This window comes from Pseudophryne corroboree, chromosome 6 (genome assembly GCF_028390025.1).
Source record: "Pseudophryne corroboree isolate aPseCor3 chromosome 6, aPseCor3.hap2, whole genome shotgun sequence".
Taxonomy (NCBI): Eukaryota; Metazoa; Chordata; class Amphibia; order Anura; family Myobatrachidae; genus Pseudophryne; species Pseudophryne corroboree.
Window position 1 is genome coordinate 263,256,638 of NC_086449.1, and position 144,179 is coordinate 263,400,816.

Here is a 144,179-nt window from a genome sequence, read left to right on the forward strand (position 1 = left end):
TCCTGCCTCTTGTGTCACCCTGTCTGTTTACGTGGGTGACTGCCGTGATGTTGTCCGAATGGATCAACTCCGGGTGACCTTGAAGCAGAGGTCTTGCTGAGCTTAGAGCATTGTAAATGGCCCTTAGCTTCAGGATATTTATGTGAAGTGATGTCTCCAGGCTTGACCATAAGCTCTGGAAATTCCTTCCCTGTGTGACTGCTCCCCAGCCTCGCAGGCTGGCATCCGTGGTCACCAGGACCCAGTCCTGAATGTCGAATCTGCGGCCCTCTAGAAGATGAGCACTCTGCAACCACCACAGGAGAGACACCCTTGTGCTTGGTGACAGGGTTATCCGCTGATGCATCTGAAGATGCGACCCGGACCATTTGTCCAGCAGGTCCCACTAGAAAGTTCTTGCGTGGAATCTGCCGAATGGAAATTGCTTCGTAGGAAGCCACCATTTTTCCCAGAACCCTTTCATTGATGTACTGAGACTTGGCTCAGTTATAGGAGGTTCTCGACTAGCTCGGATAACTCCCTGACTTTCTCCTCCGGGAGAAACACCTTTTTCTGGACTGTGTCCAGGATCATCCCTAGGAACAGAAGACGAGTCGTCGGAATCAGCTGCGATTTTGGAATATTGAGAATCCAATCGTGCTGCCGCAACACTACCTGAGATAGTGCTACACCGACCTCCAACTGTTCCCTGGATCTTACCCTTATCAGGGAATCGTCCAAGTAAGGGATAACTAAAATTCCCTTCCTTCGAAAGAGTATCATCATTTCGTCCATTACCTTGGTAAAGACCCGGGGTGCCGTGGACCATCCATACGGCAGCGTCTGAAACTGATAGTGACAGTTCTGTACCACAAACCTGAGGTACCCTTGGTGAGAAGGGTAAATTGGGACATGAAGGTAAGCATCCTTGATGTCCCGAGACATCATGTAGTCCCGTTCTTCCAGGTTCGCAATCACTGCTCTGAGTGACTCAATCTTGAATTTGAACCTCCGTATGTAAGTGTTCAAGATTTTAGATTTAGAATCGGTCTCACCGAGCCGTCCGGCTTCGGTACCACAACAGTGTGGAATAATACCCCGTTCCCTGTTGCAGGAGGGGTACCTTGATTATCACCTGCTGGAAATACAGCTTGTGAATGGCTTCCAAAACTGCCTCCCTGTCAGAGGGAGACATCGGTAAAGCCGACTTTAGGAAACGGCGAGGGGGAGACGTCTCGAATTCCAATTTGTACCCCTGAGATATCACCTGAAGGATCCAGGGGTCTAATTGCGAGTGAGCCCACTGCGCGCTGAAATTCATTGAGACGGGCCCCCACCGTGCCTGATTCTGCTTGTAAAGCCCCAGCGTCATACTGAGGGCTTGGCAGAGGCGGGAGAGGGCTTCTGTTCCTGGGAACTGGCTGATTTCTGCAGCCTATTTCCTCTCCCTCTGTCACGGGGCAGAAATGAGGAACCTTTTGCCCGCTTGCCCACGAAAGGACTGCGCCTGATAATACGGCGTCTTCTTATGTTGAGAGGCGACCTGGGGTACAAACGTGGATTTCCCAGCTGTTGCCGTGGCCACCAGGTCTGAAAGACCGACCCCAAATAACTCCTCCCCTTAATAAGGCAATACTTCCAAATGCCGTTTGGAATCCGCATCACCTGACCACTGTCGTGTCCATAACCCTCTACTGGCAGAAATGGACAACGCACTTAGACTTGATGCCAGTCGGCAAATATTCCGCTGTGCATCACGCATATATAGAAATGCATCTTTTAAATGCTCTATAGTCAATAATATACTGTCCCTATTTAGGGTATCAATATTTTCAGTCAGGGAATCCGACCACGCCAACCCAGCACTGCACATCCAGGCTGAGGCGATTGCTGGTCGCAGTATAACACCAGTATGTGTGTAAATACATTTTAGGATACCCTCCTGCTTTCTATCAGCAGGATCCTTAAGGGCGGCCATCTCAGGAGAGGGTAGAGCCCTTGTTCTTACAAGCGTGTGAGCGCTTTATCCACCCTAGGGGGTGTTTCCCAACGCACCCTAACCTCTGGCGGGAAAGGATATAATGCCAATAACATTTTAGAAATTATCAGTTGTTATCGGGGGAAACCCACGCATCATCACACACCTCATTTAATTTCTCAGATTCAGGAAAACTACAGGTAGTTTTTCCTCACCGAACATAATACCCCTTTTTGGTGGTACTCGTATTATCAGAAATGTGTAAAACATTTTTCGTTGCCTCAATCATGTAACGTGTGGCCCTACTGGAAGTCACATTTGTCTCTTCACCGTCGACACTGGAGTCAGTATCCGTGTCGGCGTCTATATCTGCCATCTGAGGTAACGGGCGCTTTAGAGCCCCTGACGGCCTATGAGACGTCTGGACAGGCACAAGCTGAATAGCCGGCTGTCTCATGTCAACCACTGTCTTTTATACAGAGCTGACACTGTCACATAATTCCTTCCAACAGTTCATCCACTCAGGTGTCGACCCCCTAGGGGGTGACATCACTATTACAGGCAATCTGCTCCGTCTCCACATCATTTTTCTCCTCATACATGTCGACACAAACGTACCGACACACAGCACACACACAGGGAATGCTCTGATAGAGGACAGGACCACACTAGCCCTTTGGGGAGACAGAGGGAGAGTTTGCCAGCACACACCAGAGCGCTATATATATACAGGGATAACCTTATATAAGTGTTTTTCCCCTTATAGCTGCTGTATTGTTTATACTGCGCCTAATTAGTGCCCCCCTCTCTTTTTTTAACCCTTTCTGTAGTGTAGTGACTGCAGGGGAGAGCCAGGGAGCTTCCCTCCAACGGAGCTGTGAGGGAAAATGGCGCCAGTGTGCTGAGGAGATAGGCTCCGCCCCCTTCTCGGCGGCCTTATCTCCCGTTTTTCTGTGTATTCTGGCAGGGGTTAAATGCATCCATATAGCCCAGGAGCTATATGTGATGTATTTTTCGCCATCTAAGGTGTTTTTATTGCGTCTCAGGGCGCCCCCCCCCAGCGCCCTGCACCCTCAGTGACCGGAGTGTGAAGTGTGCTGAGAGCAATGGCGCACAGCTGCGGTGCTGTGCGCTACCTTATTGAAGACAGGACGTCTTCTGCCGCCGATTTCCCGGACCTCTTCTGTCTTCTGGCTCTGTAAGGGGGCCGGCGGCGCGGCTCTGGGACCCATCCATGGCTGGGCCTGTGATCGTCCCTCTGGAGCTAATGTCCAGTAGCCTAAGAAGTCCAATCCACTCTGCACGCAGGTGAGTTCGCTTCTTCTCCCCTTAGTCCCTCAGTGCAGTGAACCTGTTGCCAGCAGGACTCACTGAAAATAAAAAACCTATACTTAAACTTTTTCACTAAGCAGCTCAGGAGAGCCACCTAGTGTGCACCCTTCTCGTTCGGGCACAAAAATCTAACTGAGGCTTGGAGGAGGGTCATAGGGGGAGGAGCCAGTGCACACCAGGTAGTCCTAAAGCTTTTACTTTTGTGCCCAGTCTCCTGCGGAGCCGCTATTCCCCATGGTCCTTACGGAGTCCCCAGCATCCACTAGGACGTCAGAGAAAAATAGGTGGGTTTTCAGTGCCCGTTTGAAGCTTTGCAAGGTCGGGGAGAGTCTAATGGAGCGGGGGAGCGCGTTCCACTGAAGGGAACTGCAGCACGGGCAAAATCCTGAACTCGTGCATGTGAAGCAGTGACCAAGGCAGAGGACAGCCGACCGTAGAGGGCGGGAGGGAGTATGAAGGGAGAGGAGGTTGGAGATGTAGGGTGCAGTGGAATTAGAGATGGCCTTGTATGTGAGGGTGAGGAGTTTGAAGAGGATTCTGTAGGGGAATGGGAGCCAGTGTAGATTTTGTCGAAGGGGAGTGGCGGGAGAGGAAGATGAGCCTAGCTGCGGAGTTGAGGACAGATTGGAGGGGAGCGAAGTGGGAGCAAGTGAGGCCAGTGAGGAGAACATTGCAGTAGTCGAGTCGTGAGATGACCAGTGAGTGGATGATAAGTTTAGTTGCACTCTGGGAGAGAAATGGCCTGATGCGAGCAATGGTTGCGTAGCTGGAAACAACAAGATTGCGCCAGACCTTGGATATAGGGTGCAAAGGAGAGGAAGGAGTCAAGAGTGATGCCCAGGCAGCGGAGTTGGGGAACAGGGGAGATGATAGTGTTGTCAACAGTGATAGAGAAATTTGTAGGGGGTGTTGCTCTGGCAGGGGGAAAGATAATGAGTTCAGTTTTGTCCATGTTCAGCTTCAGAGAGCGCTCAGAGAGGCAGCTGGAGACCTGAGAGAGGACAGAGGGGGACAGATCAGGAGAGGAGAGGTAGAGTAGTGTGTCATCAGCATAGAGGTGGTATTGAAGGCCAAAGGAGTTAACAAGCGCACCCAAGGAAGAGGTGTACAGGGAGAACAGAAGGGGGCCTAGGACAGAACCCTGAGGGACACCAACAGGAAGGATGGAAGGGTGTGAGGTGGTTCCGGAGGCAGACACAGAGAAGGAGCGGTTAGTGAGGTATGAGGTAAACCAGTCAAGGACGGTGCTAGAGAGGCCAACGTTTTGGAGTGTGCGGAGGAGGAGAGGGTGATCCACAGTGTCAAAGGCAGCAGAGAGGTCCAGAAGGATGAGCAAAGAGAGGTGGCCCTTGGATTTGGCCGAAAGCAGGTCATTGGAGACTTTCACCAGGGCAGTCTCGGTGGAGTGGAGTGGGTGAAAGCCAGATTGTAGTGGATCAAGGATGGAGTGGTCAGAGAGGTAGCTTGTGAGACGGCTGTAGACCAGTCGTTCAAGTAGTTTGGAGGCGAAAGGGAGAAGAGAGATGGGGCGGTAGCTAGTGAGGGATGAAGGGTCGAGGTTGGTTTTTTTGAGAATAGGGGACACCAGAGCATGTTTGAATGGTGACGGAAAGATGCCAGTAGAGAGCGATAGGTTAAAGAGGTGAGCAAGGTGGGAGCAGGCAGTGGGGGGTGGGGGGGGAGGGAGCGGAGAAGAAGGGAGGGGGTCCAAGGGGCAGGTTTAGGGGGGGGGGTGGAGGATAAGATGAGGGAGTGGACTTCCTTGTCTGAAATGGGACGGATGCAGGACAGGGTGGGATAGATGGATGGGAGGAATGGTGGGAGCAGGAGAGGGGTGACAGGAGATGTAATTTTGAATATCCTCAATTTTGGAGAAGAAGGAGGCAAAGTCAGTGGCAGTGAGGGAGGAGGGGAGGGAAGGAGGAGGGGGCGAAGGAGAGTGTTGAAAGTTTCAAAGAGTTGGCGTGGACTGGAGGACTGAGAAGAGATGAGTGCTTGGAAAAAGGATTGCTTGGCGAGAGAAAGAGCAAAGCTATAGGAGGAGAGGATAAACTTGAAATGGAGGAAGTCCGCCAGAGAGTGGGATCTCCTCCAGGAGCGTTCTGCGCAGCATGAACATTTTTGTAGGAATCGTGTAAGTTTGGTGTGCCAGGGTTGGGGTTTGGAGCAGCGGAAGGGGACAGAGGAGAGGGGGGCCACAGAGTCGAAAGCAGCGGTAAGGTAAGGGTTATAGAAGGAGGCTGCCTGGTTGGGACAAGTTATAGTGGAAAGAGGAGAGGAAGGTTTCGAGGGAGGACAGGATAGCGGGGTTGAGAGACCTGATATTGCGTCTGGTGATCGTGGATCTGGGCGTGGAGCGGAGAGGGGAAGATGAGAGGGTGAAAGAAAGCAGATGGTGGTCAGAGAGAGGGAAGGAAGAGTTAGAGAAATCAGAGAGATCACATCGGTGGGTGAAGACAAGGTCGAGGGAGTGGCCAAGATTGTGAGTAAGGGTGGAGGACCATTTAGAAAGTCCAAAGGAGGTGGAAAGGGCAAGTCTCAGGCGCAGGGAGAAACACCTTTTTCTTTAAACATGACAGGGCACTGTCTAAAATGGGGGGTGACTCCCACCTTTTTCTGTCCTCTGCAGGGAAAAGGGTAAGCTGCCTGAATTCTTTTGGGAATCTGAAATTTCTTTTCGGGTTAAACCAGACTCCCTCAAAGAGACTGTTCAGCTCATGATGTGGAGGGAAAGTTACATTACTTCTTTACTAAAGTAAGCCTTCTCCTGTGGTAAAGGAGGGAGCTCCATAACTTCTAACACCTCCTTTATAGCAACAAACATGTTTTGAATGTTTTTCGCTAACTTTGGATCTATTCCCCTGGAATCACTAGTGTCGACACAGGAATCAGAGTCCGTGTCGGTATCAGTTTGCCTGTGCAAATGTTTATGTGACCCAGAGGGGTCCCCTGTGGATAAAAGGCAGAACTATTAAAAATCACATCTTCAACAGATTATTTTCAGTTTCTGCATGAGACGCAGACTTATCCAATCTCTTACTGATATGATTCACACTATCGCGTAAATCTTTCACCCAGTCAGGCTCTTGGTGTGACGGCAGCGCCACCACATTACAACTCTGTGTCCCTAAAATGGCTTCCCACAGGGGAAGAGCTCCCTGCTTCAGACATGTCACACACGTTCACAATCACAACACAGACACTCCGGGGCTTATAGGGGACAAACCCACAGTAAAATCTGTCAGAGGGACACAGAAAGGAATTGCCAGTCCACAACTCAGCGCCTAAAGAAAAAATCCCTTTGTCGTGTACTTTGTACACAGAGACTTTCCGCTTTATATATATTGCCAATAATAGGTTATAGTACCACAATACACACTTTCCCCCCATTTTTGCACCCTGATACTAAAATCAGAAGTTGAGAGGAGGATCAGCGTTTCTTCCCCTGCTTTTTGCTGGAAGAAAATGGCGCTGAGCAGTGTGCTGGCTGCCTGAGGAAGAAGCCCCACCCCCTGCAATGGCACGTTTTTCCTCAGCTATTGAAGTAGATATTTATACTGGCGGGGGTGTAGGACTGTGCCAGAGCATCATATGCCACCTTTTGCCAGTGAGAGTAGGTTTCATGCTGACCAGGGCGCCCCGCCCCCGCGCCCTGCTGTGCACTGTGTAATGGATAGCATGTTCGTGCAGCGTTCCCGCTCGCTGCGCGGTACCTTGAGCCGTCACGATGACCGGAGAGCCCTCTCTGCAGACCTCCGGTAATACTACTCACCAGTCTTCTGACTTCTGGCTCTGTTAGGGGAGTGACGGCATGCTGTGGAGTGAGCGCATAGCCGCAGCTAGTGTTCAGTACCCTTCAGGAGCTAATGGTGTCCTGTCAGCAGAAGCAGAGCCATGAAACTCCTTAGGAAGTTGGTTCCTGCTTCTTCCCCCTAAGTCCCACGAAGCAGGGAGACTATTGCCAGCAGCCTCCCTGAAAAAAAACCCCCCAACATAAAGTCTTTTAGTGAAACTCAGTAGAGCTCCACTAGAGTGCGACCAGTCTGCCTGAGCACATTTTCTAAACTGAGGTCTGGAGGAGGGGCATAGAGGGAGGAGCCAGTTCACACTCTGAAAAAGTCTTAAAGTGCTCATGGCTCCTGCGGAACCGTCTATACCCCCCATGGTACTGAAGTGAACCCCAGCATCCTCTGGGACGTATGAGAAAATATAGAATGGAGTGGGTGTAATATAGAAAGAACAATGAGAAGGGGTGTGTAGTAAAAGCAGAGACAGTGAAAACCGTTTTTTTGGTAAATAATGGAAGGAACGGAAAGGCTGAGAATGTTACACAGTGGTTGTAGAGAGTATAAATGAGGTGCAGAAAGCAATGTGTGAGAGCAGTATGGCTATTACTTAATCAGGCAGGGAGGTCAGTGTCCAGACTGCAGGCGTTGGTGGTACTGGATTAGGTTACTCTCTGTAGGCTGTTGATTGCAGGTGGGGAAGATAGTCTGCTGTCCCTCTGTTCCTCTCCTGTTTATCTCCGATTATCTCCAAAAGTCATATCTTCATACCTAACACTAACATACTTTACAGCTAAGATGCTGTGCAGCCAGAGGCTTTCAGCCAAATATGTACTGATTAAATATAACTGCACACATTGGGGGTTATTCCGAGTTGATCGTAGCTGTGCTAAATTTAGCACAGCTACGATCATTCACACTGACATGCGGGGGGACACCCAGCACAGGGCTAGTCCACCCTGCATGTCAGTGCTTGCCCCCCCCGCTGAAGTGCAAAGGCATCGCACAGTGGCGATGCCTTTGCACTTCAAGAGTAGCTCCCGGCCTGCGCAGCTTTAGCGTGCTGACCGGGAACTACTCATCGCTCCCCGGCCCGCAGCGGCTGCGTGTGACGTCACGCAACCGCTGCGGCCCGACCCCCATTCGGTCCGGCCACGCCTGCGTTGGTAGGACCGGTCCCACAAAACCGCCCCCTCCCGCCCAGCGATCGCCTCTGCTTGTCAATCAGGCAGAGGAGATCGTATCCCTGCTACGGCCTACGGACGTTTGGCATGCGCCGGCACACTGCGGCGCCGGCGCATGCGCAGTAGGGACCCGTTCGCTCTGCTGCGACAAAAAGCAGCGAGCGAACGGGTCAGAATGACCCCCATTGATACAGCCTTGATTGCTAACAGCACCCACCCTCTGAAACCCCACCCACAACAAAAGGTAAGCTATAGATGTGAATAACATACCAGTACATCCCCCACTAGCACACAATGAATTCCTACTATAGTAGGGCTAGGAATAACTATTACTAAAGTAGCAGGTTACCTATCACAATTCAAAAAAGCATGAAAGTTGCATAATCGGCACGGAGTGCAGCGTTATTATGGTTCGGCTTTAGATGACGATAAACGGGGAATTAGCTCAGTGGACTCCCTGGACGCCTATTGCAAACACGGTAATCTCTCTCCACCAGAAAAAATCTATTACCCGGAGCTTGGCAAGGAGCTCCTTTACCGCTGGCCGTCACCTGGTCCGCTATCCCGAGCACTACTTTCGTGCTGCCGATCCTCCAGCTCCAGCACTCTTCAATATAAGCGTCTCCATCTTCGTAAAAGTGACCAAATCCACCTACTGCCGTTGACGCGTTTCTACCCGGTATGGGTCTTTGTCAAGGCATTGGTGGGTTTGATCTGGTCACTAATACCCCTTTCACACTGCCAATGCCGGATCCCACCCGGGAATTGGAAACGGGTCCTTCCCCGGGTGGGATCCGGCATTGGCCGCTGCTACGGGCTTCCCCGACCCAGCAATATGCCGGGCGGGTTGCCATAGCAGCGGGGGGCGGAGCTGCCGGCGGGGTTGGAGGCGGCGCTGGGAGATGAGATCATCTCCGCGCCGCCTCTCCCTGCTGTAGTAAACGGGTCCCGGGACGCATTGAACCGGGAGCCCGTTTACGCAGCCACTGACCCGGTATTCAACCCGGGTGTAACATTGCTTTAGTCCCGGGTTAAAATTGCCGGCTCAGGTGACCCGCGATTTCGGCTATGCCCCTTTCACACCGCACTCTGACCCGTATCGACCCGGCAATATGCCAGGTTGATACCGCGTTATTTATGCGTTGTGAAAGGGGTATCATTTATACCACTTCCTGGGAGACCGATATGTTACTTCCCTACTTTTATTATACACATTCCTGGGTGTTTTAAAGATATATTCACAATCCCAAATTCCTGATAATCATTATTACCTCTTGCAGCTCTTCAACATTAAAAGTATCTATCCATAAGTCTATAATGAAGTCACTGTAAAGAGGTTCATAAATGCTCCGTGAGTAGTATTGTGAATTTTAAAACTATAGAGCTAATAATTCGCCTATTACCCACGTCTCCTCCTGCTGCTGCTGCTGCTGCTGCGAGACCTGTAAGAATGAGAGGGTGAAGTAGTGCAGCAATAGCAGACGTAACTCGGGCCTAGCACGGGGCCGGGCCGGGGACTTTCCCACGATGCACAGGCGGCTGTGAGGCGGTACCCTCCGTTGACTACGGCACTTGGCCCGGTGCTGGACCCATGCTCACCCGTTCCATTTGCCGCACGTTTTCCAACTGTGTGACCGCACTGTCCCGGGCTGCAACAGGCCCAGGCCCAACAGTGATGCCGCCACGGAAGAACAGCAAGGAGGTGAATGCTGCTGCAGTTCCCGCACTGCGCTATATAGAATAGATAATGAAACATTATACCAGACTCGTGTGAGATCCATAGGAGCGCGGGGGTGCAATATCTTTATTACATGATTTTATAGTAAATATCAAAAAAGAAAAAAAGACTGTATTTTGGGGTCATTCCTAGTAAGTTTGTCCAGAGCCTATTAATTATGTCCAAAAATTCTCTATTAATATTAAAATGTAACTTTTATTGTTAATTAGTTAAAAGAAAAATAACATGAAGGGTTACAATTACAGACATGGACACACACATATATTAATTAACCAAAAACCCGCTAATAAGCCGGGTATGATAATGACATTATAGTACAGAAATTTGTATTATCACCATATTACAGAGTCTCATTATTGATCAGCCAAAAAGTCAATAAGGTACTAATATTATATATATATATATATATATATATATATATATATATATATATACACACACTAGCAACAACTTTATTATCTCTGGATAAATATACATTTTGAGCATTATTGAAACATTTTAGGTTTTAACCATATAATATATAATTTTCTCTTACGTCCTAGAGGATGCTGGGGACTCCAAAAGGACCATGGGGGTATAGACGGGATCCCCAGGAGCTTGGGCACACTGAAAAGACTTAATCTGGGTGTGAACTGGCTCCTCCCTCTATGCCCCTCCTCCAGACCTCAGTTAGACTTTGTGCCCAGGACTGACTGGACACTCACAGGGGAGCTCTCCTGAGTTTCTCTGGAAAATACTTTTTGTTTTTATTTTCAGGGAGACCTGCTGGCTACAGGCTCCCTGCAGCGTGGGAGTGAGGGGAGAGAAGTCAGACCTACTTCTTAGTTAAGGGCTCTGCTTCTCGGCTACTGGACACCATTAGCTCCAGAGGGTTCGATCACTTGGTGCGCCTAGCTGCTTGTTCCCGGAGCCACGCCGTCACCCCCTCACAGAAGCCCGAAGAAAGAAGTCGGGTGAGTATGAGAAGATCAGAAGACTTCAGGACGGCAGAAGACTTCAGTAACGGAAGGTACAGCACAGCGGTAACGCTGTGCTCCATGCTCCCACACACATCACCAACGGTAGTTACAGGGTGCAGGGCGCTGGGAGGGGGCGCCCTGGGCAGCATGTTACTGAGGTCGGGGACCGGCAGAAGGCTTTCGATGCCTCGGCACCGTTTCATAAACCCCCGCCGGCATCTTTTTCATTTTTAAATTTGGCGGGCCGAAGCGCGCCGGGAAGGGGGCGGAGCTTCGTTCCGCGGCTCACAGGCGCCATCTTCTCCTTCAACACGCGGCTGAAGGAGACGCTGCCGGGATCTCCACATTCCTCTCACAAGTAACGGGGAGATATTCAGAAGGGGGGGGGCCGCAGTGTGGTGCTTCTTATCATTATAAATTAAGCAGCGCTGGGTACATATATCTTTTGTCGGGATATATGGGCGCTGGGGTGTGAGCTGGCATACTCCCTCTGTGTCCTCTATCTGGGCTTCATTGTGGGTCTGTCACCTAGCTGGGACGTTCTGTGTGTATCTGTGTGTCGGTACTACGTGTCGGCATGTCTGAGGCTGAATGTTATTCACCACAGGAGGTTATTGGGGGAGCGGATGCGGGGCTAGATTTGGGACTGTCGACGCAGCCAACACCTGATTTACTCGCATTGCTCAGTACGATAAATTCGAATGTAGCTTCTTTATCAAAGAGGTTGGATAAGTCTGAGTCACAGACACAGGTGTGGAAAAAGTCCATGGAAGAGGCTTTGCCTCAGGTACAGACCCCATCTGGGTCGCAAAAGCGGCCATTTACTCAAGTGGTAGATACGGATACCGACATGGACTCTGATTCCGAGGTCGATTTCACTGAGGCTGCTTTACATCCACGATTAGTTAAGAGTATTCAGTACATGATTGTGGCTATAAAACATGTTTTACACATTTCTGATGAACCTGCGGTACAGGAAAAAACCTGAGGTGGAGTTTCCCCCCTCTCATGAAATGAATACTCTTTGTGAAAAGGCTTGGGAGTCGCCGGATAAGAGGTGGCAGATTCCCAAGAGGATTTACATGGCATATCCGTTCCCCTCTGATGACAGGGAAAAATGGGAGGCATCTCCAAATGTTGACAAAGCTCTATCTCGCTTGTCTAAGAAAGTGGCGCTTCCGTCTCCTGACACGGCAGCTCTCAAAGATTCGACGGATCGCAAGCTGGAGACGTCTCTGAAGTTCATTTTCGCTAATTCGGGTGCATTGCTCAGACCTGCTGTGGCGTCGGTATGGGTGAGTAGTGCTATTGCTAAATGGGCTGAGAATTTAGCTAATGATATGGATACCCTTGATAAAGATAATGTTCTTTTGACTCTTGGTTATATCAAGGACGCTGCAGATTACCTGAAGGATGCGGCGAGGGATGTCGATATCAGTCAGGAAGGCGTTGTGGATCCATCAATGGAATGCTGATGCCGACTCCAAGAGGGCTGTGGAAGCGTTACCCTTCAAAGGTACTGTCTTGTTTGGGGACGGCTTGGCTGACCTGGTCTTAACCGCGACTGCGGGTAAGTCCTCTTTTCTTCCTTATGTTCCCACACAACAGAAAAAGGCACCACATCAGCAGATGCAGTCCTTTCGTCACAATAAATACGGGCGTGGAAAAGGTTCGTCCTTCCTCGCTTCAAAAGGTAGAGGAAGGGGAAGGGAACCACCTGCAGTGTCAGGCGCCCAGGACCAAAAGTCCTCCCCTGCTTCTACCAAGTCCACCGCATGACGCTGGGGCTTCCCTGGGGGAGTCCGGACCGGTGGGGGTCCCTCTACAAATATTCAGTCAGGTCTGGATTCAATCAGAATCTGGGTCCTAGAGATTGTGTCTCAGGGATACAAGCTGGAGTTTCAGGAGATACCCCCTCACCGGTTCTTCATTTCGGCGTTACCAGTAGCTCTTCCGGACAGGGAGGTGGTGCTGGCAGCGATACAAAAACTGTGTCTACAGAGGGTCATTGTTCCCGTTCCCTCGTCCCAACGGGGGGAGGGGTTCTACTCAAGCCTCTTTGTTGTGCTGAAACCGGACGGTTCGGTCAGACCAATTCTAAATCTAAAATCCCTCAATCCATACTTGAAAGTTTTCAAGTTCAAGGTGGAATCTCTTCAAGCGGTAATTGCCAGCCTGGAAGGGGGGGATTTTATGGCGTCAGTCGATATAAAGGATGCCTACTTACATGTCCCGATATGTCCTTCACATCAGGCCTTCCTCAGGTTTGCGATACAGGATTCTCATTACCAATTTCAGACGTTGCCGTTTGGGCTTTCCACGGCTCCGGGGTTTTTACCAAAGTCATGGCGGAAATGATGGTTCTCCTTCGCAAACAAGGGGTTACAATTATCCCGTACTTGGACGATCTCCTGATAAAGGCGAGGTCCAAGGAACGGTTGCTGAGAAGTGTAAATTTGTCACTGTCGGTTCTGCGACAGCACGGTTGGGTACTCAATTTGCCAAAATCTCAGTTGATTCCGACCACTCGGCTCCCTTTTCTGGGCATGATTCTGGACACGGATTTACAGAAAGTATTTCTTCCAGAAGAAAAAGCTCTGGAACTGCAGACGATGGTTAGGGAACTTCTGAGGCCGACGAGTGTGTCGATCCATCACTGTACTCGGGTTCTGGGGAAAATGGTTGCGGCGTACGAAGCCATTCCATTTGGCAGGTTTCATGCCCGGGTGTTTCAGTGGGACTTGCTGAGCAAATGGTCCGGGTCTCACCTGCACATGCACCGGAAGATAAGTCTATCTCCCAGAGCCAGAATTTCTCTCCTGTGGTGTCTACAAAGTCCTCACCTCCTAGGAGGACGCCGGTTCGGTATCCAGGATTGGGTACTTCTGACAACAGATGCAAGTCTCCTGGGCTGGGGCGCAGGCACCCAAGGAAGGAACTTCCAGGGGAAATGGTCGCTCCAGGAAGCTTGTCTCCACATAAATGTTCTCGAGTTAAGAGCCATTTACAACGGCCTGCTGCAAGCAAGAAGCCTTCTTCAGGGTCGACCTGTCCTGGTACAGTCAGACAACATCACAGCGGTGGCACATATAAACCGTCAAGGCGGAACAAGGAGCAGAGCGGCAATGGCGGAGGCCACAAGAATCCTTCGCTGGGCGGAACAACACGTGAGCGCCCTGTCAGCAGTCTTCCTATTGGGAGTGGACAACTGGGAAGCAGATTTCCTCAGCAGACACGATCTCCATCCGGGAGAGGCAGAGAGGTTCCTGCATTAAGAGAAGGTGCAGGCCCTGACATGCCACATGGAGCATTATGGGGTTGCTCCAAGGTAGGTAGCTCTTAGCTTAGACATATTGTAGTAAGGAGCCATTATCATGTGGCTCCTTGCTGGTTAATCTTAGACCCAGATTGGGGTAATGGAGGTGTGAGGTGTGGTGCCTCTGGACTGGCTGAGCTGGATGGCCTTAGTGTGGCATACCTTTACATTCTATTAACACTTTTCACTTATTAATTTTTTAACACTATTTCTCTGACGTCCTAGTGGATGCTGGGACTTCCGTAAGGACCATGGGGAATAGCGGCTCCGCAGGAGACTGGGCACAAAAAGTAAAAGCTTTAGACTAGCTGGTGTGCACTGGCTCCTCCCCCTATGACCCTCCTCCAAGCCTCAGTTAGATTTTTGTGCCCGAACGAGAAGGGTGCATGCTAGGTGGCTCTCCTGAGCTGCTTAGAAGTAAAAGTTTAAATAGGTTTTTTACATCAATAGTATTTATTGTGCAGGAAAAGAAATATCACATTTATGGGGTACAAAACAAAAACAGAGGGGAATATAACACAATACATTGCACTGATGGGGTATGAGAGGAGCTTATTGGGTAGGGGGGGGGGGAAGGGGAAGAGAGGGTGGAAAGGGGGGAGAGGGGGGGGGGAGCGTCCAGACTTAGGAAAGAGGGTAGTTCAACAGCAATGAGCATGTGGGGGACAACATGTACATAATCGACATATTCAGCAACACAAAATAACATTGAAGTCCTTGGAATCCTTTAGCATTTAGAAAAGAGGAAAATGCCCCGAAACCTTCGAGAGAGCGGGAATGGGGTTAGCGTAGTTGTCTCTAGGAGGGGTTAGGATGTTCCGTTGAGCTACAGGGGGAGAGGGTATCTGTAGATGACTTATGAAAGTAGTGAGAGCCTTCTTTCGAGGACACGAAGAGGAGCCATGGGGACCAACTGGATTTGTGGGGGGGTGGATTAGTGGTTGGGGGGTTAAATTCTGTTTCCATGAGGAAGTGATGGTTTATCTTCTGGATCGCCTTAAGCAGGGTGGGGGGTGATGACTGTTTCCACAGCTGAGCCAGATTGGCCCGAGCGGCTATTAAGATGTGACCTAGAACGTATCTGGCAGGAGGAGGAACTGAGGGAGGGAATATATGGAACAATGCAATAATCGGGTCAGGTGTAATATTGATGGAAAGGACCTTATTTATCAAGTCGAATATTTCTGACCAGTAGCTGGCGATTACAGGGCATTTCCAGAAGATATGGAAGATGTGGCCTATCGAGCCGCACTGTCTCCAACATTTATTACTTTGGGAAGGCCAGAATTTATGAAGACGGTCAGGGGTCAGGTACATTCTATTAATTAGTTTTATTTGCATTTCCGTGTGGTTTAAACATTTGGACATGGAATACGAGGATAGGAAAGTAAGTCGCCAGTCGTTTGGGGTCAGGGTCTTACCTAGGTCTTGTTCCCATTTCATGTGCGCATTGGTTTTGGAGAGAGAAGGGGTTATGAGAAGTTTGTACCAGTATGTGATGTCCCCTTTAGTTGTAGTTAGGGCGAGGCGAGAGAAGAGTGTGGATGAGGTCGCGTGTAGGGTTAAGTAGGAAGGGGGAATTGATCTCCACCAATGGGCGATTTGCATATAGTGAAAGTACTCTGAGGCTGGTAAAGTAAAACGTGACCTAAGATCTGAGAAGGAAGACAAAACTAATCCATCTAGTAGGTCAGCTAGTAGAAGGATGCCTGCCTGTTTCCATTTGGATAAGTTAAGGTGAGGAATCATCAGTGCTAATGTGGAAATGGAGATCTGCGGAATATTGGAGATAAGGGAGGGGAAGGAGATGGACAGTTTGTCCCAAGAACGAAGTGTAGCTTGAGTGGATGGAAGGAGATTTGTCGAGATAGGACGGAGCGGTTTAGGGATACGGAAAAGGTCGGCTAAGGGGATTGATTTTGCTCGCGCTTGTTCTAGCTCCACCCAATTCAATTGAGGGTGGATCTTGAAGTAATGCTTAGTGGAGGCCAAGAGAGAGGCTTCGTGGTACAGGGAAATGTTGGGAAGATTGAATCCACCAAATTCTCTCGGCAAAACCATTCTAGATAGGGCCAGTAGGGGGGGTTTTGAGGCCCAGATGTACCGGGACATGACATTGGTGCAGGCTTGGAGTGTCTTTTTTGGGAAAGGGTATGGGATTGTGCGGAATAGATACATTAACTTGGGGAGCAGGGACATTTTAAATGCTGCCATACGTCCTAGCCAGGAGACCTCATAGGCTGCCCAGGATTTTGTAAGGATGTCCAGCGTCTCAACTAGGGGAGAGAGGTTGGCAGTAAAAAGATCAGTAGAGGAGACAGGGATGTGGATACCGAGATATTTTAAAGTGGATTTCCTCCAGTTATAAGGGTAAGAGGTTTGAAGTGTTGGAAGGGACTGGGTTAGATTGAAGGGGAGGGCGTCCGTCTTGGTCGTGTTAAGTTTATAATAAGATGCTAGGCTATAGACGTCTAGGGTAGAGTGGATGAGGGGTAGGGTTGTAGAGGGGTTGGAGATGAAGAGGAGAACGTCGTCAGCAAATAGGCTCAGTTTGTGGAAGGATGCTCCCATCTGTAGAGCCGGGATGTGTGGGTTATCGCGTATTGAAATTGCAAGGGGTTCGATTGAAAGGACAAATATTAGAGGGGAAAGGGGGCAACCCTGTCTAGTGCCGTTGGTGATACCGAAAGGTTCAGATAGGAAGCCACCATTGAACACCCGGGCTGAAGGAGAGCTGTAGAGCGCCAAAATAGAGGTTAGGATACGGTCTCTGAAACCAAAACTGCGAAGAGCTTCCTGCATGTATTTCCAATTCAATCTGTCAAAGGCCTTCTCCGCATCCAAGGACAGCAAGAGAAGGCCCTGATCTCCAGCTAAGGAGTCTATTAAGTTAAAAACTCTCCGCGTGTTGTCAGATGCCTGTCTTCCTGGTACGAAGCCAGTTTGGTCCGGGTGTATCAATAGTGGGAGATAGTTGTTAATTCGTGTCGCTATAATTTTGGCGTATAGTTTAATGTCGCAATTTAGTAATGCAATGGGTCGGTAGTTATGGACAAAGGCGGGGTCCTTTCCGGGTTTTGGGATAGTGACAATACGGGCTTCTAGGAGTTCAGCGGGAAGTGAGCCAAGGTCTGAAAATGTATTAAAGAGGGCCGTCATGAGGGAAGAGAGGACGTCATGGAAGGAAGAGTAAAAGTCAGAGACAAAACCGTCTGGGCCGGGGGCTTTGTTTCTAGGAGAGGATTTAATAGCTGCTGAGACTTCCTCCTCTGACCAAGGGGCATTAAGCGTAGATAATTGTTCGTGGGTGAGTGCAGGGAAAGATAGATTATCTAGGAAAGAGGAAATAGAGAGGGGAGTAGGTTGAGGAGTAGAGGGGTCGGACTCTAGATTATAAAGTTTAGCATAGTATTGAGCAAATTGGTTAGTTATGTCTTTAGGGTTCAGTATTTTTTGTTTGGAAGGGGAATGTATACATTTAATCCTGTTCCTAGCTTGCTGTGCTCGTAATTTGCGGGCCAGCATTTTTCCAGCTTTATTGCCAAGGAGGTAAAATTTGTGGCGTAATTTATTCAGGGCCACTTGGGTGCGGGCGAGTAGAAGTTTTTGGAGTTGACCTCGAATGGTAGAAATTTCATTTTTAAGAGTTTTAGAGGGTTGGGCTAAATTTCGAGATTCGAGGGCTAGTAATTCCGATTCTAGTTTCGCTTGCTTTAGTCGGGCCTGTTTTTTAAGTGTAGCACCGGCTTGGATGGCAGCTCCTCGGATAACCGCCTTGAGGGCACACCAGTGGTTGATGGGGGAGGTGTCTTGAGGGGAGTTAGTGGCAAGATAAGAATCAACAGAGTCAGAGATAATTTTTCTTGATACTGGGTTATTCAGCAGATATGGGTATAATCTCCACTGGTGGGGAGGGTTGTGAAGATCATGCAGTTTCCATTTCCAGAGGACTGGGGCGTGATCCGACCAGGTAATTGGCAAAATATCTACTTCCCCAGTCCTCTGGAGGGACCATTTGTCACAGAGGATCAGGTCTATTCTGGAGTAAGTATTATGGACCAGGGAGTGAAATGTGTAGCCTCTTCCCGAGGGGTTGGAGACTCTCCAGATATCGTAGAGGTCGAATTCTGCGAGCAGATTACGGAATGCCAAGGAAGGGCCTGAGAGAGCGGAAGGAGTAGATTGGGAGAGATGGCGGGATTTATCCAGTTTAGGGTCTAGGACTAGGTTAAAGTCCCCAAGAATCACTAGGGAGCCCTTTGTCGAGTTGCGTATGGTGAGGAATAGTTTACGTAGGAATGTGATTTGGTTGGAGTTAGGCGCATATAGGGATACTAGTGTGACGGGTTTATTGTCCAGGAGGCCGGTAAGGATGAGGTATCTACCGCTTTTATCTGAGATTTGGGTGTGCAGGGTAAAGGAGACATTTTTATTAAATAGGATAGCCACTCCATTTCTTTTAAACGGACCGTTAGCATAGTATCCCAAGGGGAAGTTATTATTCTTAAAGAGGGGAGGGTTATTAGAGGAGAAGTGGGTTTCTTGTAATGCCACCACGTCCGCTCTCTGTTGGTGAAAAAATGATAGGGCCAGTCTGCGTTTGTTAGGCGAGTTCAGACCCTTGACGTTAAGAGATATAAGGTTCAACATTGGGACCGAAAACAAGGAATGATAGGCTCGGGACTATAGGGAATCTGTTTGGAGGGCATATGTCTGGTACCAAGATATAGCAATGATGTGGGGTATGTGTAAAGTTTGGAGCTCAGGGAGCAGGGGGGAGTGAGGGAACGACAAGGGGAGGGACACCAACTGGGGAATAGGAGGTGAAAAACAAGAAAGAAAAAAGGTCCGGTATATTGGACCTGCATGACTACTGCAGGGAGTGGGTAGAAAGGGTCGGGGGTTAGCAGTAGTGCAGAAAGTGGTGGAGGCGGGCCGGAAAGGCTTGCACCGCCACTCTAAAACAACTATAAAACGAGGGTATAAACACACGTACAAACGTAATAATCCTCACTAATCAGCGGATGTAAACGACAGGGGTCAAAACAGGTAATCAACATGAACGTAGAAGAAATCAGAACTTAGACCCATATCGTAACCATCATCGAGATATTTGGTGAGAGAGTTAACCTGTATCTAGCAGGGTAGAGAAGAAAACATGTAGACAGGCAAATAATGGCATTAGATTGTAGATAACCTAGGTAGATAAGATGCCTTTCCCTCCCATGAATGGAGGGAGGGGGGTCTACATTCTCCCCGAGCCGGAGAAGCCGGCTAGGGGAGGATGGGGAGACCTGTTGTATCGGTCCAGTGAGTTAATCGGTCGCCCAGTCTTGGCGGACAGCAGAGGCACGGGACGAAGTAGACGGCTTCTGGATAGAAATGTCCCAGTCCAGTAGTAATTTCACCCCCGCATCCAGGGAGGAGATGATATAGGTCGAATCCTCGTGGGTGATTATCAGTTTGACTGGGAAACCCCAGCGGTAGTGGATGTCGTGTGACCTTAGGGCAAGGGTGATAGGAGTGAAGGCCCGTCTCTTTGCTATGGTGACTGCGGAAAAGTCTTGAAAAATTTGGAGGCCTCCTAAGATGTCGGAGTTCTTGGATTCTCTGGCTGCCCTCATGATACGTTCCTTAATTGGGAAGAAGTGGATCCGGAGGAGAGTATCCTTAGGGAGGTCGGATGAGACGGTGCGTGGTCTGGGCAGTCTGTGGATACGGTCGATCAAAAGTTCTGAAGCTGCCGCATTTGGAAGGAGTTTTTTGAATAAAGCTGTAGCGTAAGACTCCAGTTCAGAGTTGGATACTGAGTCTGGGATGCCTCTGATCTTGACGTTGTTCCGTCGTGATCTGTCCTCCATATCTGCCATCTTGGACTTGACTTGATCCAGATCTTGCTGTTGGCGATCATGGGATGCGAGCAGATCGTTGTGGGAGGCGACCAATTCCTCCATCTTGCGTTCTATGTGGTCTGTGCGATCCCCCAGTGCCACCAGTTCGGTCTTGACCTCCCGGACCGCTGAAGTAAGGTCCTTAGAGAGTTCCGACTTAAAGGCGGATAGGATCTGACAGAGGGCTCTCACCGTCAGAGGGGCGTCTGATTCACAATCTACTCCTGACCCTGAAAGGGCGGAGGACAGGGCACCAGAGCCCATATGGTCTGATACGGGGGGGGGAGAGGAGGTGATTTGTAGGGGGGAGATTTGGGGGGGTTTCTGAGTGGGAAAGGATATCTTGGGCGGGATTATATCCTTGGCTTTTTTAGGGGCCATTCTTTAGCCCGGGGCAAGTGAGGGGGGTACGGGAGGGAGGAGATCTGGACCGGGACCGAACAACAGGTGTTAAAGAAACAGGAGAACTCAGTCACAATAAAGTCACATATGTGTTATTCAGGCAAACATGAGTGGCGGTGGGCTACTTCAAGAGCTCCTACATTCCGAAGGGATTGGAGGTGTCGGGCATTTAGGTCCTAAAGCCGTCAGTTGTGAATATAGAGTAGAGACGGAGTGAGGAGATTTGCTCCTAAATCGGTGAGTCAGGTTGTACCGCTGCAACGGGGAGTTCTTGGACGGTGGATTGTAGGTAATATATCCTCACAGGTTTATGTGATCCAGGAGGGGACACAGGGGTATATGTATCGCCTGGGTTAACTTCGTGGGTACCGTCAGTTGGCGGATTGCTGGCTCAGGTGAGGCGGTTCTGGTAGGCTTAGGATATGACCCGTCTGGTAGCGGGCAGGCGTTCACTTAGGCCCAATGGACCGCAGGTGCCAGGAGAAGCGGGTAGGAATGGGGAGCGGCAGCTGTGCGGCGGGCCGGTGTTCGCTTCAGAGGCCTATGCCGAGATGTCACAGAGGGAGAGGATCAGAGCACCAGGAGGGCGGGGGGCCGGAGGCCAAGGGCCGCGTAGACGGCCGGGCAGGGGGGCCGTGACGTTTGGCTCCCGTTGTGTGGGTCCCGGATATCGGGGCACCCAGGTGTCTGTGCAGGAAAGTAGTGAGTAGGGTGGGGAGGCGAGCAGAGTGGATTGCCCTAGGCCGCAGCCCGTCTGGGCTCTCACCTGACGTTAAGATGGCCGCCGGCGCCGGGAGGGTCTGGATGGTCTGCCTGGGTGGACTGTCTTCCCGGGTGCAGCAGCGGCTTTTCCTCGATCGTGTGGTGGTCAGCGGGGGAGCCGCAGGCAGGGAGGATCGCGGGTAAGCACAGGGGGGAAGGAGGAGGCTCTCCAGGTCTTATGTGCGGCGCGTCCCGCTTCCGGAGCTCGGGGGCCAGCCGGCCCGAAACTCGAGGCCCCGGCTTGTGGTGAAGGAGAAGGCCGCGGGCGGCGGCTAGCGGGAACGGTCTCCGGGCGCCGGTTCTTTATGCAGGGTTCTGACCTCAGGAATATGTAGGTCCTCTGGGGAGAATTATAGTCTGAAATCTCCACTAAATAGCGTTGTAGGGCTAAATTAGCAGGAGCTCATGGTGAGGCACGTCTGCTCCATGTCTTAAATAGGTTTTTTATTTTCAGTGAGTCCTGCTGGCAACAGGCTCACTGCATCGTGGGACTAAGGGGAGAAGAAGCGAACTCACCTGCGTGCAGAGTGGATTGGGCTTCTTGGCTACTGGACATTAGCTCCAGAGGGACGATCACAGGTTCAGCCTGGATGGGTCCCGGAGCCGCGCCGCCGGCCCCCTTACAGAGCCAGAAGAGCGAAGAGGTCCGGAGAAATCGGCGGCAGAAGACGTTCCTGTCTTCAGATAAGGTAGCGCACAGCACTGCAGCTGTGCGCCATTGCTCTCAGCACACTTCACACTCCGGTCACTGAGGGTGCAGGGCGCTGGGGGGGAGCGCCCTGAGACGCAATAAAACATGTTTAAACCTTATATGGCTAAAGAAATACATCACATATAGCTCCTGGGCTATATGGATGCATTTCACCCCTGCCAGTTTTCCTAAAAAAAAGCGGGAGAAAAGGCCGCCGTGAAGGGGGCGGAGCCTATCTCCTCAGCACACAAGCGCCATTTTCCCCTCACAGTTCCGCTGGAAGGAAGGCTCCCAGACTCTCCCCTGCAGTCCTGCTACAGAATCAGGGTAAAACAAGAGAGGGGGGGCACTATTGGCAGCTAATATAAAACAGCAGCTATAAAGGGAGTAACACTTACATAAGGTTATCCCTGTATATATATAGCGCTCTGGTGTGTGCTGGCAAACTCTCCCTCTGTCTCCCCAAAGGGCTCGTGGGGTCCTGTCCTCTTTCAGAGCATTCCCTGTGTGTGTGCTGGGTGTCGGTACGATTGTGTCGACATGTATGAGGAGGAAAATGATGTGGAAGCAGAGCAATTGCCTGTATTAGTGATGTCACCCCCTAGGGAGTCGACACCTGACTGGATGGTTGTATTTAAAGAATTACGTGACAGTGTCAGCACTTTGCAAAAAACTGTTGACGACATGAGACAGCCGGCAAATCAATTAGTGCCTGTTCAGGCGTCTCAGACACCGTCGGGGGCGCTAAAACGCCCGTTACCTCAGATGGTCGACACAGACCCAGACACGGATACTGAATCCAGTGTCGACGGTGAGGAGACAAACGTAATGTCCAGTAGGGCCACACGTTACATGATCACGGCAATGAAGGAGGCATTGAATATTTCTGACACTACAAGTACCACAAAAAAGGGTATTATGTGGGGTGTGAAAAAACTACCAGTAGTTTTTCCTGAATCAGATGAATTAAATGAGGTGTGTGATAAAGCGTGGTTTTCCCCCGATAAAAAACTGCTGATTTCTAATAAATTATTGGCACTATACCCTTTCCCGACAGAGGTTAGGGCGCGTTGGGAAACACCCCCTAGGGTAGATAAGGCGCTCACACGCTTATCAAAACAAGTGGCGTTACCGTCTCCTGATACGGCCGCCCTTAAGGAACCAGCTGATAGAAGGCTGGAAAATATCCTAAAAGGTATATACACACATACTGGTGTTATACTGCGACCAGCAATCGCCTCAGCCTGGATGTGCAGTGCTGGAGTGGCTTGGTCGGATTCCCTGACTGAAAATATTGATACCCTGGATAGGGACAGTATATTATTAACTATAGAGCATTTAAAGGATGCATTACTATATATGCGAGATGCACAGAGGGATATTTGCACCCTGGCATCTAGAGTGAGTGCGATGTCCATTTCTGCCAGAAGAGCGTTATGGACGCGACAGTGGTCAGGTGATGCGGATTCCAAACGACATATGGAAGTATTGCCGTATAAAGGGGAGGAGTTATTTGGGGTCGGTCTATCGGACCTGGTGGCCACAGCAACGGCTGGAAAATCCACCTTTTTACCCCAGGTCACCTCTCAGCAGAAAAAGACACCGTCTTTTCAAACTCAGTCCTTTCGTTCCCATAAGGGCAAGCAGGCAAAAGGCCACTCATTTCTGCCCCGGGGCAGAGGAAGGGGAAAAAGACTGCACCAGGCAGCCTCTTCCCAGGAGCAGAAGCCCTCCCCCGCTTCTGCCAAGTCTTCAGCATGACGCTGGGGCCTTACAAGCGGACTCAGGCACGGTGGGGGGCCGTCTCAAGAATTTCAGCGCGCAGTGGGCTCACTCGCAAGTGGACCCCTGGATCCTGCAGGTAGTATCACAGGGGTACAAATTGGAATTCGAGACGTCTCCCCCTCGCCGGTTCCTGAAGTCTGCTCTACCAACGTCTCCCTCCGACAGGGAGGCGGTAGTGGAAGCTATTCACAAGCTGTATTCCCAGCAGGTGATAATCAAGGTACCCCTCCTACAACAGGGAAAGGGGTATTATTCCACGCTGTTTGTGGTACCGAAGCCGGACGGCTCGGTGAGACCAATTTTAAATCTAAAATCCTTGAACACTTACATAAAAAGGTTCAAATTCAAGATGGAGTCACTCAGAGCAGTGATAGCGAACCTGGAAGGGGACTATATGGTGTCTCTGGACATCAAAGATGCTTATCTCCATGTCCCAATCTACCCTTCTCACCAAGGATACCTCAGGTTTGTGGTACAAAACTGTCATTATCAGTTTCAGACGCTGCCGTTTGGATTGTCCACAGCACCACGGGTCTTTACCAAGGTAATGGCCGAAATGATGATTCTTCTTCGAAGAAAAGGCGTCTTAATTATCCCTTACTTGGACAATCTCCTGATAAGGGCAAGGTCCAGGGAACAGTTAGAGGTCGGAGTAGCACTATCTCAGGTAGTGCTACGTCAGCACGGGTGGATCCTAAATATCCCAAAATCACAGCTGATTCCAACAACACGTCTACTGTTCCTGGGGATGATTCTGGACACAGTCCAGAAAAAGGTGTTTCTCCCGGAGGAGAAGGCCAGGGAGTTATCCGAGCTAGTCAGGAAACTCCTAAAACCAGGCCAAGTGTCAGTGCATCAATGCACGAGAGTCCTGGGAAAAATGGTGGCTTCTTAGGAAGCGATTCCATTCGGAAGATTCCATGCAAGAACTTTTCAGTGGGATCTGCTGGACAAATGGTCCGGATCGCATCTTCAGATGCATCAGCGGATAACCCTATCTCCAAGGACAAGGGTGTCTCTCCTGTGGTGGTTACAGAGTGCTCATCTTCTAGAGGGCCGCAGATTCGGCATTCAGGATTGGATGCTGGTGACCACCGATGCCAGCCTGGGAGGCTGGGGAGCAGTCACACAGGGAAGAAATTTCCAGGGCTTGTGGTCAAGCATGGAAACGTCTCTTCACATAAATATCCTGGAACTAAGGGCCATTTACAATGCCCTAAGTCAAGCAAGGCCTCTGCTTCAGGGTCAGTCGGTATTGATCCAATCGGACAACATCACGGCAGTCGCCCACGTCAACAGACAGGGCGGCACAAGAAGCAGGAGGGCAATGGCAGAAGCTGCAAGGATTCTTCGCTGGGCGGAAAATCATGTGGTGGCACTGTCAGCAGTGTTCATTCCGGGAGTGGACAACTGGGAAGCAGACTTCCTCAGCAGACACGACCTCCACCCGGGGGAGTGGGGACTTCACCCAGAAGTCTTTCAAGTGATTGTAAACCGTTGGGAAAAACCAAAGGTGGACATGATGGCGTCCCGTCTCAACAAAAAACTGGACAGATATTGCGCCAGGTCAAGGGACTCTCAGGCAATAGCGGTGGACGCTCTGGTAACACCGTGGGTGTACCAGTCGGTGTATGTGTTCCCTCCTCTGCCTCTCATTCCAAAAGTACTGAGAATCATAAGAAGGAGAGGAGTGAAGACTATACTCGTGGCTCCGGATTGGCCAAGAAGAACTTGGTACCCGGAACTGCAAGAGATGCTCACGGAGGACCCGTGGCCTCTACCTCTAAGAAAGGACCTGCTCCAGCAGGGACCTTGTCTGTTCCAAGACTTACCGCGGCTGCGTTTGACGGCATGGCGGTTGAACGCCGGATCCTGATGGAAAAAGGCATTCCGGATGAAGTCATCCCTACCCTGATCAAAGCCAGGAAGGATGTAACTGCGAAACATTATCACCGCATTTGGCGAAAATATGTTTCCTGGTGTGAGGCTAAGAAGGCCCCCACAGAGGAATTTCAACTGGGTCGTTTCCTGCATTTCCTGCAAGCAGGACTGTCTATGGGCCTAAAATTAGGATCCATTAAGGTTCAAATTTCGGCCCTGTCGATCTTCTTCCAGAAAGAACTGGCTTCATTGCCTGAAGTTCAGACGTTTGTCAAGGGGGTACTGCATATACAACCTCCTTTTGTGCCACCAGTGGCACCTTGGGATCTCAATGTAGTTTTAGGGTTCCTAAAATCACATTGGTTTGAACCACTCACCACTGTGGAATTAAAATATCTCACATGGAAGGTGGTCATGCTGTTAGCTCTGGCGTCAGCCAGGCGTGTCTCAGAAATGGCGGCTTTGTCATATAAAAGCCCTTACCTAATTTTTCATTCAGACAGGGCAGAATTGAGGACTCGTCCTCAATTTCTCCCTAAGGTGGTTTCAGCGTTTCACATGAACCAACCTATTGTGGTGCCTGCGGCTACTAGGGACTTGGAGGACTCCAAGTTGTTGGACGTAGTCAGGGCCCTGAAAATATATGTTTCCAGGACGGCTGGAGTCAGAAAATCTGACTCGCTGTTTATCCTGTATGCACCCAACAAGCTGGGTGCTCCTGCTTCTAAGCAGACGATTGCTCGTTGGATTTGTAGTACAATTCAGCTTGCACATTCTGTGGCAGGACTGCCACAGCCAAAATCTGTTAAAGCCCATTCCACAAGAAAAGTGGGCTCATCTTGGGCGGCTGCCCGAGGGGTCTCGGCTTTACAACTTTGCCGAGCAGCTACTTGGTCAGGGGCAAACACGTTTGCAAAATTTTACAAATTCGATACCCTGGCTGAGGAGGACCTGGAGTTCTCTCATTCGGTGCTGCAGAGTCATCCGCACTCTCCCGCCCGTTTGGGAGCTTTGGTATAATCCCCATGGTCCTTACGGAAGTCCCAGCATCCACTAGGACGTCAGAGAAAATAAGAATTTACTTACCGATAATTCTATTTCTCATAGTCCGTAGTGGATGCTGGGCGCCCATCCCAAGTGCGGATTGTCTGCAATACTTGTATATAGTTATTGTTACAAAAAAATCGGGTTGTTTATTGTTGTGAGCCATCTTTTCAGAGGCTCCTACGTTTATCATACTGTTAACTGGGTTCAGATCACAGGTTGTACAGTGTGATTGGTGTGGCTGGTATGAGTCTTACCCGGGATTCAAAATCCTTCCTTATTATGTACGCTCGTCCGGGCACAGTATCCTAACTGAGGCTTGGAGGAGGGTCATAGGGGGAGGAGCCAGTGCACACCAGCTAGTCTAAAGCTTTTACTTTTTGTGCCCAGTCTCCTGCGGAGCCGCTATTCCCCATGGTCCTTACGGAAGTCCCAGCATCCACTACGGACTATGAGAAATAGAATTATCGGTAAGTAAATTCTTATTTTCTCTATTTTAATTGCATTTCATTTTTGTATCACTTTCTCTATAGCTTCGGCTTCCTAAATACTAATTTATTAACACTATAGTTTTTTCACTGGTATGCTACGCTGGGCTTTCTGGCTTATGCTGGTGTTTTGGGGTGCCACACCCTGCACCTAGATATAGTGCTAGGGACCCAAAATATACAGAGACGCCTTGATGCGGCTTTGGGGCTTATTCACACATTTGCGCAAATATGTGTAAGGAAGATCTCTGAATTCTATTATTATGTGGAATTTATATCTGGTTACGGTTATCATTCAGGGTGCTGGGGGAAACAAATGCTTTTTTTGACTCTTGGTTATATCAAGGACGCTGCAGATTACCTGAAGGATGCGGCGAGGGATGTCGATATCAGTCAGGAGGGCATTGTGGATCCATCAATGGAATGCTGATGCCGACTCCAAGAGGGCTATGGAAGCGTTACCCTTCAAAGGTACTGTCTTGTTTGGGGATGGCTTGGCTGACCTGGTCTCGACCGCGACTGCGGGTAAGTCCTCTTTTCTTCCTTATGTTCCCACACAACAGAAAAAGGCACCACATCAGCAGATGCAGTCCTTTCGTCACAATAAATACAGGCGTGGAGAAGGTTCGTCCTTCCTCGCTTCAAAAGGTAGAGGAAGGGAACCACCTGCAGTGTCAGGCGCCCAGGACCAAAAGTCCTCCCCTGCTTCTGCCAAGTCCACCGCATGACGCTGGGGCTTCCCTGGAGGAGTCCGGACCGGTGGGGGGCCGTCTACAAATATTCAGTCAGGTCTGGAGTGGGCTCTTCACCAAGAGGTATTTGCAGAGTTGACAAAACGTTGGGGAATTCCGTTGATCGACATGATGGCGTCTCGTCTCAACAAGAAGATCCCGAGGTATTGTTCCAGGTCAAGGGACCCCCAAGCCAGTGCAGTGGACGCCCTTATGTCTCCGTGGGTGTTCCAGTCGGTGTATGTGTTCCCTCCACTTCCTCTCATTCCAAAGGTACTGGGGATCATTCGACGAGCAAGGCTTCAGGCGATTCTCGTCGTTCCAGATTGGCCAAGAAGGGCCTGGTACCCGGATCTTCAGGAATTACTGGTGGAAGATCCTTGGCCGCTTCCTCTAAGAGAGGACCTATTGTTGCAGGGTCCATGCATGTTTCCAGACTTACCGCGGCTGCGTTTGACGGCATGGAGGTTGAGCGCCAGATCTTAGCTCGTAAGGGTATCCCCAGGGAGGTCATTACAACTCTCATTAAGGCTAGGAAGGAGGTTACGGCGAAACATTATCACCGTATTTGGAGAAAGTATGTTTCCTGGTGTGAGTCTAAAATGGCTCCTGCGGAAGATTTTCACTTGGGGCGCTTTCTCCACTTTTTACAGGCGGGAGTAGACGCAGGCCTGAAATTAGATTCCATCAAAGTGCAGATTTCGGCTTTGTCTATTTTCTTTCAAAAAGAATTAGCTGTTCTCCCAGAGGTTCAGACTTTTGTGAAAGGAGTAATGCATATCAATCCTCCGTTTGTGCCTCCTGTAGCTCCATGGGAGCTTGATGTGGTCTTACGGTTTCTCATGTCTTCCTGGTTTGAACCTTTGCGTAAGGTTGAATTGAAATTTCTCACTTGGAAGGTAGTTATGCTGTTGGCGCTGGCGTCTGCCAGGCGGGTGTCAGAGTTGGCGGCCTTATCTCATAAGAGCCCGTAGTTGATTTTTCATTCGGATAGGGCGGAATTGAGGACTCGTTAACAATTTCTGCCAAAGGTGGTTTCTCTAACGTCCTAAGTGGATGCTGGGACTCCGTAAGGACCATGGGGAATAGCGGCTCCGCAGGAGACTGGGCACAAAAGTAAAAGCTTGAACTAGCTGGTGTGCACTGGCTCCTCCCCCTATGACCCTCCTCCAAGCCTCAGTTAGATTTTTGTGCCCGAACGAGAAGGGTGCATGCTAGGTGGCTCTCCTGAGCTGCTTAGTGTAAAAGTTTATTTTAGGTTTTTTATTTTCAGTGAGTCCTGCTGGCAACAGGCTCACTGCATCGTGGGACTAAGGGGAGAAGAAACGAACTCACCTGCGTGCAGAGTGGATTGGGTTTCTTAGGCTACTGGACATTAGCTCCAGAGGGACGATCACAGGTTCAGCCTGGATGGGTCCCGGAGCCGCGCCGCCGGCCCCCTTACAGAGCCAGAAGAACGAAGAGGTCCGGTGAAATCGGCGGCAGAAGACGTTCCTGTCTTCAACTAAGGTAGCGCACAGCACTGCAGCTGTGCGCCATTGCTCTCAGCACACTTCACACTCCGGTCACTGAGGGTGCAGGGCGCTGGGGGGGAGCGCCCTGAGACGCAATAAAAAACAGAAATACCTTAGGATGGCAAAAGAAATACATCACATATAGCTCCTGGGCTATATGGATGTATTTAACCCCTGCCAGTTTTCCAGAAAAAAGCGGGAGATAAGGCCGTCGTGAAGGGGCGGAGCCTATCTCCTCAGCACACAAGCGCCATTTTCCCTCACAGTTCCGCTGGAAGGACGGCTCCCTGACTCTCCCCTGCAGTCCCTACAGAATCAGGGTAAAAACGAGAGAGGGGGGGCACTATTGGCAGCTAAATTATAAAGCTATAAAAGGGAGTAACACTTATATAAGGTTATCCCTATATATATATAGCGCTCAGGTGTGTGCTGGCAAACTCTCCCTCTGTCTCCCCAAAGGGCTAGTGGGGTCCTGTCCTCTATCAGAGCATTCCCTGTGTGTGTGCTGGGTGTCGGTACGATTGTGTCGACATGTATGAGGAGGAAAATGATGTGGAAGCAGAGCAATTGCCTGTATTAGTGATGTCACCCCCTAGGGAGTCGACACCTGACTGGATGGAATTCGAGACGTCTCCCCCTCGCCAGTTCCTGAAGTCTGCTCTGCCAAAGTCTCCCTCCGACAGGGAGGCAGTTTTGGAAGCCATTCACAAGCTGTATTCCCAGCAGGTGATAATCAAGGTACCTCTCCTACAACAGGGAAAGGGGTATTATTCCACGCTGTTTGTGGTACCGAAGCCGGACGGCTCGGTGAGACCAATTTTAAATCTAAAATCCTTGAACACTTAAATAAAGAGGTTCAAATTCAAGATGGAGTCACTCAGAGCAGTGATAGCAAACCTGGAAGAAGGGGACTATATGGTGTCTCTGGACATCAAAGATGCTTATCTCCACGTCCCAATCTACCCTTCTCACCAAGGGTACCTCAGGTTTGTAGTACAAAACTGTCATTATCAGTTTCAGACGCTGCCGTTTGGGTTGTCCACGGCACCTCGGGTCTTTACCAAGGTAATGGCCGAAATGATGATTCTTCTTCGAAGAAAAGGCGTTTTAATTATCCCTTACTTGGACGATCTCCGGATAAGGGCAAGGTCCAGGGAACAGTTAGAAGTCGGAGTAGCACTATCTCAGTTAGTGTTACGTCAGCACGGGTGGATCCTAAATATTCCAAAATCGCAGCTGATTCCAACGACACGTCTCCTGTTCCTAGGAATGATTCTGGACACAGTCCAGAAAAAGGTGTTTCTCCCAGAGGAGAAGGCCAGGGAGTTATCCGAGCTAGTCAGGAATCTCCTAAAACCAGGCCAGGTGTCAGTGCATCAGTGCACGAGGGTCCTGGGAAAAATGGTGGCTTCTTACGAAGCGATTCCATTTGGAAGATTCCATGCAAGAACGTTTCAGTGGGATCTTCTGGACAAATGGTCCGGATCGCATCTTCAGATGCATCAGCGGATAACCCTGTCGCCAAGGACAAGGGTGTCTCTTCTGTGGTGGCTGCAGAGTGCTCATCTACTAGAGGGCCGCAGATTCGGCATTCAGGATTGGATCCTGGTGACCACAGATGCCAGCCTGAGAGGCTGGAGAGCAGTCACACAGGGACAAAATTTCCAGGGCTTGTGGTCAAGCATGGAAACATCTCTTCATATAAACATTCTGGAACTAAGGGCCATTTACAATGCCCTAAGTCAAGCAAAACCCCTGCTTCAGGGTCAGGCGGTATTGATCCAATCGGACAACATCACGTCAGTCGCCCACGTAAACAGACAGGGCGGCACGAGAAGCAGGAGGGCGATGGCAGAAGCTGCAAGGATTCTTCGCTGGGCGGAGAATCATGTGATAGCACTGTCAGCAGTGTTCATTCCGGGAGTGGACAACTGGGAAGCGGACTTCCTCAGCAGACACGACCTTCACCCGGGGGAGTGGGGACTTCATCCAGAAGTCTTCCAAGAGATGGTAAACCGTTGGGAAAAACCAAAGGTGGACATGATGGCGTCCCGTCTTAAACAAAAAACTGGACAGATATTGCGCCAGGTCAAGGGACCCTCAGGCAATAGCGGTGGACGCTCTGGTAACACCATGGGTGTACCAGTCAGTGTATGTGTTCCCTCCTCTGCCTCTCATACCAAAAGTACTGAGAATCATAAAAAGGAGAGGAGTAAGAACTATACTCGTGGTTCCGGATTGGCCAAGAAGGACTTGGTACCCGGAACTTCAAGAGATGCTCACGGAGGACCCGTGGCCTCTACCTCTAAGAAAGGACCTGCTCCAGCAGGGACCTTGTCTGTTCCAAGACTTACCGCGGCTGCGTTTGACGGCATGGCGGTTGAACGCCGGATCCTGAAGGAAAAAGGCATTCCAGAAGAAGTCATCCCTACCCTGATAAAGGCCAGGAAGGATGTAACCGCAAAACATTATCACCGCATTTGGCGAAAATATGTTGCGTGGTGTGAGGCCAATGAGGCCCCTACAGAGGAATTTCAACTGGGTCGCTTCCTACATTTCCTGCAAACAGGACTGTCTATGGGCCTAAAATTAGGGTCCATTAAAGTTCAAATTTCGGCCCTGTCGATTTTCTTCCAAAAAGAACTGGCTTCAGTGCCTGAAGTCCAGACGTTTGTCACAGGGGTACTGCATATACAGCCTCCTTTTGTGCCCCCGGTGGCACCTTGGGATCTCAATGTGGTTTTGGGGTTCCTAAAATCACATTGGTTTGAACCACTCACCACTGTGGAATTAAAATATCTCACATGGAAGGTGGTAATGCTGTTAGCCCTGGCTTCAGCCAGGCGTGTCTCAGAATTGGCGGCTTTATCTTATAAAAGCCCTTACCTGATTTTTCACACGGATAGGGCAGAATTGAGGACTCGTCCTCAATTTCTCCCAAAGGTGGTTTCAGCGTTTCACGTGAACCAGCCTATTGTGGTGCCTGCGGCTACTAGGGACTTGGAGGACTCCAAGTTACTGGACGTAGTCAGGGCCCTCAAAATATATATTTCCAGGACGGCTGGAGTCAGGAAATCTGACTCGCTGTTTATCCTGTATGCACCCAACAAGCTGGGTGCTCCTGCTTCTAAGCAGACGATTACTCGTTGGATTTGTAGTACAATTCAGCTTGCGCATTCTGTGGCAGGCCTGCCACAGCCAAAATCTGTAAAAGCCCATTCCACAAGGAAGGTGGGCTCATCTTGGGCGGCTGCCCGAGGGGTCTCGGCTTTACAACTTTGCCGAGCAGCTACTTGGTCAGGGGCAAACACGTTTGCTAAATTCTACAAATTTGATACCCTGGCTGAGGAGGACCTGGAGTTCTCTCATTCGGTGCTGCAGAGTCATCCGCGTTCTCCCGCCCGTTTGGGAGCTTTGGTATAATCCCCATGGTCCTTACGGAGTCCCAGCATCCACTTAGGACGTTAGAGAAAATAAGAATTTACTTACCGATAATTCTATTTCTCATAGTCCGTAGTGGATGCTGGGCGCCCATCCCAAGTGCGGATTGTCTGCAATACTTGTATATAGTTATTGTTACAAAATTCGGGTTATTATTGTTGTGAGCCATCTTTTCAGAGGCTCCTTCGTTTATCATACTGTTAACTGGGTTCAGATCACAGGTTGTACGGTGTGATTGGTGTGGCTGGTATGAGTCTTACCCGGGATTCAATATCCTTCCTTATTATGTACGCTCGTCCGGGCACAGTATCCTAACTGAGGCTTGGAGGAGGGTCATAGGGGGAGGTGCCAGTGCACACCAGCTAGTTCAAGCTTTTACTTTTGTGCCCAGTCTCCTGCGGAGCCGCTATTCCCCATGGTCCTTACGGAGTCCCAGCATCCACTACGGACTATGAGAAATAGAATTATCGGTAAGTAAATTCTTATTTTCTTCATTTCACATTAACCAACCTATTGTGGTCCCGGTGGCTACGGAGGCTGTGGCGATTCCAAAATCTCTGGATGTTGTAAGAGAGTTGAAGATCTACGTCACTAGGACAGCTGTTGCCAGAAAAACTGAGGTGCTTTTTGTCTTGTATGCTTCCAACAAAATTGGTCATCCTGCTTCAAAACAGACTATTGCACGCTGGATTTGTAGTACGATTCAGCAGGCTCATTCTTCGGCCGGACTACCGGTGCCGAAGTCAGTAAAAGCCCATTCTACCAGAAAAGTGGGCTCATCTTGGGCGGCTGCCCGAGGCGTCTCGGCGTTACAGCTTTGCCGAGCAGCTACTTGGTCCGGTTCAAACACGTTTGCTAAGTTCTATAAGTTTGATACCCTGGCTGATGAGGACCTTGCGTTTGCTCAGTCGGTGCTGCAGAGTCGTCCGCACTCTCCCGCCCGTTCTGGATCTTTGGTATAAACCCCATGGTCCTTTTGGAGTCCCCAGCATCCTCTAGGACGTAAGAGAAAATAGGATTTTGGTACTTACCGATAAATCCTTTTCTCCTAGCCCGTAGAGGATGCTGGGCGCCCATCCCAGTGCGGACTGTTACTTGCAGTGTTTTCTTGCTAGTTAAATTAGTTTATACACGGGTTGTGTATTTCTTGTTTCAGCTTGTTGCTGTTGTTAATTCATACTGTTATCTGGTTTAATGTTACTCTGGTTGTACGGTATGGTTGTGGTGTGGGCTAGTATGTTGGTAGCCCTTAGTTTAAACAAAAATCTTTCCCCGAAATGTCCGTCTCTCCTGGGCACAGTTCCTATAACTGAGGTCTGGAGGAGGGGCATAGAGGGAGGAGCCAGTTCACACCCAGATTAAGTCTTTTCAGTGTGCCCAAGCTCCTGCGGATCCTGTCTATACCCCATGGTCCTTTTGGAGTCTCCAGCATCCTCTACGGACTAGGAGAAAAGGATTTATCGGTAAGTACCAATATCCTATTTTGTTTGGTCAGTGGTGTACCAATTTATTCAGGTAAGACTTTGTAATGTGATAATACAAAGTTCTTTACTATAATGTGATTATCATACCTGGCTTATTAGCTGGTTTTTGTTTAATATATGTGTGTCCATGTCTGTTTAATTGTAACCCTTCATGTTATTTTTCTTTTAACTAATTAACAATAAAAGTTACATTTTAATATTAATAGAGAATTCTTGGACACAATAGGCTCTGGACAAACTTAATAAGAGTGACCCCAAAATACAGTGTCCTTTTTTTTTCTTTTTTGTTATTTGGTAATTTCTCTGACTCTGGAGAGCAACACCAACCCTCACTAACTAGAGTAGTATTACTATTCTCCTAGAATAATTAATTGAGGTATTTGGTGAATTACTAATCCTAAAACTCCGTTGACACTTGAAAAATGATACCCTTTGGGTAATTTCTTTGATCAAGGAAGGGTCTTGTTGCGGACTATCTCACACATTTGTTCTCCCAATGGTTTTATAGTATACGCGGCCTGTACGGTATATTTTAATTAAGTATTTTTATGTGGAACCTAGGCCTTTATTTGGTGTTTTCTGAACAATAAGCTTTTAGCATAAAGTTTAAGGGGCCTATAATCAGCAGCGGGTTTACCGCTAGGCGATACAGGCGGGTGCTTAGGGCCCCGCAGGTCCCAGGAGCCCACCGGCACCTGTCATGGAAAGCACAGCGGACCAGTCCACAGTGCTGCCTCCTCAAGGGGTCTATTCATGAAGCAGTGAAAAGAGTGCAGAAGTGAGCCAGAGGAGGAGTTACCCATGGCAACCAATCAGCTGCTCCGTACAATTGTATAGTATGCAAATTATAAACGTTACCTCAATGCTGATTGGTTGCCATGGGCAACTTCTCCACACTTTTCATTGCTTCATGAATAGACCCCCCAACTGCAGGACAGATCAGCGGAGCACTTGTCATACTGCAGGGGGTGCTGGCAAGTATGGATGCGGTGCAGCAGAACCTGAGCCGACTGGGAGGGGCCAGGCCAGACCAACTGGTTGCGGGGAGCACTGTGACAGGATTCTCTGGATCCATCCATGGTCAGCAGTAAGGAGGCATAGAGCGATGGGGAAGGAGGGCCATGCATTGAGTGCTGGGGGTGTGAAGGCCACGGGATAGGGGTGACAGGGGCCACACTTAGTGCAGGGGTGGTGTGAGGGCCATGGGTTGGGACTGAGAGTGACGGGCCACACTGAGTGCCAGGGTGTGTTTTGGCCATTTTTGGGTGATAGGGGCCACACTGGGTGAAGGGAAGTATAGGGGCCACAGGCTGGGGGTGATGGGACCACACTGAATGAAGGGGGCAGTGAGGGCCACAGGCTGGGGTTGATGGGTGCCACACTGGGTGGAGGGGGGTGTTGGGCCACAGGCTGGAGTTGATGGGGGAAACAATGTGTAAAGTGGTGTGTGAGGGCCACAGGCTGGGGGTGATGGGACCACACTGAATGAAGGGGGCTGTGAGGGCCACAGGCTGGGGTTGATGGGTGCCACACTGGGTGGAGGGGGGTGTTGGGCCACAGGCTGGAGTTGATGGGGGAAACAATGTGTAAAGTGGTGTGTGAGGGCCACAGGCTGGGGGTGATGGGGGCCACACTGGGTGAAGGAGGATGTGTGGGGGCCACAGTGGTTGAAGGGGGGGTGAGGGCCACCATCTGGGGTCTGATGGCTTGTAGGGGGCACTGGGGGACGCACTGAGGATCTATTTGGGGGTGCTGGAGGGGTGTTATGGCCATAAACTCGCTGCTATGGCAGTCTGGGTCTGTGTGTGAGGGCCACTAATGGGAGAGTGGGCTGATCGGACATGATGCTGGGGAACCTTGGGTGTGTGCCACATAGCTTATTATTATTTTCCTATAAATTATTATTATTATTATTATTATTATTATTAAAAATGTTTTTAATTATTATGTAACCAAAGCACTGGTCATTCATATGTTGTGTTCTCTCCCTCTCCTCTATCTCTGCTTCACTCTCTCATCTCTGCCCCCTCTCTGTGCCTCTCTCTACCCCCTATATCTCCTCTCTCTGCCGCTCCTCCCTCTCTCCTCTCCTATCTGTGCTTCTCTCATCTCTATCTCTCACTCTCTGCCCCCCTCTCTCCTCTCTGCCTCTCTCATATTTCTGCTTCTCTATCTCCTCTCTCTGCTTCTCTCTGCACCCTCTCTCTCTCCTCTGTATCTCTCTCTGCCCCCTCTCTCTTCTCATCTTTCTGCCTCTCTACCTCCTCTCTCTCTCTCCTCTCTGTGCATCTCTCATCTCTCTCTCTGCCCCCTCTCCTCTCCCTGCCTCTCTCATCTTACTGCATCTTTCTCCTTTCTCTCTGCCCCCCCTTTATGCGTTTCTCTCTCTCTCTCTCTCTCTCTCTCGCTCTCTCTCTTTCTCTTCTTAAATGCAAGCTCCCATCTCACTTCTTGCACCTGTCCACGGTCTCTCTCTCCCCTTTGTTGTTGTCCTCCTTTGGCTTCCATCTCTCTGAAACTGCGACATAAACCTCTCACAGTTGGGGGATGTCCAGTGCCAGCTCCCCCTAAAAGAATAGATCCATCCCTGCCCGAGCTTCTGTTCAGAGACGATTCTGCTCATCTCCAGCCTCCGCTGCCAGCAGCAGTGCGGCTACTTGGAGAGCTGCTTCTGGTGGTGGAAGCTGGAGACTAGCAGAATCAGTCCCCATGCTGCCCAAGATGAGGCTTCGTAATCTGCTCCCACTACAGGAGTGCAGGTAGGACCTGCACTGCTGCTGCCTCATGGACGTTCAAGGGAAATAGGCACACATACAGCAGGCACAGCCAGGGGGCGGTAATGATAGGGTATAGTGCTATAGATTGTTTGAGGAAGGGGGGCCCCAAATCGTAGTTTTGCTTAGGGCCCCATGAGGTCTAAATCCACCTCTACCTATAATCAAGTCTTTTTTCTCTTACGTCCTAGAGGATGCTGGGGTCCATATTAGTACCATGGGTATAGACGGGTCCACCAGGAGCCATTGGCACTTTAATAGTTTAATAGTGTGGGCTGGCTCCTCCCTCTATGCCCCTCCTACCAGACTCAGTTTAGAAAATGTGCCCGGAGGTGCCGGTCACAGCTAGGGGAGCTCTACAGAGCTTTCCTTGTAAAAGTTTTTCTTAGAGTTTATTTTTTTACAGGAGGCTGCTGGCAACAGCCTGCCTGCATCGAGGGACTGAGGGGGGGAGCAGTGTCCGCCCTGCGGGGTCTTGAGCCACTGACTCCGCTGACTGGACATTGAGCTCCAGAGGGGACAGATCGCGCCCCGCCACAGGGGAACGTTCACCCCGGCAGCCAGCCGCCACCCCCTTACAGAGCTGAAAGTGGTGAGTGAGTCACTGTCCCCCCTTACAAGCGGGGGGTCAGTGTGAAGAGGGCGGCTTTAAGGGTAGGAGCGTGGTATTAACCGCGCTCCCGGACGGCTCAGCGGTACTGCGGTGCGGCGCTGTGAGGGGCGCCCTGAGCCAGCAAATAACCCTACACTGACCATTTCCAGCCTGTCGGGGTCCGCGGATCTCAGCCAGCAAACAAATCCTCAGGCCAGTATAATCTTACAAGAGCGGGAAGACAGCGCCATTGAAGGGGCGGAGCTTCTCCTCAGAGCGGACCCAGCAGCGTTCAGCGCCATTTTCCTGCCTGCAGCTCACTGCCAGTGGATGAACAGGTCCCTCCAGAGCAACTCCAGCTATCTGTACGGAACCAGGGGAGTTGTAGTAGGGAGGGGAGGCTGTGTAAAGGCTGTGTCACCTATTAAGGGACACAGTCAGAGCTGGTTGGGGTCTCTCTATACCTATAATAGCGCTGTGTGTGGGTTGGCTCCAATCTCTGTGTCTCTCTGCCATTCTTGGGGGGGGAACTCTGTCAACCCAGTACCCTGTGTGTTTGTGGGGTGTTTGGTGTGTATGTGACATCATGTCTAGGGACACTGTTTCATATGCTGCTCAGGTTTTAGCTTCCCAGGAAGACTCCATACCATGTAATCAGGATTGCACTGTTGTAGCGCAGATCCCAGCTAGAGAGCCAGAATGGTAAGTCTCTCTGAGGGGGTCTATTTCTCAGATTTCTGATAGGGTTGCTAGGACTGAGCATGCCACTCAAGTTCTACAATCCTCTATGGTTGTATGGTCTGATACTGCTTCCTCGGGGTCCCCTGCGGTGCATTCTCACAAACGTGCACTTGCCAAACTTATGCAGGATAACACGGACACCGATTCTGACACTGCAGACAGTGACAGGGATGTGTCGAGGGGGACGGCATCACTTGCTATAGGGGTGCAGTTGATGATTGAAGCCGTAAGGGATGTGTTACACATTACTGACACAGCTCCTGAGCAGGTAGAGGAGGCCTTTTTCACAGACAGTAAAAAGCCCCCCTCACCTTCCCGGCATCCAAAGAATTGAATGCTATCTTTGAAAAAGCCTGGGAAATCCGGACCCTAAGTGGGTCTTGGTTGCTTTTGCCTTCCCAGAAGAAGATAGAAAAAAGTGGGAGTCTCCGCCGATAGTTGACGCCTCTGTCTCCAGGCTGTCCAAACAGGTGGTATTACCAGTCCCTGGATCTACCGCATTGAAAGACCGGCAGATCGCAAGGTGGATGCTACGCTAAAATCCATTTACACGGCTTCAGGGGCCATACTGCTGCCTACTATAGCCTGTGCTTGGATTGCAAAAGCTATTGCCAGGTGGTCAATCACTCTGCAGGAGGAATCGACTACGATGGATAAAGGTGACGTTGATTTATTTTTATGCCATATTCAGGATTCTGCAGGATTCCTGGTAGATTCCATGAAGGACCTGGGTTCCATGGCTGCGGGGATCTCCTCCATGTCCGTCTCGGCTCGGAGAGGTCTCTGGCTGCGCCAATGGTCTGCGGACGCGGAAACCAGGTAAGGTGTGGAGGGTCTACCTTATACAGGTCAGGCTCTCTTTTGGGAGGCGCTAGATGCGTGGATTGCCACGGCTACAGTGGTAAGTCTCTTTTTCTCCCCTCAGCTGCACCGGCTACGAAGAAGCCTTTTACACCAGCCACGTCACAGTCCTTTCGGCCCGTGAGGCCTAGAAAGAACAAGCCTTCGAACACCTTCTTCAGAGGTGGTCGTGCTAAAGGAATGAAGCCTGCTCCCGCTGGCTCCCAGAACCAGAAGCCCGCTTCTGATACCCCAAAGTCCTCCGCATGACGGTGGACAACTAGGCCTGGAGGAAGGTCAGGTGGGGGCAAGACTCCGGCATTTCAGCCACGTCTGGATGTCGTCGGGCCTGGACCCCTGGGTACTGGATATTGTGTCCAGAGGGTACAGGCTGGAGTTTCAAGATCTCCCGCCTCACCGTTTCTTCAAGTCAGGCTTACCAGCTCTGCTGGCAGACAGAACAATTCTTCTGGACGTTATCCAAAAATTGGTGGTGTCAAGGGTCATTGTTCCAGTTCCACCTCATCAGTGGAACAAAGGTTACTATGCAAACCTTTTCGTGGTACTGAAGCCAGATGATTCGGTACGGCCAATTCTGAACTTAAAATCTTTGAACCCCTACCTCAGGGAGTTCAAATTCAAAATGGAGTCTCTGAGAGCTGTCATCTCAGGTCTGACGGAGGGGGAATTCCTAGTGTCCCTGGACATCAAGGATGCGTACCTCCACATTCCTACCTGGTCTCCGCATCAGGCATATCTCCGGTTTGCACTGTTGGACGATCACTATCAGTTTCAGGTGCTGCCGTTTGGCCTCTCCACAGCACCGAGGGTCTTCACCAAGGTGATGGCGGAGATGATGGTTCTCCTGCACAAGCAAGGGGTGAACATAATTCCGTATCTGGACGATCTCCTGATCAAGGCGTCATCCAGGGAGAAGTTGTTGCGATCCATTGCTCTCACAACACATCTGCTCAAGGAGCATGGTTGGATCCTGAACCTTCCGAAGTCTCATCTGGAGCCGACAAGGAGGCTGTCTTTCCTGGGAATGATCCTAGACACGGAAGTGCAGAGGGTGTTTCTGCCGGTGGAGAAAGCATTGGTGATTCAATCAATGGTCCGGGATGTCTTAAAGCCTACCCGGGTCTCGGTTCATCAGTGCATCCGCCTTCTGGGGAAGATGGTTGCCTCCTACGAGGCTCTACAGTACAGAAGGTTTCATGCTCGATCCTTTCAGCTGGATCTCTTGGACCAGTGGTCGGAATCTCACCTACACATGCACCAGAGGATCCGTCTATCTCAGGATTTCGCACCTCTGGTGGATACAACTGCCTCACCTTATGGAAGGTCGAAGGTTCGGCATTCAGGACTGGATCCTTCTAACCACAGATGCAAGTCTAAGATGTTGGGGAGCAGTCGCTCAGGGGGAAACCTTCCTAGGACGGTGGTCGGATCAAGAATCCCTTCTCCTGATAAACATTATGGAGCTAAGAGCCGTGTACAACGGCCTTCTGCAAGCAGCACACCTTCTACAGGATCGGGCTGTTCAGGTGCAGATGGACAACGTGACCACAGTGGCCTACATAAACCGACAAGGCGGACGAAGAGCAGGGCTGCCATGTCAGAGGTGTCAAAAATCCTCCTCTGGGCAGAAAGGCATGCAGTGGCAATGTCAGCAATCTTCATTCCAGGTGTAGACAACTGGGAAGCAGACTTCCTCAGCAGACACGATCTCCATCCAGGAGAGTGGGGACTCCATCCGGAGGTGTTCGAGGAGGTAACCGGTTGGTGGGGGGTTCCTCACATAGACATGATGGCCTCCCGCCTCAACAAGAACCTGCGGAGGTACTGTTCCAGGTCGAGAGACCCACAGGCAGTGGCGGTGGATGCACTGGTAACACCGTTGGTGTTCACGTCAGTGTATGTGTTCCCTCCACTTCCTCTGATACCAAAGGTTCTTCAACTGGTAAGAAGAACAAAGGTTCTGGCAATCCTCATTGCTCCGGACAGGCCAAGGAGGGCTTGGTACGCGGATCTACTGTATCTTCTGCTGGAAGAACCAAGGCCGTTACCTCTTCAGGAGGATCTGCTACTGCAGGGGCCGTTCGCTTATCAAGTCTTACCACGGCTACGTTTGACGGCATGGCGGTTGAACGCCAGATCTAAGCTCGGAAGGTTATCCCGAGTGAGGTCATTCCTACCCTGATACAGGCTAGGAAGGGGGTAACGTCTAAACATTACCATCGCATTTTGAAAAAATATGTTTCTTGGTGTGAGTCCAAGAAGTTTCCTGCGGTGGAGTTTCAGCTTGGACGTTTTCTCCTTTTCCTGCAAGCAGGGGTGGATATGAGACTGAGATTGGGCTCAATCAAGGTCCAGATCTCTGCTTTGTCCATCTTCTTTCAAAAACATTTGGCTGTCCTCCCTGAGGTTCAGACCTTTTTTAAAGGGGTTCTGCACATCCAGCCTCCCTTTGTGGCACCAACGGCACCCTGGGATCTTGATGTGGTGTTGCAGTTCCTGCAATCTGCTTGGTTTGAGCCTCTGCAGGAGGCTGATCTCAAGTTTCTCACGTGGAAGGCGGTCACTATGTTGGCCTTGGCTTCTGCACAACGCGTTTTGGAATTGGGGGCTTTATCTTATAAAAGCCCCTATCTGATCTTCCATGAAGACAAGGCGGAACTGAGGACTCGTCCACAGTTCCTGCCTAAGGTTGTATCGGCTTTCCATATCAACCAACCTATTGTGGTGCCAGTGGCTACTGACTCCTCAATTGGTGCAAAGGCCTTGGATGTAGTGAGGACTTTGAAGATTTATGTGCAGAGGACGGCTCGTCATTGGAAAAGTGACTCTAGGTTTGTCCTCTATGATCCCAAGAAAATTGGGTGTCCTGCTTCTAAGCAGTCGATTTCACGCTGGATCAGGTTCACTATCCAGCATGCTTATTCCACGGCAGTATTGCCGTGTCCAAAATCTGTAAAGGCCCACTCTACTCGTAAAGTGGGCTCTTCCTGGGCAGCTGCCCAGGGTGTCTCGGCTACTTGGTCTGGGTCGAACACAAGTTTTACAGGTTCGACACTTTGGCTTCTGATGACCTCAAGTTTGGTCAAGCAGTGTTGCAGGAGTCTCCGCGCTCTCCCTCCCGTACTGGGAGCTTTGGTACATCCCCATGGTACTAATATGGACCCCAGCATCCTCTAGGACGTAAGAGAAAATAGGATTTTGGTTACCTACCGGTAAATCCTTTTCTCGTAGTCCGTAGAGGATGCTGGGCGCCCGCCCAGCGCTGCGTTTTCCTACATTGCTTTTATAGTTCAGTACTGCCTGGTTCCTAGGTAAGTTCTGCGTTATTTACTGTTTCAGCTGTTGCTGAGTTGTTCCGGCATGTTAGCCGGATTTGCCTGTTGTGTGAGCTGGCATGAATCTCGCCACTATCTGTGTAAATCCCTTCTCTCGAAGTATGTTGTCTCCTCGGGCACAGTTTCTAGACTGAGTCTGGTAGGATGGGCATAGAGGGAGGAGCCAGCTCACACTATTAAACTCTTAAAGTGCCAATGGCTCCTGGTGGACCCGTCTATACTGATGGTACTAATATGGACCCCAGCATCCTCTACGGACTACGAGAAAAGTATTTACCGGTAGGTAACCAAAATCCTATTTTTCATAAAATTATGTAGAAAATGATGTACCCTAATGTAAAATATCATGCAAAAGGCTATGGGGACCATTTATTAATAAACACATTTGCAGTGCAATCTGGGCGCAATATAAGCACCCAGAATTGCATTGCAATATGGGATTATAGCAGGTGAATGTATTACCGAACAACCGCAGGAACAGAGGCTCTGAAATAAGCCTGTCCCTACAATGTGCTCAGTGTCCCGCCAAGGCTTCTGCGCATGTACATGATGGTCGACATTGCCGGGGGAGAGTTCCGGGGAACCTTCTGCCAGCTAAGAATGCAATGTGTAGCCTATAGGTTACAGCAGGCTACCGCCATCTTCGTGAGACATCTGCTGCAGTCACTCTATGATACATTCAGGCAGGGCTGTTTCTAGCCAGTTTGGCTCCCAGTGCGAGATTTAAAAATGCGCCCCCCCCTCCCATTCACATAATAAAAAAATGCGCCCCCCCATAGATATAAAGAGGAAAAGCATGCGCGCGCTGAAGACAAGGGGGCGTGGCCTCGTTAAAATGGGCATGGCTTTGTTAAGATGGGCGTGGCCTCATCTGATCTCATCATCACGGCCACCACGGGATAAAAAAAAAATAAAGTCCTCATTTTACCCAGCACGGTAGGCAAGTGCCCCCATTTTACACATTGCGGCAGGCACGTACCCCCATTTTACACATTGCGGCAGGAAAGTGTCCCCATTTTACACAGTACAACAGGCAAGTGTCCCCATTTTACACATTGCGGCAGGCACGTGCCCCCATTTTACACAGTACGGCAGGCAAGTGTCCCCATTTTACACATTGCGGCAGGCAAGTGTCCCCATTTTACACATTCCGGCAGGCAAGTGTCCCCATTTTACACATTACGGCAGACAGGTGCCCCCATTTTACACATTGCGGCAGGAAAGTGTCCCCATTTTACACAGTACAACAGGCAAGTGTCCCCATTTTACACATTCCGGCAGGCAAGTGTCCCCATTTTACACATTCCGGCAGACAGGTGTCCCCATTTTACACATTGCGGCAGGCACGTGCCCCCATTTTACACAGTATGGCAGGCAAGTGTCCCCATTTTACACATTGCGGCAGGCACGTGCCCCCATTTTACACATTGCGGCAGGCACGTGCCCCCATTTTACACATTGCGGCAGGCACGTTCCCCCATTTTACACATTGCAGCAGGCAAGTGTCCCCATTTTACACATTACAGCAGACAGGTGTCCCCATTTTACACGTTACGGCAGACAGGTGTCCCCGTTTTACACAATACGCAAGGCAAGAGTCCCCATTTTACACATTCCGGCAGACAGGTGTCACCCATTTTACACAATAAGCAAGGCAAGAGTCCCCATTTTACACATTACGGCAGACTGCGTCCCCATTTTACACATTCCGACAGGCAAGAGTCCCCATTTTACATATTACGGCAGGCAAGTGTCGCCATTTTACACATTCCGGCAGACAGGTGTCCCCAGTTTACACAGTACGGCAGGTGGGGGGGTGGGGGGGAGAGAGAGGGAGAGGGGCTGACTTATATTTGAAGCGGTTCTTCCCGCTCTTCAGCCGCCTCTCCCTTGTCTGCGGCGCCGGACGGCTTGGCTCCCCCTTCCCCCTCCTCCCGAGTGCCCAGCTCGGGGGGCGGGGTTTCACGGAATGACGTGAAACACCGCCCCCCGAGCTGGGCACTCGGGAGGAAAGGGGAGGGGGGATTCAAAGTGCTCAAGAAGTGCTGCGGCGGGCGCCCCGTGCTGTTGCACAGCTCGCCCGCCGCAAGAAACGGCACTGCATTCAGGGAATGCTAAATTTCTCTAACGTCCTAAGTGGATGCTGGGGACTCCGTAAGGACCATGGGAATAGCGGCTCCGCAGGAGACTGGGCACAAAAGTAAAAGCTTTAGGACTACCTGGTGTGCACTGGCTCCTCCCCCTATGACCCTCCTCCAAGCCTCAGTTAGATATTTGTGCCCGAACGAGAAGGGTGCACACTAGGTGGCTCTCCTGAGCTGCTTAGTGAAAAGTTTAGTTTTAGGTTTTTTATTTTCAGTGAGACCTGCTGGCAACAGGCTCACTGCACCGAGGGACTAAGGGGAGAAGAAGCGAACTCACCTGCGTGCAGAGTGGATTGGGCTTCTTAGGCTACTGGACATTAGCTCCAGAGGGACGATCACAGGCCCAGCCATGGATGGGTCCCAGAGCCGCGCCGCCGGCCCCCTTACAGAGCCAGAAGACTGAAGAGGTCCGGGAAATCGGCGGCAGAAGACGTCCTGTCTTCAATAAGGTAGCGCACAGCACCGCAGCTGTGCGCCATTGCTCTCAGCACACTTCACACTCCGGTCACTGAGGGTGCAGGGCGCTGGGGGGGGGGCGCCCTGAGACGCAATAAAAACACCTTAGATGGCTAAAAATACATCACATATAGCTCCTGGGCTATATGGATGCATTTAACCCCTGCCAGTTTTTCCTTAAAAAAGCGGGAGAAAGGCCGCCGAGAAGGGGGCGGAGCCTATCTCCTCAGCACACAAGCGCCATTTTCCCTCACAGCTCCGTTGGAGGGAAGCTCCCTGACTCTCCCCTGCAGTCCTGCACTACAGAAACAGGGTAAAACAAGAGAGGGGGGGCACTAAATTTGGCAGATTAATAATACAGCAGCTATATAAGGGAAAAACACTTATATAAGGTTATCCCTGTATATATATAGCGCTCTGGTGTGTGCTGGCAAACTCTCCCTCTGTCTCCCCAAAGGGCTAGTGGGGTCTTGTCCTCTATCAGAGCATTCCCTGTGTGTGTGCTGTGTGTCGGTACGTTGTGTCGACATGTATGAGGAGGAAAATGGTATGGAGGCGGAGCAATTGCCTGTAATAGTGATGTCACCCCCTAGGGAGTCGACACCTGACTGGATGGTCGTATGGAAGAAATTACGTGATAGCGTCAGCACTTTACAAAAAAACTGTTGACGACATGAGACAGCCGGAAAAACAGTTAATACCTGTCCAGGCGTCTCAAACACCGTCAGGGGCTCTAAAGCGCCCGTTACCTCAGATGGTCGACACAGACCCAGACACGGACACTGACTCCAGTGTCGACGGTGAGGAAACAAACGTATTTTCCAGTAGGGCCACACGTTACATGATCACGGCAATGAAGGAGGTTTTGAACATTTCTGATACTACAAGTACCACAAAAAAGGGTATTATGTGGGGTGTGAAAAAACTACCCGTAGTTTTTCCTGAATCAGATGAATTAAATGAGGTGTGTGATGAAGCGTGGGTTTCCCCCGATAAAAAACTGCTAATTTCTAAAAAATTATTGGCATTATACCCTTTCCCGCCAGAGGTTAGGGCGCGTTGGGAAACACCCCCTAGGGTAGATAAGGCGCTCACACGCTTATCAAAACAAGTGGCGTTACCGTCTCCGGATACGGCCGCCCTCAAGGAGCCAGCTGATAGAAAGCTGGAAAATATCCTAAAAAGTATATACACACATACTGGTGTTATACTGAGACCAGCAATCGCCTCAGCCTGGATGTGCAGTGCTGGGGTGGCTTGGTCGGATTCCCTGACTGAAAATATTGATACCCTGGACAGGGACAGTATATTATTGACTATAGAGCATTTAAAGGATGCATTTCTATATATGCGAGATGCACAGAGGGATATTTGCACTCTGGCATCAAGAGTAAGTGCGCTGTCCATTTCTGCCAGAAGAGGGTTATGGACGCGACAGTGGTCAGGTGATGCGGATTCCAAACGGCATATGGAAGTATTGCCGTATAAAGGGGAGGAGTTATTTGGGGTCGGTCTATCGGACCTGGTGGCCACGGCAACGGCTGGGAAATCCACCTTTGTACCCCAGGTCACCTCTCAGCAGAAAAAGACACCGTCTTTTCAGGCTCAGTCCTTTCGTCCCCATAAGGGCAAGCGGGCAAAAGGCCACTCATATCTGCCCCGGGGCAGAGGAAGGGGAAAAAGACTGCAGCAGGCAGCCTCTTCCCAGGAACAGAAGCCCTCCCCCGCTTCTGCCAAGTCCTCAGCATGACGCTGGGGCCTTACAAGCGGACTCAGGTACGGTGGGGGGTCGTCTCAAGAATTTCAGCGCGCAGTGGGCTCACTCGTAAGTGGACCCCTGGATCCTGCAGGTAGTATCTCAGGGGTACAAATTGGAATTCGAGACGTCTCCCCCTCGCCGGTTCCTGAAGTCTGCTTTACCAACGTCTCCCTCCGACAGGGAGGCGGTATTGGAAGCCATTCACAAGCTGTATTCCCAGCAGGTGATAATCAAGGTACCCCTCCTACAACAGGGAAAGGGGTATTATTCCACGCTGTTTGTGGTACCGAAGCCGGACGGCTCGATGAGACCTATTTTAAATCTGAAATCCTTGAACACTTACATGCAAAGGTTCAAATTCAAGATGGAGTCACTCAGAGCAGTGATAGCGAACCTGGAAGAAGGGGACTATATGGTGTCTCTGGACATCAAGGATGCTTACCTCCATGTCCCAATTTGCCCTTCTCACCAAGGGTACCTCAGGTTTGTGGTACAGAACTGTCACTATCAGTTTCAGACGCTGCCGTTTGGATTGTCCACGGCACCCCGGGTCTTTACCAAGGTAATGGCCGAAATGATGATTCTTCTTCGAAGAAAAGGCGTCTTAATTATCCCTTACTTGGACGATCTCCTGATAAGGGCAAGGTCCAGGGAACAGTTAGAGGTCGGAGTAGCACTATCTCAAGTAGTGCTACGACAGCACGGGTGGATTCTAAATATTCCAAAATCGCAGCTGATTCCGACGACACGTCTGCTGTTCCTAGGGATGATTCTGGACACAGTCCAGAAAAAGGTGTTTCTCCCGGAGGAGAAAGCCAGGGAGTTATCCGAGCTAGTCAGGAACCTCCTAAAACCAGGCCAAGTGTCAGTGCATCAATGCACAAGGGTCCTGGGAAAAATGGTGGCTTCTTACGAAGCGATTCCATTGGGCAGATTCCACGCAAGAACTTTTCAGTGGGATCTGCTGGACAAATGGTCCGGATCGCATCTTCAGATGCATCAGCGGATAACCCTGTCTCCAAGGACAAGGGTGTCTCTCCTGTGGTGGTTGCAGAGTGCTCATCTTCTAGAGGGCCGCAGATTCGGCATTCAGGACTGGGTCCTGGTGACCACGGATGCCAGCCTGAGAGGCTGGGGAGCAGTCACACAGGGAAGAAATTTCCAGGGCTTGTGGTCAAGCCTGGAGACATCACTTCACATAAATATCCTGGAGCTAAGAGCCATCTACAATGCTCTGAGCCTAGCAAGACCTCTGCTTCAAGGTCAGCCGGTGCTGATCCAGTCGGACAACATCACGGCAGTCGCCCACGTAAACAGACAGGGCGGCACAAGAAGCAGGAGGGCAATGACAGAAGTTGCAAGGATTCTTCGCTGGGCAGAAAATCATGTGATAGCACTGTCAGCAGTGTTCATTCCGGGTGTGGACAACTGGGAAGCAGACTTCCTCAGCAGACACGACCTCCACCCGGGGGAGTGGGGACTTCACCCAGAAGTCTTCCACATGATTGTGAACCATTGGGAAAAACCAAAGGTGGACATGATGGCGTCCCGCCTCAACAAAAAACTAGACAGATATTGCGCCAGGTCAAGGGACCCTCAGGCAATAGCTGTGGACGCTCTGGTAACACCATGGGTGTACCAGTCAGTGTATGTGTTCCCTCCTCTGCCTCTCATACCCAAGGTACTGAGGATCATAAGAAGGAGAGGAGTAAGGACTATACTCGTGGCTCCGGATTGGCCAAGAAGGACTTGGTACCCGGAACTTCAAGAGATGCTCACAGAGGACCCGTGGCCTCTACCTCTAAGAAAGGACCTGCTCCAGCAGGGACCCTGTCTCTTCCAAGACTTACCGCGGCTGCGTTTGACGGCATGGCGGTTGAACGCCGGATCCTGAAGGAAAAAGGCATTCCGGATGAAGTCATCCCTACCCTGATCAAAGCCAGGAAGGATGTAACCGTACAACATTATCACCGTATTTGGCGTAAATATGTTGCGTGGTGCGAGGCCAGGAAGGCCCCTACAGAGGAATTTCAACTGGGTCGTTTCCTGCATTTCCTACAAACAGGACTGTCTATGGGCCTAAAATTAGGGTCCATTAAGGTTCAGATTTCGGCCCTGTCGATTTTCTTCCAAAAAGAACTGGCTTCAGTTCCTGAAGTACAGACGTTTGTCAAGGGGGTACTGCATATACAACCTCCTTTTGTGCCTCCAGTGGCACCTTGGGATCTAAATGTAGTTTTGGGATTCCTAAAATCACATTGGTTTGAACCACTTTCCACTGTGGACTTAAAATATCTCACATGGAAGGTGGTAATGCTGTTAGCCCTGGCTTCAGCCAGGCGTGTCTCAGAATTGGCGGCTTTATCCTATAAAAGCCCTTACCTAATTTTTCATACGGACAGGGCAGAATTGAGGACTCGTCCTCAATTTCTCCCTAAGGTGGTTTCAGCATTTCACTTGAACCAGCCTATTGTGGTGCCTGCGGCTACTAGGGACTTGGAGGACTCCAAGTTGCTGGACGTAGTCAGGGCCCTGAAAATATATGTTTCCAGGACGGCTGGAGTCAGAAAATCTGACTCGCTGTTTATCCTGTATGCACCCAACAAGCTGGGTGCTCCTGCTTCTAAGCAGACTATTGCTCGCTGGATTTGTAGTACAATTCAGCTTGCACATTCTGTGTGGCAGGCCTGCCACAGCCAAAATCTGTAAATGCCCATTCCACAAGGAAGGTGGGCTCATCTTGGGGCTGCCCGAGGGGTCTCGGCTTTACAACTTTGCCGAGCAGCTACTTGGTCAGGGCCAAACACGTTTGCTAAATTCTACAAATTTGATACCCTGGCTGAGGAGGACCTGGAGTTCTCTCATTCGGTGCTGCAGAGTCATCCGCACTCTCCCGCCCGTTTGGGAGCTTTGGTATAATCCCCATGGTCCTTACGGAGTCCCCAGCATCCACTTAGGACGTTAGAGAAAATAAGAATTTACTTACCGATAATTCTATTTCTCATAGTCCGTAGTGGATGCTGGGCGCCCATCCCAAGTGCGGATTGTCTGCAATACTTGTACATAGTTATTGTTACAAAAATCGGGTTATTATTGTTGTGAGCCATCTTTTCAGAGGCTCCTCTGTTATCATGCTGTTAACTGGGTTCAGATCACAGGTTGTACGGTGTGATTGGTGTGGCTGGTATGAGTCTTACCCGGGATTCAATATCCTTCCTTATTGTGTACGCTCGTCCGGGCACAGTATCCTAACTGAGGCTTGGAGGAGGGTCATAGGGGGAGGAGCCAGTGCACACCAGGTAGTCCTAAAGCTTTTACTTTTGTGCCCAGTCTCCTGCGGAGCCGCTTTTCCCATGGTCCTTACGGAGTCCCCAGCATCCACTACGGACTATGAGAAATAGAATTATCGGTAAGTAAATTCTTATTATTTGCGGTTAACCCCCAACGTGGTGTTTTCGGTTTTAAGCCCTAATTAGTCACTGATAAATGGGCACTTATGACAGGATGTAACTTGCAGGGACAGCGGTTCTCGCAACCACCGTCCCTGTGAGATAATTTTAGTGGGTGTGGTTCATAGAGTTGACCACACTTTGGTCGACAGTGTCTAGGTCAACCACTATTGGTCGACAGTAGCTAAGTCTACACTTAAAATAGGTCGACATGACAAAAGGTCGACATGAGGTTTAAACAAAAAATTGGTGTTGTTTTCTTCGTACAGTGACCGGGAACCCCAATTAGTGCCGTTCCCAATTGTTGTCCATATGGATCGTAAAGTATGAAAAAGTTCAAAAAAATGAAAAAATTTGTGAAAAACTCATGTTGACTTTTTGTCATGTCGACCTAATGCATGTCGACCTAGAGACCGGATACCAATTTTAGTACGGATACCAATTTAGTAGTAAGCGCCTTGAGTCCTATTGGAGAAAGAGCGCTAGATAACTAAAATTATTATTATTATTATTATTATTATTATTATTATTATTATAGTACCTAGCAGGAATAGCTAACATGAAAAAGGCCATCAGTTTGCCATGATTATTAATACATAGGCCCCCAAATAGGTTTTATGCTTTGTTTTGCAGATATTGCAGGACCTCAATAGCTAAATCCTTCCAATTAACCAAAATGTTAGCTATTCAATCTAGGAGCTATTTTAATGAGCCCTAAAATAGCATTTTAGAAGGGTGATGAGATCCTGAGGGGAAGACTACTTTTGACCGCAGCACTTTTACATCAGCCCGGAATCCTAGGCAGCAAAGCTAACACTAAAGTATAACATTTAAATATCTACTAATCACATTCATTTACACATATGAATAAATGTTGATAAAAAGAAAAAAAACTTCATTATTATGTACCGCTGGGATCCTGAATGAGTGTATGACGGGCCGCCGGAGAGGTAAGCCTGGAGGTGTGTGTTAGGTTTAGGCTGCAGGGGGAGGGTTAGAGTTAGGCTGCGGTGGGGGGGGGTTAGGTTTAGGCTGTGGGAAGAGGGGGTTATGGGGGCATTGGACCATTCCCCTGTCGGGATTCCCACCATCGGAATGCCGCGGTCGGTATTCTGACCGCTGTCATCCCGCATGCCGGCATTTCATACCCAACGCCTTATGACAAGGATTAGAGTGAGCAGTGTATCTCCTGTACATCTGTGTAGACATCAGCCCAGTATCTGAAAGCACCTTTGATGACTGACTTTCATGGCAGCTGGTACAGGAAAGGCATCATGTGCTATATGTGAATACTGGATGTCCTTATACCTTTATCTTCTATATATCAAGTTTGCATAGAAAAGCTTATGGTACATCAACATGCAGAGACTGTACAAAAAGCAGATCCTATATCACAAACGTCTGGGCTCCAGTTATTCACATAACCTGTCGTGGTGAGAATTTTCACGGCACCCCGTATCATAGTAATAGTGGGAGCAGAGCTGCATTTGACTTGGGCAGCTTCAGAACTTGATAAGACAGATGGAGGCAAGTCAGCCAGGAACTAATATAGCGGAGGGAACTCTAATACCCCTGATGTCTGATAGGACAACCAGAGTTGACTGCATAAACTAATACTTGATAAAGACCATGTACTTTGAAAAAAACAATATATGTCTGAATATATAACAAATAATGTCCAAAATAATTCAACTTGATCTGACAAGAACCACACTGGCGTGTGTATGTTTGGGGGTGCAGGGATTTTTGCTATTTTCTTCACATGAGAGGGCAATAGTTGCAATGTGGTAAACTACATTCTACACCTACTGAAATAGAAAACTCACCTATTGAAAACACTAAAATAATTCAACAAAAGATATGTTTATCCTTGTAGGTAAAAGGACAGAAGGAAAAGCCGTCAGAGACTGCCCATCCTACAGGTCCTGTTACAAGAGACAAAACTGGATCTGTTACCATAGCTATTCATGCCAAACCAGGTTCCAAGCAAAATGCTATAACAGGTAAATATTTGCAGTGTCATCGTGATACGTTCCTCATACTTAGATGTACACTGGGCCTGATTCAGATGTGATTGGAGTGGTTAGCGCTGCTGCTTACATAGAAGCAGGAGCAAAAGCATTTATATGTTAATGCAGCTGGAGGCATTATCCCTCCTCCTTGCACTAGTGATCTGAGCTAGGATGCAGTATTGGATCATCTGCGACACCACTAGCCGGCTGTTTTACCCATAGGGTTGACAACCCAGGTCCTACCAAGAGGTCAGGAATTCTCCATACTCCGATGGTGATCATGGCCTCGGCACTATCCCGCAATGGTTGCAACATGCCACCGCTTTGGGAAACGGAGGCTGACACCACCACCAAATGGCATCAGACTATCAATCTTGACAGTCTGATGCGTACTGTGTCTTTCATCGCAGACGGCAAGTCCGGCGTATGCACAAAGTACAGAACATTGGCACTTTGCAACATGCGTCACACTAACATTGGGACCTGAATCACGCCCATTGTGCATACAGGGCTTCCAATATGTTAAATGGAAATTTTGGTCCACACAGAGAGGTGCTGCATGTGTAAAGCTGAGTACACACCACAGCGACATGTCTGCTGAATGGCTAACGCACCAACGGAGCAGCCGATTCAGGAAAGCATATACTTACCGATCTGCCGCTTGATTTGTCGGTATTGCCATCCAGCTGGGCGAGCATTTGAATTCAAATGCCCGCCGAGCTGTGACGTCAGTCCCTGCAGCCAGGTGCACCAATACATATCTGCAGATATATTGGGTATCGACTGCAGCAGAGCAATATGTCCATGAACGGCATCGCTCCGACATATCGTCTGTACAGACCCACCAACCCACTTGCAACATATCGAATGACCGATGTATTGCTCAGTGTGTAACCAGCATAATGGATTCATCATGTATGTGATAACACCACCCTAGAATAAAATTGCTTACTCTGAACTAGGAACTAGGATGGCGCCCAAGATGGCTGCCTCACCTTTTGTATGCTCCTGATCATCTCCATAAAACAGCTTAAATTCACCACAACTGACCTATGAATCATCATAAATATCCATGGACTTACCTTTAACTTGTACTACTCTACGCGGACATTTCATCAAAACCAACGGATTGCATTCCTGCGCTGAGATACACACTGGATTGAATCCTGGACTGAATCCTCTGCATATCTCCACTGAGAAATCCTTCAGTTTAGCAGCTGCTGTACTCTGCATTGGACATTACCCAGATAAGGTACTGTGGATTACAACCTATCTTTGGCTACATCCAGCCCCTCACTTAGACATCATCCACCTCTGTTCTCTGAGCAACAAATAACTGACTTATTGCATTAATCTACTAATATCAGTATATTCAGGTTCTGAATTGCTGAAGGCTCACTGTTTAAAATCAGGATCCATTTCCAGGACACGTTATCACTTCTACCCCCACAAAAAAAAAAATCTACTTCAAAGGCCTCTCACACTGAGACTTTTCACACCTACACAGTAGGAATTGGCTTCTAACACCTTCCAAAAGACTGCCTATCCTAGGATAATTGACTAAATCAGCAGTTATTTTATTTATTACTTGCTTCAAACACACCCAATAGGTTATAGCAATAACTTTGTTCATATGCCATTATAATTTTGGATCACATACCGAATTGGGGGAAAACAAAACACAAAAAGGAAAAGAAAAGAAAAAACACTGCTTTCTCTCCCTCTCTCATCATCATATGCAGCTCAAACTTATAGTAATCTGTCATTGATGACCAAATGTATACGTATTGCTCCAGCTTCATTCTTTCACTCCGCCCACCACGTTCTGCAGTTCCTATCACACCATCACAAGCTTCTATTCTCCAATCCCTTGGCATTTTAAAAAGAAAACACTGGCGCATTCGTGGGAAGCGAGCAGGCCGGAAATGTATTTCCCCCGGTAACCATCTAAGTCCTTTGCCCACCTGCTCACCCTCATACTCAAAGAACAATCAAATAGAAGTGATACCCAAAAGACGGCCCTGTGTTTGGAAGGACAGAACTGTCAACTCTCACTTTGTGACCCCCATACCCAGAGCTCCTGCACTTAACATAAAGAAAACTGAACGCCCTCTGGTATGCCCAATCAGGTCAGTCCTTTGTAATGCCAGATCTATAAGAAACAAGACTGCAACAATTGCTGACCTTATTGAATCTGCAGATCTAGCCTGTATTACAGAGACCTGGCTAGATGAAAATGCAGCACCTATATTGGAGGCTGCAGTACCAACAAACTACTCTGTCATCCACAACCCAAGACTGGACCGCAGGGGTGGCGGGGTGGCTATCTGCTTCAAAAAAGAACTTAAACTTAGGATCCACCCTATTGAAACTACTCGCTCATTCGAGTGCATTGCTGCCCAGAGTTCGACAGGATTAGGTTTCAGAGTACTTCTCATTTACCGGCCACCTGGAGATGGAAAGATATTTCTACAAGAAATTGCAGACACTGTTGCTGGCCTGGTTCTGGAACATCAAAGATGGCTCATCCTCGGGGATTTCAATGCATGGGTGGATGATGAGCTCTCACGCCTTGGCCAAGACCTCCTGTGCACAATGAATGGTCTGGGCTTCACACAGGTCGTTCCCTCTGCCACACATAAAAGTGGTCACACTCTCGACCTTGTCTTTCAGATTGGATTAGAAGTCACTGACCTAAAAATAAACCCAGTCATCTGGTCAGACCACTACTCCCTCTGGTTCTCAGTTGCAACCCCTCAAATAAGATCTCTGCCCGTGGAGTTGACCAGGTATCGTCCAAGGAGGGGTATGACTCCCCAGGCTCTTGCAGCAAATCTGGATCTCTCTGCTATACTGGGTGCCTGTGAAGATCCCTGTTCCCTAGTCCGTTATTATAATAGGGATGTTATGGCTGCAATTGATGTTATCGCCCCTGTGCGTTTAAGACCTCGTAAACCACAACGTCAAGCTCCATGGTTCGACAACAGTGTTAGTGAGCTCAAGAAAAGGGGGCGTAGACTGGAAAGACGATGGAGGAAGACTAACCTAGTGGATGACAAAATAAAACTAATAAAGCATAACGTAGAATATCAATCGACAATCACTCGTAAGAAGGCACAGTTCCTGTCAAATGAGATCACAGCAGCAAACAATAGGCCAGCTCAGCTTTTCCGCACAGTGGAGATGCTTTGCAAGCCAGCATGCCTGCAGACTGATGAGACCCTCTCCCAGGCAAGATGCAACGAGTTTGCAAACTTCTTTGCAGATAAAATATCCACCATCCGGGCTGGAATCTCCACAGTGCCATCAAAGGAGTGCCAACCTACAAAGCCTGCCAATATAAGCTACCTGCCTTCATGGACCAGCTTTGACCCAGTGGATGTAAAGGACACTGCTGAAATTGCTCGAATTTTGCGTCCCACCACCTGTGATCTGGACCCAGCCTCAACCAAGCTTCTAATAGGTTGTATGGATATAATTGGTCCTGTCTTTACAAAAATTGTTCAATGCTCTTTGCAGACAGGCATTTTTCCTGGACCCCTAAAGGAAGCAATTGTTAGACCGCTTCTTAAAAAACCTAATTTAGATCCCGACTGCATGACCAACTACAGACCAGTATCAAACCTTCCTTTCCTAGGAAAGGTTATTGAGAAAGTCGTTGCAAATCAACTGGAAACCCGCCTGACAACCCATGATATTTATGATCCATTTCAATCAGGATTCAGGAAAAGACATAGCACTGAAACAGCCCTGGTGTGTGTGTTAAATGATCTTCTGATGGCAAAAGACAGAGGTGACTGTTCAATATTAATCCTTCTGGATCTCTCGGCAGCATTTGATACCGTGGACCATGGGCTTCTGATTGAGCGACTGATACATTTCTGTGGTTTGGATGGCACAGTCCTAAGCTGGTTCAAATCATTTCTCACAGGCAGGTCACAGAGAGTATCATCTGGATTATACTCATCACCACCATTGCCATTGCCATGTGGTGTCCCACAAGGTTCTATACTATCCCCCATGCTTTTTGCAGTATACATGCTCCCATTGGGCGAAATAATCAGGCGCCATGGCCTGGTCTACCACTGCTATGCAGATGATACACAACTGTACTTGTCCTTTGCTCCGGGCACTGATAACCCAATAGCAACCCTAAATGGCTGTCTAGCTGAACTACAGGAGTGGATGAGCGCCAGTTGGCTGCGACTGAACCCGGATAAAACAGAGGTCCTTTTGATACGACCGCAACATCAAAGGACAAGACTGCAGCATAGCCAACCAACTGGACTTACACTCTGGGATTCAGAATTACAGACCACTGATCGTGTGCGGAATCTTGGCGTTGTCCTGGATGGTGGCTTGACACTTAAACATCAGATATCAGCCACAATCAAATCCTCATTCTTTCACCTGAGGAACATAGCCAGAATCAAGCACTTAATTCCCTCAGATGACATGCCAAAAGTCATACATGCATTTGTATCATCTCGTTTAGACTACTGTAATGCCCTCTACCTTGGTCTACCAGCAAAAGAATTGCAACGCTTACAGCTTGTGCAAAACACAGCTGCCAGGCTATTAACTAACCAGCCCCGTTCTAGCCACATAACACCCATCCTCTACTCCCTTCACTGGCTGCCTGTAAGATGGCGAATCATCTTCAAGATTGGCTTACTGAGTTTCAAAGCATTACATGACCAAGGCCCAAGGTACCTGAAACAGCTTCTGACCCCATACTGCCCCACTCGATTACTGCGATCTGTAGATGAAGGACTTTTAGCAGTACCTAGAATCTACCGTAATTCATCTGGGGGTCGAGCTTTTAGTCATGCGGCTCCGACTCTATAGAACTCATTTCCCCGCACAGTGCGAGAGGCCCCAACTATAGAATCCTTCAAAAGTAGACTCAAGACTTTCCTGTTTACTCAAGCATTTCCATAATGTCCCTTTTAGTATCTTCATGCTTCTGTATTTTATGAAAATGTACTTCATTATTTTCTGTACTATATTATGCTATGTATCTGTTAAGCGCCTTGAGTCCTATCGGAGAAAGAGCGCTATATAAATAAAATTATTATTATTATTATATTATTATTACTCTCCATAACTTCCAGTCAATACTTTGGTAATTTGACTAAACAGTCATGTAAAACAATCTGTAATGATTGGAAGTAATCTGTAAGGACTAAAATTTATTTACCAAATTACCCCCCTTTGTAATTTTTGACTACTTCTGTTTTACACATTCAGGGTGACTGGTCCAAGACACTTTAGCTTTCCATTTTTTATGGTTTTGAGCATTAATGCATGGTAAACCAAGCTACATACAGTATTGCTCTTCAGGAACCCACAGAGGCACAAAATGCATAACATAGCATAGTGCCAGTCTTTTGCAGCCTCTATCTTGGTAATGACAGGGCTTCTTCAGCATTGTGCCAGTCTTTTGCCTCCTTTTGGTAATGACAGGGCTTCTTCAGCATTGTGCCAATGTTTGTAGCCTCTATCATATTAATGACGGGGCTTCTTCTGCAACCCTCCAGTCAGGAAGAATGCATTTGTTGTGATGGAACAGTCCTGGTGATGAACTAGTAATCATTACACTGTTATCTTATTGACCATTAAGTTTTGTGTGTAGGGGAAACACAGCACCTGCTCTTAATTTCATCACATTTTCTGGTTCAAAGACAGCCCATACTATGCATTGCTTACAAATAAGATCTGCCTTTTAGTTTGTATTCTTGCTAGTGCATTGATATAAACATATGTATATTATAGATGTAACATTAGAATCTGTTGGAGTTGCGATTGCTGCACCACCATCAGAAGGTGAGGCGAACGCCGAGCTGTGCCGATACCTTTCAAAGGTCCTAGAAGTAAAGAAGAGTGAAGTCGTCCTTGACAAGGCAAGTGATTCTGTCTTCATTATAACTTGTGCATCAACTAGCAAATATGGAGGCGTTCCTCCCACAGGACCATACCCTATACATGATCTGTCCATTAGCAATGAAGAGGACTAGGGGGGTAATTCAGACCTGATCGTAGCAGCAATTTTGTTAGCAGATGGGCAAAACCATGTGCAGTGCAGGGTGAGGCAGATATAACTTGTGCAGAGAGAGTTAGATTTGGGTGGGGTGTGTTCAAACTGAAATCTAAATTGCAGTGTAAAAATAAAGCAGCCAGTATTTACCCTGCACAGAAACAAATCTAACTATCTCTGCACGTTATATCTGCCTCCCCTGCAGTGCACATGGTTTTGCCTATCTGCTAACAAAATTGCTGCTACGATCAGGTCTGAATTAGGCCCTAGATGTACTAATTTTACAACACAAAATTGATATGAGCTTCAGATAATTGTGTGGGGAGTATGGTTGCTATACATCAAGGATGTGCCGTGAAGTAAATGGCTCAGGAGGCACTGCTAGTCAGGGCAGCCTTCAGAAATTTTGGGGCCCAGCACTCGCAAAATAGGCAGCCCCCCTCAAAAATAAAATAAAATAAAGAATAAAATAAAAATAAAAAATATATATAAAAAAAACATAAAAAATATATACACACACTCCACTCTCCCACTCACTCTCCCTGAACTTGGCTATCACAGGCTGGCCAGAGGTGTAGCAGCCTGGTCCCATGTAGCCCCGCCCCCTCCATTTCATGTAGCTTCGCCCCCTTTTACTGACGAGATCTGGCACTGTCACAGGAGAGGGGAAAGTACGTTGAAAGCTTCTATTGAGAAGCCTCTGCCAAAATGGCCGTCGCCTCAGAGGAGACAGTTATTAAAGATACTAGAGCAGCCTCCGCTAGTATATTTAATAACTGTCTCCACTGAGGCGGCGGCCATTTTTGGAAGGACGTTTACAATAGAAGCTTGCAGCGTCCTCTACCCCTCCTTTGACAGTGCCAGAACTCGGTAATGAAAAGTGGGCGGAGCATTGCGGCGGGCGGGCAGCGGCACGAGCGGCCCAGACCCTCTCCTCTCTGTTAGACATCTGTACACGCAGCACCCCCCTGATGGCAGGCCTGCTGCTAGTACCAGAGCCAGATTTCCACACAATATACAGTATGAGCTAAAGAGTTCATGTGGGCATTATACACAGGTGCAGCAGTATATACTCCTGGAAACTTGGTGAGTTTTGATCAGAGATGTGCAGAAAAGATAGGAAGGGGAGGCACTGCCTCACCTTTCAAAGACTTTTTCCTCCAGAGTTTTGACTATAAAAATGATTACAATAATACAAAGAAGATATTTCTACTATATTCTTTGTATTTTTCATATAGTTTATACAGGTTGAGTATCCCATATCCAAATATTCCGAAATACGGAATATTCCGAAATACAGACTTTTTTGAGTGAGAGTGAGATAGTGAAACCTTTGTTTTCTGATGCCTCAATGTACACAAACTTTGTTTAATACACAAAGTTATTTAAAATATTGTATTAAATGACCTTCAGGCTGTGTGTATAAGGTGTATATGAAACATAAATGAATTGTGTGAATGTACACACACTTTGTTTAATGTACAAAGTTATAAAAAATATTGGCTAAAATTACCTTCAGGCTGTGTGTATAAGTTGTATATGAAACATACATTCATTCTGTGCTTAGTTTTAGGTCCCATCACCATGATATCTCATTATGGTATGCAATTATTCCAAAATACGGAAAAATCCGATATCCAAAATACCTCTGGTCCCAAGCATTTTGGATAAGGGATACTCAACCTGTATAGTTAAAACTCTGGCTTATACATTAGTATGACAGGAAAGTCTCTGCCTCACCCCACCGCACGTCATAGCTATACATCCCGGATTTTGGGGGATCGTACCAGAATTGGGGCTTGTGCCTGGGCATCCCAAAAACAGTTTTCGGGAAGCACAGATGCCCCTCTTTTGTGGAGTCTGGGCCTAATTCTGACCTGATCGCAGCAGCAAATTTGTTAGCTAATGGGCAAAACCATGTGCACTGCAGGGGGGGCAGATATAACGTGCAGAGTGTGCTTTAAGTGGAGTGTGTTCAAACTAAAATCTAAATTACAGTGTAAAAATAAAGCAGCCATTATTTACCCTGCACAGAAACAATATAACCCACCCAAATCTAACTCTCTCTGCAAATGTTATATCTGCCCCCCCTGCAGTGCACATGGTTTTCCCCATTAGCTAACAAATTTGCTGCTGCGATCAGGTAAGAATTAGGCCCTCTGTTAGAGGCACGTTCTGCACTGCCTCTGTATCTGAGCCAGGCAACAGCCAGGCACTAAGACCCAATGGCATGCTGGGGGCACAATCCCTGAAATCTGCTACCGCGCACGTCGGCCCTCTGCTGCGTCTACTTCCGATCCATTCCAAATTAGTGTCGTGTGGGAGTGACTAATGCTACACACTGAGAGATACTCTGTTAGTCACCCTGAGACTGCTGCCTGCCAAAGGTAAGGGGTGTCCCTGGGCCAGGTAAGAGGGAATCAGTTAACAGTTGTGTTTGGTGTTCAGTTCCTGCATGCAGCTCTTTGACCCCTCCCTTCCAGAGATCCTCATTCATTTCCCATAAGGTGTAATGTTTTTACAAGATCATTATCAACACTGTGTGCAGCTGAGTTATGATGGTTATACAGGTTGAGTATCCCATATCCAAAATGCTTGGGAGCAGAAGTATTTTGGATATCGGATTTTTCTGTACTTTGGAATAATTGCATACCATACCATAATGAGATATCATGGCGATGGGACACAGGTCTAAGCACAGAATGCATTTATGTTTCATATACACCTTATACACACAGCCTGAAGGTCATTTAATACAATATTTTTAATAACTTTATGTTTTAAACAAAGTTTGTCTACACTGAGCCATCAAAAAACAAAGGTTTCACTATCTCAGTCTTACTCAAAAAATTCTGTATTTTGGAATATTCCGTATTTCGGAATATTTGGATATGGGATACTTAACCTGTATTGCCAATATATTGGTTACCTCAGCCTTATGGCGATTATGCTATTTCTCTAGCATCCATAAGGGATATTGGGGACAGATTAGTTCGATGGGGTATAGACGGGTCCAAAGGAGCCAGTGCACTTTAAATTTCTTCAACTGGGTGTGCTGGCTCCTACCCTCTATGCCTCCTCCTACAGCTCAGTTTAGAAAAAAGTGCTCTCAGGAGAGGATGCACACTCTGCAAGCTCCAGAGTTTTTCTTCAATTTCTTTTCAAAAGTTTAATTTCTTTCGATATGCTGTTTGGGCAACAGCATACCTGCACAGTGGGAGTTAGGGAGGGGGGGGGGGGGGGGCGGTCACCGCCCTCTTGAGGTGCAGAGCCGCCTCCCCACTGCAGGACCACAATCCTGAAGGGCTGTTTGTTCAGCGGGCATGGCACCTTGGCTGTCACAGCTGCAGCATGCCGCACACCCCTAATGCTGCCTAAAAGGGATCATCGGTGGTGAGTACCAACCGAGGGCCCCGCTAGGGGGGTTCCCCGGTTTTACTGTGCGGATGAAAGCGCAAGTGTGGCGTACAGGTCCCTCCTTGGGACCCGCTATAGCCCCTGTGTGAGACTGGCTAAATATAGTAAACCAAGCATTTATGTAAGGGTGTACATATTGGGAGAGGGACATGGCCAGTATAAATATACAGAAGTAGCTCTGGCGCCATGGCAGGGGGGTGGAGCTACACGAGAGCGGGCTGAGCAGCATTTTGGCGCCTTCCTCTGCATAGCAGCAGCAGCAGCAGCCTCCACAGCTCCTCCAAACAGTCCCTGGATCGCTGGTACCGGGTTGTAGAGGGGGAGAGCCGCTATACTAGTGCACAATAACATCCCACTGAGAGATTTTATCATATTACAGTCTCACTGTGTTTATACCAGGGATGTGCAGTCAGGGGAGGCATGCCTCCCCTGTCATTAATGATTCAAATAATATAAAGAAGATACTTATGACACATATTCTGTGTCATAAGTATCTGCTTTATATTAATCTAATCATTATCCCTGTCTAAATGTGTTTGGGAGGCACCAATCATGGTGCCTCCAGTTGTGAATGGGGAAAGGTGTGAGAGCGAGGGGCGGGCGCAGGCGGGGCCTAGCAATGGGCATTAAAAGTCCATTGAAAATACATGGGAAAGCGGCACCATTAGAGGTGCTGCTTTCATACAGGGACGTGATTTCAACCTATGAAAGCACGCCCCTGTCAGTGAGGCCACAGTGATTGGCCAGCGGATCCGTCGCTGGATCCGTTGTCAATCACTGTGTGGGCGCGGCGGAGGTGCAGGCGGCGGCGGTGAGAGTATTACCATTCTGCAGAGTTTGACAGCGGAGCAGTACCAATTTCAAAAATGGCGCCTCAGCGTCATTTTTTAAATTCAAGATGGCCGCCGAGAGCCAATCACGGCTCACTGCGTTATCGTCCCGCCCCCTCCGGCTGTCTTATATAAGTCAGCGCGAGGCAGCGGCGCGTCATTTCGACGGGGGAGGAGGAGCAGAGAAGAGCTCCTGAAGACAGAAGACGCCGGAAGTCCTGGATGGGCGGTGGCTATGCAAAAGAGCTCAACAGCCGCCACCCACCAGGTGAAGACGCTGGAAGCCCTGGGGAAGGCGGCGGCCATGCAAAAGAGCTTAAAGGCCGCCGCCCCCAGGTGAAAACTTTTTTTTTTAAAGATAGTGTGGTGTATTTCTTTTAATATTTTCTTTACAGGTGGACTACAGGTGCCAGCGGGCCCTTTATGTCTGGGCATGCTGGCACTTGTGGTTCTCCAAGTGCCAGCATGCTGGGGCAGGCTTGCTGGGACCTGTAGGCCACCTGTAAAGAACAATATTAACAATGAACCCCGCACCCACCGCCACCAGGGGTGCAGGGCATAGCACTGGGCTATCAGCCCAGTGCTGGTTATTTCTCGAGAGGGGGGACCCCATTTTTATTTTTTGGGGTCCCCACTTCCGAGGAATTCCAGCCCTGGGCTGACTAGTTTGGGGGTTAAGATTAATGTTATGGAAGGGGGACCCCATACCGAGTGTCTCCCCTGTTATGGCATTATCCCCCCGTCTGGTTCTGCCTGGTGCTGGTTTTAGCAATGTATGGGGGACTACACTTTTTTTTTTTTTTTGTCCACTCTATGTGGGGGGGATGGATAGCTGCCAGTGCCTCCCTAGCCACTGACTTCACCGCACGCCACTGGTTTATACATAAAAACACTGACAGCCTCACTGGGGCTGTGCAACACTGGGTGCGTTGGGGTCCTCTCCCCTGTGTCTCCTCTCACATGTAATAAGGCAGGCTTGCAGTATATCAATATCAGGCTGTGTTGTATGTGTATTATACCTGTTTTTCTGATTCACAATGGTAAAACAGAAGTCATGCAGTGTGTGTAATGCTAGACTCTCTCCTAGTTCATCTGGCTCAATATCATGTGAGCAGTGTAGTCAGCCATCTCAGAATGCTGATAACAATGTGGGGGAGAGTCCAGAGCCCTCCTGGTTGGGGGCTATCAAAACTATGATGTCTGATGTGTCTTCTCAACTCACTGCAAATGCCAATAAGATTTAGGAACTGCAACAAGCAGTGGCAAGTCTAGCTGCTAAACATCCCCCTCTGTCTACTACAGGTGCACACAAACGTGCTCTACCTGCACTTCTATCAGATACTGATGATGATATACAGGATGATGTGGACCCCATAAGTGGGGATTCCACCCTTACCCATGGTATTGAACCCCTCATTTTGGCTATTAGAGATGTGTTAAAGCTCCCCCTGGAGGATGCTAATAATCAGCAGTCATTTTTCCTCCCACAAGACAAACTGACTGTCACATTTCCTGATTCCAAGGAATTGGATGACTTATTTAAAATAGCCTGGAAGATTCCAGATAAAAAATATCAGGTGTCAAAACGGTTTTTGCATACATTCCCCTTTGCTCCTGAAGGCAGGAAATTCTGGGAAGAATCTCCAGCAGTAGACGTCTCAGTCTCTCGCCTTTCAAAAAAGGCGGTACTCCCTGATCCGAGCTCCTTTACGGTAAAGGACCCGGCAGATAGGAAACTTGAAACCACTCTGAAATCTATTTACATTGCTGCAGGTGTTGCTCAAAGGCTGGTCATTGTAGTTTGCTGGATGACACATGCAATTCATTCCTGGGCTAATCAAATTAAGGAAGGTCTTTCGGGTGATATGACCTTAGTTAATACTGTTACTTTCCTGAATCAAATGGCTTCAATCGAGATATTGTTTATAATCTCTTGTTCTTTGATACACAGCAGTAAAGCCAGTAATAGCACATCTTATGATACATAGGATTACCATTGTTATATAAGTGATTACTGTGTTACATAATTGCATTTAAACTGAAACGTTTCTTCGGGCAATATGCCACGATTCCCACATGAGCACAATAATAACAATTTTGTTACAATAATGTATCCACAATATTAATTCAAAGTGGATACAGTATATCACGGACTTATACTAAGACATTGATTATAGAGGACAGACACCAAAAAGACGCTCAGTTTTTTAAAATAATTTTATGTTTATTTCCTGTCTTTCTTTCTTGTAATTCAGTGTTGTGACGTTTTCACATAATTGTTATAAATGTGTTTTTTAATATTTCACATAAGTCAATCTGTAAAACATGAGATAATATAACATGTCTCTGATTTTTAATGTATGAATTAAAAGTTAAATCTTAAACTCTTTGTGCACCACAAAACGGATCCTTTCCCTTCTCTTTTTTTCTTACTTGTACAACTATTCGATCTGTGGTAGCACCCCCTGTATTTAATGAACATTTGATACTTTATTAATAATAGTGGTATATCTGTACAAGTCTATATGATATAGACACAATTTTTCCTGTGCAACGGATCTCCCCCTTTTCCCTTACCTTCATTACTGAATCACATTCAGGACACGGCAAGAGTCCTCTGTGACTCCCTTAAAGAGATAGGCAATATTAATGCTAGGACCACGCAGAGCCATATGGTTGCATCAGAGGATTGCTGATGCTGACTCCAAATGTAATGTGGAATATCTTCCCTTCACAGGCGAATGGCTCTTTGGAGGTAAATTGGACGCGTGGATTTCCAAAGCTACTGCTGGAAAATCCACGTTTCTCCCTTCGGGAGCTCCGCCTGCTAGACGTACCTACCTGGGACGATCTACTCAGTCCTTTTGGTCCTCCAGATTTCGATCTGGAGCCAGAGGGGCCTCCAACGCAGCTAGAGGCTCCAGAGGTAAACCTAGGAAACCATCCATTGCCGGCTCTCAGGACCAGAACACCGGCTCTGCTTCCGCAAAGACTTCAGTGTAACGGTCCCCACCCACCTTGAGGGGATCTCGTGGTGGGAGCTCGGTTACGTCACTACAGCCACATCTGGGACGGTTCCTGCCAAGATGCTTGGTTAAAGGACCTTATCTCTCAGGGTTACCAGCTGGAGTTTGACGGCACCCTCTTCCCCCCCCCCCCCAATGATTTTTCAAATGCGTGGTACGCTACTGCTGGCCATCAACAAGTTAGTCCAGTCCCAGGTCATTGTTCCAGTACCCCTACTACAACGAGGACAGGGTTTCTACTCCAGTCTGTTCGTAGTACCAAAACAGGACGGGTCTGTGAGACCCATTCTGAATCTGAAGTCCTTGAATCCTTACCTTAAGGTTTTCAAATTCCAGATGGAATCTTTGAGAGCGGTGATTGCAGGCCTGGAACAACAGGAATTCCTTGTGTCCCTGGATATCAAGGATGCTTACCTACATATCCCAATTTGGCCTCCTCATCAGGCCTATCTGAGATTTGCCCTGCTGAATGATCACTACCAGTTTCAGGCGTTACCCTTCGGCCTGTCTACAGCTCCGAGGGTGTTCACGAAGGTGATGGTGGAAATAATGTTTCAACTCAGGGTCCAGGTGGTCAATGTTATTCCATACCTGGACAATCTCCTGATAAGCGAGCTCCAGGGAGCTTCTATTCCTCCATATAGATTGCACAATCCAACTTCTGTCACACCACGGGAGGATCCTCAATCTGCAGAAGTCCCAACAGGAACCGTCTCAATGGCTCCTGTTTCTGGGGATGCTACTGGATACTGTAGCACAGAAAGTGTTCCTCCCAGAGGACAAAGTGAGAACACTTCAAGAAATGGTTTGCATGGTGCTCCGAACTTCTCGAGTCTCCATTCATCTTTGCATAAAATTGTTGAGAAAGATGGTGGCCTCATACGAGGCGATTCAATTTGGAAGGTTTCATGGCAGACAGTTCCAGTTGGACATCCTGAACAAGTGGTCCGGATCCCATCTTCAGATGCACCGGATGATTCGGCTGTTACCTCAGGCCAGAATCTCTCTATTGTGGTGGCTACAGTCTTCCAACCGGCTGGAAGGTCGACGCTTTGGGATTCAGGATTGGATTCTCCTCACGACGGATGGGAGTCTGAGAGGATGGGGAGCTGTCACCCAGGGGGCGCAGTTCCAGGGCAGGTGGTCTGCCCAAGAGGCCCTACTTCCGATCAACATTCTGGAACTTCGGGCTATCTACAATGCTCTGATTCAGGCATCCCCTCTACTCCGGGATCAGGCGATCCAGGTGCAGTCGGACAACGACACGGCAGTGGCGTACATCAATCGACAAGGAGGAACAAAAAAGCAAGGCCTGCATGCGAGAAGTGTCAAGAATACTCCTCTGGGCAGAAAGAAATGCAAGAGCACTGTCCGCGATCTTCATTCCGGGGGTGGACAACTGGGAAGCGGACTTCCTAAGTCGCCACGACCTCCATCCGGGAAAGTGGGGACTACACCCTCAGGTGTTTCAGCAAATCATCGACAGGTGGGGATGGCCACAGATCGACTTGATGGCCTCTCGTCTCAACAAGAAGCTTTGCTGCTATTGCACACTAACCATGGACCCGCAGGTGAGCGCAGTGGATGTGCTGACATTGCCTTGACCTTTCCAGCTGGTCTACCTGTTTCCTCCAATTCCGCTGATCACAAGGGTGCGCAGGTGGATCAGACATCAAAGAGTGGAAGCAATCTTGATTGCCCCGGATTGGCCCCAAAGAACGTGGTACGCGGCTCTTCTGGACATGTCCGTAGAGGACCCTTGGCCTCTACCACTAGGAAAGGATCTTCTTCAACAAGGACTGTTCGTCTACCCGGACTTACGGCAGCTTCGTTTGACGGCATGGAAGTTGAGCAGAACATCCTAGCTCACAAAGGGCTTTCCAAAAAGGCCATTGCCACTATGGTGCAAGCCAGAAAACCTGTGACGTCAAAACACTATTATCATATCTGGCGGAGATATGTCTCTTGGTGCGAGGAATGCACATATCACTCTGCAGAATTCAACTTGGGAAGATTCCTACGATTCCTTCAGGCTGGAGTGGATAAAGGCTTACGTCTGGGATCCATTAAGGTCCAGATTTCAGCTCTTTCCATCTTCTGGCAAGAGAGCCAACTTCTTCTGGAAGAAGTTGAGACCTTCTTGCAAGGGGTGCTTCACATACAACCTCCATTTGTGCCGCCTACGGCACCTTGGGATTTGGATGTAGTGTTAAGTTTTCTACAGTCCTCCTGGTTTGAACCTCTGACGACCGTAGAGGATAAGTACCTCACTTGGAAACCGGTGATGTTACTGGCCCTGGCTTCTGCTAGGCATGTCTCAGAATTGGGGGCCTTGTTGTGCAAAAGTCAGTACTTGGTCTTTTACGAGAATAGAGCGGAGCTCAGGACTAGACAGCAGTTCCTGCCGAAGGTGGTCTCCGCATTGCACTTGAATCAACCTATTGTGATTCCATCCAGTTCTGACAGTTCTGCTTCTCTGGAGGCATTGGATGCTATGTGTGACTTGAATATTTATTTTGAAAGGACGGCTCGGATTAGAAAGACGGATTCCTTGTTCGTGCTCTATGATGCGCAGAAAAAGGGTTGCCCTGCTTCTAAGCAGTCCATTGCTCGTTGGATTAGGCTTACTATCCAACAGGCCTATGCGTCAGCAGCCTTACCGGTTCCACAGTCTCTGAAGGCCCACTCTACAAGATCGGTGGGCTCTTCCTAGGCGGCTGCCCATGGAATCTCGGCCCTGCAACTATGCCGAGCTGGTCGGGGAAGAACACCTTTGTGAAGTTCTACAAGTTTGATATCCTGACCAAAGATGATACCCAGTTTGGGCAGGCGGTGCTGCAGATGTCTCCGCATGTTCCCGCCCGTTCTGGAAACTTTGGGACATCCTCATCATACTAATCTGTCCCCAATATCCCTTATGGATGCTAGAGAAAATAGGATTTTAAATACCTACCGGTAAATACTTTTTTCGTATTCCATAAGGGATATTGGGCACCCGCCTCTGTGTGGTGACTTTCTGCAGGTTCTCTGTTATGTGTTCCTGTTCAGCTGTTGCCGATAGTGTTGCCAGATGTTGCTTGCTAAGTTATATATTGGTGTGCTAGTGTGAAAATCTCACCACACTTTTTGTTACTATGTTCCTTCTCTCAGGTATGTCATTCTCCTTCGGGCACTGTTTACCTATAACTGAGCTGTAGAAGGAGGCATAGAGGGGAGGAGCCCTACACCGAGTGGAAGAATTTTAAAGTGCACTGGCTCCTTTGGACCCCTCTATACCCCATCGTACTAATCTGTCCGCAATATCCCTTATGGACTATGAGAAAAGGATTTACCGGTAGCTATTTAAAATCCTATTTTTTCTCCCATAATAATTCTTTTGACTGTTATATTGCCCATATGCTGTTTATATTGTCGTTGTTCTGTATACATCATACCTATGGCATTTGTAATGCCTCTCTGGCAGTTACGTTGCCAACTCTGGCTGTAACATTGTTGCTATATAGTTTTGTTTTTATAGCTGGTATTACACCATCTATAGCTGTTATATTGTCCTTTTCGCTGGCTTATTGCACCTCCTATGGCTGTTATATTGTCATTATAACTGGTATATTTAACCCCTGGGGTTGTTAGAGTGCCACTATGGCTGGTATATTATTTACCAATGGCTGTAAAATTGCTGTTATTGCTGGCACATTACACAAATTATTGACAGTTTTAAAATCTGAATGTTTGTGGCTAACTTGTCACAAACACAACATCAGCAGTTTTTTACCGAGTAGTACTTACAGCAATTTAGATGAATGACTTTGGTTAAACGGCGGCTTTTCACTGGTTATTAGTGGTTTTATTGACAATATTTAGAATGGCAACAATATTAAATTCAATAACAACATATTTTGCATTTGATATTATTGCTGTTTTAAATTCAGTGGGCAAAATCTGCTGCTTTGAAAAGCTGCCATTTCGTAAATACACCCCAAGGTTGATCAAGAATATATAAGTTCACAGGCTGAAAAGTCACAAACATTTTTTTAACTGATTTTATTATGTGATAATGGAGATAACTTCTTGTGAATTCAGATCAGCAAAATATATATATATATATATATATATTGATTCACACATAAAAGTAAATTATAGAAAAAAGCTTGACAGGGAAAACAGGTTTTTGACATCAAATATTCCAATCCGCTGTGGAGCCAAAGCTAATACCCCTTTCACATCGCACAAATAACCCGGTATCGACACGGCATATTGCCGTGTCGAAGCGGGTCAGTGTGCGATGTGAAAGCTCCTTTGGTGAATTAGCGGGTCGCCTGACCCGGTAATTCAACCCGGTAAAAAAAGAATGGTTATTACCGGGTTGAATACCGGGTCAGGTGCAGTGTGAATGGGAGCCGTTCCGATGCGACACAGCTCCCATTCACAGCATAGGGAGAGGCGGCGCAGGAGATGAGCTCATCTACCAGCGCCACCTCCACCCCCGCCCCTGCTGCTGCTGCGCCCCCCGCTGCTATGGCAACCGACCCGGTATATTGCCGGGTCGGAAAGCCAGCAAAGGAGCGCAAATGCCGGATCCCACCCGGTAAGGACACGTTTCTCTTACCGGGTGGGATCCGGCATTTGCGATCTGAAAGCAGCATAAGCTACAAAGGCTAAAGATTATTGAGCAAAAATGTGTCATAGTCTACAATAGGGGGATAATAAAACAATGTATACTGTGAGTAAATAAGGCTGTTATGACTGCCAAAGTTTTTTGTAATGAAAAAAGTATGGAGAAGTCTAGAAAGAGGTGGATATAAATAGCGAAATAAAAAGAGAAGAAAAAAGAAATAAAGGGTAGAGGCAAAGAAAAGAAGAGAAGAGAGGAGAGAAAAAGCTGAGAAAGGGGAAGGGCCAGCCAGCATGAGATCATACAGTGGAGACTTTAGGCGTGGTGGTGCCAGTAACATAGTAACTAAGGTTGAAAAAAGACAATTGTCCATCGAGTTCAACCTATTTGTGGTCTCCTATGCAGTTTATTATAGGACTAGTTATTTTTATGTTAGGACTAGTTAAAATTAACTTTCTCTGACGTCCTAGTGGATGCTGGGAACTCCGTAAGGACCATGGGGAATAGACGGGCTCCGCAGGAGACTGGGCACTCTAAAAGAAAGATTAGGTACTATCTGGTGTACACTGGCTCCTCCCTCTATGCCCCTCCTCCAGACCTCAGTTAGAATCTGTGCCCGGCCAGAGCTGGGTGCTCCTAGTGGGCTCTCCTGAGCTTGCTAGAAAAGAAAGTATTTGTTAGGTTTTTTATTTTCAGTGAGATCTGCTGGCAACAGACTCACTGCTACGTGGGACTGAGGGGAGAGAAGCAAACCTACCTGCTTGCAGCTAGCTTGTGCTTCTTAGGCTACTGGACACCATTAGCTCCAGAGGGTTCGAACACAGGGCCTGACCTCGATCGTCCGTTCCCGGAGCCGCGCCGCCGTCCCCCTTGCAGAGCCAGAAGACAGAAGAGAAGCGATGAAATCGGCGGCAGAAGACTCCTGTCTTCATTAAGGTAGCGCACAGCACTGCAGCTGTGCGCCATTGCTCCCACAGCACACCACACACTCCGGTCACTGTAGGGTGCTGGGGGGGGGGGGGCGCCCTGGGCAGCAATTATAATACCTTTTGGCATAAAATACACATAATACAGTCAGTTAACTGTATATGTGTAAAAAACCCCGCCATTAAGTTACAGAAAACGCGGGACAGAAGCCCGCTGCTGAGGGGGCGGGGCCTTCTTCCTCAGCACACCAGCGCCATTTTCCCTTTACAGCTCCGCTGGAAGCAGCTCCCCAGGCTCTCCCCTGCAGTATCCTGATACAAGAAGGGTAAAAAAGAGAGGGGGGGCACATAAATTTAGGCGCAAATAAGATATTTAAGCAGCTATTGGGTAAATCACTTTTTATAGTGTGAATCCCTGTGTTATATAGCGCTGTGGTGTGTGCTGGCATACTCTCTCTCTGTCTCCCCAAAGGACTTTGTGGGGTCCTGTCCTCAGTCTGAGCATTCCCTGTGTGTGTGCGGTGTGTCGGTACGGCTGTGTCGACATGTTTGATGAGGAGGGTTACGTGGAGGCGGAGCAGGGGCAGATAAATGTGGTGTCGCCCCCGACGGGGCCGACACCTGATTGGATGGATATGTGGAAGGTCTTAACCGACAGTGTCAACTCCTTATATAAAAGGTTCGATGAGGCAGCAGCCTTGGGACAGCCGGGGTCTCAGCCCGCGCCTGCCCAGGCGACTCAGAAGCCGTCGGGGGCTCATAAACGCCCGCTAGCTCAGATGGTAGACACAGATGTCGACACGGAGTCTGACTCCAGTGTAGATGAGGATGAGACAAATGTACAGTCTACAAAGGCCATCCGATGCATGATTACTGCAATGAAAGATGTATTGCACATTTCTGACATTAACCCGGTTACCACCAAGAGGGGTATTATGTTTGGGGAGAAAAAGCAGCCAGTGACTTTTCCCCCATCTGATGAATTAAATGAATTGTGTGAAGAAGCGTGGAGTTCCCCTGATAAGAAACTAGTGATTTCTAAGAGGTTACTGATGGCGTACCCTTTCCCGCCAACGGATAGGTTACGTTGGGAAACATCCCCTAGGGTGGACAAGGCGCTCACACGCTTATCTAAAAGGGTGGCACTGCCGTCTCAGGATACGGCCGCCCTAAAGGAGCCTGCGGATAGAAAGCAGGAAGCTATCCTGAAGTCTGTGTATACACACTCTGGTACTCTACTGAGACCTACTATTGCTTCAGCCTGGATGTGTAGTGCTGCAGCAGCATGGACTGATACCATGTCAGACAACATTGATTCCCTCAACAGGGATACTGCTTTGCTAACCCTCGAACATATAAAAGACGTCGTCTTATATATGCGGGATGCCCAGAGGGACATTTGCCTGCTGGCATCTAGAATTAATGCACTGTCCATTTCTGCCAGGAGAGTATTATGGACTCGGCAGTGGACAGGTGATGCTGATTCTAAAAAACACATGGAGGTTTTGCCTTATAAGGGTGAGGAATTGTTTGGGGACGGTCTCTCGGACCTCGTATCCACAGCAACAGCTGGGAAGTCGACTTTTTTGCCTCAGGTTCCCTCACAGCCTAAGAAAGCACCGTATTATCAAGTGCAGTCCTTTCGGCCTCAGAAAGGCAAGCGGGTCAGAGGAGCATCCTTTCTGACCAGAGGCAAGGGTAAAGGAAAGAAGCTGCACCAGGCAGCCAGTTCCCAGGAACAAAAATCCTCCCCTGCTTCCACTAAGTCCACCGCATGACGTTGGGGCTCCACAGGCGGAGCCAGGTGCGGTGGGGGCGCGTCTCCAAAACTTCAGCAACCAGTGGGTTCGCTCACAAGTGGATCTATGGGCTGTACAAATTGTATCTCAGGGATACAAGCTGGAGTTCGAGGCGACTCCCCCTCGCCGTTACCTCATCTGCCTTGCCAGCTGCTCCCAGGGAAAGGGAGGTAGTACTGGCGGCAATTCACAAGCTGTACCTCCAGCAGGTGATAATCAAGGTCCCCCTCCTTCAACAGGGAAGGGGTTACTATTCCACAATGTTTGTGGTACCGAAACCGGACGGTTCGGTGAGACCCATTCTGAATTTAAAGTCCTTGAACACTTATATAAAGAAATTCAAGTTCAAAATGGAATTGCTCAGAGCGGTCATTGTAAGCCTGGAAGAGGGGGATTTTATGGTGTCGCTGGACATCAAAGATGCTTACTTGCATGTCTCCATTTACCCACCTCACCAGGAGTACCTCAGATTTGTGGTACAGGACTGTCATTACCAATTCCAGACGTTGCCGTTTGGACTGTCCACGGCACCAAGAATATTTACCAAGGTAATGGCCGAAATGATGATACTCCTTCGGAAGAAGGGAGTTATTATTATCCCGTACTTGGACGATCTCCTCATAAAGGCGAGGTCCAGAGAGCAGTTGTTGGTCAGCGTAGCACTCTCTCAGGAAGTGTTGCAACAGGACGGCTGGATTCTGAATATCCCAAAGTCGCAGCTGATTCCTGCGACCCGTCTGCTTTTCCTGGGCATGATTCTGGACACAGAACAGCAGAAGGTGTTTCTCCCGGTGGAGAAGGCCCAGGAATTGTCATCTCTGGTCAGGGACCTCCTGAAACCAAAACAGGTGTCGGTGCATCACTGCACGCGAGTCCTGGGAAAGATGGTGGCTTCTTACGAAGCAATTCCCTTCGGCAGGTTCCATGCAAGGATCTTTCAGTGGGATCTGTTGGACAAATGGGGATCACCCTGTCCCCAAGGGCCAGGGTGTCTCTGCTGTGGTGGCTGCAGAGTGCTCATCTTCTCGAGGGCCGCAGGTTCGGCATACAGGACTGGGTCCTGGTGACCACGGATGCAAGCCTCCGAGGATGGGGGGCAGTCACTCAGGGAAGAAACTTCCAAGGCCAGTGGTCAAGTCTGGAGACTTCACTACACATAAATATACTGGAACTAAGGGCCATTTACAACGCCCTGAGGCAAGCAGAGCCCCTGCTTCAAAACCAACCAGTACTGATTCAGTCAAACAACATCACGGCGGTCGCCCATGTAAACCGCCAGGGCGGCACAAGAAGCAGGATGGCAATGGCAGAAGCTACAAGGATTCTTCGATGGGCGGAAAATCACGTGCTAGCACTGTCAGCAGTGTTCATTCCGGGAGTGGACAACTGGGAAGCAGACTTCCTCAGCAGGCACGACCTCCACCCGGGAGAGTGGGGACTTCATCAAGAAGTCTTCACACAGATTGTAAATCGCTGGGAACTGCCACAGGTGGACATGATGGCGTCCCGCCTCAACAAAAAGCTAAAAAAATATTGCGCCAGGTCAAGGGACCCTCAGGCGATAGCTGTGGACGCACTAATGACACCGTGGGTGTACCAGTCGGTTTATGTGTTCCCTCCTCTTCCTCTCATACCCAAGGTACTGAGGATAGTAAGAAAGAGAGGAGTAAGAACTATACTCATCGTTCCGGATTGGCCAAGAAGAACTTGGTACCCAGAACTACAAGAAATGATCTCAGAGGACCCATGGCCTCTGCCTCTCAGACAGGACCTGTTACAGCAGGGGCCCTGTCTGTTCCAAGACTTACCGCGGCTGCGTTTGACGGCATGGCGGTTGAACGCCGGATCCTAGCGGAAAAGGGCATTCCGGATGAAGCTATTCCTACGCTGATAAAGGCTAGGAAAGACGTGACAGCAAAACATTATCACCGTATATGGCGAAAATATGTTGCTTGGTGTGAGGCCAGGAAGGCCCCTACAGAGGAATTCCAGCTGGGTCGATTCCTGCACTTCCTACAGTCAGGAGTGACTATGGGCCTAAAATTGGGATCCATAAAGGTCCAGATTTCGGCCCTATCTATTTTCTTTCAAAAATAACTGGCTTCACTGCCTGAAGTTCAGACGTTTGTTAAGGGAGTGCTGCATATTCAGCCCCCTTTTGTGCCTCCAGTGGCACCTTGGGATCTTAACGTTGTGTTGGATTTCCTGAAATCACACTGGTTTGAGCCACTTAAGACCATGGAGCTAAAGTATCTCACGTGGAAGGTGGTCATGCTGTTGGCCTTGGCTTCAGCTAGGCGTGTGTCAGAATTGGCGGCTTTGTCATGTAAAAGCCCGTATCTGATCTTCCATATGGACAGGGCAGAATTGAGGACTCCTCCCCAATTTCTCCCAAAGGTTGTATCAGCGTTTCATTTGAACCAACCTATTGTGGTGCCTGCGGCTACTCGGGACTTGGAGGCTTCCAAGTTGCTGGACGTAGTCCGGGCTTTGAAAATGTATGTTTCCAGGACGGCTCTTTATCCTGCATGCACCCAACAAGCTGGGTGCTCCTGCTTCAAAGCAAACTATTGCTCGCTGGATCTGTTGCACAATTCAGCTGGCACATTCTGCGGGTGGACTGCCGCATCCTAAATCAGTAAAAGCCACAAGGAAGGTGGGCTCTTCTTGGGCGGCTGCCCGAGGGGTCTCGGCTTTACAGCTTTGCCGAGCTGCTACTTGGTCGGGTTCAAACACATTTGCTAAATTCTACAAGTTTGATACCCTGGCTGAGGAGGACCTTGAGTTTGCTCATTCGGTGCTGCAAAGTTGTCCGCACTCTCCCGCCCGTTTGGGAGCTTTGGTATAATCCCCATGGTCCTTACGGAGTTCCCAGCATCCACTAGGACGTCAGAGAAAATAAGAATTTACTCACCGGTAATTCTATTTCTCGTAGTCCGTAGTGGATGCTGGGCGCCCGTCCCAAGTGCGGACTCTCTGCAATACATGTATATAGTTATTGCTTCACTAAAGGGTTATTGTTATGAGCCATCCGTACAAGGAGGCTCAGTTGTTGTTCATACTGTTAACTGGGTATGGTTATCACAAGTTGTACAGTGTGATTGGTGTGGCTGGTATGAGTCTTACCCTGGATTCCAAATCCTTTCCTTGTTGGGTCAGCTCTTCCGGGCACAGTTTCCCTAACTGAGGTCTGGAGGAGGGGCATAGAGGGAGGAGCCAGTGCACACCAGATAGTACCTAATCTTTCTTTTAGAGTGCCCAGTCTCCTGCGGAGCCCGTCTATTCCCCATGGTCCTTACGGAGTTCCCAGCATCCACTACGGACTACGAGAAATAGAATTACCGGTGAGTAAATTCTTATTATAATGCGTGCCTACGCACCATAACCCTGAATATCTTTTTCCAATAGGAATTTATCTAACCCATTCTTAAAGGTGTTGACTGAGTCCGCAGTTACTACTCTCTCAGGCAGGGAATTCCAAACACGTATTGTCCTTACTGTGAAAAAACCTTTTTGCCTCAATATGCATAAACTCCTCTAATCTAAGCGAGTGACCACGTGTTCTCTGTGCTGATCTTATAGAAAACAGGTCCCTCCCAAGGTCTGTGTATTGACCCGTTATATCTTTGTAGATGTTGATCATGTCCCCTCTTAGTCTCCTCTTTTCCAACGTAAACATGCCTAGCCTTGCAAGCCTTTCCTCGTATTCCAGCGTCTCCATGCCCTTGATTAGTTTGGTCGCCCGCCTCTGAACCTTTTCTAGCTCCAGGATATCCTTTTTGTAATATGGTGCCCAAAATTGCACACAGTATTCAAGATGTGGCCTCACTAGTGATTTATATAATGGGAGTATAATAATCTCGTCCCTTGGATCAATTCCCCATTTTATGCATGCTAATATCTTATTAGCCTTCTTTGCTGCACTCCTACTTTGGGTACTACTGCTTAGTTTATTATCTATGTGAACCCCTAAGTGTTTTTCCAGTACAGAATCCCCTAATATTACCCAATTTAGTATGTAGGTGTAATTTTTGGTCTTGCCCCCACAGTGCATTACCTTACACTTGTCTGTGTTGAATCTCATTCTCCATTTTGCTGCCCATGCTTCCAGTTTAGTTAAGTCGTTCTGAAGAGACTCCGCATCCCCCTCCGTATTTATAACCTTACACAATTTGGTATCGTCTGCGAAAATTGACACCATGCTCTCTAGACCTACTGTTAGGTCGTTGATGAAAATGTTGAACAAAAGTGGTTCAAGTACAGACCCTTGTGGCACACCACTTAGTACTTTAGTCCAATTTGAAAATGATCCCTATTATCTAACCAATTACTGACCCAAGTGCATATTGTGCTCCCTAGTCCTATTTCTTGTAGTTTATAGATAAGACGCATGTGTGGTACAGTGCCGAAAGCTTTGGCAAAGTCTAAAAAGATTATATCCACCTCCTTACCCTGATCCAGGTTCGCACTTACTGTTTCATAAAAGCCAAGTAAGTTGGTCTGACATGATCTGTCCTTCACAAATCCATGTTGGTTCCTTTTAATGACCTTATTTGCTTCAAGGAACTTTTGAATACTGTCCCTTAGAATACCTTCCAATACTTTCCCCACTATAGATGTAAGACTAACTGGTCTATAATTACCTGGTTCAGCTTTGCTCCCCTTTTTAAATATCGGCACTACCTCCGCTTTACGCCAGTCCTTGGGAACCATGCCCTATTTAACTGAATCCATGAAGATCAGAAATAGAGGTCTTGCTAGTTCAGCGTAGAGCTCCATAAGAACCCTCGGGTGAATTCCATCGGGACCAGGTGACTTATTAATCTTTAACTTTTTTAATAGGTCACAGACTACCTCCTCACACAAATAAGCATTTAGCAGTGGGACATTATGTTTGTTGAGATTTTGTGTTGGACCCAGCATTTGGTCCTCTCTGGTAAATACCGTTGAAAAAAACTTGTTTAGTTTGTTTGCTATGTCATTATCATTTTTGATTAAGACTCCCCTCTTGTCCTTTAAAGGGCCTATACTCTCCTTCTTTAGTCTCTTACTGTTGATGTACTTAAAAAAAAAATTGTAATTCGCTTTGCTTTCCTTTGCTACTAGTCTTTCAGTTTCTACTTTATCCGCTCTTATTTCTTTTTTGCATATATTGTTACAGTTCTTATAGTGTTGAAATGACCCCGCATCCCTCTCAGATTTGTATTTTTTAAATGCTCGTCTTTTTTTGTCCATTAATTCCTTTATATTTTTGTTAAACCACATTGGTTTGGGATTTTTATTCCTTTTTTTGCTGCTGGTGGGAATAAATTTACGAGTATTATTAATTAGCAGTGATTTTAATACATCCCATTTCTCTGTAGTATTTTTTCCTTGAAACAGAATTTCCCATTCAATGTCCCTTAACGCTTCCTTCATCATGTCAAAGTTGGCTTTGCTAAAGTTTAGAGTCCTAGTTGAGCCAGTATAGGACTGCTTATGAAAACTGATATTGAATGTGACCATATATATAATATGGTCACATTCAATATAATATTAGTCCATCGTAAACCATCCATGGAATAGGTCAGAATAGTTATTTTAGAGATACCAAGGGGCCCAAATCTTATGAAAATAAACCATATTGTGAAGTGAACTGGAAATATATTCCAATATAGTGACAAACCAAGCTATATTGATAACCTTCTAAAGGCCAGCTGGATGTTAGAGTTGATGGAGGTCATTTTTGTACATTTGTAAGGGGAAGCTATTAAGCAGACTTGTATTAGGGATGGGCATTGACCATTGATGGTTAGCAAGGTTCTATGGTTTGCCACCAATGTTCTCTGCACAGGGGGCATGGGTCTTACCCCCATTGTGTCCAAGGAAGCCCTGACCATTCCCTAATGGATAGAGGTGCAGAGAGGAGGGGGGGGGGGGGTTAGTACTAACTTCTGGAAGGGTCTGGGTCCACCTTCCTCACGTGTCAGCAGGTAGCAGCCCCTCTGTCTCTCCCTGCTGCTGTTTGCTGAGCTGCACAGGTCTGGGGAGTCTGCTGCGGCTGACCTACAGCAGTCCCCCACTGCCTGCAGGAGTGGTGGTGGGAGGATGCAATCACATTGATCGCACCCCTTATGGATGGGCCCCTGGCTGTGGGGCAAATGGCGCTCCCCTCTGCAGGGGGCGTATTATTTTTAAAGGTTTTTTTAGGCCATGTCCCCTGCATTACCCTCGCTATCTAGGCCCCTGTCAATAGGCTTCTCACCACTGCACTGAAGGCCATCGATGATGTAAACCATTGATGGAGATCACCAAAGGCACCATCGATGGTAGACCCTTTGAGGGCCATCCCTAACCTGTATTTAGGTCCTCTGACACTACAAGAAGGTTTCATATTCCCAGCTACTTTCACTGGTAGTTTCAAAACTGCTAACTGATGATTTGAGCTCTGTAGTATAATATCAAATATAATGTGATCCCTTTAAACTGTGCAGTGTGTGTGGGGTGGGGTGTCACTATTATTACTGTGGTCAGAGCTATAACTATTAAACTATAAGTATGATTTGGTGGACTATTTTGTGACGGTGGACAATGCCCATTTTCTGTAAAGGATAATACCATCTTTATCTTGTCAACTAGGGGAAGCATGGTAACATCCAGTTAGAGGACATCCAATATGAAACCTCTGCCTGTATTTTACAATTATATGTACAGTGACTACTACTTAAAAATATGTATTATGTAAGGTTCACACATTCTTATTTTAAAAACATAATTTATCAGAATATAAAGCACGCACCCAGTAACACTATGTTCAGACAATAAACAGCTGAACCTAATGCTGTTAGTAGCTTCTCTATCTGCTGTGATGTATTCTGGGCCATACTTGCCTACTTTTGAAAAAGCATTTCAGGGAGATGTGAAAGTAACACCTATCTGTACGGGCGTATACTGCTACATCTGAGAGGCGTGTGATAAAAATGACTTACATCCAGATCTACTTGTTGAAGAAAATACTCTTATATTTTCGAGGATTTGTGTATTGTGCTTTACAAAAGGTTCCATATACTGTAAGTGGCCACGAGAAACTTTATTTAAAATGCTTGTAGCCATAGGGATCACTGTGCCTTATAACCAATGCAGGGAAATGGCACTGATATTCCCATTTGAATGTATGTATCTGTGATTTATTCCCCCCCAAGAATGTAACAGCTGCACAATGTGGACAAGGTGTAATCGGGGAGATTGCTGGCCTATTCAGGGAGTCAGGGAGATTGCTTCTATTTCAGGGAGTCTCCTGCAGATTGAGGGAGCGTAGGCAAGTATGTTCTGGGCTAGATTTAATAAGCAATGGCCTAGTGTACATATAAAATGGCAATGATGGTAAATGCAAATCCAGGCAATTTTTGCATCTAATATTATTGCCTTTTTAAATTTTAGGGTAAAAATTGCAACCGCTTAGTAAATCTAGCCCTTTATCTTTGAACTGTATCAGTTGGTATTTGCTCCTGTTGCTGCCTGATAGTGTCACCTCTGAGTAGTGTTATTACATAATCTTTATATTTTAGTTTTACCATTACATTACTGTGGCTCTTTTATTGTCAAAGGTAAGCTTGTTCCACCTGCACAATTGCTAAGATCTTTGACACTTTTTCTTAAAGTATATTTAATATCATATGCTTGCTGTATTATTTTTTGGCTTCATGTAAAAGTACATGAAGATTGTTTATAAAGCCATGGAAATGAAGAGCTGACTGTTCTTGTCCTAACAGGGTGGAAAAAGTCGAGAGAAAATTGTGAAGATTTTGGCTGTCATCACTCCAGAAGTTGTTTTAGAGAAGCTGCAAAGTGAAGCATCCAGAAACTAAATCCAAATGTGGTTCTTTTGCCTTGTGTCAGCTGCAACTACTGGAGAACTTCTTGTATTCGCCAAATTTCACAATGCTGATTAAAAAATGAAAAATGTTTCAGAATGCAGTGTCAATTTATGCAAAGAGAAGCTGATGTCACAGTGATTTCCCAAGTCACTGCAGACTTATTTTGAATCTCAGGATTAAACTGGACATTGTACATCTAAGTATTTGGAAATGTTTTATATGCTGGAAAAGCAACTTTAGTAAAGTATAAATAAAACACAACAAAAGACTATTTCATCTAAGAAAATAAATCTAAAACAGATAGGCTGGCTGGTGCACCACTAGATGCGTACAGCGCTGCTATGTGCACAAATACGCATCTGTTCCCGTGCATGCAATGTGGGAGCATGGGAGATCGATTTGCATTAAACTCTGCATCAGACACAAAATGTACAAAGCAGTGATTAAGTTTGGGCACATACAGTATAACTATACACTGAGCAGGGGGAAGTTTGTGAAACAATTTGGTATATCTATTTACAACTTCCAGAATTTGCGGATTGCACTGTGATCAAACATTGTAGGCAAGAAGTAATAGTGTCCGAGATTTCCAGAGGTTGGTGATACATTTCACCTTGTAAGTGCCAGAAGAGTGGTGAGTACTAAGCCGGCATCCCAATTAGCGGGTCGCCGGTCATTATGGCGGCATGAGGGTACAGAGACGCATGGCTTCTAACCGGGGTGGACTGCGTCTCCAGACTCAGTGCAGACGCACAGCAGTACACTGTACACAGTACACACACTGGCAAACACAGACTTAAAAGGGTTAGGACTACATTTTAAACACTAAATTACCTCAGCCAGTATAAAAAAGCGGGAAGACCGTGCGCCTTTGAGGGGGCGGGACTTCACTATGAGTGGATCCAGCAGCTCACCAGCGCCATTTTCCCTCTGCAGTGCACACAGATGCTGACTGACAGGGACGCGCAGCTCCTCCGGAGTGACTCCAGATTACCTCAGCGGTACCAGGGAGTCATAGCAGGGGGAGGGGGGGTGACTACTAGTGTACTAAGTTCCCAATCTGGGTACTTAGTCTGCGACCCAGCTAAGCTTGGCATTAGCGATAAGGGCGCGGTGTGCTGGCTCCATAATATCTCTGTGTCTCCCTGGAAGGATCTTTGTTGGTTAATTGTGCTCTTAACCTTTTCCTGTGTGTGTGTGCACTGTCACATTTACAATATGTCAGGCAAAGAGTGTGTTTCATGTACGGCAGAGTGTTTCTCTTCCCCAAGGGGCTTACTACTGTGTACTCAGTGTAGTGCACCTTCTCAGGCTAGCGGCGTTGAACCAGCATGGCTGGATTCTATTAAAGGAATGATCTCCCATATGTCTACTAAATTGTCCCGCAATGAGAAAGAGACGCAATACTTAAGACAGTCCGTGGATGAGTTTATGAACAGAGACTCGGTCCCCAAACCAGCGTCTCAGACCCCTAGCATTTGTCCGCAAAAACATACTCTGTCCCATATCCTGCAGTCTGACTTGGATGATCAAGGATCCGACATGGAGGAGGGGGAGGTGGACTCAGAGGGGGGGGGGGGGGAATGCGGCTCTGTCACAGGGAATAGAGGCTCTTATAGAAGCTATCAGAGACGTTCTGTAAATTCCTGATAAGGTGACAGAGGAGTGTGAGGAATCTTATTTTAATATAAAAAAGAAGTCTTCAGTCACGGTTTCCGGAATCAAAGGAACTGAATACCCTGTTTGAAGAACCGTGGGTTAATCCTGATAGGAAATTTCAGATCCCTGAAAGGTTACTGTCATCCTTTCCTTTTCCTCCTGAGGATAGGGAAAATGGGAAAATCCACCGATAGTGGATGCATCAGTATCCAGGCTGTCATGGAAAATAGTGTTGCCTGTCCCTGGTGCAGCCTCCCTAAAGGACACGGCTGATCGTAAAATTGAGACCACACTCAAATCCTTGTATACGGCTGCTGGGGTGGCCCAGAAACCCACTATAATATGTGCGTGGATTACTAAAACCATTGCTAAATGGTCAGGTAACCTAATTGAGGGGTTGGATTCCTTATCTAGGGGGGAGATTGTTTTACTCCTGCAACTAATACAGGACTCTGCAAACTTTATGGTGGAAGCCATAAAAGAAGTAGGTTTACTTAATCTACGCACCACTGCTATGGCAGTATTAGCACGCAGGGGCTTCAGGCTACGTCAGTAGACTGCGGACTCCAGGAAAGGCGTGGAAGGCCTATCCTTCACAGGAGAGGCCTTATTTGGAGATGAACTAGACAAATGGATCTCCAAAGCTATGGCGGGTAAGTCTGCGTATATCTTCCTTCTGCAGCTCCCCCAACCAGGAAGGCCTACTCAGGACCTAATCTACAGTCCTTTCGGACTGCCAAGTTTAAGGGCAAAACAAGAGGTTCTTCTACAGCCACCAGAAGCGCTAGAGGTAAACCATGCAAACCAGCAACTGCCGGTTCTCAGGAACAGAGGTCTAACTCTGCTTCCTCAAAGCCTTCAGCATGACGGTGGACCGCGACGCCTGGAAGATTGGCAGATAGGAGCCCGACTAAAGTTTTTCAGTCACATCTGGATAACATCATGGGTCATAGATCTTATTTCCCAGGGCTACAGACTGGAGTTTCAGGAGCTTCCACCTCACAGATTCTTCAAGTCAGGCTTACCAGCTTCACAAGAGGCAAGTATAACCTTACAGGATGCAATTCAAAAACTGGTACAGACTCAGGTCATTGTTCCAGTTCCACCTCATCTCCAAAACAAGGGATATTATTCCAACTTGTTTGTAGTACAGAAACTGGACGGTTCGGTAAGGCCGATTTTAAATCCAAAATCGCTGAACCCGTACTTACGAGTGTTCAAATTAAAGATGGAGTCTCTGAGAGCGGTGATCTCAGGTCTGGAGGAGGGGGAATTCCTTGTATCTCGATATCAAGGATGCCTACCTTCACATTCCGATCTGGCAGCCTCACCAGGCTTATCTACGGTTTGCACTGCAGGACTGTTACTACCAGTTCCAGGCCCTGCCATTTGGTGTCTCCACGGCACCGATGGTGTTCACCAATGTGATGGCAGAGATGATGTTTCTCCTTCGCAAGCAGGGAGTGAACATAATTCCTTACCTGGACGAACTTCTGATAAAGGCACCGTCCAGGGAAAGGTTGTTGGACAGCATTGGTCTCACAACCAAATTACTCCTGGATCACGGGTGGATTCTAAATCTTCTTAATTTCTGGGAATGATACTGGACACAGAGTCGCAGAAAGTTTTTCTTCCATTGGAAAAGGCATTGATAATCCAGTGGATGGTTTGGGATGTTCTGAAGCCAACCCGGATATCGGTGCATCTATGCATTCGCCTTCTAGGGAAAATGGTGGCCTCTTACGAGGCTCTTCAGTACTGCAGATTTCCTGCAAGACCCTTCCAGCTCGATCTATTGGACAATAAGGAAACCAGCGCTGGCTGTAATGATTAGACAAATATGGATGGTTTGTTATTAAATGAATAGTCTTAACAATTTATTTACCATTACACATTAATAAAATACGCATTAGATATAAAATATTGATAAAATCATTAGTGCCATCCAATTAGGCTATTAGCTCTCAGCCGATCCACTAAAGTGCTCTTATATGTAAATCCTCACTTGGCTAGGACCTCCTCCGGTGAAAAAACAATCGGCATATAAGCAATGGGTTTTACCAGATGTAGATAGATGGTTGTCCCTTGATGTTATCTCAGCCTGTAGGGATTATCCATTTGTGGCTAGAAGGGAGTCCAATCGGGAGCTGCTTAGCTGTAAATCCAAATGGAGGAGCAAATGTCCAATTGATGCCAGGGATGGAGTCTGGAATAACAGCGTGTGGTAACGTCTCAGGTTCTTAGGCTCTACGCGTTTCGCTGGTTACAAAACATCCAGCTTCATCAGGAGCATATGTTGGGATGTGTATTAGGGTCTCCTTATATACCCTTTTCAATTGAACTGTTGATGGCACCTCCCAACATGACCCTCTGGTCCGTTGGACAAATGGTCCGGATCACATCTTCTCATGCAACAGAGGATCCATCTGTCGCCAAACACCAGGATCTCCCTTCTTTGGTGGCTTCAGAATTCTCACCTAATCGAGGGCCGGCGGTTTGGGATTCAGAATTGGATTCTGCTAACCACAGACGCAAGCCTCGGAGGATGGTCAAGTCAGGAAATCGTCCTTCCAAGCAACATTCTGGAACTCAGGGCTATATACAACGCCCTTCTGCAGGCCTCATACCTTCTTCAAGATCGGGCCATTCAGGTTCAGTCGGACAACGTGATGGCAGTGACGTACATAAACCGACAGGGCGGAACGAAAAGCAGAGCAGCAATGTCAGAGGTATCAAGAATTCTCCTCTGGGCAGAAAAACACGTTGTGGCGTTGTCGGCGGTCTTCATTCCGGGACTAGACAACTGGGAAGCAGACTTCCTCAGCAGACATGACCTGCACCCAGGGGAGTGGGGCCTTCATCCGGAGGTGTTCACGTTCTTGACACATCGATGGGGATGTCCGCAAATCAACATGATGGCCTCTCATCTCAATAAGGAGCTCAAGTGGTATTGTTCCAGGTCGAGAGACCCACAGGTGGTGGCAGTGGACACTCTGACGACTCCATGGGTCTATCAGATGGTGTACGTGTTCCCTCCACTTCCGCTGATCCCAAGAATTCTCAAAAGAATAAAAAGGGAAAAGGTTCAAGCAATTCTCATTGCTCCGGACTGGCCAAGAAGGGCTTGGTACGCGGAACTTCTGGAGATGTTCCTGGAAGATACGTGGCCTCTGCCCCTTCGCGAGGATCTTCTGCAACAGGGCCCGTTCGTCTATCAAGACTTACCGTGGCTATATTTGATGGCATGGAAGTTGAACGGCTGATTCTAGCCAGGAGAGGCATCCCTGACAAGGTCATCCCGACTATGATCCAAGCCAGGAAGGGGGTAACGTCTGAACATTACCACCGTATTTGGAAGAAACACGTCTCTTGGTGTGAGAGCAGAAAATATTCTGTAGTGGAATTTTATCTGGGACGTTTCCTGCTTCTTCTGCAGTCGGGTGTGGATATGGGCCTACGCCTGGGCTCCATAAAAGTCCAGATTTTGTCCTCGTCCATTTTCTTTCAGAAACAATTGGCTTCTCTCCCTGAGGTCCATACGTTCTTGAAAGGTGTTCTGCATATCCAGCCTCCCTTTGTGCCTCCCACGGCACCTTGGGATCTCAATTTGGTGCTGCAGTTTCTCCAATCTGACTGGTTTGAACCGTTACAGGAGGTAGACGTAAAATATCTTACGTGGAAGACCGTCACACTGTTGGCCTTGGCTTCGGCAAGACGTGTGTCGGAGCTGGAGCCATTGTCTCACAAGAGCCCCTATTTAATTTTCCATGAGGACAGGGCTGAACTCAGGACTTGTCAGCAATGTCTTCCTTAGGTGGTGTCTGTGTTTCACATCAACCAACCCATTGTGGTTCCGTTTGTTACCGACACCTCTGTTACTTCAAAGTCTTTGGATGTTGTGAGGGCTTTGAAGGTGTATGTGAAGAGAACAGCTCATCACAGGAAATTGGACTCACTGTTTGGGGGTCACTACGAGTTGATTGTAGCTGTGCTTAATTTAGCACAGCTACGATCATCTTCCCAGACATGCGGGGGGACGCCAGCACAGGGCTAGTCCGCCCTGCATGTCAGTCCGCCCCCCCCTACCCCCGCACATGTACAAAAGCAAGACACAGCGGCGATGCTTTTGTTCTTGAAGAGTAACTCCCGGCCAGCGCAGCTCCTGCGGCTGGCCGGGAGTTACTCGTCGTGGCTCGCCCCCCGCACGGTCCGGCCACGCCTGCATTGGCCGGACTGTGCCCCAAAAACCGGCTAAACGCCACTGTGCCACCCCCCTCCCCCCCCCCCCGCCCAGTGAACGCCTCTGCCTGATTGATCACTAGGTAACGACGGCTGTCGGACGTCTGGCATGCGCCAGCGCATTGCGGCTCCGGCACATGCGCAGTTCCGACCCAATTGCTGCGCTGTGAACAACTGCAGCGGAATGACCCCCTTTGTTCTTTACAATCCCAATAAGATTGGGTGTCCTGCTTCAAAGCAGTCAATTGCTTACTATTCCACGGTAGGATTGCCGGTTCCTAAATCTGTACAGGCCCACTTGACTAGGTCGGTGGGTGCTTCTTGAGCGGCTGCCCGGGGTGTCTCGGCCTTACAGCTCTGCCGAGCAGTAACTTGGTCATGTTTGAACACGTTTGCAAAGTTCTACAAGTTTGATACTTTGGCCTCTGAGGACCTTCAGTTTGGTCAATCAGTTCCGGTTTGGGAGCTTTGGTACTTCCCCATGGTACTAAATGGATCCCCAGTATCCTATAGGACATAAGAGAAAATAGGATTTGAATTACCTACCAGTAAATCCTTTTCCCGTAGTCCGTAGAGGATACTGGGCACCCGCCCAGTGCTTCGTTCTTCCTGCACTGTTACTTGGTTAAGTATTCTGGTTTGTTCAGCTGTTGCTGTTCCTGTTTCAAGTATGGTTAGCATCGCTTTCCTCTTGTTTGTGTGTGCTGGTTCGGAATCTCACCACTATCCTTTTATCCTTCTCTTAAAGTATGTCCGTCTCCTCGGGCACAGTTTCCTAGACTGAGTCTTGTAGGAGGGGCATAGAGGGAGGAGCCAGCCCACACTATCAAATTCGTAAAGTGCCCATGGCTCTTAGTGGACCCGTCTGTACCCCATGGTACTATATGGATCCCCAGTATCCTCTACGGACTATGAGAAAAGGATTGACCGGTAGGTAATTAAAATCCTATTTCTCTATCGTCCTAGTGGATGCTGGGGTTCCTGAAAGGACCATGGGGAATAGCGGCTCCGCAGGAGACAGGGCACAAAAAGTAAAGCTTTTTCAGATCAGGTGGTGTGCACTGGCTCCTCCCCCTATGACCCTCCTCCAGACTCCAGTTAGATTTTTGTGCCCGGCCGAGAAGGGTGCAATCTAGGTGGCTCTCCTAAAGAGCTGCTTAGAAAAAGTTTAGCTAGGTTTTTTATTTTACAGTGATTCCTGCTGGCAACAGGATCACTGCAGCGAGGGACTGAGGGGAGAAGGAGTCAACTCACCTGCGTGCAGGATGGATTGGCTTCTTGGCTACTGGACATCAAGCTCCAGAGGGACGATCACAGGTACAGCCTGGATGGTCACCGGAGCCGCGCCGCCGGCCCCCTTGCAGATGCTGAAGTCAGAAGAGGTCCAGAATCGGCGGCTGAAGACTCCTGCAGTCTTCTAAAGGTAGCGCACAGCACTGCAGCTGTGCGCCATTTTCCTCTCAGCACACTTCACACGGCAGTCACTGAGGGTGCAGGGCGCTGGGAGGGGGGCGCCCTGGGAGGCAAATGAATACCTATAAAGGCTAAAAATACCTCACATATAGCCCCTAGAGGCTATATGGAGATATTTAACCCCTGCCTGATTTTTCTAAATAGCGGGAGACGAGCCCGCCAGAAAAGGGGCGGGGCCTATCTCCTCAGCACACGGCGCCATTTCCTCTCACAGCTCCGCTGGTCAGGACGGCTCCCAAGTCTCTCCCCTGCACTGCACTACAGAAACAGGGTAAAACAGAGAGGGGGGGGGCAAATTTATGGCGATATTTTGATATAACAAAGCAGCTATAAGGGAGCACTTATTATAAGGCTATCCCTGATATATATATAGCGCTTTTGGTGTGTGCTGGCAAACTCTCCCTCTGTCTCCCCAAAGGGCTAGTGGGTCCTGTCTTCGTTAGGAGCATTCCCTGTGTGTCTGCTGTGTGTCGGTACGTGTGTGTCGACATGTATGAGGACGATATTGGTGTGGAGGCGGAGCAATTGCCAAATATGAGGATGTCACCCCCTAGGGAGTCGACACCAGAATGGATGCCTTTATTTATGGAACTACGGGATAGTGTCAACACGCTAAAGCAGTCGTTTGACGACATGAGGCGGCCGGACAATCAATTAGTGCCTGTCCAGGCGACTCAAACACCGTCAGGGGCTGTGAAACGCCCTTTGCCTCAGTCGGTCGACACAGACCCAGACGCAGGCACTGACTCCAGTGGTGACGGTGACGATTCAACCGTATTTTCCAGTAGGGCCACACGTTATATGATTTTGGCAATGAAGGAGGCGTTACATTTAGCTGATACTACAGGTACCACTAAACAGGGTATTATGTGGGGTATGAAAAAACTACCTATAGTTTTTCCTGAATCAGAAGAATTAAATGACGTGTGTAATGAAGCGTGGGTTGCCCCTGATAAAAAGCTGATAATTTCAAAGAAATTATTGGCATTATACCCTTTCCCGCCAGAGGTTAGGGAGCGCTGGGAAACACCTCCTAGGGTGGACAAGGCGCTAACACGCTTATCTAAACAAGTGGCGTTACCCTTTCCTGAGACGGCTGCACTTAAAGATCCATCAGATAGGAGGATGGAAAATATCCAAAAAAGTATATACACACATGCAGGTGTTATACTACGACCAGCTGTAGCGACTGCCTGGATGGGCAGTGCTGGGGTAGTTTGGTCAGAGTCCCTGATTGAAAATATTGATACCCTGGACAGGGACAATATTTTACTGTCGTTAGAACAAATAAAGGATGCATTTCTTTATATGCGTGATGCACAGAGGGATATCTGCACACTGGCATCACGGGTAAGTGCTATGTCCATTTCGGCCAGAAGAGCTTTATGGACGCGACAGTGGACAGGCGATGCGGATTCAAAACGGCATATGGAAGTTTTGCCGTATAAAGGGGAGGAGTTATTTGGAGTCGGTCTATCAGATTTGGTGGCCACGGCTACAGCCGGGAAATCCACCTTTCTACCTCAAGTCACTCCCCAACAGAAAAAGGCACCGACTTTTCAACCGCAGCCCTTTCGTTCCTTTAAAAATAAGAGAGCAAAGGGCTATTCATATCTGCCACGAGGCAGAGGTCGAGGGAAGAGACAGCAACACGCAGCTCCTTCCCAGGAACAGAAGCCCTCCCCGGCTTCTACAAAAGCCTCAGCATGACGCTGGGGCTTCTCAAGCGGACTCGGGGACGGTGGGCGGTCGTCTCAAAAATTACAGCGCGCAGTGGGCTCACTCGCAGGTAGATCCCTGGATCCTGCAGATAATATCTCAAGGGTACAGGTTGGAATTAGAGACAGATCCACCTCGCCGTTTCCTGAAGTCTGCTTTACCAACGTCCCCCTCCGAAAGGGAGACGGTTTTGGAAGCCATTCACAAGCTGTACTCTCAGCAGGTGATAGTCAAGGTACCTCTTCTACAACAAGGGAAGGGGTATTATTCCACTCTTTTTGTGGTACCGAAGCCGGATGGCTCGGTAAGGCCTATTCTAAATCTGAAGTCCTTGAACCTGTACATAAAGAAGTTCAAGTTCAAGATGGAGTCACTCTGGAAGAGGGGGACTTTATGGTATCCTTGGACATCAAGGATGCGTATCTCCACGTTCCAATTTACCCCTCACACCAGGGGTACCTCAGGTTCGTTGTACAAAACTGTCACTATCAGTTTCAGACGCTGCCGTTCGGATTGTCCACGGCACCTCGGATCTTTACAAAGGTAATGGCCGAGATGATGATTCTTCTTCGAAGAAAAGGCATATTAATTATCCCATACTTGGACGATCTCCTAATAAGGGCGAGGTCCAGAGAACAGCTAGAGATGGGATTAGCACTGTCTCAAGAAGTGCTAAAACAGCACGGGTGGATTCTGAATATTCCAAAATCCCAGTTAATGCCGACAACTCGTCTGCTGTTCCTAGGGATGATTCTGGACACGGTTCAGAAAAAGGTTTTTCTCCCGGAGGAAAAAGCCAAGGAGTTATCCGACCTTGTCAGGAACCTCCTAAAACCAGGAAAGGTGTCTGTACATCAATGCACAAGAGTCCTGGGAAAAATGGTGGCTTCTTACGAAGCAATTCCATTCGGCAGATTCCACGCAAGAATTTTCCAAAGGGATCTGTTGGACAAATGGTCAGGGTCGCATCTTCAGATGCACCTACGGATAACCCTGTCTCCAAGGACAAGGGTGTCTCTTCTGTGGGGGTTGCAGAGTCCTCATCTATTGGAGGGCCGCAGATTCGGCATACAGGATTGGATCCTGGTGACCACGGACGCCAGCCTGAGAGGCTGGGGAGCAGTCACACAAGGAAGAAACTTCCAGGGAGTATGGACGAGCCTGGAAACGTCTCTTCACATAAACATTCTGGAACTAAGAGCAATATACAATGCTCTAAGCCAGGCAGAACCTCTGCTTCAGGGAAAACCGGTGTTGATCCAGTCGGACAACATCACGGCAGTCGCCCATGTGAACAGACAGGGCGGCACAAGAAGCAGGAGTGCAATGGCAGAAGCTGCAAGGATTCTTCGCTGGGCAGAGAATCATGTGATAGCACTGTCAGCAGTGTTCATCCCGGGAGTGGACAACTGGGAAGCAGACTTCCTCAGCAGACACGATCTTCACCCGGGAGAGTGGGGACTTCATCCAGAAGTCTTCCACATGCTGGTAACCCGTTGGGAAAGACCAATGGTGGACATGATGGCGTCTCGCCTCAACAAAAAACTGGACAGGTATTGCGCCAGGTCAAGAGATCCGCAGGCAATAGCTGTGGACGCGCTGGTAACGCCTTGGGTGTACCAGTCGGTGTATGTGTTTCCTCCTCTGCCTCTCATACCAAAAGTATTGAGAATTATACGGCAAAGAGGCGTAAGAACGATACTAGTGGTTCCGGATTGGCCAAGAAGGACTTGGTACCCGGAACTTCAAGAGATGATCACGGAAGATCCGTGGCCTCTACCTCTAAGGAGGGACTTGCTTCAGCAGGGTCCCTGTCTGTTTCAAGACTTACCGCGGCTGCGTTTGACGGCATGGCGGTTGAACGCCGGATCCTAAAGGAAAAAGGCATGCCGGAAGAAGTCATTCCTACTTTGATTAAAGCAAGGAAGGAAGTAACCGTGCAACATTATCACCGAATTTGGCGAAAATATGTTGCGTGGTGCGAAGATCGGAGTGCTCCGACGGAGGAATTTCAACTGGGTCGATTCCTACATTTCCTGCAATCAGGATTGTCTATGGGTCTCAAATTGGGATCTATTAAGGTTCAAATTTCGGCCCTGTCGATTTTCTTTCAAAAAGAATTGGCTTCAGTCCCTGAAGTCCAGACCTTTGTTAAGGGAGTGCTGCATATACAGCCTCCTGTGGTGCCTCCAGTGGCACCGTGGGATCTCAATGTGGTTTTGGACTTTCTAAAATCTCATTGGTTTGAACCACTAAATAAGGTGGATTTGAAATATCTCACTTGGAAAGTGACCATGCTTCTAGCCCTGGCTTCTGCCAGGAGAGTATCAGAATTGGCAGCTTTATCTTACAAAAGCCCATATCTGATTTTCCATTCGGACAGGGCAGAACTGCGGACTCGTCCGCATTTTCTCCCTAAGGTGGTGTCAGCATTTCATCTGAACCAGCCTATTGTAGTGCCTGCGGCTACAAGTGACTTGGAGGACTCCAAGTTACTGGACGTTGTCAGAGCATTAAAAATATATATTGCAAGGACAGCTGGAGTCAGAAAATCTGACTCGTTGTTTATATTGTATGCACCCAACAAGATGGGTGCTCCTGCGTCTAAGCAGACGATTGCTCGTTGGATCTGTAGCACAATCCAACTTGCACATTCTGTGGCAGGCCTGCCACAGCCTAAATCTGTAAAGGCCCACTCCACAAGGAAGGTGGGCTCATCTTGGGCGGCTGCCCGAGGGGTCTCGGCATTACAACTTTGCCGAGCAGCTACGTGGTCAGGGGAGAACACGTTTGTAAAATTTTACAAATTTGATACTCTGGCTAAGGAGGACCTGGAGTTCTCTCATTCGGTGCTGCAGAGTCATCCGCACTCTCCCGCCCGTTTGGGAGCTTTGGTATAATCCCCATGGTCCTTTCAGGAACCCCAGCATCCACTAGGACGATAGAGAAAATAAGATTTTACTTACCGATAAATCTATTTCTCGGAGTCCGTAGTGGATGCTGGGCGCCCATCCCAAGTGCGGATTATCTGCATAAATTGTACATAGTTATTGTTAACTAATTCGGGTTTTTGTTGAAGGAAGCCATCTTTCAGAGGCTCCGCTGTTATCATACTGTTAACTGGGTTTAGATCACAGGTTGTACGGTGTGATTGGTGTGGCTGGTATGAGTCTTACCCGGGATTCAAAATCCTCCCTTATTGTGTACGCTCGTCCGGGCACAGTACCTAACTGGAGTCTGGAGGAGGGTCATAGGGGGAGGAGCCAGTGCACACCACCTGATCTGAAAAAGCTTTACTTTTTGTGCCCTGTCTCCTGCGGAGCCGCTATTCCCCATGGTCCTTTCAGGAACCCCAGCATCCACTACGGACTCCGAGAAATAGATTTATCGGTAAGTAAAATCTTATTTTTTTTTGTTGTCTATTCAAATGGGCGGTATGCTCATTGGCCATTTGTTAATTATTTGATTGAGCACTGGGTTTATAAATGTATTTTGTCATATGAGTTTTTTGTTTTTTTTCTTCATTTACTGTGTTGTTAAAATGCTGAAATATTAATTTTTGATGCTATGGTAAACTGTTGTCATGGACTACTTCTTGATATTCTGTTATGGAGGGTTTCACTAATCATGTCACAAGTCTGAGATTAAATAAGACATGATAAGGAAGGTCGGTGAGTCCTTTAGGCTGGAGAGATGAATAAAAGTTGCTCACTGATAGCCAGGTTAGGAACACGGCTTGCAGATATACCGGATAGCCATGTTAGTAACAAGGTTGTAGATATATCGGATAGCCAGGTCTGGGACATGGTTTACAGAATCACCGGATAGCCAGGATAGTAACAAGGCTTGCAGATATACCGGATAGCCAGGTCAGGAACAAAGCTTGCAGATATACCAGATAGACAGGTCAGGAAGAAGGCTTGCAGATAGGCCAGATAGACACAGGTCAGGAAGAAGGCTTGCAGATACTGCATACCGGATAGCCATGTCAGGAACAAGGTTGCAGATACACTAGATAGCCACCTAATATTTGCTTATGCTGAAGAACTTCAGCAATGTGAAAGAAAGGACTGGTCCAGACTACTGGAAGAGCCATGATTTTTAAAAGCCAAACACAGTGCAGCTTGTTCTTGGCTGAAGGAACATATTAACTACTCCATTGTTGGAGTGGCAGAAAGTCCACACACAGCAGTATCCCTGGTTGAAGTATGGTAATTAATAGTCCTCAGAGACCAATACTGTCCTGATATCCAGACACGCCCATGCACAATACAAGAAAGTACAATTGGGACCTCATATGAATGAAATTGTACATGGTTTTGCCCAAACAAACCAAAACATAGGATAGATCTTGCATCTCTAACTTAAGGTGATTCTTATATTGTGTGCCACCCTCTTCTCTTAACTATTTACCAATGTAATAAATATCTATATCGTTTTTGCCCAATATTTTTACTATATTCATATTTTAAACTTTCCTTAGGGAATCCAGTACTTAAAGAAAGGAGAAAGAGGAATGTACACTTGGAAAAAAGGAAGGATAAACAAACAAATAGGCGATTTGTGTGTTCTCACTAAGCTTTAATGAATGATAGCAATATAAGTGCATAAGAAGATTTAATAAAAATAAATATAATCTGAACCATTCTCTGAGAAGGCGTAACTGGCAGCTGCCTGTAATATGGAGGGACAGTAACATACGGGCAGTACGGGTGGTGTAATGGTTAGCATTCCTGTCTCACAGCACTGAGGTCATGAGTAAGATTCCCACCATGGCCCAAACTGTGTAGAGTTTGTATATTCTCCCCGTACTTGCGTGGGTTTCCTCCGGGTACTCTGGTTTCCTTCAACAAACCAAAAATATACAGGTAGGTTAATTGGCTCCCAACAAAATTAACCGTAGCATGAATGTGTCTTTTTGTAAATGTGATAGGGAATATAGGCCTTCATTCCGAGATGATCGAATGTAGCAACTTTTTACTGCTTGTGCGATCAACTAGACGCAGCCTATGAGGGAGAGTATGTTAGCATAGCAGGGCTGCGATTGCTTGTCCAGCCATGCTATGCTAAAAAAGTTTCCTGCAAGACAAAACCAGGGTAAGAGTTACTTACCCTGTGCGACGGATCCAGTGACGAAGGTCCCGGGATTGAAGTCAGACATCCGTCCTCCAAACGCCTGGATCCGCCTGCATTCGCCTCACCATGCCTTAAAAACGGTCAGTTAACTCCCCGAAATGCCTCCTGCCTTTCAGCCTTCATGCGATCGCCGCTGCGATCACTTTCTGCGCTGGTGGCATCGCTGCCTGGTGACAGCCGTGCGTGCGCATTGCGGGCACCGCACAGCCACAGTCCCGACCTGTTCACACCGCAGCGAAGAACCGCTGCGAGCGAACGAGTCAGAATGACCCCCATAGATTGTATAGACATAAAAAAACTATGTTGTGTGCGCTCCTGGCGAGGGTGCGTGCCCTTGGTAAAATGGGGTTGGTTTTGCTGAAATGGGCATTGCCTCGCAGGAAAAGACTACCTTACACCCCAGTTTTTGACCCTTCAACAACAGGCCTCAGCCACCACAGGAAAAAATAAACATTCCACCATATTAAGCCCCACACAGTAATGCCCCTTGCAGTATATTATGCTACACACCACAATGCCCTTGATACATTATGCCCTACAGTAAAGCTTCTAATTACCTTTAAATTGACAAGATAAAAAGGACTTGGCGCTTTACTTTTTATATATATATATATATATTAGTGATGTGCACCGGACATTTTTTGTATTTTGGTTTTTGATTCGGTTCCGCGGCCGTGTTTTGGATTCGGACGCGTTTTGGCAAAACCTCCCTGTAAATTTTTTGTCGGATTCGGTTGTGTTTTGGATTCGGGTGTTTTTTTTACAAAAAAACATCAAAAATAGCTTAAATCATAGAATTTGGGGGTCATTTTGATCCCATAGTATTATTAACCTCAATAACCATAATTTCCACTAATTTCCAGTCTATTCTGAACACCTCACAATATTATTTTTAGTCCTAAAATTTGCACCGAGGTTGCTGAATGACTAAGCTAAGCGACCCAAGTGGCCGACACAAACACCTGGCCCATCTAGGAGTGGCACTGCAGTGTCAGGCAGGATGGCACTTCAAAAAATAGTCCCCAAACAGCACATGATGCAAAGAAAAAAAGAGGTGCACCAAGGCCGCTGTGTGACTAAGCTAAGAGACCCAAGTGGCCGACACAAACACCTGGCCCATCTAGGAGTGGCACTGCAGTGTCAGACAGGATGGCAGATTTAAAAAATAGTCCCCAAACAGCACATGATGCAAAGAAAAAAAGAGGTGCACCAAGGTCGCTGTGTGACTAAGCTAAGAGACCCAAGTGGCCGACACAAACACCTGGCCCATCTAGGAGTGGCACTGCAGTGTCAGACAGGATGGCAGATTTAAAAAATAGTCCCCAAACAGCACATGATGCAAAGAAAAAAAGAGGTGCACCAAAGTTGCTGTGTGACTAAGCTAAGCGACCCAAGTGGCCGACACAAACACCTGGCCCATCTAGGAGTGGCACTGCAGTGTCAGACAGGATGGCAGATTTAAAAAATAGTCCCCAAACAGCACATGATGCAAAGAAAAAAAAGAGGTGTACCAAGGTCGCTGGATGGCTAAGCTAAGCGACCCAAGTGGCCGACACAAACACCCGGCCCATCTAGGAGTGGCACTGCAGTTTTCTAGCGAGAGGATGAGTGCTTCCATCCTCATGTGAATCTGCACCACTAGCCATGAACATAGGCCAGGGCCTCAGCCGTTCCTTGCCACTCCGTGTCGTAAATGGTATATTGGCAAGTTTACGCTTCTCATCAGACGCTTTTAATTTTGATTTTTGGGTCATTTTACTGAACTTTTGTTTTTTGGATTTTACATGCTCTCTACTATGACATTGGGCATCGGCCTTGTCAGACGACGTTGATGGCATTTCAACGTCTCGGCCATGACTAGTGGCAGCAGCTTCAGCACGAGGTGGAAGTGGATCTTGATCTTTCCCTATTTTACCCTCCACATTTTTGTTCTCCATTTTTTAATGTGTGGAATTATATGCCAGTAATATATCAATAGCAATGGCCTACTGTACCGTACTGCTATATATTATATACTGGTGGTCAGCAAAATTATGCACTGTCCTCCTACTATATATACTGCACACAACAACTAAAATGCACCACAGGTATGGATGGATAGTATACTTGATGACACAGAGGTAGGTAGAGCAGTGGACTACTGTACCGTACTGCTATATATTATATACTGGTGGTCAGCAAAATTCTGCACTGTCCTCCTACTACTGCGCAAAACTTAAATGCACCACAGGTATGGATGGATAGTATACTTGACGACACAGAGGTAGGTAGAGCAGTGGACTACTGTACCGTACTGATAAAATACTGGTGGTCACTGGTCAGCAAAATTCTGCACTGTCCTTCTACTATATACTACAATGCAGCACAGATATGGAGCGTTTTTCAGGCAGAGAACGTAGATATTTTCAGCACATAACACAGATATTTGCAAACACACTGAGCACAGATATTTGCAGCACACTGAGCACAGATATTTGCAGCACACTGAACACAACTGAGAGAACGCTGCACACGTCCTCTCCCAATCATCTCCAATGCACGAGTGAAAATGGCGGCGATGCGCGGCTCCTTATATAGAATACGAATCTCGCGAGAATCCGACAGCGGGATGATGATGTTCGGGCGCGCTCGGGGTAACCGAGCAAGGCGGGAAGATTCGAGTCTGCCTCGGAACCGTGTAAAATGGGTGAAGTTCGGGGGGTTCGGATTCCGAGGAACCGAACCCACTCATCTCTAATATATATATATAATCTATATATATCTATATATATACATATATACACTGCTCCAAAAAATAAAGGGAACACTAAAATAACACATCCTAGATCTGAATGAATGAAATTTTCGAATTAAATACTTTGTTCTTTACATAGTTGAATGTGCTGACAACAAAATCACACAAAAATTATCAATGGAAATCAAATTTATTAACCCATGGAGGTCTGGATTTGGAGTCACACTCAAAATTAAAGTGGAAAAACACACTACAGCAGGCCTGGCCAACCTGTGGCTCTCCAGATGTTGTGAAACTACACATCCCAGCATGCCCTGCCACAGTTTTAGCCTTCCCTAATAGCAAAACTGTAGCAAAGCATGATGGAACTTGTAGTTTTACAACAGCTGGAGAGCCACAGGTTGGCCAGGCCTGCACTACAGGCTGATCCAACTTTGATGTAATGTCCTTAAAACAAGTCAAAATGAGGCTCAGTAGTGTGTGTGGCCTCCACGTGCCTGTATGATCTCCCTACAACGCCTGGGCATGCTCCTGATGAGGTGGCGGATGGTCTCCTGAGGGATCTCCTCCCAGACCTGGACTAAAGCATCCGCCAACTCCTGGACAGTCTGTGGTGCAACGTGGCGTTGGTGGATGGAGCGAGACATGATGTCCCAGATGTGCTCAATTGGATTCAGGTCTGGGGAACGGGCGGGCCAGTCCATAGCATCAATGCCTTCGTCTTGCAGGAACTCCTGACACACTCCAGCCACATGAGGTCTAGCATTGTCTTGCATTAGGAGGAACCCAGGGCCAACCGCTCCAGCATATGGTCTCACAAGGGGTCTGAGGATCTCATCTCGGTAAGTAATGGCAGTCAGGCTACCTCTGGCGACCCACTGCCAAACCGGTCATGCTGGAGGATGTTGCAGGCAACAGAACGTTCTCCTTGGCGTCTCCAGACTCTGTCACGTCTGTCACATGTGCTCAGTGAGAACCTGCTTTCATCTGTGAAGAGCACAGGGTGCTAGTGGCGAATTTGCCAATCTTGGTGTTCTCTGGCAAATGCCAAACGTCCTGCACGGTGTTGGGCTGTAAGCATAACCCCCACCTGTGGACGTTGGGCCCTCATACCACCCTCATGGAGTCTGTTTCTGATAGTTTGAGTAGACACATGCACATTTGTGGCTTGCTGGAGGTCATTTTTCAGGGCTCTGGCAGTGCTCCTCCTGTTCCTCCTTGCACAAAGGCGGAGGTAGCGATCCTGTTGCTGGGTTGTTGCCTTCCTACGGCCTCCTCCACGTCTCCTGATGTACTGGCCTGTCTCCTGGTAGCGCCTCCATGCTCTGGACACTACGCTGACAGACACAGCAAACCTTCTTGCCACAGCTCGCATTGATGTGCCATCCTGGATGAGCTGCACTACCTGAGCCACTTGTGTGGGTTGTAGACTCAGTCTCATGCTACCACTAGAGTGAAAGCACCGCCAGCTTTCAAAAGTGACCAAAACATCAGCCAGAAAGCATAGGAGCTGAGAAGTGGTCTGTGGTCACCACCTGAAGAACAACTCCTTTGTTGGGGGTGTCTTGCTAATTGCCTATAATTTCCACCTGTTGTCTATTCCATTTGCACAACAGCATGTGAAATTGATTGTCAATTAGTGTTGCTTCCTAAGTGGACAGTTTGATTTCACAGAAGTGTGATTGACTTGGAGTTACATTGTGTTGTTTAAGTGTTCCCTTTATTTTTTTGAGCAGTGTATAAAAACACATTCTCCATCTGCTGCTTAGTAAAGGGATAATCGGCCCTTTATAGGTGCAGAAAACATAGAAACAATATAACAGTGCTTTTGAAGAAAAAAGTGTTTTATTTATACACAAGATTATATAAAATATATACAGAGTTGAGTATCCCTTATCCAAAATGCTTGGGACCAGAGGTATTTTGGATATCGGATTTTTCCGCATTTTGGAATAATAGCATGCCATAATGAGATATCATGGTGATGGGACCTAAATCTAAGCACAGAATGCATTTATGTTACATATACACCTTATACACACAGCCTGAAGGTAATTTTAACCAATATTTTTTATAACTTTGTGCATTAATTAAAGTGTGTCTACATTCACATAATTCATTTATGTTTCATATACACCTTATACACACAGCTTGAAGGTCATTTAATACAATATTTTTAATAACTTTGTGTATTAAACAAAGTTTGTGTACATTGAGTCATCAAAAAACAAAGGTTTCACTATCTCACTCTCACTCAAAAAAGTCCGTATTTCGGAATATTCCGTATTTCGGAATATTTGGATATGGGATACTCAACCTGTATACATGTATATAGGACAACAAACAATTCCACTGTAGAGCATCGGCCGGTGTCAAAATTAAAAGATATTATTAAAAAACTGTCCCTTACAAGTCAGCTACTGGTAGTTCAGAGGGTTAGTACTGAAAAAACTTTTCCTTGTGCCTCAGCTGAGTTAGTCAGTATTAGCAAGAATAGTTTCCACTGCGCTGTTTGGTTAGTATAGCATTACTTATGAGCATGCAGTAACTTGTAAATTGTTAGAGGCTAGAAAAGATATTTTGTCACAGCTTAAGAACCCGTTCTGGTTGTTTAAATCAGTTACCAATTGTTGATCAAATAGTTCCTCCTGGTGCTTTCAACAAAATATTGGTGCCATATCTGGCGTGTCCGTGCTTTTGCTCGGTAATACCTGCGGGTTTTTGCTGTGAATAAGTATACTGGTACCAGATGCCTCTGTAGTGCCTCCTTACGTGTTTCCCCGCCTGTCTGTACGTCAGCTGCTACCTCAGAGAAGAATATTCGGTTGTTTTCCTTATCTTGACAAAGGGGCGCTGCAGCCCCGAAATGTTGTGATGCTGTAATACACGTTTTTGCTACCTAAAGTCTCTGAGTGCCGCTGTTCCCTTGTAAGTCCTGTGTCTATATATATCAGAGGACACCGGAGCAGGAGGCTATAAGCTAGAGGCAGTGGCGGTCCTTGCATTGATATCTATCTATCGCTATATAGACAGAAAGAGAGAGAGAGAGAAAAAAAAGGGTACCCTAGGCGCTAAGTGAATACAAAGCTGCACCTCAAGAAGAACCTCCTGTTAGATGAGGCTCAAAACAACAAATGATATACAGATCTGAGGGCGCTATCAATAAGTTTTGTTCACCATATTAGCACATAATTAAAAACAACTTTCTTAAAAAACTGTTTTGATATTTATTGTTAACACAAAACGTAACATCAGCATATAAACACAGAGATATAATTTCAAATTAGTAATCCGTTGAATGGCACAGTTCTTTGACACTATGTGGCATAGATGGAATAGATGCTTGAGTAAGCCTTTTCTTTACCAGCATGCAGCATGGATAGATATACAGTCAGAAAAAGACAAAACCCAACGTGTTTCGTCCCGTTCTGGGACTTCCTCAGGGGTACAGATTCTAAATGACAGAATATAACGACTAAATAATAGAACAGTATTTACAGCCAGTTAAGTGAGAAATTATTGTATAATGGCTATACATACCAACCAAGTGCCACAACATTTAAAAGGATCCTGGAGAAGCATATGGACCTCTCCATGTATGGTTAAAAATAAGTATAAAACCTAATGGATAAAGCAATATATTAAAAGAAGGAATCTAGAAGAGGGTCTCCACAACTAAAAAGAAAGAACAGGAGGAGGAGAAGATGATGATACATACCAAATTGATAAGGTAAGTGGCTTACTAATGAGAATCCAAGTTTAAGCGGAATCCAAAAGATAATGGTTCAAAGTATGGTCTGTTAGATGACCTAAATTGAAAATCCAGAAATACAAAAATCAATTAACACCGTGGAGGTGATCTTGTAATAAAGGCAGTGATACCAGAGGGATACATACCAATCTACGGTGTAAAGATATTTTGACCCAGACTCAATAGATGGATGGTAACCAGCTTCATACATTAACCGATTCGCGGTTAAATGACCTTAAAATTAGTTCATTAACAATTTTCAGTATAACTTATGCTTATGACAATTAGACAATAAATTGATCTGATAGATTAATTTCTGGTATATAGTATATGATTATTGGTAATAGCCAGAAATATTGTTATAATTATCAAACTTCAGTAAAATGGACAATATTTGATGTATCAATTATTACTAGAGTAACCAAAAAGCTGTATTTCTTCTAACAAATATATACATACATAAAAAAAATACAAATATGGAACAAATTGAAAATAATCTCAATGTTAATATATGGGAGCAGAGTAGCATCAGTGAAACCTACAATCAATAGTGATGTGATCCTCTCAGAGTCCAAGGTGATACTGAGAGAGGTGCCCCAGATGGGTTATTTATACCATAAGACCCTATGACCTCACTTCCTTAATTGATATAATGAGAAGGTCATTAAGATATACAGCTTTTATATCAAGCCTAAAGATAAATGGCCACTAAGACAATTAACACTGAAGGTGCTAGATATTCAGTAAACCTATAGTGTGTGATTAGAAGATGTGCAAATAACTTTTAATTATCGTCGGCGGAACGCACTTATGTGTGCGTTCCACCTGCCGGATATAGCTGTCTGCATAATCCAAACAGAACAGAAATGTCCAATCAAGGCAAAAGAAAGTGTGACCTATGTTGGTGGAACGCATATACACTGTGCGCTCCACCTCCATCCGTCACCTCATTATTAGCGCCAGTAGTGTGCATGCGCGCTCAGTGGAGCAGTTCTGGCTTCCGGTCGTGTGTTCCACCTAACAGGAATTGCCAGTGGTGCTCAATGCGCGCATCGCGGCACGATTCCGGTCGTGCGTTCCACCTCACAGGAAGTGAGGCGGACGTGACACGTTTAATCAAAGGCACAGAACTTATTAATAATGTGTTCCACAGAATGGATGAGTGCAGTGCAATTTTACTAATATATTAGATGCTCAGGACATCATACTAATTAAGCTTAAGGTGACCTAAATATATTAATAACAGGGGAGAAGACAAGCCTTCCTAAAACTATTATATGTATCTAATTATGTGTGTAATATAGTGAAAATTTTACATACTATAATAAATAACATTAATAAGGACTATGTAGTCCTCATATCAAGGGACCATTAACAAGTGAAACCCATCAAGGGACTATTAACCAGTGAGACCGAAATCCTATAGGACTGGTGAATATGTGCCCATTATAAAATTAGAGAGTCTCTGTCACTGACCTGGGTTTGGAGTGTTGAGAACTCGGGGGTTCTTCCGATGATCGGAAGGAGGAACCACAGCTGAGCCGGAGCAGGGATGGCCGGATGTAGGTTTTCCTCATGCAGAACTAGCCGTAGTAACTGACGTATAATGCTGAAGAATTAAATGATGATTTGAGAACGATGGAGAAGCACACAGAAGAATGAAGAACTTGTGAGCGATGCTGAAGAGATGAATGAGGATTTGAGAACGATGGTGAAGCACACAGAAGAATGAAGAACTGGTGAGCGTTGCTGAAGAAATGAATGAGGATTTGAGAACGATGTGAAGCACACAGAAGAATGAAGAACTGGTGAGCGTTGCTGAAGAAATGAATGAGGATTTGAGAACGATGGTGAAGCACACAGAAGAATGAAGAACTTGTGAGCGTGGCTGAAGAAATTAATGAGGATTTGAAAACGATGGTGAAGCACACTGAAGAATGAAGAATTTGTGAGCGATGTTTGAAGAATGAGAAGCTTGTGAGCGATGTTGAAGAAATTAATGAGGATTTAAGATTCAGTGTAACTCTGGAAATATGGAAGGCGTTCCACTTGGAGATATCATGTAATACAAGAAACACAGGAGGTGTCCCCCTAAGAGAAACACTGTAACTCAGAGAATGTCCCACTGAGTGATACACTGTAACGCTGGTAGCACAGTGAATGTTCCACTGAGTGATACACTGTAACGCTGGTAGCACAGTGAATGTTCCACTGAGTGATACACTGTAACGCAGGTAGCACAGTGATTGTTCCACTGAGTGATACACTGTAACGCTGGTAGCACAGTGAATGTTCCACTGAGTGATACACTGTAACGCTGGTAGCACAGTGATTGTTCCACTGAGTGATACACTGTAACGCAGGTAGCACAGTGATTGTTCCACTGAGTGATACACTGTAACGCTGGTAGCACAGTGAATGTTCCACTAGGTGATACACTGTAACGCAGGTAGCACAGTGATTGTTCCACTGAGTGATACACTGTAACGCTGGTAGCACAGTGAATGTTCCACTAGGTGATACACTGTAACGCTGGTAGCACAGTGATTGTTCCACTGAGTGATACTCTGCAAACGCTGGTAGCACAAGGAATGTTCCACTGAGTGATACTCTGCAAACACTGGAAGCACAAGGAATGTTCCACTGAGAGATACTCTGCAAACGCTGGTACACAGGAGACGTTCAATTAGAGAACTCACTGAACGCTGCTAGCACTGGTGATCATAGAAGAGACGATACTCAGGCGCCGGAGCTCTGCACGGCATCTTCCTTTGAACTTCCCGCTCTCTCCCAATTGGCGGAAGGGGACGATGACGTCACTCGCCCACCACGCTCCCGTGAACGCCAGGCGCAATGGCGGCGCCCACACCTCGGGAACCCGCCTGAGGCAGCGCCAGCAAGACGCAACAACCCGGTGCCCACCGGGGGCGGCGACCGCCGAGAGACCCAGCGCACCCGGAGCGGTAAGCGCGGCAGCCGCAGCGCCGCGAGTGTGACAGTACCCCCTCCTCTAGGAGTGGCCCCTGGACACTTTCCTGGCTTCGTGGGATGCTTAGAATGAAAGATGCGGACTAGTCGGGGAGCAGTGACCTCAGAAGCTTTGACCCAGCTCCTCTCCTCAGGACCATAACCTTTCCATTCTACCAGATACTGTAAATTCTTGTGAAGATAACGAGAGTCAAGAATAGCTTTGATTTCAAATTCTGTTCCAGCTTCAGTCTCTACCGAGGTCGGCCTAGGAGACTCTGAATGGAACCGATTTAAGATGAGGGGACGAAGAAGAGAAACATGGAACAAATTTGGTACCCGAAAGTGGGAAGGCAACCCCAATTTGCAGACAACCGGGTTCAGGACTTGCAAAACAGGGTAAGGACCGATGAACCTCGGAGCAAACTTCATAGTGGGCACTCTTAAACTTTGTATTGAGGAGCTGCTTGCCGTTTTCTATCCGCAAAGAATTTGTAGCGGCCAGAGATTTTTTTGAGATTAGCATGAACCTTACTCCAGATTTGACTGAAGTGCTGGAGAGCAGAAGCTGCAGCAGGAACATCCTCCGAAGGAGAGATGGGTAATTCTGGGACTCGTGGATGGAATCCATAATTAATGAAGAATGGAGACTCACCAGTGGAAGAGTGACACAGATGGTTATGGGCAAACTCGGCCCAGGGTAACAGTTCCACCCAATCGTCCTGCGAAGGAGAAAGATAAACGCGGAGAAAAGTCTCTAAATCTTGATTGACGCGTTCAGTCTGCCCATTGGTTTGTGGATGGTAAGCAGATGAGAACTTGAGTTTTATTTGTAAAGCTGAACAGAGGGCCCTCCAGAATCTAGCAGTGAACTGTACCCCTCGATCAGAGACTATCTCCCGAGGTAACCCGTGCAGGCGGAAGAGTTCAAGAATAAATAGTAAAGCCAACTTGGGAGCCGTTGGTAACCCGGACAACGGAACAAAATGTGCCATTTTAGAAAAGCGGTCAATAATCACCCAGATGGTATTGTAACCCTTGGAGAGGGGTAATTCGGTAACAAAGTACATGGAAATATGGGTCCAGGGTTTCTTAGGAATGGACAGTGGACGAAGCAACCCCGCAGGAGGCAGACGAAGAGTTTTGTGCTGAGCACATTGAGGACATGAGTTTGCATAATCTTGTATACCCTTCTTCATGGTGTCCCACCAATATGACCTTCGTAGAAATTCACACATTTTTTGAACTCCAGGATGACCGGAAAACTTGGAGATATGAGCCCACTGCAGCAACTTTGGACGAATTTCAACTGGTACAGACATTCTCCCAGGAGGAGGACCCAGAGTAGTGGGAGCTGCTGAAATAGAGACTGGACTGAGAATCAAACTCTTTTCAAAGGAATTCTCATCCGAGGCCGTTAAAGAACGAGACAGAGCATCAGCCTTAGCGTTGAGAGTCCCGGCCCGGTACTTAATAACAAACGAGAATCGAGTGAAAAAGAGCGCCCATCTAGCTTGACGGGAATACAAGCACTGGGCCATCTTGATATACAACAAGTTCTTGTGATCGGTATAGATCGTAATTAGGTGTTTAGCACCTTCCAATAAGTACCTCCATTCTTCTAGAGCAGATTTTATTGCTAAAAGCTCCTGATCTCCAGTGGTGTAGTTTCGTTCAGCAGGAGAGAACTTACTAGAATGGAAACCACATGGATGTAACTTCCCATCAGAGGAATACTGTGAAAGAACGGCACCGATGCCTACTGAAGAAGCATCGACTTCCAAGAAGAATGGTTTAGAAAAATTTGGTTGTTGGAGTACCGGAGCAGACATGAAGGCTGATTTCAACCGGGCAAACGCTACTTCAGCTTCTGAAGACCAGTGACTTGGGTCAGACCCCTTTTTGGTTAGGGCAGTAATAGGTGCAACAATGGTAGAAAATCCCTTTATAAATTTCCGGTAGTAATTTGCAAAGCCCAGAAATCTTTGTACCGCTTTCAAGGAGAGAGGCTGAGTCCAGTCCCGAATGGCAGTGAGTTTCTCCGGATCCATGCGAAGCTCCGTACCTAAGATGACATATCCGAGGAATGGAATTGAAGGGACCTCGAAGACACATTTGGAAATCTTGCCGTAGAGACGATTCCTTCGTTAGCAAAGAAGTACTTCTTTGACCTGTACTCTGTGCTCTGCAAGATTCTTAGAAAATATCAGAATGTCATCCAAGTACACCACTACGCTTTGATATAACATATCTCGGAAGATTTAATTTACAAATCCCTGAAAAACGGCAGGGGCATTGCTGAGGCCAAACGGCATTACCAGATACTCGTAATGCCCGTCCCTGGTATTAAAGGCCGTCTTCCATTCGTCTCCCTGTCGGATACGTATCAAATTATAGGCTCCTCTTAAGTCGAGCTTAGTGAAAACGTGGGCTCCACGAACCCTATAAAATAGCTCCGTGATTAGCGGTAGAGGGTATTTGTTCTTAACGGTGATATCGTTTAAGCCACGATAATCAATACATGGTCTTAACCCTCCGTCCTTCTTCTTCACGAAAAAGAAACCTGCTCCAGCCGGGGAGGTAGAGGGGCGAATGAATCCTTTCAGCAGATTAGACTTGATGTAGTCCGACATAGCTTGGGTCTCGGGTAATGATAAGGGATATGTGCGTCCCCGAGGTGGCATTCTCCCTGGGATAAGCTCAATGGGACAGTCCCAGGGTCTATGCGGTGGTAACTGATCGGCCGCCTGTTCTGAAAATACGTCTGTGAACTCCCGATAGGCCTCTGGAATAAGCTCCTCATCCGACTTGGAAGATGCACGGAGCGGGTAAACAGGAGTGAGACAATTAGAGTGACAAAACGAACTCCATGACACTATTTGTGACGACTTCCAGTCGACGTGAGGATTGTGAATTCTAAGCCAAGGTAGACCAAGAACAAGATCGTGAGGCATCTCCGGAATTACTAGGAACTCCAGATGTTCTTGATGCAGAGCTCCGACCTGCAGCTTGATTGGCTCTGTGCGACTTGTAATAAGACCATTAGATATTTTGGTACCATTGATGGCGGTCAACGTAATAGGTCGTTTGACAGACTGTAACTGTAAACCCAGACTCTGAACACAAGAAAGAGAAACAAAGGTCCCTGCAGCCCCAGAGTCCAGCAGGGCTTTAACAGGTTTAGCTATAGACTCAGAAAACAGAGACACGGAGAGTAAACAATCCACTGTCGGAGAAGATTTAGATGTAACCCCTAACTCAACTTCTCCGGAACAAGCTAGGACTCCCCGTTTCCCGGACGGGACTTGCAGTATTTGATAAAGTGATCCGTGGCTCCACAGTAGAGGCAGAGTTTACCCTCACGACGGCGCTGTCGTTCTTCCGGGGACAGCCGGGATCGGCATGGGTTCATCCGAACTTGGGGTAACTGTTTGCTTAGACGGGAGAGACCGGATTCTGGATCAATCCGACCGACTACGTTCGCCACCTCGTTCCTGCATGCGGAGATCCACCTTAACGCAGAGTGAGATCAACTGTTCTAAGGAATCTGGCAGATCCCTAGTGACCAGCTCATCTTTTAGACGGTCGGAGAGCCCGTTCCAGAAAGCGGCCCGGAGAGCATCATTATTCCAGCGTAGTTCCGAGGCTATGGTCTGGAAGTGAATCACATACTGTCCCACTGAATGGGAGCCTTGACAGACTCGGAGCAGGTCCGAGGAAGCAGCGGTCATTCTGCCGGGCTCGTCAAAAATCCTTCGGAATGACGCGATGAAATTGGTGTAACTGGAAACCAAAGGGTCAGATCGCTCCCACAACGGAGACACCCAATCCAACGCTGAACCTTCAAGCAAGGAAATAATGTATGCCACTTTGGCCCGATCCGTGGGGAAGTTGTGTGAGAGAAGTTCAAAATGCACCTCGCATTGATTGAGAAAACCACGGCAATTCTTTGGATTCCCATTATAGCGAGAGGGAGTGGGAAGCTGAAGGCGTGACCTGGTTCCGGACAAGGATTGAACATTACTGGTGGCAACCACTGGAGCGGGTACTGGAACTGGAGCCGGAACTACAGAAGCCAGGGAAGCCTGAATTTGATCCAGCCGGCCGGATAATTCCTGGAGATACTGCATCACCTGGCCCTGTGCCGCCTCCTGACTCTGAACTCAGGAAACTAAGTTTTGGATGGCACTTGATTCTGGGTTCCGATCCCCCGGGTCCATGTGGCCTGAGTATACTGTCACTGACCTGGGTTCGGAGTGTTGAGAACTCGGGGGTTCTTCCGATGATCGGAAGGAGGAACCACAGCTGGGCCGGAGCAGGGATGGCCGGATGTAGGTTTTCCTCATGCAGAACTAGCCGTAGTAACTGGCGTATAATGCTGAAAAATTAAATGATGATTTGAGAACGATGGTGAAGCACACAGAAGAATGAAGAACTTGTGAGCGATGCTGAAGAGATAAATGAGGATTTTAGAACGATGGTGAAGCACACAGTAGAATGAAGAACTTGTGAGCGTGGCTGAAGAAATGAATGAGGATTTGAGAACGATGGTGAAGCACACTGAAGAATGAAGAATTTGTGAGCGATGTTTGAAGAATGAGAACTCAGAGAATGTCCCACTGAGTGATACACTGTAACGCTGGTAGCACAGTGAATGTTCCACTGAGTGATACACTGTAACGCAGGTAGCACAGTGATTGTTCCACTGAGTGATACACTGTAACGCTGGTAGCACAGTGATTGTTCCACTGAGTGATACACTGTAACGCTGGTAGCACAGTGAATGTTCCACTGAGTGATACTCTGCAAACGCTGGTAGCACAAGGAATGTTCCACTGAGTGATACTCTGCAAACGCTGGAAGCACAAGGAATGTTCCACTGAGAGATACTCTGCAAACGCTGGTACACAGGAGACGTTCAATTAGAGAACTCACTGAACGCTGCTAGCACTGGTGATCATAGAAGAGACGATACTCAGGCGCCGGAGCTCTGCACGGCGTCTTCCTTTGAACTTCCCACTCTCTTCCAATTGGCGGAAGGGGCCGATGACGTCACTCGCCCACCACGCTCCCGTGAACGCCAGGCGCAATGGCGGCGCCCACACCCTGGGAACCCGCCGGAGGCAGCGCCAGCAAGACGCAACAACCCGGTGCCCACCGGGGGCGGCGACCGCTGAGAGACCCAGCGCACCCGGAGCGGTAAGCGCGGCAGCCGCAGCGCCGCGAGTGTGACAGTCTCAATTCAATTAAAGAATTATGGCCATATATCAATAATACTAATATATACATATACATGTATACATATATATAGAGCTAGCGAAAACCACACTATCCCCCCTTAAAAATATATTAATATACTGACATGGTGTATAGGTATCACTGATGGCTTTACAGTGGTTTTTGCTCTCATATTTACAAAAATAACATCTGGGTTACAAAATTTATTGTACCATATGTACAGTAATTCTTATAATAATATTTACCAGAATAACTTCATATTTACATCTAGAATACAGGAAAACTTGGTACAATGGGGGTGATTCCGAGTTGTTCGCTCGCTAGCTGCTTTTAGCAGCATTGCACATGCTAAGCCGCCGCCCTCTGGGAGTGTATCTTAGCTTAGCAGAAGTGCGAACGAAAGATTAGCAGAATTGCGAATAGAAATTTCTTAGCAGTTTCTGAGTAGCTCCAGACTTACTCAGCCATTGCGACCAGCTCAGTCCTTTTCGTTCCTGGTTTGACGTCACAAACACACCCAGCGTTTGCCCAACCACTCCCCCATTTCTCCATCCACTCCTGCTTTTTGCAACTGGAACGCCTGCGTTTTTCCGCACACTCCCATAAAACGGCCAGTTTCCGCCCAGAAACACCCACTTCCTGTCAATCACACTACGATCAGCACAGCGATGAAAAAGCTTCGTTATGCCGTGAGTAAAATACCTAACTTTTGTGTAAAATAACTAAGCGCATGCGCTCTGCGAACCTTGCGCATGCGCAGTAAGCGACTAATCGCAGTATAGCGAAAATCGGCAACGAGCGAACAACTCGGAATGACCCCCAATATGTACAATTATTAACATAATTATATAGATGACTTCTACATTATACTGATATAATGATCAGCTGAATCTAAAGATCACTTAGAGTATCAGTCCAAACATTCGTACAGAAATAGATTCAAATAATCAAGTTAAATGAAAGAGAGAACATCTATTCCCTCATTCAGACCAAAGGGAACTAGTACATTAAGGGTATAGATCCAAAAACTTTCCCTTTTTGCTAAAAGCAAATCTCTGCTTCCCCCTCTCAATGGGTTTTTAATATGTTCGAGTATAGTGAACCCGAAATTAGATGAATGTAGCTCAGAGTTATATTTCTCGGCATAATGGCGTGGTAAACTATGAGATTTAACTTTATTTTTAATATTTTGCATGTGTTCCTGTATGCGTAATTTAATTTGTCTCTTCGTTTTACCCACGTAAGACAATCCACATGTGATCTTATATATTACATACTCTGAGTTACAATTAACAGAGCTAGCTAGAGTATACATTCTCCCTGTGTCCAGCTTATGGCTAAATGTTAGACGGTCCATAAATTTGCACAGATGCAACGTTTGCACGGTAGACATCTTTCTTTCTTGATGCTCAAAAAGTTTTCTTTCTCAAGGTTACAAACTTTCTTTTGAAACAATTGGCTAGGAGCCAGAACACTTTTCAAGTTGGTTGACCTACGGAAGACCATATTTGATCTAACGGGAAGATGTGGACCCAATACGGGATCTTTTAGGAGGATCCCCCAATGACGGTCTAAGACCTTACGGATGAGGGAATTCTCCTTGTTATAACGCGTAATAAAAGGTCTAGACTTCCAATCCGTCTTAACTTTGGGTTTGGTTACCAAAAGGTCTTCTCTAATGCAAGATGAATCTTGCGTCATCTAGCAACACATGGTCATACCCTCTTTGCACAAAGCGATCATACAATACTTGTGACTGGTTCCAATACTCATTCAGGTTACTACAATTCCTTCGGACCCTGAGAAATTGAGAAAAGGGTACCCCTCTTTTCCAAGTTGGATGGTGACAACTTGAATAGGGAATGAAACTATTGGCATCTACGGATTTAAAATGAGTTTTAGTTTCAATAGATTTACCAGGAAAACCCATTAATTCTAAATCAAGGTAATCAATAGCTGATTTGTCTTTCTTGTGAGTATACTGCAAATTGCAATCGTTCCCACTGATATAGGCCATGAATTTGTCAATATCTTCTGTCTCTCCTTGCCAGATGATGATAATATCGTCTATATAGCATTGGTACAGTGCTAGATGTTTCTCAAATACTGAACCATAAACATATCTTTCTTCCCATCTGTTCATAAACAGGTTAGCGTACGCGAGGGCAAATTTGGTCCCCATCACCGTACCTTGTATTTGAAGGTAAAAATTACCATTGTATTAAAAAAAATTATGCTCTAATATGAAGCCTATACAGTCCAGAATGAATGGAATCTCCTTCTGGACTTGTTGGGTTCCCATTTCCAGAGTAGTTTTGATAGCCTCCATTCCTTTAGCATGTGGAATGGAGGAATACAAGGCCTGGACGTCAATAGTTAGCCAGGTGAATTCCGTTCTCCATTTGATGTCTTTTATTTTTTGAAGGATAGATGTAGAATCCTTCAAATGTGACTTATTTAGCAGGACATATGGTTGCAATTTGAGGTCCACAAAATGTGAAAGGTTGGAGGTTAACGAATCGATACCTGCAATGATGGGTCTTCCGGGAGGGTGATCTTAATTTTTATGGACTTTCGGTATATGATAGAATATGGGTAAAGAAGGAAACTTAACCAGTAGGTAATTGTATTCCTCCATACATATACATCCCTCTCTGAGCCCTCTATTGAGGAGGATGTTTAACTGGTCACAAAAATCATTAGTGGGGTTACCTTCCAGTATTTTATAGGTACTGTCATCAAGCAAGATTCTATTAGATTCATCCAAATAGAATTGTCTATCCAATACTAAAACAGCCACCTCCCCCCCACTTATCATCCTGTTTGATAATAACATTATCCTCCATTTTTAGGGATTTAATGGCTTGTTTTTCCTGGGGGTTGAGATTACTGGAGTATCTCATATTTCTATGTTTAATGTCATCTTTCACTGAATTGTAAAAAATGTCCAGATGACTACCTCTGGACTCAACTGGATAAAAACGGGATGGAGGAGCTACCAAAGGTCTTTGCGATTGTGGGGTTTCAGTCCTAGGGTTTTTTATAAAGTGTCTCTGAACGGTAAGATTACGTATATATTTGTTAAGGTCTATGAATAGATCAAATTTGTCAAAATGACTATCAGGAGCGAACTTGAGGCCCTTATTAAGGACTGACAATTCCGCTACTGATAGTTCCTTCTTAGAGTTGTTGATAATGCCTGTTTGTTGTGTTCCTGTGTGAGATACCCTCGTCTTTTTTGGGGGGACTTTTCCCCCTCCTCTTGTTCCTCGTTTCCACCAAAGCCTCTGCCACTTCCATTCACAGCCAGAATCTCTCAGGATCCATTCTGTGAGTTTTACTGAGGAGGTTTTCATTGCGTTGTGATTGTCAAATCAGCTTTATACTTTTTGAAGTATTTTTTCCTAGAAGTATTCTATATACGGGATAATACCTGAATCAGAAATAGTCCTGATTGTAAGATCTGGATATCTTATCAGGCAGTGCGTCAAAATCTGACTGCTAGTATTTTTAAAGGGAACCTCAATCAATAGTCCCTATAAGGAGCTCCACAAAGGAGTCTCGAATAATTATCTTTAAGGCAGAATTTTATATCTAGGACCATTAGGATTCCTAAAAGGAACCACCAAGAAAACTCCTATCAGGAGCGAACTTAAGAGAATCCTTTTTTATCACTATATCCAAGGTTGTGATTCTCCACACACAAATCTATTAATGGCAAATAAGCCTGTTTTATATATTTGTTACCCCTGATGAAGTCGATAAGACAAAACGCGTTGGGTTTGTCAGTCAGGAGTTTCCAGCATAGTTTGTGAAGATACTCCCTCTTAAGCTCGCACCTTGAAAAAGGTGAGGGAGTATTTAGAGTTAAAGAACACACAACGAACATACTGGTTATCCTTTATTGTCATCATTTTAAACACATCTTTGTGAACACTATATGAGGAATTTTATGTGAAAACTGTATTTGTTTTAACATGTGTTATTAAATTTTTTTTTACTAATTGGCCTTGGGCCTCTTGTTTGGGTGACCATCTTAGTGAGGGGTGTCCGTTACAGGTTTCCAGATACAAATCTTCTCCAGTATTCAATTCTGACTTATGGAAACAACACTGGAAGAATCATTGTAGATACAGTCTTATTTAGCGCACTTGGGAAACTGTTTTTTATTCTGTATGCTATTGAGGTCCTCCAACAGGGACCTCTCCCGTTGTGCTGCTTTGAACTTGGCGCAAGATAAAGATACTGTTGTGTTTCATGTATATGTATATATTAGTATTATTGATATATGGCCATAATTCTTTAATTGAATTGAGACTCTCTCGTTTTATAATGGGCACATATTCACCAGTCCTATAGGGTTTAGGTCTCACTGGTTAATAGTCCCTTGATGGGTTTCACTTGTTAATGGTCCCTTGATATGAGGACTACATAGTCCTTATTAATGTTATTTATTCTAGGATGTAAAATTTTCACTATATTACACACATAATTAGATACATATAATAGTTTTAGGAAGGCTTGTCTTCTCCTCTGTTATTAATATATTTAGGTCACCTTAAGCTTAATTAGTATGATGTCCTGAGCATCTAATATATTAGTAAAATTGCACTGCACTCATCCGTTCTGTGGAACACATTATTAATAAGTTCTTTGCCTTTGATTATACGTGTCACGTCCGCCTCACTTCCTGTTAGGTGGAACGCACGACCGGAATCCAGGATTGTGCCACGATGCGCGCATTGCGCATGCGCACCACTGGCGATTCCTGTTAGGTGGAACGCACGACCGGAAGCCGGAACTGCTCCGCTGAGTGCGCATTGCGCATGCGCACTACTGGCGCTGATAATGAGGTGATGGACGGAGGTGGAGCGCACAGTGTATATGCGTTCCACCTACATAGGTCACACTTTCTTTTGCCTTGATTGGACATTTCTGTTCTGTTTGGATTATACAGACAGCTATATCCGGCAGGTGGAACACACGCATCAGTGCGTTCCACCGACGATAATTAAAATGGATAAGTTGTTTGCACATCTTCTAATCACACACCATAGGTTTACTGAATATCTAGCACCTTCAGTGTTAATTGTCTTATTGGCCATTTATCTTTAGGCTTGATATAAAAGCTGCATTAATTATCTTAATGACCTTCTCATTATATCAATTAAGGAAGTGAGGCCATAGGGTCTTATGGTATAAATAACCCATCTGGGGTTCCACCGATGATAATTAAAATGGATAAGTTATTTGCACATCTTCTAATCACACACTATAGGTTTACTGAATATCTAGCACCTTCAGTGTTAATTGTCTTAGTGGCCATTTATCTTTAGGCTTGATATAAAAGCTGTATTAATTATCTTAATGACCTTCTCATTATATCAATTAAGGAAGTGAGGTCATAGGGTCTTATTATGGTATAAATAACCCATCTGGGGCACCTCTCTCAGTATCACCTTGGACTCTGAGAGGATCACATCACTATTGATTGTAGGTTTCACTGATGCTACTCTGCTCCCATATATTAACATTGGGATTATTTTCAATTTGTTCCATATTTGTATTTTTTTATGTATGTATGTATTTATTTGTTAGAAGAAATACAGCTTTTTGGTTACTCTAGTAATAATTGATACATCAAATATTGTCCATTTACTGAAGTTTGATAATTATAACAATATTTCTGGCTATTACCAATAATCATATACTATATACCAGAAATTAATCTATCAGCTCAATTTATTGTCTAATTGTCATAAACATAAATTATACTGAAAATTGTTAATGAACTAATTTTAGGTCATTTAACCACGAATCGGTTAATGTAAGAAGCTGGTTACCATCCATCTATTGAGTCTGGGTCAAAATATCTTTACACCGTAGATTGGTACTGTATGTATTACTCTGGTATCACTACCTTTATTACAAGATCACCTCCCCGGTGTTAATTGATTTTTGTATTTCTGGATTTTCAATTTAGGTCATCTAACAGACCATACTTTGAACCATTATCTTTTGGATTCCGCTTAAACTTGGATTCTCATTAGTAAGCCACTTACCTTATCAATTTGGTATGTATCATCATCTTCTCCTCCTCCTGTTCTTTCTTTTTAGTTGTGGAGACCCTCTTCTAGATTCCTTCTTTTAATATATTGCTTTATCCATTAGGTTTTATACTTATTTTTAACCATACATAGAGAGGTCCATATGCTTCTCCAGGATCCTTTTAAATGTTGTGGCACTTGGTTGGTATGTATAGCCATTATACAATCATTTCTCACTTAACTGGCTGTAAATACTGTTCTATTATTTAGTCATTATATTCTGTCATTTAGAATCTGTACCCCTGAGGAAGTCCCAGAACGGGACGAAACACGTTGGGTTTTGTCTTTTTCTGACTGTATATCTATCCATGCTGCATGCTGGTAAAGAAAAGGCTTACTCAAGCATCTATTCCATCTATGCCACATAGTGTCAAAGAACTGTGCCATTCAACGGATTACTAATTTGAAATTATATCTCTGTGTTTATATGCTGATGTTACGTTTTGTGTTAACAATAAATATCAAAACAGTTTTTTAAGAAAGTTGTTTTTAATTATGTACTAATATGATGAACAGTACTTCTTGATAGCGCCCTCAGATCTGTATAATATATATATATATATATATATATATATATATATATATTACACACACACACACATTATAATGACAACCTCCTACATTTGACGTCGGAAGCGCCACGTACGTCACGTGTCATCCACTGGCTTGGCGGGCATATAAGGTGTGTGATAGGCTATCTGCACACAGATCACTCGGGGTGGTCTTCAGTATGCCGACTATCGGGATCCCGGCGCACAGTATACCGGCGTCGAAATCCCGACAGCCGACACTTTTTCTCCCTCGTGGGGGTCCACGACCCCCCTGGAGGGAGAATGAAATAGCGTGGCGCGCCACCGTGCCCGCAAGGGCCTCATTTGCGCTCGCCACGCTGTCGGTATGCCGGCGGTCGATATCATACTACACCCATCACTCGTTGCTGTCATGGGTATAAGAGGCAATTTATCAGAGTTGCAAAAAGGGATGATTATCGGCTTTCAGCCAAGGGTTGCAGTATTTCCAAAAAAGAGCACTTTATGAACTGTTCGCATACTGCTGTGGTGATGGTGTTTTGTGATTGGACAAATGGCACCATTGCAAATAACCGACATGGAAACTGCGGAGCACCACGTGACACTGATGTGAGAGGTGAACATCAGCTATGAAGGTGCATGAGGGCTGACCGTCACGCTACAGTGGAACAACAGTTCAGCCCGTCTAGCTGCTGTCCATGTTGCACACGCCGGTTACTCTGGCTATTAGCTGGTGGTCATAATAATGTAACTCGACCACACACACAATGTCCCAAATTATTTAGTATGTGATGAATTAACGTCAGCCTGTCTTTTACATTTTTTCTAACATATACAGCTGTATGCGCTTAGAAACAGCTTGCTTGGTTTCTATAGTAATGATCAGTGGCAACTCCTGCTCACGCATTGCATGGGGGGGGGGGGGGGGGGTTAAAACATATAAACATAGACGTAATGTTGTATGTAATATATGTGCTGGCTGCCTGACCCTAGGTATCAGCAGCGCTGTACATTTCAAAGCCGATACTGCACATGAGATGTAGCATTTAGCTTCACGTCTCCTGTATCAGCCCGTCCCCTAGACTCCCATTGGCTAGTTTCACAGGAGTCTAGGGGCGGGCTTAGAGAGGAAAAACAAGCAGTGTGCTGTGTCCTGAGTGCAGCGGTGGCTCATTGAAATGCAGAGTTGCTGATCCCCAGGGTCAGACAGCCAGTACATAGCTTTTTTTATGTTTATATGTGTTAACTCCCCCTGCAATGTGTGGTCTGTGCTGCAGCCGCCACTGGTAATGATACACATTCTGTCTCCACCAGCTGCTACCGCCAGACAGGCTCCGGAAGGCATCACTTCCAAGTTCATTGCAGAGACCAGTGATGCCGCATCCGGAAACCAGGATGGCAGGAGCAGGCAGCAAGAAGGGGAATCCTACACTCAGGTATTTATTGAGGACTTGTTCACTTTATTACTGTTATGTTAATGTAATTTTGACGGGCTGGTAACTAACGATAGATAGGTAGGTAGGTAGGTGTAATGGTTAGCATTACTGCCTCACAGCACTGAGGTCATGGGTTCGATTCCCACCATGGCCCTAACTGTGTGGAGTTTGTCTATTCTCCCTGTGCTTGCTTGGGTTTCCTTCCACAATCCACAAAAATACTGGTAGGTTAGGTGGCTCCCTACAAATTAACCTTAGCGTGAGTGTGTGTGCTTGTACGCGTGGTAGGGAATATAGATTGTAAGCTCCGCTGCGGAATATGTGTGCACTTATATAAATAACTGTTTTTTATTTTATATATATATATATATATATATATATATATATATACATACACACATACATATTTTTTTTTTTCCCAACAAGAATGCCGGCACTCAAATGCTGTGAGATCTTACTTGCCCCGGTGCCATCCCGAGTTGAGTGATCCCCATATGTACAATGTTTCAAAGCCGGCACTCACAGGACTTCAAGCAGGCGAATAAAGGACTACTGAGTCTATTCAAATCGTTCAACGTTTCGGTGTTGCCACCTTTATCAAGTTCTTGATAAAACCAATAAGAACCATTACTAATATCTACAGTGAGTACATTAATATATTACAGCAAAAGTGTGAATGCTATACCTAAAACCTGGACCACTGGGGTACCTTGAGGACCGCATTTGAGAACATCTGCCCTATGGTTTCACTTATACCTAGGCTTACCATACTATCCCTTTAAACCAGGACGCTCCTTGATTACGCACAAAAAGAAACAGAGAAGGATTGGACTTGAAGTGGCGCACTTAAACATTAAATTGATACATAAAATATAACTTTTATTAGAGTATATTTGTTAAAAAGACCTGTAGCTGTGAAATATTAAAACCAAAAACATATAAATTGACAAAACAAAGTGTGATATGTGTGAATAAAAACACACACTGTGCTAACTGTGTAGTGCTACACATATATAATATATTATAGGTACTATGACCCTTGAATCAAATTATATGTGTTGTTAGGCTAAGTGCCCAATGGCGCTTTGAAGTCACTGATCAGTTGTACTAGATAGGCTTACTGAGGGTACTGTAAAGTGCAATATTCCAATAGAAAGCTCCCCCTCAGTTAAGTGAGGGGTCACAGCGCCCAAACTGAAGGGGAGCTTTCTATTGGAATATTGCACTTTACAGTACCCTCAGTAAGCCTATCTAGTACAACTGATCAGTGACTTCAAAGCGCCATTGGGCACTTAGCCTAACAACACATATAATTTGATTCAAGGGTCATAGTACCTATAATATATTATATATGTGTAGCACTACACAGTTAGCACAGTGTGTGTTTTTATTCACACATATCACACTTTGTTTTGTCAATTTATATGTTTTTGGTTATAATATTTCACAGCTTCAGGTCTTTTTAACAAATATACTCTAATAAAAGTTATATTTTATGTATCAATTTAATGTTTAAGTGCGCCACTTCAAATCCAATCCTTCTCTGTTTCTTTTTGTGCATAACTATATATTGGCAACAACAGGGGCGTCAGAATGTTTTTTGCTTGGGGGGGGGGGGGGGCAAGATAAAATCTCTTTTCGGCGCCCCTAGCTTCTGGCCACCATAGATGGTTCGCCTGCACCTGTATGGCACTCTAGAGCAGCTGGGAGTGAGTGGCCTCTTGTATACATTACACCTGGTAGAGCCCATTACACACATTATGCCAGGTAGAGCCCATTATACACATTATGCCTGGTACAGCCCATTATATACATTATGCCAGGTAGAGCCCATTATACACATTATGCCTGGTACAGCCCATTACACGTTACATATGACGCCTGGTAGAGCCCATTACGCCAGGCAGAGCCCATTACACATTACGCCTGGTAGAGCCCATTACACATGTTACACATTACGCCTGGTAGAGCCCATTACACGTTGCATATTATGCCTGGTAGAGCCCATTACACGTTACACATTACGCCTGGTAGAGCCCATTACACGTGTTACACATTACGCCTGGTAGAGCCCATTGCATGTTACACATTATAGAAACCAGAAGAAGAAAGTATTCCCTATTATGGGCACACTCGGACTTTGTGACACTATACTTAAAGTCAAATATCTGAATGATATTTGACCACTAATGTTAAAATATAACTTTTATTTATTATCTTAAAACATCTGCGAAAATATTGTGCAAGTGAAAACAAGTGCAAAAATAATAAACAAAATGTGAAATGAAGCTAAAAATTCAGTCACTGCTGCCTTTAATTTTTCACTCTCTCAAGTGTTTAGAATGTATCCATTTTTGTTACAGAAATCGTTTCTTTACCATCCTATTGGAAACAAATGTATCCTTTGTAAGTGCTACTGTGAGAGCTGTAAAGGACTAGATTGCCATTCTTAGTTGACAATCTCTAATTCTTGGGAGTGTGCGCACCACTCTTTTCCAAGTTTTATAATCAGGCACTCATGCCCTGTATAATACCTGTAATAAGTCCTTTATTAAAGCTGTCTGTTTTGCAGAATAATCCTTTATAGCCCCCTATTTTTCAATTTCTATTTCTTGATAATATCTTCTACTGTATTAGATTTATAGTTCATCCAATTAAACATTTCAATACAGATGGAATATTAATGTGATGAGACTGAAGATAGTCGTACCATATGACACTACTGAGTTGACAATCTACACGTGCTATTTTTGCCTGCCTGTATTATTGATCTTAGTTCATGTTAAATACATTCAAAGGACAATTGTGTTCCCTGCCAATTGTTCAGGAATATTGCCCGTTTAATTTCCTATAACAAGCACTATGCTAATAGATGATTTGTGCCCCCCGATTGTGGCTTATACTCCCACATCCAAATTGAGGTGTATATCCGTGTTAGCACCTAGATCTTATACCTCGCCCACTAGAAAGGTATGATAATGGTATGTTATAAATACACTATATCGTATGGTATTTGGACAGAGCTAATATATTGTCCTTCTCTTACATACCCCAGCTAATACCTGCTGGTCGTGGCGATGATATATTATAGGTAGTATGTTATATCATATACTGTTTAAGGCAAAGCTAAAATATTATCCTTCTGTTACGTGACCCAGCTTATACCTGCTGGTCGTAGCTTGTGCCTGCAGTTCCACACATATGGTCAGGGGTCCACATAGCATTCCCTTTCAGGGTAATAACACTATGTCCCACACGATTGTTAGTGTTTATTACTCAGGTTAAGTTCCTAGTGTAGACAGGTGTGTTAGAAAATACAGAGGTGTCACGGCTACCTGTTTATAATACCTTTCACATCTCCCATTTATAAATCTTGTTAGACAATGCTAATATAATAAAGTAAATAGATATATCTTTCTATGGAGATGTATTGTATTATAACATGCACCCAATTTCCAGCTTATATACAGTGTGATAGGGAGCTGTCTAGAGCACAGCTTGCTAAACCCGCAAGCTGTACTTCCGTGCAGCCGCTGACCCCCGCTTCCCGTTGCCCAGGGTGCGGTCACCAATAGTGGTATCCGTCAGTGCGGGCCGCCGGGTGAGTGTCCCGCTACGGCCGCTGACCGCCGCTTCCCGTCTAACAGGTCACACGCACTGCTGATGATATCCGTCAGTGCGAGGCCGCCGGGTGTATGTCCCGCCTCGGCTGCAGCTGCGGCTTTGCAGTATGCTACAAGATTATGTCACAACTAACAATGTATAAGGAACATTTATATTAAACAATGGATATTTCTATATGCAGTGACTGAACATTTAAAAATGCTATTTGACAGACACACTGCGGAGACAGCTCACACGCAGTGTGTCTGTCAAATAGCATTTTTAAATGTTCAGTCACTGCATATAGAAATATCCATTGTTTAATATAAATGTTCCTTATACATTGTTAGTTGTGACATAATCTTGTAGCATACTGCAAAGCCGCAGCTGCAGCCGAGGCGGGACATACACCCGGCGGCCTCGCACTGACGGATATCATCAGCAGTGCGTGTGACCTGTTAGACGGGAAGCGGCGGTCAGCGGCCGTAGCGGGACACTCACCCGGCGGCCCGCACTGACGGATACCACTATTGGTGACCGCACCCTGGGCAACGGGAAGCGGGGGTCAGCGGCTGCACGGAAGTACAGCTTGCGGGTTTAGCAAGCTGTGCTCTAGACAGCTCCCTATCACACTGTATATAAGCTGGAAATTGGGTGCATGTTATAATACAATACATCTCCATAGAAAGATATATCTATTTACTTTATTATATTAGCATTGTCTAACAAGATTTATAAATGGGAGATGTGAAAGGTATTATAAACAGGTAGCCGTGACACCTCTGTATTTTCTAACACACCTGTCTACACTAGGAACTTAACCTGAGTAATAAACACTAACAATCGTGTGGGACATAGTGTTATTACCCTGAAAGGGAATGCTATGTGGACCCCTGACCATATGTGTGGAACTGCAGGCACAAGCTACGACCAGCAGGTATAAGCTGGGTCACGTAACAGAAGGATAATATTTTAGCTTTGCCTTAAACAGTATATGATATAACATACTACCTATAATATATCATCGCCACGACCAGCAGGTATTAGCTGGGGTATGTAAGAGAAGGACAATATATTAGCTCTGTCCAAATACCATACGATATAGTGTATTTATAACATACCATTATCATACCTTTCTAGTGGGCGAGGTATAAGATCTAGGTGCTAACACGGATATACACCTCAATTTGGATGTGGGAGTATAAGCCACAATCGGGGGGCACAAATCATCTATTAGCATAGTGCTTGTTATAGGAAATTAAACGGGCAATATTCCTGAACAATTGGCAGGGAACACAATTGTCCTTTGAATGTATTTAACATGAACTAAGATCAATAATACAGGCAGGCAAAAATAGCACGTGTAGATTGTCAACTCAGTAGTGTCATATGGTACGACTATCTTCAGTCTCATCACATTAATATTCCATCTGTATTGAAATGTTTAATCGGATGAACTATAAATCTAATACAGTAGAAGATATTATCAAGAAATAGAAATTGAAAAATAGGGGGCTATAAAGGATTATTCTGCAAAACAGACAGCTTTAATAAAGGACTTATTACAGGTATTATACAGGGCATGAGTGCCTGATTATAAAACTTGGAAAAGAGTGGTGCGCACACTCCCAAGAATTAGAGATTGTCAACTAAGAATGGCAATCTAGTCCTTTACAGCTCTCACAGTAGCACTTACAAAGGATACATTTGTTTCCAATAGGATGGTAAAGAAATGATTTCTGTAACAAAAATGGATACATTCTAAACACTTGAGAGAGTGAAAAATTAAAGGCAGCAGTGACTGAATTTTTAGCTTCATTTCACATTTTGTTTATTATTTTTGCACTTGTTTTCACTTGCACAATATTTTCGCAGATGTTTTAAGATAATAAATAAAAGTTATATTTTAACATTAGTGGCCAAATATCATTCAGATATTTGACTTTAAGTATAGTGTCACAAAGTCCGAGTTTGCCCATAATAGGGAATACTTTCTTCTTCTGGTTTCTACAATGTATAATTTATTCCCAGGAGCACCTCCCATAGAATATAAGTGATAGACAAACAATAAGATTTAATATATGGGAAAGGACCGTATGTGACTTACTGAATAATCATTGTCTAATACATATATAGGTCTGTGCGACCCCCCTTTTTCTCTTTTTTTCTACCCATGTTACACATTATGCCTGGTAGAGCCCATTATACACATTACACAAGGCACATCCCATTACAAGTTACACATTACACCAGGTAGAGCCCATTATACATATTACGCCAAATATTGTCCATTATACCAGGTAGAGCCACTTGTACACATTACGCAAGGTAGAGCCTATTATACATATTACACCTGGTAGAGCCCATTACACGTTACACATTATGCCTGGTTACCCATTATACATATTACGCCTTGTAGAGCCCATTACACATTACACCAGATAGAGACTATTATAAACATCTGCTAGAGCGACTCCTCCTCCTCCTCCTTATTGCTCCTCTCGCTACTCCTTCCCCACAGCCAGCAGCTATGTTTCTGCTTACCTCTGCTGTCATGAGCAGCACATCTCTGCAGAGCGTAGACACTTCAGGAAATGTGGTGGGGTTGGCGGAGCCAGGGTCGGCCCGAGCCTAATTTTTTTGGTAAGCAAAAAATAAGAATTTACTCACCGGTAATTCTATTTCTCGTAGTCCGTAGTGGATGCTGGGAACTCCGTAAGGACCATGGGGAATAGACGGGCTCCGCAGGAGACTGGGCACTCTAAAGAAAAGATTAGGTACTATCTGGTGTGCACTGGCTCCTCCCTCTATGCCCCTCCTCCAGACCTCAGTTAGGGAAACTGTGCCCGGAAGAGCTGACATTACAAGGAAAGGATTTTTGGAATCCAGGGTAAGACTCATACCAGCCACACCAATCACACCATACAACTTGTGATAACCTTACCCAGTTAACAATATGAACAACAACTGAGCCTCACTCAACGGATGGCTCATAACAATAACCCTTATTTAAGCAATAACTATATACACGTATTGCAGAAAGTCCGCACTTGGGACGGGCGCCCAGCATCCACTACGGACTACGAAAAATAGAATTACCGGTGAGTAAATTCTTATTTTCTCTGACGTCCTAGTGGATGCTGGGAACTCCGTAAGGACCATGGGGATTATACCAAAGCTCCCAAACGGGCGGGAGAGTGCGGATGACTCTGCAGCACCGAATGAGCAAACACAAGGTCCTCCTCAGCCAGGGTATCAAACTTGTAGAACTTTGCAAAGGTGTTTGAACCCGACCAAGTAGCCGCTCGGCAAAGCTGTAAAGCCGAGACCCCTCGGGCAGCCGCCCAAGAAGAGCCCACCTTCCTTGTGGAATGGGCTTTTACTGATTTTGGATGCGGCAATCCAGCCGCAGAATGAGCCAGCTGAATCGTGCTACAGATCCAGCGAGCAATAGTTTGCTTTGAAGCAGGAGCACCCAGCTTGTTGGGTGCATGCAGGATAAACAGCGAGTCAGTCTTCCTGACTCCAGCCGTTCTGGAAACATATATTTTCAAAGCCCTGACTACGTCCAGCAACTTGGAGTCCTCCAAGTCCCGAGTAGCCGCAGGCACCACAATAGGTTGGTTCAAATGAAACGATGATACCACCTTTGGGAGAAATTGGGGACGAGTCCTCAATTCTGCCCTGTCCATATGGAAGATCAGATATGGGCTTTTACATGACAAAGCCGCCAATTCCGACACACGCCTAGCCGATGCTAAGGCCAACAGCATGACCACTTTCCACGTGAGATACTTTAGTTCCACGGTCTTAAGTGGCTCAAACCAGTGGGATTTCAGGAAATCCAACACAACGTTAAGATCCCAGGGTGCCACTGGTGGCACAAAAGGGGGCTGAATATGCAGCACTCCCTTAACAAACGTCTGAACCTCAGGCAGTGAAGCCAGTTCTTTTTAAAAGAAAATGGATAGGGCCGAAATCTGGACCTTTATGGACCCCAATTTTAGGCCCATAGTCATCCCTGACTGTAGGAAGTGCAGGAATCGACCCAGCTGGAATTCCTCTGTAGGGGCCGTCCTGCCCTCACACCATGCAACATATTTTCGCCATATACGGTGATAATGCTTTGCTGTCACGTCCTTCCTAGCCTTTATCAGCGTAGGAATAACTTCATCCGGAATGCCTTTTTCCGCTAGGATCCGGCGTTCAACCGCCATGCCGTCAAACGCAGCCGCGGTAAGTCTTGGAACAGACAGGGCACTTGTTGCAGCAGGTCCTGTCTGAGAGGCAGAGGCCATGGGTCCTCTGTGCGCATTTCTTGCAGTTCCGGGTACCAAGTCCTTCTTGGCCAATCCGGAACAATGAGTATTGTTCTTATTCCTCTCTTTCTTACTATTCTCAGTACCTTGGGTATGAGAGGAAGAGGAGGAAACACATATACCGACTGGTACACCCACGGTGTCACTAGGGCGTCCACAGCTATCGCCTGAGGGTCCCTTGACCTGGCGCAATATCTTTTTAGCTTTTTGTTGAGGCGGGACGCCATCATGTCCACCTGTGGCAGTTCCCATCGCTTTGCAATCTGTGTGAAGACTTCTTGATGAAGTCCCCACTCTCCCGGGTGGAGGTCGTGTCTGCTGAGGAAGTCTGCTTCCCAGTTGTCCACTCCCGGAATGAACACTGCTGACAGTGCTTGCACGTGATTCTCCGCCCACCGAAGAATCTTTGTGGCTTCTGCCATTGCCATCCTGCTTCTTGTGCCGCCCTGGCGGTTTACATGGGCGACCGCCGTGATGTTGTCTGACTGAATCACCACTGGCCGGTTTCGAAGCAGGGGCTCTGCTTGACTCAGGGCGTTGTAAATGGCCCTTAGTTCCAATATATTTATGTGTAGAGAAGTCTCCAGACTTGACCACAGCCCTTGGAAGTTTCTTCCCTGAGTGACTGCTCCCCATCCTCGGAGGCTTGCATCCGTGGTCACCAGGACCCAGTCCTGAATGCCGAACCTGCGGCCCTCGAGAAGGTGAGCACTCTGCAGCCACCACAGCAGAGACACCCTGGCCCTTGGGGACAGGGTGATCAGCCGATGCATCTGGAGATGCGATCCGGACCACTTGTCCAACAGATCCCACCGAAAGATCCTTGCATGGAACCTGCCGAAGGGAATGGCTTCGTATGAAGCCACCATCTTTCCCAGGACTCGCGTGCAGTGATGCACCGATACCTGTTTTGGTTTCAGGAGGTCCCTGACCAGATATGCTAATTCCTGGGCCTTCTCCACCGGGAGAAACACCTTCTTCTGTTCTGTGTCCAGAATCATGCCCAGGAAAAGCAGACGCGTCGTAGGAATCAGCTGCGACTTTGGAACATTCAGAATCCAGCCGTGCAGTTGCAACACTTCCTGAGAGAGTGCTACGCTGATCAACAACTGCTCTCTGGACCTCGCCTTTATGAGGAGATCGTCCAAGTACGGGATAACTATAACTCCCTTCTTCCGAAGGAGTATCATCATTTCGGCCATTACCTTGGTAAATATCCTCGGTGCCGTGGACAGGCCAAACGGCAACGTCTGGAACTGGTAATGACAGTCCTGTACTACAAACCTGAGGTACTCCTGGTGAAGTGGGTAAATGGGGACATGCAAGTAAGCATCCTTGATGTCCAGCGACACCATAAAACCCTACTCTTCCAGGCTTGCAATAACCGCTCTGAGCGATTCCATTTTGAACTTGAATTTCTTTATATAAGTGTTCAAGGATTTTAAATTTAGAATGGGTCTCACCGAACCGTCCGGTTTCGGTACCACAAACATTGTGGAATAGTAACCCCTTCCCTGTTGAAGGAGAGGGAACCTGATAATCACTTGCTGGAGGTACAGCTTGTGAATTGCCGCCAGTACTACCTCCCTTTCCATGGGGGAAGCTGGCAAGGCTGATTTGAGGTAACGGCGGGGGGGAGTCGCTTCGAATTCCAGCTTGTATCCCTGAGATACAATTTGTACAGCCCAGAGATCCACCTGTGAGCGAACCCACTGGTTGCTGAAGTTTCGGAGACGCGCCCCCACCGCACCTGGCTCCGCCTGTGGAGCCCCAACGTCATGCGGTGGACTTAGTGGAAGCAGGGGAGGACTTTTGTTCCTGGGAACTGGCTGCATTGTGCAGCTTCTTACCTCTACCCCTGCCTCTGGCAAGAAAGGATGCGCCCCTGACCCTCTTGCCTTTCTGAGAACGAAAGGACTGCATTTGATAATACGGTGCTTTCTTAGGCTGAGGAAACCTGAGGCTAGAAAGTCGACTTTCCAGCTGTCGCTGTGGACACGAGGTCCGATAGACCGTCCCCAAACAATTCCTCACCCTTATAAGGCAAAACCTCCATGTGTTTTTTAGAATCAGCATCTCCTGTCCATTGCCGAGTCCATAAGACCCTCCTGGCAGAAATGGACATAGCATTAATTCTAGAGCCCAGCAGGCAAATGTCCCTCTGAGCATCCCGCATATATAAGACGACGTCTTTTATATGGCCCAGGGTTAGCAAAACAGTATCCCTGTCGAGGGAATCTATGTCGTCTGACAGAGTATCTGTCCATGCTGCTACAGCACTACACATCCAGGCTGAAGCAATAGCAGGTCTCAGTAGAGTACCAGAGAGTGTATACACTGACTTCAGGATAGCTTCCTGCTTTCTATCCGCAGGCTCCTTTAGGGCGGCCGTATCCTGAGACGGCAGGGTCACCTTTTTAGATAAGCGTGTCAGCGCCTTGTCCACCCTAGGGGATGTTTCCCAACGTAACCTGTCCGTTGGCGGGAAAGGGTACGCCATCAGTAACCTCTTTGAAATCACTAGTTTCTTATCAGGGGAACTCCACGCTTCTTCACATAATTCATTTAATTCATCAGAGGGGGGAAAAGTCACTGGCTGCTTTTTCTCCCCAAACATATAAACCCTCTTGGTATTAACAGGGTTAATCTCAGAAATGTGTAATACATCTTTCATTGCAATAATCATGTATTGGATGGCCTTGGTCATTTTAGACTGTAAATGTGCCTCATCATCGTTGACACTTGAGTCGGACTCCGTGTCGATATCTGTGTCAACCATCTGAGATAGAGGGCGTTTATGAGCCCCTGACTGTTTCGGAGTCGCCTGGGCAGGCGCGGGCTGAGCCGGCTGTCCCAAGGCTGCAGCGTCATCAAACCTTTTATGTAAGGAGCTTACATTGTCGTTTAAGACCTTCCACATATCTATCCAATCAGGTGTCGGCCCCGACGGGGGCGACACCACACTTATCTGCCCTTGCTCCGCCTCCACGTAACCCTCATCAAACATGTCGACACAGCCATACCGACACACCGCACACACACAGGGAATGCTCAGACTGAGGACAGGACCCCACAAAGTTCTTTGGGGAGATAGAGAGAGAGTATGCCAGCACACACCACAGCGCTATATAACACAGGGATTTTCACTTATAATAAGTGATTACCCAATAGCTGCCTTATATGTTTTATTTGCGCCTAAATTTATGTGCCCCCCTCTCTTTTTTACCCTTCTTGTACCTGGATACTGCAGGGGAGAGCCTGGGAAGCTGCTTCCAGCGGAGCTGTGAAGAGAAAATGGCGCTGGTGTGCTGAGGAAGAAGGCCCCGCCCCCTCAGTGGCGGGCTTCTGTCCCGCTTTCTGTGTAAAAAAATGGCAGGGGTTTTTACATATATACAGTGCCAGACTGTATATATGTATTTTTATTGCCAAAAGGTACTTCAATTGCTGCCCAGTAGCGTCCGTCGCATTACACCGCACAGTAGCGTCCGTCGCATTACACCGCACAGTAGCGTCCGTCGCATTACACCGCACAGTAGCGTCCGTCGCATTACTCCGCACAGTAGCGTCCGTCGCATTACTCCGCACAGTAGCGTCCGTCGCATTACTCCGCACAGTAGCGTCCGTCACTTTACTCCGCACAGTAGCGTCCGTCGCATTACTCCGCACAGTAGCGTCCGTCACTTTACTCCGCACAGTAGCGTCCGTCACATTACTCAGCACTGTAACGTCCATCACATTACACCGCACAGTAGCGTCCGTCACATTACTCAGCACTGTAACGTCCGTCACATTACACAGCACAGTAGCGTCTGTCAAATTACTCCGCACAGTAGCATCCGTTACATTACACAACACAGTAGGGTCCGTCGCACAGTAGCATCAGTCACATTACACCGCACAGTAGCGTCCGTCACATTACACCGCACAGTAGCGTCCGTCACATTACACCGCACAGTAGCGTCCGTCACATTACACCGCACAGTAGCGTCCGTCACATTACACCGCACAGTAGCGTCAGTCACATTACACCGCACAGTAGCGTCCGTCACATTACACCGCACAGTAGCGTCCGTCACATTACACCGCACAGTAGCGTCCGTCACATTACACCGCACAGTAGCGTCCGTCACATTACACAGTAGGGGAGAGAGAGAAAGGGGGTGGGGGGGGGAGAGAGGAGGGTGAGAGAGTGAAGGGGGGGTGAGAGAGAGGAGGGCGAGAGAGTGAAGGGGGGGAGGAGGGTGAGAGAGTGAAGTGGGGGGGGGGGGGGAGGGTGAGAGAGTGAAGGGGGGGGGGGGTGAGAGAGGGGAGAGAGACCTTCTCTGGCATGGTCCCAGCTCCCTGTCCCTCCTGCAGCTCTCTGCCTTCGTGTCCCACAGCAGGTCATCTCCTTATGTTCCCTTCCCCCAGACCCCTCTAACCTGTGTCTAGTCAGTGTGAGCCACGGGAGTGGAGGACCGTCATCATGGAGCTGCTGGGAGCCGCGGCGTGCGGCCAGACAGGCAGGAGAGGAGGGCTGGACGGAGGAGGCACATCACCGTGGAGCCGCTGAGATCTGGCGGGCGGGCGCGCGCTGTACAGTGAGTGAAGCTCCACTGACCGGCGCTCTACGCGGCTTGCAAAGCCCGTGTCGCGCCAGCGCTGGCCAGAGCACACGGGGAAGGCAGCTTCAGCGCTGCCTGCTGTATGTAGTAATAGCATCAGTGCCGAATGCACCGCTGCAGTGCTAATACAGCGCAGGCAGCGCTGAAGCTGCGGCACAGGCATGCAGTTGTGGGTCCAGGTGAATGGCGCCTCTCTCATGATTTGGGGGGAGCGAGTTGCCCCCTTGCCCCCCCCATTCCGACGCCCCTGGGCAACAATTTGTTCAGTGGCAGCACCCCCTATATAATTCAAATATCTGATATAGAATATAACTAGGGGTTTCTTTTGTTCTAATTTGGAACTTTTCTATAATATGCTAGTGCAGTAGTATCCCTTTCCCTGCTAACGTACAAATCGCTCCTTGATTACACAAGTTTTGTGGCTAATTAAAACCAGGTGAAATGCAGACGTCAAATCAACCAGCCACAGAACCAATGTAATTCACTAGTGTCCTGGTTTAAATTAGTGATGAGCGGATTCGGTTTTACTCGGTTCTCAAAACGGCATCTTATTGGCTCACGGATGTCACGTGTTTTGGATAGCCAATAAGATGCCGTTTTGAGAACCGAGTAAAACCGAGTAAAACCGAACCTCGCTCATCACTAGTTTAAATACCCCTTTCGCACAAGAATCACAGTTTTTTTTTATGTGACCACGCATCAGACCGAGATTTTTGTGTGAAAACATTGTACCCTGGATGAAGTCCAGTGTCCCTGGCTCTGCTCTTTACCAGGGTCGGGTCTGAGACATGGGAATGTGCTGGCTTTTAGACATGACAAATGCCAGGCTTGCATATCTGAAAGAGGCATTAGTGTTTGGGATTATGATCAGGCTAAAGTTTGGTGGGTTTGCTTTTGGATCGAGTGTGTATGTTAGGATAGGGGTTGGGCTAGTTTAGCCTTCCCAAATCCTAAGCACTACCCTGAATGTAACCCTTATGACTTAACAAAATGAGATTTTGTTCGGCAATGACAGGGAGCCACATTCTAGAGTTTGCTCTGGTTTCTAAGAATAACGGGTGATACAGTGGAAACTAATGCTCAAGAGCCTTCATTTTCATGAAATACAGTATATCTACTTTAAGCTTTGCTTACACATTCTATATAATACCTGGACAGTATTTCTGCATTTTATACTGCCTGAATGTGACACTTTCCCTGTATCGTACACACACTTATCTGCAGTAGATTTAGTGACTTCAGAGGGTGTAAAACATACATAATTGTAGCACAGTGGTTTTGAACATTTTTAATAAAATAAAACTTGAATCACAAATAAAACACAAGTAAACTAAAGCAAATCAGCTATCATTTTTAATTTTCAAAGTAGGTCATATCATTCCTATTACAAATTAGCATTTTCAACACATTTTATCTAGCACTCCTAAATCCATGTGTCACACTCAACCTCAATAGCACACACGTGTCTTGCAATATTGATTAGGAATTGGTCTGAATAGAAAAGGAACAATCATAATTATTAAATTAGGTTTCCAATAGGTAGCTATAATTTTAATATTTCACTGCACCTACGCATAGTTATAGATCATAAAACAATTAGGAGAAAAAAAAAAAGACATAGGCCTATATTCAATTAGCTGTGGTAATTGATTCGCCGGGGGGGCTTTTCAATTAGCCCAAATACCTGTCAACTATTGTGGATTATGCTTCAGGTGCCTCAGGCACACAATACATAATCCCTTATAAACATCCCTCAGAGCTCCGATGTAACAAATGGGTTCGGATACTTGTCCCAGAACCCATGTTTTATCGCATGAAAAACTGGACATTTTTCTCCTTAAAAAAAAAAAAAAACACAACAACACAGGCTTCAATTAGATAGCCTCAAAGGAATTCATTTTTCTGAAGAAAAATGATCGGGGCTAACTGAATTCTGGTCATAGGATTCTAAAGCAGCATCTAATACAACCCCACTATTTATCATACAGTATGTAGCTAGAGACCTCTAAAGCGTCCAATAACAGCTGGCAGCAAACGCCTGGGTAAACATAAGGCTTGTATTAGACAGGGATGTGTGGAAATTCAGATTTCTATCACAACCAAATTGAATGGAGATCTCTAAAAAAGGGAAGAAATTTAGGTAATTGCAACTCACAGCGTATTTAACCAACAATTAACGTTAGAGCAAATAAGTTTATAAAGTTCCCCAAAATGTTTGAGTCCAACTCTACTTATATTGCTATGCTGACATACTGTACATACACAACTCTGCTGGTAGCCACATTTCACCACAGCAATAAATAAACACATTGCAACACAAGGTACAGGTTACAAAAAATAATGTACTATGTAAACACTATATGAACGGTTTACACATATACAAGTGTGAAATATATAAAACAAAGCTGTTTGAATTGAATAATAGAAACAATATTAATAACTATCAGGGTAAAATCTGTGTTTGCCAGAATTATAGCCATGGGATCCTCCCTGTTGCTGATAAGAACGTTCTTGTCTGTGTTGGTTATAGCTGTTACCCCAACTTCTATTGCTATGCTGCTGGTTATACTGGTTATAGCTGTTATTGGACCAGTCCCGTCTTCTATCCCCGCCTCTTTGATGTCTATTATCTCGATACCTGAAGAAAAAAAAATTAAATTGAAACAATTCAAACAGGAAAATGTATTATGGCATCATACAACGTCATTACCTTGTTGACATCAAATGAAATATAAACAAAACATTTCTCATCAGTACAATTTTTACTGCATTTCATTGTATCTAGCAACACGTATATTTCAAGGGATTGTTGATTCAAGAACTTCATTTTTCCTCATTACAAAATCCAGTTACAAGTGGTGGGAACACAAACAATAAGAAACACCTAGGTAAAAGGGTAACAGCGAATACATTGAAAACAATAGCGTTCATACAGTCTGACTTATACATTAATACTCCATAGACTGGTATAAAATGCTGGACTGATTGCATACAAGTATGTCTAGGAATGGCTGCAAGAAGAGATCTCAGCGACTCTGAAACAGGTATAATTATTGTGTATATATGGCAGGAGCTTTGCGTACAAAGGGCCTCATTTACAGGTGTACGTAAACCCAATGGTTTATGTACAAATCTGATTATGTGGGGTCTGCAATATCGCTCACAGCACCTGTCATTTGGGCGGCGGAGCGGGCACGGCACCCACAACCGTTCTACAAAACAGGGGCACCTCCCCATTTTGTGGGCATGAGAGATCCAGGGTCTATGTTATCAGACACAGATTTACTGGACCTAAGTGTCCGGATCCGCCAACCAGAGTTAACTTCTGCTTAAACAAGCTGACCGCTGCGTAAAAACTTTGTGAATCGCGACCAATGGTCTCGATCGTGATCAGAGGATGCATCCTCAGACACAGCACTCTGATCTCGCAAATACATGCAGGTGGCGCCTATCTCCTACAGACACCACCTGCTGTATTTGCATTTTAATTACATGGAATTGCAAAGCCAGTTCCTTGCAGCTGTGCAATTCCTTAAGTCCAATGACAGCATGGCTTGCTCATGTTTCATCATGAGCTATGGTGTCTAAGGTGGTGTCAAAATGGCACTCGTAAGGAAAAAAAAAAAAAAAACATCAAAGGGCAAAACTTGGTAGAACAGCATGATAGGCATGCACTAATTGGAAGTGCAAGCCAATACAGATGAGCCACTGCAGACGTACACCTGTGGCACAGCCAGTTTCATCATCAATTATCAGATGATGACTCCACATAACAGGATGTCATAGTTAGGTTGCAGTGATTAGACCACGAATCACACACAGGGCAAAGTAAGTTTGAGTTCAGTGGTACAAAGATTACCGGCAATGGACTGTCATGCGGTGCAAGAGGAGATGTTCAGTTAATTCATTTGTTGCCATGTTCTTGGCAAGCAAACGAGTGAACGTGTGGCACCAATATGGAGAACTTTACTGCCCTGAAGGTTTGCTTCTAATAACAAAAGGTGATGGTTTTGTACTGTTGTAAGGGTCATTTTCCTGCCATAGGGTAGCTCAGTTAGAATTGCTACCTCATAGCATTGGAGTCATGGCATTGATTTCAACTAGGGCACTATCCACATGCTGTTTGTATGTTCTCTGTGTGTTGTGCAAGTTTCATCCACATGCTCCGATTTCTTTCCGCACTCCAAAAACATACTAGTTGGTTAACAGTCTTCTGGTAAAATGGGACCATAGGAAGGGGATGTAGTAGGGAATTTAGGGGCAAATGTATTAAGCCTGGAGAAGGGATAAAGAAGTGATAAATCGGTGATAACGCACCAGCCAATCATTACGGATTTAAAAAATGACAGGTAGGAGCTGACAGGCTGGTGAGTTATCACCTTGCACTTATCACCGCTTTATCACTTCTCCAGGCTTAATACATCTGCCCCCATGTTTGTAAACTCCACTGTGGGCGGGGACTTTTCTGAACAATTATTCTCTGTACATAATATGAATGATGCCATAAATAATATCAATGGCCTGGGTACACTAATTTCTGCAGTTCTTAAGCTGTGTACACACTGGCAGATATATTGTGGGTGCATCAGCGGATGTGTATACCCGATATATATCTGTGAACGACGTTGTTCACAGACATACTGCGTCAGCCTAGCTGTATCAGTGCATCGTGTTGTATGGACGGGGGTCTGCACACTTGCTGCAGAGACCACCGGTGACTGACATCACAACTGGGTGGGAACATGTAAATGTTCAACTAGTTGGTTGGAACAGAAAAAAATCTGGTGATGTATGAGAGCGTATTACAATCTACCATTTCCTGCCAAACACTGTTGTTCAAAATGGTTAAATCAGTTTAATTATTTGTCTGAATGACCATTTCTGGACAGTTTTCTGCCATTTGGCACAAATAGGTGATTACCAGATTTTCTTTCAAACCAGCCAACTAATTGGATGTTGGACAGCTAATCTAATGGGCCCTACACATTAGGCGATAACACTGAACGATATGAACGTTCTCGTTCATTAATGAACGAGAACTCGTTCATATCGTTCAGTGTGTAGGCACCAACGATGAACGATGCGCAGCCCCGCTCTCGTTCATCGTTGGTGCCGGGTCGCTTATGCATGCAGGCCAATATGGACAATCTCGTCCATATTAGCATGCAGTGCTATGGAGCCGGGTGACAGGGGGAGTGAAGAAACTTCACTTCCCCCCCGTCGCTGCCTGGTCACCCGTCTGCCGTATCGGCCGTCGGGCAGCTCAGCGGCGGGTCGTCTAATGTGTAGGGGGCATTAAAGTGTATGGCCAGTTTAACTGTACTGTGTGGTAATTTTCATCTCATAATACTGCATTTTTCCTGATAGGATAAGAGTCTTCCAGGATATCAATGCCTCCATCCACTATGGTTTCATAAGCATGACCCTATGTTATGGGTTTTATAGTCACCAGATATAAACCCAATCTATGGATTATTTTGGAACAAGGTCTGAAACAGCACATTCCACTACTATCAACTGAAGGACTTTTTCCCAAAAATTGGTAGAGCACAGATTCTGCATAGTTCCAGACATTGGTGGGCTTGGTACCAGGGAAGATACTAACTGTACTGGTGACACAAGTTGACCCAACAACCTAATAAGTATATTGGCATTTCCATTTCACTATTTTATCCGCTACCTGTATATACCCAACAAGGTTAGTCTTCAGGAGGATAAAATTCCCTGTTCTGTCTAACCTTGACTTTTATTACACTTCTGTAAAAGTATTTGTCCCCCCCCTCCCCTTTACTTGAAACTAACTATTCCCTGCAGTATTTAGTAGTGATGAGCGAGTTCGGTTCCTCGGAATCCGAACCCCCCCGAACTTCACCCATTTTACACGGGTCCGAGGCATACTTGGATACTCCAGTATTGCTCGGTTAACCCAAGCGCGCCCGAACGTCATCATCCCGCTGTCGGATTCTCGCGAGATTCGGATTCTATATAAGGAGCCGCGCGTCGCCGCCATTTTTCACTCGTGCATTGGAAATGATAGTGATAGGACGTGGCTGGCGTCCTCTCACTTTGTTTCAGAACTTTCAGGGGGCTGCAAATATCTTTATTCTGGGGACCAGCAGTATTATAGGAGGAGTACAGTGCAGAGTTTTGCTGACCAGTGACCACCAGTATTATACGTTCTCTGCCTGAAAAACGCTCCATATCTGTGCTCAGTGTGCTGCTTATATCTGTACTCACACTGCTTTATTGTGGGGACTGGGGACCAGCAGTATTATATAGGAAGAGTACAGTGCAGAGTTTTGCTGACCAGTGACCACCAGTGTTATACGTTCTCTGCCTGAAAAACGCTCCGTATCTGTGCTGCATTGTAGTATATAGTAGGAGTACAGTGCATAATTTTGCTGACCACCAGTATATAATATATAGGAGCACGGTACAGAAGGCCACTGCTCTACCTACCTCTGTGTCGTCAAGTATACTATCCATCCATACCTGTGGTGCATTTCAGTTTTGCACAGTTTGCTGACCACCAGTATATAATATATAGCAGTACGGTACAGTAAGCCACTGCTCTACCTACCTCTGTGTCGTCAAGTATACTATCCATCCATACCTGTGGTGCATTTCAGTTGTGCGCAGTATATATAGTAGTAGGCCATTGCTATTGATACTGGCATATAATTCCACACATTAAAAAATGGAGAACAAAAATGTGGAGGGTAAAATAGGGAAAGATCAAGATCCACTTCCACCTCGTGCTGAAGCTGCTGCCACTAGTCATGGCCGAGACGATGAAATGCCATCAACGTCGTCTGCCAAGGCCGATGCCCAATGTCATAGTAGAGGGCATGTAAAATCCAAACACAAAAGTTCAGTAAAATGACCCAAAAATCAAAATTAAAAGCGTCTGAGGAGAAGCGTAAACTTGCCAATATGCCATTTACGACACGGAGTGGCAAGGAACGGCTGAGGCCCTGGCCTATGTTCATGGCTAGTGGTTCACCTTCACATGAGGATGGAAGCACTCATCCTCTCGCTAGAAAAATGAAAAGCCTTAAGCTGGCAAAAGCACAGCAAAGAACTGTGCGTTCTTCTAAATCACAAATCCCCAAGGAGAGTCCAATTGTGTCGGCTGCGATGCCTGACCTTCCCAACACTGGACGGGAAGAGGTGGCGCCTTCCATCATTTGCACGCCCCCTGCAAGTGCTGGAAGGAGCACCCGCAGTCCAGTTCCTGATAGTCAAACTGAAGAGGTTACTGTTGAAGTACACCAGGATGAGGATATGGGTGTTTCTGGCGCTGAGGAGGAAATTGACAAGGAGGATTCTGATGGTGAGGTGGTTTGTTTAGGTCAGGCACCCGGGGAGACACCTGTTGTCCGTGGGATGAATATGGCCATTGACATGCCTGGTCAAATTACAAAAAAAAAAATAAAATAAAAAATCACCTCTTCGGTGTGGAATTATTTTAACACAAATGCTGACAACAGGTGTCAAGCCGTGTGTTGCCTTTGTCAAGCTGTAATAAGTAGGGGTAAGGACGTTAACCACCTCGGAACATCCTCCCTTATACGTCACCTGCAGCGCATTCATCATAAGTCAGTGACAAGTTCAAAAACTTTGGATGACAGCGGAAGCAGTCCACTGACCACTAAATCCCTTCCTCTTGTAACCAAGCTCCTGCAAACCACACCACCAACTCCCTCAGTGTCAATTTCCTCCTTACACAGGAAAGCCAATAGTCCTGCAGGCCATGTCACTGTCAAGTCTGACGAGTCTTTTTGTATTTCGTGATGGTCAGCGCGCTCTAAGGGGGTATGAGGGGCGATTGTAAGGGTTGAGATACTGCAGAGTAAGAGTAGTGGCTAAATGAATTATTGTGTCAGCTCTGTACCTCTGATGGTGGGTATTGTGTTAATGATCAGCCAGAGGTGGATTATGTTTGGATGCTTTATTGTAAAATTAGAAAACCGGGTCAGTGCCCTGATTGTAATAATGTTTGGTCCTTGTCCCAGGGTTTCTTCACCACTGTCAGGTGTGTCCTGCAGACTACCCTTTGCAAGGTATATCCTCCTAGTGGTATACCTGTGAGACCCCAGCTCAGGTAAAGTCTGACGAGTCCTCTCCTGCCTGGGATTCCTCAGATGCATCCTTGAGTGTAACGCCTACTGCTGCTGTTGTTACTGCTGGGAGTCGATCGTCATCCCAGAGGGGAAGTCGGAAGACCACTTGTACTACTTCCAGTAAGCAATTGACTGTCCAACAGTCCTTTGCGAGGAAGATGAAATATCACAGAAGTCATCCTGCTGCAAAGCGGATAACTGAGGCCTTGGCAGCCTGGGCGGTGAGAAACGTGTTTCCGTTATCCACCGTTAATTCACAGTCAACTACAGACTTGATTGAGGTACTCTGTCCCCGGTACCAAATACCATCTAGGTTCCATTTCTCTAGGCAGACGATACCGAAAATGTACACAGACCTCAGAAAAAGAGTCACCAGGGTCCTAAAAAATGCAGTTGTACCCAATGTCCACTTAACCACGGACATGTGGACAAGTGGAGCAGGGCAGACTCAGGACTATATGACTGTGACAGCCCACTGGGTATATTTATTGCCTCCCGCAGCAAGAACAGCAGCGGCGGCACCAGTAGCAGCATCTCGCAAACGCCAACTCGTTCCTAGGCAGGCTACGCTTTGTATCACCGCTTTCCAGAAGAGGCACACAGCTGACAACCTCTTACAGAAACTGAGGAACATCATCGCAGAATGGCTTACCCCAAATGGACTCTCCTGGGGATTTGTGACATCGGACAACGCCAGCAATATTGTGCGTGCATTACATCTGGGCAAATTCCAGCACGTCCCATGTTTTGCACACACATTGAATTTGGTGGTGCAGAATTATTTAAAAAACGACAGGGGCGTGCAAGAGATGCTGTCGGTGGCCCGAAGAATTGCGGGCCACTTTCAGCATTCAGCCACCGCGTGCCGAAGACTGCAGCACCAGCAAACAGTCCTGAACCTGCCCTGCCATCATCTGAAGCAAGAGGTAGTAACGAGGTGGAATTCAACCCTCTATATGCTTCAGAGGATGGAGGAGTAGCAAAAGGCCATTCAAGCCTATACATCTGCCTACGATATAGGCAAAGGAGGGGGAATGCACCTGACTCAAGCGCAGTGGAGAATGATTTCAACGTTGTGCAAGGTTCTGCAACCCTTTGAACTTGCCACACGTGAAGTCAGTTCAGACACTGCCAGCCTGAGTCAGGTCATTCCCCTCATCAGGCTTTTGCAGAAGAAGCTGGAGACATTGAAGGAGGAGCTAAAACAGAGCGATTCCGCTAGGCATGTGGGACTTGTGGATGGAGCCCTTAATTCGCTTAACCAGGATTCACGGGTGGTCAATCTGTTGAATCAGAGCACTACATTTTGGCCACGGTGCTCGATCCTAGATTTAAAACCTACGTTGTATCTCTCTTTCTGGCAGACACAAGTCTGCAGAGGTTCAAAGACCTGCTGGTGAGAAAATTGTCAAGTCAAGCGGAACGTGACCCGTCAACAGCTCCTCCTTCACATTCTCCCGCAACTGGGGGTGCGAGGAAAAATCTAAGAATTCCAAGCCCACCCGCTGGCGGTGATGCAGGGCAGTCTGGAGCGAGTGCTGACATCTGGTCCGGACTAAAGGACCTGCCAACGATTACTGACATGTCGTCTACTGTCGCTGCATATGATTCTCTCGCCATTGAAAGAATGGTGGAGGATTATATGAGTGACCGCATCCAAGTAGGCACGTCAGACAGTCCGTACGTATACTGGCAGGAAAAAGAGGCAATTTGGAGGCCCTTGCAGAAACTGGCTTTATTTTACCCGAGTTGCCCACCCTCCAGTGTGTACTCCGAAAGAGTGTTTAGTGCAGCCGCTCACCTTGCCAGCAATCGGCGTACGAGGTTACTTCCAGAAAATGTGGAGAAGATGATGTTCATCAAAATTAATTAGAATCAATTCCTCCGTGGAGACATTCACCAGCAAATGCCTCCAGAAAGTACACAGGGACCTGAGATGGTGGATTCCAGTAGGGACGAATTACTAATCTGCGAGGAGGGGGATGTACACAGTGAAAGGGGTGAGGAATCGGACGATGAGGAGGAGGTGGACATCTTGCCTCTGTAGAGCCAGTTTGTGCAAGGAGAGATTGATTGCTTCTTTTTTGGTGGGGGCCCAAACCAACCAGTCATTTCAGTCACAGTTGTGTGGCAGACCCTGTCGCTGAAATGATGGGTTTGTTAAAGTGTGCATGTCCTGTTTATACAACATAAGGGTGGGTGGGAGGGCCCAAGGACAATTCCATCTTGCACCTCTTTTTTCTTTCATTTTTCTTTGCATCATGTGCTGTTTGGGGACTATTTTTTTGAAGTGCCATTCTGCCTGACACTGCAGTGCCACTCCTAGATGGGCCAGGTGTTTGTGTCGGCCACTTGGGTCGCTTAGCTTAGTCATCCAGCGACCTCGGTGCAAATTTTAGGACTAAAAATAATATTGTGAGGTGTTCAGAATAGACTGAAAATGAGTGGAAATTATGGTTATTGAGGTTAATAATACTATGGGATCAAAATGACCCCCAAATTCTATGATTTAAGCTGTTTTTGAGGGGTTTTTGTAAAAAAACATCCAAATCACACCCGAATCCGACAAAAAAATTTCAGGGAGGTTTTGCCAAAACGCGTCCGAATCCAAAACACGGCCGCGGAACCGAATCCAAAACACAAAACCCGAAAAATGTTCGGTGCACATCACTAGTATTTAGACACATGGAAAGGATACCAATATAAAGTGCAGAAATGGAAAAGCCTAACATGTCTGTTATAAGTGCTGCAACATCACAGGTCACTCCCCTTTGCGAGCGAGCGCGTGTGTGCGTGCGTGTGTGTGTGTGTGACTTCACAGGCACTGAATAAGCATTATAGTAGTGCAGAAGCTTTACTTCTCAGTGATTACCAAGTAAAAACAAAAGAGACTTGCACTATTAAAATGGCATACATAATAAAATGTATAACTAGATATATACTGGTTTTTTTTTTATATTGGTTAAGATGGTTTATGTTTAGTACTCATTCACTGTAGAAGGCTGCTTTCATATGGAAGCGACATGGTTACAAAAGGTATCTAGTTTGGGGAGAAGGAATCAACAATACACAAAGTTTTCCATGTAAATTACACAAAGTAATGTCAAGTACCTATCTTGATTTCTTTGGTTTCCCACCCTCCAGTCTTCAACAATTGGAGGCTGGCTTTCTGGTTTTCTCAGATATTCTTGGTACGCTTCATCCTTTTCTGTGAAGCGATAAGCAAACATCTCCTCATACTTCTGTTTAATATCAGATGGCTCCATCACCTTAACAATATAAAACAAGACAACATGGATTTTTTTTTTTTTTTTTAAATATATTTTTAAAGAAACATTAACAGTTACACTTCACTAAATCTGCAAACTGTCATTACATAGTGACACAGACAGAGAGAGAGCTCTGCTCACAAGAGCTTACATTCTAGAGGCGCTGTAGTTAGTCACAAAGGGGGAGTGGTGAGCTAAGATGGGTACTGTAAGGCCGTGTACACACGGTGAGATTCGGACTTAACCGATTCTCACTGTGCGACGGGGGGCCGGGTCAGCACTTAGCCAGTATCGCAAGCACATAATAAGTGTGCTTGCGATCCTGGTTCTGTGCGATTTTGGCTAAGTGTCAATCCTGACTATCTCTTCTATAGAGATAGTCAGGATTGACTTGCCTGCACAGCCTATATTTTCGGCCGATGCCGACCGCGCGGGGTAGCGCATCGGATCGGGATCGCAAGGTGACTGTCACCTTGCGATCTGCACAATCTTTTCTTCCGATTCTGACTATATAGTCAGAATCGGAAGAAAAGATCTTACCGTGTGTACACACCTTAACAGCTGGAGAGTTAGGATGAGACGTTGTACATTTAGCTCAAGAGGCGAGTCCTGTGGGCATGTTTGAAGACAGGGAGACTGGTTGAAACTCGAGTGTGGGCGGGCACAGGAGAAATCCTGGAGTCAGGTGAGGGAAAAGATGAGACAGCAGTCATTGGTAGAGTGAAAAGGGTGGGAGGGAGTGTGAATGGGGATGAGGCTAGAGATGTATGAATGGGTGGAGTGGTTGAAAACTGAAGGTAAGTGAGAAGATTTTAAATGTAATTCTGAGAGATACAGGGATGCTAGTGGTTCCACTGGCAGTGGGTGGAAGATAGGTAGGCCATTAAGGAGTGGATAACAGTAATCAAGTCGAAAACTAATAAGGACATGGATAATGTTTTTAGTGGGTCCTAGGGTTAGAAAGGGGAGAATTCTGGCAATACTGTGGTGATGGAAACAAGTGGGAGCGTGACTTGATGTGGGGAGAGAAAGAAAGAGTAAAGGGTGACAACTAGACCTGGCGTTTTGTACCAAATCCATGCAGGCAAACACAATATACTGCTGCTGCTCAGCATTTCTAAAATTAAGCATCTGTACACTAGAGTGGTTTTACACATAAGCCAAAATCATAAGCACACAGTCCATATCTCAAGAAAAATTAGTCAAAATTGGTGGTGCTGGGCTCCAGGGAGTTCAGGGAAAATCGCAATGTGAAAATCGGGCATAGCAAAGATCTCACCGTGTGTACACACCATTACTCTTAAAGCCAGAACAAATGGGAGTCCTTAAATTGACACTCCGGAACATTATCTAGATGTGTGTTGATAAGGATTCTACTTTTCAGGTGTAAGAAGGAGATGGCACTTATCCAAATGCAACCACTCACGTTCTCAAACAATTCCCAGCCTCCTCATCATTTGGGTACTTGCTAGTTCAGTGTTACACACCTGATTAAAGATCCTGTCTTAGGTCTTCTGCACCTCTACAGTACTAGCTCTTCTATGGAGTAGATAACCCCCTAGAATAACCAGTGGACAGAGTGGCTCCTCCGCTCCCATATAACAATTACCATATTTTTTCCTCCATTATTTATTTACTTACAGTGACTCTCACAAAGCCCACAGCCCAAATAACAGACCCTGCTTGTCAGCTTTACCCAACCCTATTAGCGTCACCACCTTCAAAACTATAATAGAAGCAGACTCCTAACATTGTCAGTGAAGGTTTTTTTTTTATTTAACTTATGACATTTAACCCTCCACACAAAAAAAATACACATTTTTATGAGCTGTGCAAACCTGATGATTTCATGTGCGTCTGTAAAGTGCTTTCAGACATGCATCAAAAGCCCAGGTTTCTGCATGTGAACGCAAATAAACCCGGGATTTTGATATGTCTGAATGCAAAAGACCCAGGCTGGGTCCCGAGTTTGCGATCCTTCTCCAAACCAGGGTCATGGAGCTCAGACATGGGAATTTGCCGGGACGTCCAGGTCCTTTGCACGAAGGCAACATAGACACAACCGTGCGATCATGGGGACTACAGATTGCTGTAACTAAATTTCATGAGCGATACAAGACACGGAAAGTATGCACAGCCCCAATGGCCAATACACCAGCTCATTTAGAAAGTCAGCTGACGCAGGAAGCAACACGTCCTCCTAGCTTTGGCCTTAGATCTCAGTTAATTATGTGGCAATAAATCAGTACCGAAGACTCAAA

General features: G+C 46.9%; 2 protein-coding genes and 1 long non-coding RNA gene across 3 annotated transcripts in view; 2 read left to right on the forward strand and 1 right to left on the reverse strand.

Moving 5' to 3' along the window:
- Window positions 1–9,678: 9,678 nt before the first annotated feature.
- C6H15orf40 (chromosome 6 C15orf40 homolog) lies at window positions 9,679–81,099 on the forward strand. Its single transcript, XM_063925970.1, has 4 exons — window positions 9,679–9,960; window positions 52,373–52,499; window positions 58,284–58,411; window positions 80,907–81,099. The coding sequence occupies exons 1-4, from the start codon at window positions 9,850–9,852 to the stop codon at window positions 81,000–81,002; spliced, it is 462 nt and encodes a 153-aa protein (XP_063782040.1). The 5' UTR covers window positions 9,679–9,849; the 3' UTR covers window positions 81,003–81,099.
- A 34,294-nt stretch (window positions 81,100–115,393) lies between these two features.
- LOC134935182 (uncharacterized) lies at window positions 115,394–116,462 on the forward strand. The gene is made up of 4 exons (XR_010179968.1): window positions 115,394–115,420; window positions 115,911–116,001; window positions 116,099–116,179; window positions 116,266–116,462. It is a non-coding gene; the product is annotated as an uncharacterized LOC134935182 (long non-coding RNA).
- Window positions 116,463–131,857: 15,395 nt separating this feature from the next.
- RAMAC (RNA guanine-7 methyltransferase activating subunit) overlaps window positions 131,858–144,179 on the reverse strand; it is a 12,581-nt gene continuing 259 nt past the window's right edge. The window contains exons 2-3 of the mRNA XM_063925971.1: window positions 141,761–141,918; window positions 131,858–133,164 (exon numbers count right to left, since the gene is read on the reverse strand). Coding sequence (XP_063782041.1) covers window positions 132,960–133,164; window positions 141,761–141,918 — 363 coding nt within the window. The 3' untranslated portion in view covers window positions 131,858–132,959. The remainder of the gene's footprint in view (window positions 133,165–141,760; window positions 141,919–144,179) is intronic.

Excerpts from the sequence above, each read along its gene's own strand:
- C6H15orf40 (XM_063925970.1), top strand. The coding sequence starts at position 9,850 with ATGCTCACCCGTTCCATTTGCCGCACGTTTTCCAACTGTGTGACCGCA. Across the intron at positions 52,500-58,283 it reads CAAGCAAAATGCTATAACAG|ATGTAACATTAGAATCTGTT; the intron begins GTAAATATTTGC and ends TGTATATTATAG. Across the intron at positions 58,412-80,906 it reads GTGAAGTCGTCCTTGACAAG|GGTGGAAAAAGTCGAGAGAA; the intron begins GCAAGTGATTCT and ends TTGTCCTAACAG.